Here is a 139,589-nt window from a genome sequence, read left to right as displayed (position 1 = left end):
TTCTGTAATAAAAACAATCGAGTGTTAAGCCATTGGTTTTGAGAGGCTAGGGTGAAATGACCAAGTTGATGGGCTTGGGTTAGCCATTTCCACATCTCTAGCTAAAATACTGCTTGCCTGAAGCAGGATTCTTCTTTCTTCACAAAGCCAGACAGAGCTGGCTTCTTAACCTACTGCATTCTTACTAGTGCCCCCTCATCTCCTTAGTGTTCGCCTGGGCAGCAGTTCATATCAAGGCTCTCATAGCTTTCTGTCCTTGGAGGTCGTCTGACCCCGTCTTTTCTGTTCTGTGTCCAGCACTCTACGTAAGTTTTCACGTGCCCTTTTAGCAAGCCTCCTGCCTCCATTTTCTTGATTCATCAAATGTACACCTGCCCAATTTATCATCTCTTCAACCCTTACCTTCACATTACGTTTTTAAAAAATCCTTGTAGCCATTTGTTTTTACGTATCTATGTACATACGGAAAACATGCATGTATACGTTTATTGTTGTTTGTGTGTTATTTATGCGCTACTCAGATGTAAGCTACTTGAGGGCAAGGAGCTGTATTCCACCATGTGTTTAATAAATGATGAATGAATGAATTCAAAGTGCTTTTAGTTATAATTCATCCTCTTGACAATTTTCCAAATGTTTTTACTGTACCTTATACATTCAGTATTCAGTCCCAAAGTATCATATTCAAAATATTTTAGGTTTTATTATTGAAATAGAAAGTCATTCACCTGAAACCTATTTTTCTGGTATTAGAGCAGAATGTAGGATTTCCTATTGGGAAGCAGCAAAAGTCTGAATTGTTAAACTTAAAAATTCTAGCCATCTAAGAATTACACCATAGCCTGATTCTGATTTTTGAAAAGTATTGTCTTGAAGAATGATTTTTGTTATCAGATATTTAAGATATCTGGAATTTGTGTCAGAGAAGATGTGGAATTTCTTTCATGATACTTTCTAGCAATATATTAATTAAAAAACCAAGTTACTTTGCAAGACCTGGTATTAATATACCCCCTGAAAAAGAAAGGAAGGATGACTTCGAGCAGATCTTTGATGTGAAGATTCTCATTTGCTTTAAATGTCTCTTAGAGAAAAAAACTTCCCTCTTTAAAATTTTTTTCCTTCTCTATTCTGCAAACATTTTATTTTGTAAGTTTTCAAATCTTCAGTAAAGTTGAAGGATGGTGGACACTGGTAGATTCACAGGCTTCATTCACACTTGGCTTTATCTTTATAAATATTCGTGCACGCACACATGTCCTTTATGCTGAACCCTTTGGTAATAAATGGTTGTCCTGACACTTCACTCCTAAAAAAAACTTTGTCGCTCCTGAGAAGAGAGGCATTCTACTCACTTTGATACCAGTTATCACTCCTAAGAAATTTACCATTGATAAAATAATATCTATACACATCAGATTGAAATTTCTCTCTCTGCTTTTTCTTTTATGGCTGTTTGTTCCAGGATCCAGAAGATCACGGGTAGCATTGGTTGTCATGTTTCATTAGTCCCCCTGCCTTTTTTCTGTTTAATGACTGACATATTTGAAGAATTCGTGCCAAAATAGAAGGCACATCGTGTTAAGTTTGTCTCATTAGTAGTGATATAAACTCAGTTACCTGGTTATGGTGGTGATGGCCAGATTAATTTTATCAGTAGCTTTGGCATCCACTGATGAGCCTTGCCTCAGTCAGTACTCCATTAGTGGTTACAGAGTACTGATTTTCTAATTACATGATTTCCTCCCATACTTATTAGCTGACATTCTTATTGATGTAGAGAAGAGCTCCCCTTCCCATTCATTAATTTTAATAGGCTATTTCTAGGGCAATTTTAGGTTCACAACAAAGTTGATCAGAAGGTACAGGGTTCCCATATACCCCTTGCCCTCACACGTGCAGGGGCACAGCTTCCCTTGTTATTAACTGACATCTGTACCAGAGTAGTACATTTGTTCCAGTCAGTGAACCTACACTGACAACATCCTTAACACCCCAGAATCCGTAGTTTACATTAAAGTTCGCTCTTGGTGTTGTATCTTCTGTAGGTTTTGACGAATGTTTATAATGATCCCCATTAGTTTTTTATTAAACATGTGTAACCTCAGATTGTAGATGACAGTGATTATGGTCATTGTTACTCAACGCATGAATACAGTGTGTCAGGCAGTGTACGAAACATCGTATATTATTTCTCAATCATTCAAGGTCTGTTTTAGTATTAACCCAATTTTCCAAATAAGTAGAGTTTGAGAGAAGTTGAGTAACTCATCAAGGTCATTTGGTGTGGAGTAAGTATGTGGTAGAGCTTGGATTTAAACCAGTGCCTCTGCATATTTGCAATGCTGTGGTAGAGTCAAGGTCCTGCCTTTGCCACTTTTTAAGTGCTGCAGCCATGGTTAAGTAAACATCTTAACTCAGCTGAGGAAATGGCGTTGATGTTTAAGTGAATTAGTAATATGCATCTTATATTTGAGGACCCAGTGAAGCACTGCATGGAGGGGTGGAGAGGAGTGTGTACACAGTACTTGCGGCACAAGATCTAAAATTTTTAGTAGAGCGTTCTTGTTATCCATAACCAGACAATAGCAAGAAGCAACTGTATCATGGGTGTGTTAAACTTTAGCAGCTTCAGTATTCCCTCCTAAACATGGTGCGCTAGTGGACAGCCCTCTTCTGTTGGTATTACTGGTGTGAGGGAGGGCATTGGCTTAGTTAGGTTCTGTTCTTTCTAAGTAAACAGGAGAGAAGCATTTGTCTTAGGAAGATGTTATATTTGGACTTGATTTTCCAGGGAAATCATAGATTCTTATTTACATAGGTTCTATGTTTTTGTGGACATTTTTGTCACCAAAATATAGGCACCTTTTTCATAAATGATATTTTGGAATAATCTGTCATTTCAAGAAGATGCTGTTGAATGCTTTAGAGAGTAGTGTTTTGCCTGGGTGGTGGGACTGAGTGAGAGACATTGTCCTTGGCCTTGCTCTGGGGCAAGAACACATGGGCAGACGTGAATCCTGTCTGTTTCCCCTCCTAGGTCCCGCGGCAGTGCTGGTGGCCATGGTTCCCGTAGCCAGAAGGAGCTGCCCACAGAGCCCCCCTACACAGCATATGTAGGAAATCTACCTTTTAATACTGTTCAGGGCGACATAGACGCTATCTTTAAGGATCTCAGCATAAGGAGTGTACGGCTAGTCAGAGACAAAGACACAGACAAATTTAAAGGTGAGTTTGGGGAACTTCTACTGTACATTATTGTAAGGGGTAAGGGTCTAAACCAAAATGTGCTAGTGAACCAGAGGGCTTTAGTTAAGAAAAATATTTCAGGTATTTGCCTGGTTCATGTAGCTGAGATAAACTTAGCCCTTTAACTGATAGACCTTCCATTCTACGTGGCAGAACATGTTTTATACATAGTCTAGTTTGTGGAAATATGTGGCATGTGCCCAAGTAAATCTAGTTCGCCTGTCCTATCTAGCAATCCTGTTTCTGCCAGTAAAAGAGTTAGCAGGAGAGAAATGAACAGGTAAAACTGGACTTTTCAGGTGCATTTCACGTTGGCCGACTCTTGCATTTTTCTTTATGATTTTCCCGTAATCTAGTTGTTTATTATGAAATTCAAAAGATAACCTAGTACGTGTTGTCGCTGTACATTTGCGACTTAGAGCATGTGTTTGGGGAAAGGGTTGGCTTGAATTTCAAATAAGTTAGTGTCTAGAGATTAGTCTCTTTAGGGCACTTGAGCAGAGGAGTAAGAAAGAAGAATCCAATGGCCATTATCATCTAGCTCTCAAGGCTTCCTGAAGGGAGATGTGCCCCGTATTGAAGTGCACGATGGTGCTGCTCCCTGAGAGGTGCTGTGAGAGGTGGTGTTTTTGTCATTTTGAGAGCTTTCTAAAATAAAATAAAAAAATAAAAAGCTTTCTGACTCAAGAATCTGAGGCCTTGTTATAGTAAAGGATCAGTGAAAACAAATATATCAGTTAAGCTTATAAAAGTGAGTCCCACCTGGTTTGCCCGCTAGGAGGTATTAGGAATTCAAATTTAAGGTAAAAATGAGCTAGCCTTTGGGCTGAGTCAGTAGCAGCAGGTTTTAGAGTTTCTCAAAGAAGGGCATCTTTAGTTACAGCAGCTCTGGAGTGTGGTGGGAGGTGTGACTAGGCTGCTGTTGTTACGTCTTTGAATGGAGGTGATTTTCTCAATTCCACTAGACAGTGGATCCACTTAGGGAAGAAGGCATGATGGGGAGGGGAGGGTATGTGGGGAGAGGGGAACTGTCCAGCCCAGCAGTACATTTTTTATGTAAGTACGTACTGAGCAAATGGTAAACAAGAAAAGTTTGGACCCGGGCTTTTGAAGCACTTGCAGTCTAGCGGGCTTTGAAGGTGTGGTGTATCATCATACAGGATAGGGGTACAGGCTGTGGGGGGTGGGGAGCACTGGTACAGGGGGCAGTCTGAGCATATGGGGCTGGGGGAGTGCTTAACCCAGATGTAACCCAGAGGCGGGGAAAGAGCAAGACCAGAGTGTTGCAGGTAGAAGGAAAAGAGGTTCGAAGTGAGAGAGGATGCATTTTTTTTTTTTTCCTCTGCCTGAAGTGTTCTCTTACAGGTCTGTGTCAGAATCTAGCATCAGGGACTTGGGTTATCAACAAAGCGTGCCTGCACCTAGGCCAGCTCTCTTTAATTAGCATCCCAAGGAGGATGCGCCTGTTGCCAAGGGTGTATTCTTCAGCTTTGTAAAGCAGATTTTATACCAGCTATCTGAGTAGTAATAGGCACCTTCAGCCTGTTCCTTCAAAGCACGTTTGGTGTCAGATTTGAGATCTGTGTCTAAAAGCCCCAACTAGGTTATATTAAAGTCATTCAGAAGTCAGAACTAACAGCTCTTCAGTGACCCAGGAAGGGTTTTTATATATGGTTAAAACATGAAGAAGAAAGTTTTATAAAAACACAGCTACTATTTCAGTACCTATATGATTAGCACTTTCTGGGAATGTAATTGAGAGGGAGGAATACCAGTCAAGTTCTATTTATCAAAAAGTAAAATATGCTCTTTCAGGTTCTGCAAGTCTGCTGTCATCTAGATGCAACAAACGTAGTAGTTCTGAAGTAGGGAAATGGTGTAGACAGGGATCCTGTCTTACCTTAACCCGGAATTCCTTGAGGAAATTGGGGTTTGTTTTCTTTTACAGGATTCTGCTATGTAGAATTTGATGAGGTAGATTCCCTTAAGGAAGCCTTGACGTACGATGGTGCAGTAAGTACATTCAGGTTTTCTCTGTCATGTTAGTAGTTGAGATTTTTTTCTTGCCAATACTTACAGTATTTTCCCCTTATCATTAGCTCTTGGGTGACCGGTCACTTCGTGTGGACATTGCAGAAGGCAGAAAACAAGATAAAGGCGGCTTTGGATTCAGGAAAGGTGGACCAGATGACAGAGGTGATTGGTTCTTCTACAACTGAACATAAAGCTTGCTGTATACCCCCTGATTACAGCTCTTGAAGGTTACTAATAGAACTCTACCTCATAGGTCTGATAGGTGTTTGTGAGCTTTTAAAAATGTGTAAAATCTTAGAAAGAATGGATGATGCTTCTGCAAGCCTGGGTTTTTTTCCTTCCTCTTGGCAGCAAAAACTCATAATTTCACTGAACTTCCCATCACATGAGTTTTATACATCTTCCCAATGAATTATCCATGTTTGTGCAGCAAGGTAATGATACGACCTCAACTTTATCTTTTTTGTGTATCCTCAGGAATGGGTGGCTCTCGAGAATCTAGAGGTGGATGGGATTCCCGGGATGACTTCAATTCCGGTATCAGTATTTAAAGTATCACCACTTACTTTTTCAGTGGCCTTGCTGCTGTTGTACGTTTCTTGTGAGTAGCCCGCCTGGTCGGACTACCTTGCTACTAGTCCTTTCACAAATGAGACTTTCCTAAAAGGTACCCAGGCATGCAATAAGCCTCCATCAGAACCTAAATGTTTGGAGTAGGACTTGAAAGGTTCCACATTGTGGGCAAGTTAGACTGATCCACCTTATTTTGTTACGTTTCGTGAGCCTACTGTTCTCATATGTGCCTTGAATTCACACTGAGTCTTTCTCAGGGTCTAGCCCATGGGAATCCCTTGGTTCTTGTATGACACAAGAAGTACTAACACTTCTGGAAGTAGTGTGGAGGTTCTGGAAGCTTACAGAAAGCCTCATAGTAATGGTTCCTTGTGGCTCCCTATTAGATTGTAAAAGATAGTCCTGGTGACCTCTTCCTTTCTTGAAGGGCATGGAACTCATAAACCCTTAATGGTGGACATAATCCACTTGATCATTCCTTTCTTAATTTACCAAAACAGACCAATGGATGCCTCCTTGTGTCGGTCAAGAGCTCAGTTTGCATGCCAGGCCTAAGCGCTCAAGGGTTGATCTTAACATGTCTTCATCTCTTGACTTTTTTTTTTTTTTTTAAGTAATGAAAGGTCGTATATAGTAAAAATGTCCATTGTAACAATAAGGCAGAAAACGAAAAACAAGTTTGTTTTCTTTCCTCTGAACCTGAGATCATCTGCCCTTGCCACTATATGAGATGAGAACATTAGTGCTCCCACCCACCCTTCACCCTCTCCCCATGAAAACAAAACTCAGTATAAAGTGGTAAGTATGGGAAGAACTAGTCTTGTGAGTCTCAATTTTTTTTTAGTCTAAATTTTTAAAAATTTCATTTCCAGTACTAAACAGATGACTATTTCTATCTGTTGAATAATTAAATTCCTAAAAGTCCTACAGCCAATCAGAAATGAGCTTATTCATAAAAGTACAGTATAATCCAGTAAACCTGTAATTTTATGTATAAGCTAGTCTCTGATTGAAACATGCAACAAATGTCTTCTCACAGCCATCCCAGGTGTAGCAGTAGTTAGTGGCTCAATGAGTGGTGGTCTCTGACCTGCCTGCCAGTTTTATATTCCCTAATACTAGAAATAGTACAGTAAGCTCATAGCGTTGGGACCATGGAGGTTACCAAAGGAACCAGGATCTTTCTGCTTCTGGCTTAGGTGGGGCTTTTACTCTTAAGCAAGACGTATAGTGAATATAGCCAGAGAAACTACCTTGCTGCCCACCAGTTCCCGTGTAAACTGAGGTGTTCTGGTGGTAACCTAAAGCCAGGAGTGCCCACAGGGTGGAGTGCTGCCTATAAAGTACTTGTGAAAATAGACCTTTTTTACTTTGTAAAAGAATGATGCTTTTAAAAAAAATGACATACTTATTTAAAAAAAAATTCAAATAATACAAAAAATTACAAAGAAGTGTATAAGAAAATCCCATTAGCAGAAGTAAGCAGTGTGTTAAATTCAACTTTGTAAAAAAAACTCAGAAGATTCTTATGAATAGTGTGCGTCTTATAAATCTGTCATCAGACTTGATGAAAAGATATTTGTTAATGTCAAACCTTGCTTTTCCCTCAGTCTTCCCATTGCTTGTATCATAAGAGATTTTGCAGTGAGGTTGTCACTTGATACTAATGTATGCTGATGTTTTCTCCACTGTGCTTTGTCTCATGAACCTGGACAAAGTAGCAGTTGTATTTATGTGCCTTGTCAGTGTGGGTATGAGCTGATATGTTTTATGCTAAACACTGGTAGCAAAAATTAATCTCGGGAAGGAGAGTGTAGCTTGGTGGTAGAGTGCATGCTTAGCATGTACAAGGTCCAGGGTTCAATCCCCAGAACCTCCATTAAAAAAAATAAGCCTAATTACCTCCCCCCCAAAATAAATAAATAAAATTTAAAAAATAAAAAAGTGCATATTTTTTAAAAAATTTAATCTCTGAAGAGAAGTAACTTTGCTTACATATTCACATGGAAAGGTTACACTTCATAGTATAATTTGGGGGAAATGTCAGGTTAAATGTTTGAATACTAATTAAGCTTGCTTAATGAATGTTATAAGCTCTGGTTGTTAAAAAAGACTTTGTAAAGAACCCTGTACTTGACTGTATGTGTCTAAATGTGTTTTCCCCCAAAGCAGTGCTCCTACTGGTCTAAATCATTTTAGAATTGTTATCATTACCTGTTCTGTTAAAATTGATACTGTTCAACTTAGTCTCTGAACTGGGTTTAGATAACTCGATCAGTTTCCAAATTTCTTGCCATCCTTAAAGAACAAAAAAACACCACCAATGCAGATAGAGTTAGTTCTCCACATTAATAGTAGTTCCGATCTGTAAAACCACTGCAAACACCTGTTGGCGGAATCCAAGCCATTGCTCTTAGGGGAGGTACAATGTCAGGCTCCTGGGAACCTGGTCCTCTCGTCATATTTTTGTTGACCAGTCAGTACATAACCTTGTTTTATGTGTTTCTGTTTTAAAGACACTTTAGTATAGATTATTGATTCATTAGCAATGCACTCATGGCCCAGCGCTGTAATTCATGCCTGAATGAGGCTTCTCTAAAGCGTATTTTCTCCACAAGGCACATCCCAGCCTTCTTGCACTTAAGAACACTAGACAGTGCTTCAGCACTGGTGTTCGGGTGTTGTTTTAAGCAGAAAAATCACCAATGAAAGGCAAAAAAGCGCAAAAAACCTAGCACTAAGCAGGTTGTGAAAAGGACACTTGTTTACAGTTTGGGCTGACACAGCAAGGCAGGAGGTTGCCTTGTTCCACTGCAGCTGGGCGCATGCGTGTCTTTCACTGCTCTGTGCATATCTGCATGATGGCAGAAGGCCCCAGGTGTTGATTTGGGGGTTACAAATAGATTTTAGTGACGAGTTTGCAAACATGAAACCTGTGGGTAATGGGAATCGACTGTGTATTAGACTGTTCCTCCGGTTCAGGGGTCTTAGTGATAAGGTCCCACAAAGCTTTGAGCAATGGCACCATCCTTGGAGTGAGTAAAACCAGTCACCTTTAGGAGTTTAATCAGAGGGGGCAAACTCATTTAATTACAATCTTATTTCTTAAATTTCTACTGAAAGTTAACTTAAATAGGCTGTATTATTAAACCATTATTTATCTTAACCCCCAACCGTGACTTTGAATTAACACAAAACTGAGTCTTTCGGTTCTTAAAATTCACTGAGAAAATGTTCTTCACACTGAGAATTGCAACTTACTATTTTCTTTTCTTACTTTTTTTTTTTTGAAGTGTAGTCAGTTTACAATGCTGTGTCAGTTTCTGGTGCACAGCACAATGCTTCAGTCATACATGAATATACATACATTCATTTTCATACTCTTTTTCACCGTATGCTACTATAAGATATCGAATATGCTGTACATATGTATCCCCTGTGCTGTACAGTGTGAGCCCCAAGTGGTGCAGTCGGTCAGAGTGCAGTACTTATGCAGCAGTTTACTCTTAATTCTAAGTGAGACGCAGTTTACTTCTGTTGGTAGTTGTTTCATCAGGTACGCAAATGAGTGTGGAGAATGCTTTGCAGCCAGAGGTGTGGGTTGGGTGTGAGGTTCCTGCTCTCTGGCGCCCTCTCTGGGAAAGGAGTGGGCCTGATCACAGCTTTGTTTACACGCAGGTGCTTTGCTTTTAGGATCCTGAAACCCGAAATGCAGCAGAAAGAAAAATGGGGAGTGTCACCCAGAGGTGACTTCATGTTTTTATTTTGTTTTCATGTCTAGCTTTTTGTGATTATTGCATTCTAAATTGTAACTTCTAAATTTCAGGTTTATCTTTTTAATAACTGTGTAGGTTTATATTAGAAAACAATAAAATGTGCTTTGAGGATTTCTGTTTTGTTTTAAGCCATATTCGAATATAGTCTTACGAACTTTTCCTGCAAGCTAAGAATTTATTTAAGCAACTCGTTTTATTTTTCTCTTCTGAGTTTTTGTTTATTTTTTTTTAAGTGTCAGCATTGAAACTACCCAGCAGATTCACATCTGGACTCATATTTGATTCACTTTATTTTGGAAAAGCTTCTGATGCTGGACAAACTAAAGAATTTAAAATTGAACTCAAACAATTCACACAAGCTATGTAATCAGCCTTGAGACGGTAGTTTTAAAAGTAATTCAATGTCATCTTCCTTCTTCAGGCTTCAGGGATGACTTCTTAGGAGGCAGGGGAGGGAGTCGCCCAGGTGACCGGCGAACAGGCCCCCCAATGGGGAGTCGATTCAGAGATGGCCCTCCCCTTCGAGGGTCCAATATGGATTTCAGAGAACCAACAGAAGGTATGACAATGACTTGTAAACGGAGGGCTGGGGGCGTCATTTATGACATGTTTGTAAATTACTGTGTTTTTTTTCTTCCCCAGAGGAAAGAGCACAGAGGCCGCGGCTCCAGCTTAAACCTCGAACAGTTGCAACACCCCTCAATCAAGTAGCCAATCCCAACTCTGCTATCTTCGGGGGAGCCAGGCCCAGAGAGGAAGTTGTTCACAAGGAGCAAGAATGAGCTTGTGGTTGGGAGGGAATGGGGTGGGGGGAGTTGGAGCGAGACCACGGCCTGGCTAGCCCCCCGGACCGGCAGCCCTGCAGTTACCGATCCTGCACCTGACCTTTGTCCTCCTTTCTTACAACGGAAACAGAGCTTGTGAGTGCATGTCCGCAGTTAACAAGTGGTTTTTAGTACATTCTTGGCTTTGCTGTATCTACCTAGTGCCTGTTTTGTGCTTTTTTTTTTTTTCTTCCTGCCGCTCCTTTCCTATTTTCCTTCTGTCCTCTTTCCTTCTTGCTCCTTGTTTCCTTCCAGCACCTGAGTTTCTCTAGAGGGACAAAGGCAGCCACCATGGGGGGTTCTTTGGATTGAAGTGCTGCTTCATTTTTCTCCTTTGCTTTTTTTCTCTCTTTACTTTAGCCTTGCTGCGCTGGCCGGTCTCTGGTCGTTTCCTTTCATTTTTCTCCGTGCTTCTCTTCTGACCTGCATGTGGAGTTCTGTATTGCTGTGGCTTCCAGGAAAAAAGCAGAAGTCACAAATTGGATAGCACCTTGTCTTTATTCAGCTGTGATCAACATACAGCTGATTAAACATCATACATACATCATAATTGTTTTTAAAATAAGGATAAAATACCTGATCTTTGCAAATTCCTCCCTGTAACTATTTGTAGGCAGTCCTGTCTCCATTACCCTCTCCTCAGATGGAATATTCAAGCAGAATAGGCTCACATTTCAAACAGCTAAACCTGAAAGGAGAATAATGCGGAGTGTTGGTGGGGAGTGCACGTAGAAGATAAATTGGTTTATTATTGCTATTTTGATACCATGTCCAAACTGGTTCCCGCTTTCACTAGCTGTATTAGAGGCTCCTCTGTGTGGCTGGATATAGCGAACTGCCGTCGGGTTTCCTTCCCGCTGGGCAGACGTGCTCTGGGGGTCGTAGGTGGTAAAGCTCTGCTGGGCTTAATCCGCGGGGCAGACACTGCTTTCTTTCACAGCCCTGTTGTTTCTGTGTTCTGCATTGCTCCCTGTGTTTATCTGTTCCCTGGTATAAGGAACAGTGAGATACTGTGCTTCCCACCATCCCTTAATTTTAGAATGGAAATGGGCCTAGAATCTGGCACTTTACTCTGTTTCGCTTGATGAATTGAGAATTTTACTATGCAGAGCTGTCAAGAGCTTTGAAATAACTGGTAGGTGGCTGTCGGTCACTAAGTCTCATCTTTAGGATGTTGACTCCCACGTACGGAGTTCAGCACTTACCCAGGGCTAGGCAGCTAGGTAATAGCTTTTAAGCTTGAACGCCTATGTGTGAACAAATTCTTTAGCATATGAGTCCCATTCCGTCCCATTGAGAGCATTTTGGATTCAGCTAGAGCCCCAGAGAAGAGAGACCCTCACCAGCATGACTGGAGGGCTGGGGGCATGCGCAGTGTGCCTGGAAGTAGTTCCTCACTGGCTGAAATCCTCGGCTTCTCTTCCTTTGTCTTTGTCACCGGGTCTCAGCAATTTACAGAACTCTCCCTCCTTTCCTTCCACCTGTCATTTTTGCTTCTGAAATAAGAACCATTTGTGTAACACCAGTACTTACCTTAAGAAAGACATGCATTATGTGGTCGTAATCAAACCTGATGCTTTTCAGATGACCTACTTACATCCTCAGTGTGGAAAAGATTAAGAAAACCAATTCATCTAAACTTTTGGGCAATCCAGTTGACTTTTAAATGTAAGAATGGAATTCCAAACACTTAACACATTCAGCTATATGACAGAAAGTAAATCTATGGATATGGTATTTTGTGAATGATCTTTTAAATAAAAGAAAACCTTACGTAATATTTAATGCTTGTCTTTATTTTTGAACTCTTTTTAGCTATTTGTGTAATTAACAGTTTTAAATTTGGAAAACAGTGTCCAAATTTAAGTACTGTTAATATAAGTCAGAAACACCTTGCTTTTGGAAATTACAGGATTTATGAAATTATTTTAAAAGCTAGTGATGATTAGAAGTGAGATGCCAGCTTTTTTCTTGGGTCCCTCCCCCAATTTCCTAAACGAAATTTTTCTAACAGAAATCTTGCGTATGATGTGGCCATAGTTTTTGTTCAAGTAAAGGGACTTTTTAAGATAACTGCTTGTTTTTAGAAGAAATTCTAGGTGTTCCTCATGACAGTGATGGGTGTTTACTTCATGGCAAGCAGATCCTCTGTTTGAGGAGGCACTGCTGTGTAGTTAGGTGGTTTTATGACCCAGTGGGCAAGGTGAAGGGCTTTGAGCTATGTCTGGGAGAGGCCTGGCTGGTGGGGAGGGTGCTGGATTTGCTTACCTTGAGGGCAGAGCCTGACTGCAACTTAACCTGGAGAAATAAGGTGGGGAGGATGGGTCCTGTTCCCACAGTGCCTGAGGGACTACTTACTTCAGCTGCTTTCCAGCCGAGAGTGCTTGGAGGAGGGGACTTGATGCCGACTGGTGCCTTCTTTAAGGGGGAGGAGCGTCCCTGGGCTGCAGACCCTCTCGGCCTAAGTTGAGGAGCTGGGGCTTGGTCTCCTGGAGGGATTTTCTGGGGCTGGTGTCCAGAGGCTTGGAATCCAACTCTTACGAGGCTTCTTTCCAAAGTTCCTTTGGACTCTTATCTTTAAGGTCCTGTGGGATGTTCAGACCCTTGAAAGGATCATCTCAGTTTCCCAATAATTCAGAAGTGAAACTCTGCAGCTGTCTTCCTGCCTCTCCACAGATGTTGCTGTAACTTTGCAGTGGTTTCTTCTCACAATCACCAGTTCCCTTGGTGTGTAATACTTCCGTAATAGTACATATTACAGAAAGCATTTTAATACCTGTCTTCCACCCATAAGTAACTGAATTAAGAAGGGACGGTCTCTTTGCCCAAATAAGCACCTAAATAAATAGGGTCATTTTCATAAAAGTTTTTACCAACTATGTGAGTGTCCGGAGATAGGTTTAGACAGTTGACATCTGGTTTCTGTGCTATTCTTGAACTGGCTTCAGAGAAACAAAATTTAATGGAGTGCCAAGTGAGGCCCGTTTAACAAGGGGCTCAGGTTTCTAGGAATGTGCTTACCTCGGAGTCCGTTTTGTCAGAGGCCAGATTGTTTCTCCAGGTCCCAGGAGAGGACGAGTTTCCACTGCCGACTTCCAGGAACCTGGGTTTCCCATCGTGACTCAAGTCTCTTGTTTCTTCGGGGAGGTCTCAGCGAGCTGGAGGCATTGGGAGGAGGTCGGGAGCCGTGCGTTCAGGTGCAGGAGGAAGGTGTGGGAATTGTGACCTAGCGTCCACTTCCAGTTCCTAATTTCTAAGGAGAGCCTGGTTTTTTCAAGGAAGGAGACTGACTTGATAGAGGTTAAGTCTAGATCTAGAGCAAGAAGAACGGATGGATTTCAGTCTGAAGCCGCTCCAGCTGGAAGCAGCATTTCTTTGCTGTGTCATGAGATGGTCCTCCCGCAGCAGCCTCTGTAGACTCGTCACTTTTTAAAAACAGCCTTATTATAATCGGCGTTTTTTATGCTGGCCCCGGGGCTGCTTGGTCTGCAGAACGGGGCCAGCGGCCTGCTTTCGGTTCAGCGGCTCCTCGGTGTCTGCCCAGTGGGACTTCTCACCGGTGTTCTTGCTGGAAATCGGGAGGAGAGATAGGTGGGGTCACATCCGGAACTTTCTGAAGGATCGTCCATACCGGACAGCAGCCCGTGGTGCATGTCACAGATGGCTGCCACCTGGTTCTCCCCACGCTCCCCAAACTGGGTCTTCCCTGCGTAGAAGGTAGTGAGTCAGTCTCACACCCCCGAAGGGAGACTGCGGACAGACAGCAGGCTGCTGCTCGTGTGCTTCGAGGAGCAGCTGGCTTGGGCCTGGCCACACGTGTCCTTCCTGGTGAGGAGCCTTGCTCTGTCTTGCGTTTTCTTGGCCAATCTTTAACAACATTTGAGATGTCTGAGTCACTTTCTCACTTGTGTGCGGTTACCAGGCTTATAAACACCCCTAGGATCAGAGTTTTCCTTTTACAATTTTGTATCTTGAAAATGAACCAAAATAATGAAGACTATGTACTTAATTATAACCTACTAATCTCTTCCCCCATCTGTAACCACACTCTTAACTGTAAAATACTAAATACACAAACAGAAGTGCACCCCACAGCGGCGGGCTCTTTGGTTTTCAGTTCAGGCACTAGAGAAAATTCGTTTCCTGTACCTGTTCTTTCATTCTCTGTGGGAGACAAAGTAAGTGTTAATACAATTGTTACTGGTGGAGAAGCTCATCTTTCCTTGGCATTGGTACGAATCATTCTCATACTCATTATATTCTTGAAATTAGGACTATGCTCACTAAGTAATTTATCAAAACATAAAACGAAGACAAGTTACATACGAGAAAAGATGAAGCGTATATGAAGAATTCCTGTACATCAGTAAGGAACAATTCAGAGAAACAAGCAAAATATTAACAGGCATTTTGCAGAAGCAGAAATATGGGCAAAAAATGGTCAGCCTCAGCAATCAAAGAATTGTAAATCAAGACTACAAAGAAAGTACTATATTACACCCACTCAAATGGCAAAACTCAAGAAGCCTGACAAAGCAGTTGCGGGTAAGTTTGTGGGTCCTTTAACATGTCCCAAATCAGAGTGGACGTGAGTACAGCCACCGTGGGAATTAATTTGGAATTAGCATCAACTTGAAAATGGGATGTTCCTGTACTCTGCAGCCTGGTGGTTCCCATGCCAAGTATGCACCCAAGAGAAAAAGCGACCACACAGCATGGTACTTTTACATATTAGAAACACCTTAGAAATACACATTGATGACCCCCCCACCAAAAAAGGTCACTTGGAGGGAGGCAGAGGAATGGGGAAGTGTTCTAGATTCCGCTGGGTAGCGAGTTCACAACCAAGGATAAATGTCACAGGTGGCTGGGGATGAGGGAGGAGTGAAGCTTGTTTGTACCTTAAGAGCTGGGGGTGGCAGACAACTTTATAGGCTGCCCGCAGGGGCTTCTAGAATGTGTGCACCTTTCAAGGTGCATCTTACTGAAGAGAATTCATCACTTCCTGTCAGCCTTTAAGGGGTGTGTGTGACCCCAGAAGGTTCTCAGCCTTTGAGTTGTTGACTTCTTCGAACTGCGTTACTACCTAGATGTCTTGCTACTGTAACAAGTGTGCACACAATTGACACTCAGCTGTGAGCTGAAAAGCCCTGTTTAAATAGCTCTGTTGGGAGTGATGGAAACTCTAGAGATGGACAGTGGTGATGGTAATGTAACACTGGGAATGTGATCAATGCCGCTGAGTTGCACACTTCAAAGTGGTTAAAACAGTAAGTTTTGTGTTATATATATTTTGTCACAACTTGTAAAAAATGTAATATACCAAAAGTCATTTGAATTGGGGAAAAAAACCTAAGTTCACTAGCAGTTATATAGCGACACAAAATGTCTAGTTCTTTAAAACTTCCTTTCTAACTCACAAGTGAATGGTCTATATGTAAAATGGAACTTGGAGGAATTTGAGAATTGCCTAGAAAGGGGGCCAGATCCTCCTTCCACTGAGGTCTGAAAAGGATCTTTGGATTGACGGGCCCATTTCTGTAAATGGAAAACAGGCTCAGAGAGGGTCCTCGAGGGCTCCTAGGTCCCCCTGTGGATGGACCCTGAGACTTTGCCGGTGGTTGGTGGTCACTTCTCCAGCACCTGCCATCGCTAAGGAAGGCCCACGAATCCAGTGCGGAGAACAGAACTTCATGCCCAGTGGACGTGTTGGAGCTCCTGTCAGTCTCTGGGCAGGAAACCCTGGGGAGGCACGTAGTCCAGGGATGGATGGAAACCGATAGGCTGGTCCCAGTGGGTGAGGAGGGGCCAGGCAGTCCCAGCAAGGACCTGCATTTGTGGTTGGTGAAAAGACAATGAGCTTTGGAGGCTTTGGAATCTGGGTTCAAATCCAGCTTAGCCTCTATAAGCCTCCAGCCAGCTCGCCTGTGTAAGAAACCCAAGGTCTCCCTGGCAAGAGTTGCTGTGGGACTTTTCAAGATAGCACTGCCCCACATGGAACAAAGGAGGGGCCACGATTCACAGGCACAGGTTTGAGAGTTGGTTGAGGTTGGCTTTAGTCCTAGTGCCACCTCGTGCAGGGGACGGGGTCAACAACTGGTGCTTAGGGCCTGCAGGATCTCCCAAAAACTCCGGGTCCCTGCACCTCCCTTCTCCTCCACCGGGTGGCAGCACCGGGTGCCCAGACCCTGGGTTTCTGTTTCGGTTCTTGCTGAACCTCCAGTCTGCACTTCCACCCTCTCCTAGCTGGGCCTGTGAAGTCTGGGCCACCCGGGACTGGGGCTGAAAGAGAAACCCCATCCCAGCAGATAGGGGCCCCAGAGCTGGGGAGCCGGGTTCTGAGATGCCAGACTGATGGGTGTTGGGGACTCTTGGGGGCTTCCCTGGGGTCCCTAGCAGGTGGGGTGCCACTAAGAGTTCGGTGGCCTTAGGCAAGTTACGTAGTGACCAGTAACAGGGGGTGCTGGAGGAGACTTGGTATGGGGGCACTCGTCTCTCTAACAGGGAGGGAACTGGTGCCCGAGCAGCAGGTAGTCAGAGCGGGGCCTCACTCACCCTGCCCCCGCGCTCACCCTGCCCCGTGCCTGACCGAGGCCTGGCTCCATGCCTCCATGAGCCTTATCTGGAAAATGGGGATGAGGAGGCTCCCAGGACTGGAGGAATCGTGATTGTCCCTTCTATCCTTCAGCCTGGTCCCTGTCCCACTTCCTCTGATGCCAGAGGCTGCCCCTCCTGCGTCCATCTGCTCTGTCTCTGGCCCTTTGTCATGTCTGGCCCAGCGTGTATCTGCCACTGTCTCTGCTCGTCCACCCAGGTGTCGTGTTCTGTGTGTGTCTGTATTTCTCATTCTCTTCCTGCACATATATCTTTTTCTCCCTGTGTGTGTGTCTTTCTGGTTTTCTTCCTTTGTGTTTTCAGTGTGGACGTGTATTTATGTGTCTGTGTGTTTTTAGTGTGCATCTCTCTGGGCCTTCCTACTCTTTCGCTGCCTGTGTGTGTCTATGGGAGCCCCCACATTTCATTCTTTTTCTCCCTGTCCCTCTGTGTGTGTTCCTCTCCATGAGACGTGTGTGTGTGTCTGTGTATTTACTGTGTGTTTTGTGTGTGTGTCCACATCTTTCTGTTCTCTCTGTTCCTGTCTGTCTCAGTCTCTCTCTCTCTCTCTCTCTCTCTCTGCCGCCGTCTGTTAAGCGCAGGGCCTGTCCGGCAGAGCAGCGGATGTGAGGGATGATTCAGTGGCTGACAGGAAGCCCTCTGCCTTGCCTGCTGCCCGCCAGTGTCTGTGGCGTTGGCATCGGCTCGGGCAGGTGTGTGGGCTCAGGATGAGGTGGCCGCAGTGAGGAGCCCCCCGCTCTCAGGTAAGCCTTTCCCAGGGGTGCCTGGAGACTGGCCCCAAGGCAGGGGTCTTGAGGCTGTTCCCCTGACACCCCACGGGGGTGGGAGTGGCCCTGCTGGCCCAGCAGGAACACTTGGCTGCCCGCTGGGTGGGCTGAGAAGAAGCCTGGACGCCTGGAACCCTCTCCCTGGGTCCCAGTCCTGTCCTGGTGCCCCTGGTTAGGGAACCTTCACCCCAGACCCTGCGGCACTAGAAGGGCAGCTGTTTCTGGGGCTCCAGCCTCCCCAGGCCAGCCTGTACAGCCCTGGGAAGGCCTCGGGGCAGTCCCATCACTTCCAGGGACTGGTGAGGGGCCAGGACAGCGGCTCCGCGGGCCCGGGCCCATGAAACTTGGTTTCTTTGTCTGTAAAATGGGACCGTAACATCCCTGCCACAGGGTTACAGGAGATGGGTGAGACACTACAGACAAACAGGCCTGGGTCCTACCCCAGGCCAGGGGGAAGCAGCTGTCCCAGCCGCCCCCACCCAGCCCCTGCCTGGCCGCCTGCTCTCTGCTGGGGGAGTCAGAGAAATGGTAGGCCCTGGGGTGCTCCTGGTGCCCCGCTCTGGCAACAGGTGGCCCCGGCCTTTACCACCCATCACCTCTGCCCCGGAACAAGGGCTGCCCAGGCCCCTACACCAGCCACCTGAGTGTTAAGAACCTCCTCTAGAGGCCTCTGGGTCAGCCTCATCTGAACGCCAAGGTTATTTGGGGAAATGGAGCAGAGCCCAGCGGGTGAAGCCTTCCCAGGGCCCTGACCGGAATCTTTGGCTTCACCCCTCGCCCCATAGCCTGCCCTTCAGGCCTGGTGGGCCTCAGTTTCCCCACCCACTGCATGAGGAGGGCTGGGAGCCTGGGCAGGACGGTCTCCAAGGCCTTTTGGGGTGAGAGGCTGGGGGCTGAGGCGCCCTCAGCCCAGCCGAGACGAGAGCTTGTCCGCCGTTGGCTTGTTGCCAACCTTGTTCATCTGAAAACGGCCCACTTCCCTTTCTGCTATTTTGGCCTGCAGGCCACGGGCTGTGGCGGCCTCCCCTCCCCTCCCCCAGCCCTGCCTGGCCCCTGGGGGCCCTCCTGGGGCTGCCGGCCTGCCTCTGCTGCGGCCCAGCTCCTCTCCCCCACTCCCACCTGCCCCGCCTGCTGTCAGACCTGGGTAGGAAAGCGAGGAGACAGGGTAGGTGCATTCAGTCTAGGGGGCAGCCACTGCGTTTTCCTCAAATGGGTTTCTCTTTTTAAAAATATTGTGTGATTCTTGAAAACGCAATGTAAGAAAGTGTTTACGGAAGAAAGAAATATAGGCCTTGGAGTCAGTCTGGCCCGCTTGTGGCTCCTGGCTCTGTGACTGGCTGCTGTGTGACCTTGGGCAGAGTGCTCACCTCTCTGAGCCTCCCTCTCCTCCCTTGGAAGAAAGGAGCTGGTGTCTCCAAGGTGACGCTATGCGTATCTGTGACAACCGAGGAACTAGGGCAATGGCCACACTGTCCTTCAAATCCTAGCCCCACCCTGGGCCCGAGCACGACACCCCACATGGGGCAATGGAGGGGGGCTCAGGCTTGCATGTCTGGGAGACCAGGCAGGGAGGGCTTAAAGGTAGGGTTGCCCCACACTGTTCGCTGCAGGCCGTCCAGGCAGCTCTGGCCCTGACAGGCTGCAGCTGCCCCTTCCCATTCCGCAGGGACTGTGACGATGGCAAGTCATGGTGGTCACAGCCACGCTCGCCCCACTAGCCTGCACTGGCACCTTACAGGCATCACCTCAGTGCTGGGCCTCACATGAGGGTCGAGTGTCATTATTTAACAGGGGTAACCGAAGGCTGGGGATGCTGGGGTTCAACTCCTGGGGCAGACTTTGTGTTCTCATGCTCCCCTCTCTCACCCAGTGCCAAGTTGGTGGAGATGGACCAGGGCTGGGGGCACCTCATCCTGGAACAGCAGGGCCTGGGGAGCAAGAGGGCCCTCTGATGCTCAGGGTAGGGAGGGCAGCCCAGGTCCTGTGGCCTTGACTGCCAAGACAAGAGTGTGGACTTGCTCTTGGGATCTTAAGTAGACCCTGGGGGTGGCCAAAGCTGGACCCTCATCCTGGCTTTTTTTGAGAGCATGCGTGCAGCCCTCCTGTGTCTGTACCAGAATCTCCTCTGGGGGCAGAAAGAGTCTCTGTCTTGACCAAAGGACAAAGGTGTCAAGGGTGGGAGCATGTAGGAACTATCCAAACCAGCCAGCGGGAAGTAAGACCCTCTGCAGGTTTCTTTCCTGGAAGCCCTGACCAGGCTGGACATGTTTGCCCCTCCAACAACTCTTTGAGGAAGGCACTGGGTTGATCCCCATTTTATAGATGAGAAAACTGAAACCAAAAGACTCTGAGGCACAGGTAGGCGTGCCCCCTCCAAGACCAGGTGCTCCCAGCCTCGCACAGTCTGAGATGGACTTGGCCATGGCCAGAGCCCCGGGAGGGAGCCGGCTCCAGGGCAGCCACACAGCGTAGAGCCAGATTGGAGAGGGACGAGGGTGAGCAGGCTTGGAGGGCAGTGCCCAGGGTCTGAGAGGAGGGAGAGCAGAGATCCCCTGGACAACATCCTGGGGTAACTGGGTCATCCTTTGTCCTCGTGTGGTGGCCGCCTGGTCATGAGGTCTGGGAATTCTCATGTTCCTGCTGATTCACTTGGTGTTTGGGGAAAGGAGAGGTGATTTCTCAGTGAGGGGCCCCTGACCAAGGCTCAGCCCTGCACAGGGATTCCTTGTCATCTTTGCCACAGGGATTCAGGAAGCTCGGAGTAGTGAGGGGACAGCCGGATGCGGTGCAGGTCTTAGGGGCAACCAAAATAGGTGTACAAAGCTCAGTTCTCCTCAAGCCTCGCCTTCCCAGTTGTGAAGTGGGGAGCAGCCCTCCCTCCTCCCAGGTGGCCAAGGCAGGAGGAACAGGTGTGCACGGAGTGGACACTCCATAGCGTGGGCTCCACGTGCCCGCCCCAGGGCCTGGCTCCCTCAGGACCCCCTGCTGCCCTCAGCTCTGTCCCTGGCCATTGTGAGGGGGCTGAATCTCCTTATAGCTGAAGCGGTTCTCCCTGGAAGGTCCCTCCAGGGGGCCTTGCGTTCACCAGGCTGTCGTGTGCTACCTGGGTCTTCATCGAGGCCTGGCGATCACAGCTTGGCCCCGAGGCTGGGACCAGCCGCTGACCAAGAAGCAGCTTCTTGGCCTGACTACCCAGCACATCCCATCCCCAGACACCAAGGTCCCTCTGCCCAGGCGCCCTTCTCCCCCTCATGCTCTCAGGCCCATATCTTCTGAGAAGCTTTCCTGACCTCCCTCCTCCCAGCGCCCAGGACAGGAGGAATCCGGGCAGATGGGGGTTTTAGGAGTGGAAATCCCACCTCCAGCTTCCCCAGGAGGCCATGGGCGGGTGGGTGGCAGCTGCTGGGGCTCCTGTGCAGAAGAGGCTTTGGACTCTGAGCTTGGGAAGCAAAGTCGGGTTTGCAGGAGGCAACAGGATGCAGTGGGCAAGCCGGTGTTAGAGTCTGGAGGCCGAAGTTCCAATCCTGTCTCTCCCCTTAGCAGCTGTGGGATCTCCAACTTCCGTGTCTCTGTGGGGGAAGTAGCCTGAGCCTCTCCCTCAAATGGCAGTTGGGTGGACTAAGCAAAGGCGGGGTGGGAGTGTGCACGACCGCGTGGCCCCATTTGACAGGTCTCCATAACCCTCCAGCGCTTACCCAGTGTTGATGATGGCCCTGGGGTGTGGGGGCTGTGGGTCTGGGGTCAGATGGGAGAACAGGGCTGGTTCTCTCACAGCCCAGTCCTGGAGGGAGGGACTGGGCTCAGCTGAGGGGCTGTCAGGGGACAGTGGGGGTCAGAAACCTGGGGTTCCTGGAGGGGGCGACCCTGCAGCCCCCCACTCTGGCTCACGGTGCCCCCATGTTGCAGCCCTGCAGGAGGAGTGGCCAGGAGCGGACATGGGCGCGGAGACGGAGCTGCTGTGGCCAGGGGCGGCCCTGCTGCTGCTGCTGGGGCTGGCGGCCGGCCTGTGCGCGCGCTGCTCCCGCCCAGGTAAAGGCTGGGGGTCACGGGCGCCAGGGAGGAGAGGTCGGGGTACCCAGAGACCCTCTCAGGCCCAGACCTGGCTGCAGTCGGAAGGGGCAGTCAGATACGCCTCAAGAGGCAGAAGTGAAACCCCGGGAGGCCAGCCCCTGAACTGCCTCTGAAGACAACGGGGCCAGGTCACCGGCGTGAGTCCGGGGCAGACAGATTGCACTGGACAAGGGAGGGGAGGCTGAGCTGCCTGTGGCGTCTGCCTTGTCTCTTAAATGACTGGTAAGCAAATCCCGCCAGTGTCAGGTGGCCCCCCGTGATTGGCAGCTTGGCTCCCATGTCTGGTCTGAGGCCTGCACAGGGCACAGGGAGACAAGATGGGGGAGGCCTCGGATCTCAGTTCCCACTCCAGCCCCCGGATGCTTGCTAATCTGGTCCTGTTCTTGCAGGTGCAAAGAGGCCCGAGAAAATCTATGAGCAGAGGAGACTGTGAGTGTCTCAGTGTCCCCAGGTGGCTGACTTTGTGTGCCCTGGGCATGGGCATCCCCTTGGGCCTCCCTCACCCTTCACTCAGACCTCCTCCATGCCTGGCCCTAGTGGTCCTAAGTGGTTGGGGGAGAGAAAGGGGGTGCCCCGAGGCTGCCCAGACCCTGCCCTATCCTGGCCAGGGAGAGTTTTAGGAATAGGGGATACCATACTCCAGCTAGCCCGGGAGCATCTCCAGAAACCCCCACTGTGACCCCAGCCCAGGGGAGCCTGCGGTGCCAGGGCTGGGGGTTGACGGAGGAATCCTGCCCTCCTGGTACAGCGGGATTTGGGGGAGCAGGGGACAGAGACTGGGTACTGTGTCTGAATCTCCCCTGGAAAATGCTAAAGGAACTCAGAGGACAATGTATGGTGTGTTCCCTGGGGGATCAGAGAAGACCTGACTGAAGGATTTTAAGGGAAAAAGAAGGCAGAAGGGGACATCCTAGAGGGAGAGGGCAGAGTGTGGGCAGTCGCTGACTTAGGGCCAGGGTCGACACTGTCTTGGGGATGAAGGGGCAGGTGTGAGCATGTCTTGCAAGAGATGAGCTGAATGTGGAGGAAGGAGGGCCTTGGATGTGGGGTGAGGCCTTGTGCTTTGTCCTAAGAGGCCAAGGGGAGCCACAGAAGAGCTGGAAGCAAGGAGGTGGGGGTGGAGATGAAACGGGGTCACTGACCCCAGGCAGAGTGGCAGGACCCAGGCAGGATGGGGTTCTAGGCACCTTGGGGACAGGCTGGCCGCTCTGTGAGCCTGGGGAGGGTCACGGTGCTGGGCACTGCAGATCAGGGGGCTGACCCAGGAACACCCACCAGGCAGGAGGGCAGTGGCCAGTGGTGTGTCCTACAGTGAGTGGCAGAGGCTCTGAGACCTGTGTGCTCACGTGTGCACAGGCCTGCACACCCACTCACATCCACAGTCTCCTCATGCACTTGTTCATGCGTGCACTTCTCACACTTGCTTGCACGCCTGGGCAGGCACTCACATACAAACTTGAACACACACCCTTTCTCATTTCCTTTTGCAACTGAAAAACCACAATGATATTTTAAAGTAGAATTTTCCCATCCATGCCCACCCTTGGGGCCAGGGCTGGACCTTCCCAGGCTTTGAGGGTCACTTGGTTCTCTGGATCATCAGCCCACAACCTCCACTAGGGGTGAGCTGGGCTCCCCTGGTGCCCCCCACACCCCTGCCCCAAGGCAAGTTCCTCAATACCTCCCCTCTCCCCTCCTCCCTCAGTTCCTTCCCACTCCAGGCCCCTGATTAATCTTAGAACTGTAGATGGTCAGAGCCACAAGTTAAAACTCATTAGTCATGTGGGAGGTGGGAAAACTGGGCCTGGATAGGGGCAAGCGGGAGGGGAGACTTGGATTCTCCCCGCCTCAGTTGTGTTCAGTCCTACCAGCCTACATGAAGCAACTGCTGTGTGTGCCAGGCCCACCTCCTGCATCACTTCCCCTGGGAAACCATGCTTGGCTCTCTTCTGTGGATTTAAGGCATCCTTCCTGAATCAGGTCACCCTGACCCCCAGCCCTCCAGGAGCTCCTAGATGGCTGGGCCAGGTCCCCGTTCTGGTCCAGGGGAGGAGCCCAAATTGCCTTAATGATTAGCTAATCTGCTCCACTATCTTTAGTGGTGGCTTCCATTCTCAAGGGCACTTCATGGTCCAAAATGGCAGCTAGAGCTCCTGCCCTCATCTCTGCATTCCAGGCAGTAGTAAGAACAAAGGAGGACAAAAAGGGTGCACCCCAGTTGGCAGTGTCTCCTTTAAGGAGCTTTTCTGAAAGTCCCAACAACCTTGGTTTGCATTTCATTAATCAGAGCTTAAATATGTGGTCACACTTAGGTGCAAGGGAGGCTGGGATATATAGCCCTTTGTTTTTAATCGAGGCAATACTGGTTTATAACACTGCATGCTTCATGTGTACAACATTATATTTCTACTTCTGTATACCCCACAGTTTGCTCACCATCAAAACTAGTTTCTATCTGTCACCACTGCAGTTGATCCCATTTACCCATTTTTCCCTCCCCTCGTCCATTCCCTCTAGTAACCACTACCCTGTTCTCTGTATCTATGTGTTTGTTTTGGTTTGGTTTGTTCTTTTTTTTAATATATTCCACATATGAGTGAAGTCATATGGATTTTTTCTTTCTCCATCCGACTTATTTCACTTAGCATAATACCCTCAAGTTCCATCTACGTTGTTGCAAATGGCAAGATTTCATCTTTTCATCGCTGAGTAGTATTCTGTTGTGTATATATATGACATCGTCTTTATCCATTCATCTGTTGTTTTTTTTTTTAATTTTCCAAACAATTTTATTGAAATGTACCAAGAGTACTTTTTTATCCATTCATCTTTGATGGACACTTAGGTTGCTTCGCTATCTTGGCTATTGTAAATAATGCTGCAATGGACATTGGGTGCAGATACCTTTTCAAATTAGTTATTTCATAGTCTTTAGATAAAAACTCAGAAGTAGGATAGCTGGGTCATACGGCAGCTCTTAGTTTTTTGAGGACTCTATACTATTCCACAGCGGCTGCGCCAATTTACATTCCCACCAACAGTGCACGAGAGTTCCCTTTCTCCACATCCTCACCAACACGTGCTATTTCGTGCCTTGTTGGTAACAGCCATTCTAACAGGCGTGAAGTGATATTTCATGGTGGTTTTGATTTGCATTTCTCTAATAATTAGTGATGTTGAGCATCTTTTCATGTGCCTGTTTGGCCATCTGTGTCTTCTTTGGAAAAATATCTGTCTATTCAGCTCCTCTGCCCATTTTTTAATCAGGTTGTTGAGTTGAATGACTTATTTATATATTTTGAATATTAACCCCTTATCAGATATATCATTTTCAAATATCTTCTCTAATTAGGTTGCCTTTTTGTTTTGTCAGTGATTTCCTTTGCTGTGCAGAAGGTTTTTAGTTCGATGTAGTCCCATTTATTGGAAAATGTAGTCTTTTAGATGGGCATGTGGCTGTGTAAATAAAAATCAGGGTTCTGTTTCCAAGGAAGAAAGGGACTCTGGGTGACGGTTAGGTACCTAGCTGTGTTTGCTAAGCTTTGAATTTGCTCACCACATCTCAAGAGGGCCGTGCTCTCTTAGGAATGTTAAACGCTCCTGGGTGGTAGGTCGTGGGGCAGCCTCTTTGTCGCTCCTGATTGAAGTCACTGCCCTAGTCCTTTCCACAGACCCTCCTGACCATCTCTAGGGTCCTGGGGAAGCTGGGTGGGGGCATAGGTCTGTCTGGCAGCTGGCTCCAGCCCAGGGCCATGTGAGAAGGGTGGGCACTGATGGGCAGGGGAGCAGTCTAGAAAAGGGGGCATTGGGAAGCCCTGGATCTGGCCCTGGCGGGCCAGCAGCCACTCCTCATTCTCGCCCTGGTCTGTCCCTCATCCCTGTCTGTCCATTTCTCCTGTCTCTCTGTCCCTGGTGCTGCGGGAGGCCAGGCCCTGGCTCAGCACAGCTTCTTGTGTTTCCAGGCAAGAGAATCAGCAGAGCTTTGCAGTGGCCCGGACCTACACCTGTGAGTCCCCCGACAGAAGGGTCCAGGGCCGGACTTGGGATTGAGGGTGTTCCATCCCTGTTGTTCTGAGGCTGGGGGCCAGGCCCAAGCTTGTGGGATGCTGGGGTGAGGGGATCGTGCTGGCCAGCAGACCTGGGGCCCAGCCAACATCCCCTCGTCCTTTGCAGTGGTCAGGGAGGCCTGGCCAGGGACACCGGTGGGCACATCCTCTGGCGTGGAGTCAGCAAGGTAGGAATGAGCCTCCTATCCCAGGCCCAGAGGGGTCCCAGCCCCCCGGATGTGATGAGAAGGGCCTTGGGGGTCCCCACCTCGCTGAGCCCAGGCCGAGACCTTGTTCCTTCCTCGGACCTCAGAGCCCCAGTTCTGATTCTGAGGGCCCCAGAGGGGTGCTGTGGGGCTGTGGCCTCCAGACTCCCAGAAAGCCTGGGGTCTCTCCCCAGCGGCACCTCCTCAGCCCCCCCCCCGCCCCTTGCAGGAAGGACAAGCTGCTGCGGTTCTCCCCCAGCCTCGAGGGTGAGTGACACAGGGCTGGGGCGGGGCGAGGTGGGACAGAGACAGGTGAAGCCTGGCGGGAGGTGAGGTGCAAGGGAGGCCTCCCCAGAGGAGAGACACATGAGCTGGGCTGGGAGGCCTGATGGGGCTGGCCTAGATGGGGAGGGGACGGAGAGCAGGTGAAAAGGTGTGAAGACTGGAAACACCTGGCTTCCTTGGTTGGCTGAGCTGGGAAGGGGTGGGGGCTGGGGAACTGGCAATGAGCCAATGGGCCTGGCCTTTCTTCCAGATCCTTCTTCCCCCAGGTACCAGAACTTCAGCAAAGGTAGGTGGGCTCCGTGGAAGAGGGGGCCACGGTGGGGGCCCACAGCCCCAGCTCAGGCCTAATTCTCACCTCCTCCTTTTGCAGGAAGCAGACACAGATCAGATGCAGCCTACATGTGAGCGGCCTTCTCCGGGCCCTGGCCACCTCCTCCCTGTCCTCGCCCGCCCCTGCCCTCAGCTTCCTTATGTGAGAATGGCTTCCTGCCCTGGAACCCGCTGGCCCAGGCAGGCTCTCTGTCACACTGTTTCCCCTCAGATGACCATGACTTTGTGGGGACAGGGACACAGCCCTGCTCTGAGAGGGGCTGTCTCGTCCTGGTTCACCTAGTCAGAAAAATTCCATGGAACCCCACAGAGGAAGGGCCTCCAGGATGCCGCTTCCTCTCACAGCTGGGCAAACTTAGCCCCGGGGCAGGAGGCGACTTGCCTAAGGTCACATGGTGAGGTGGCTAGAGCCAGGCCGCCACTCCCTCAGCCCAGGGTGGTTCAGGGGCCCGGGGAAGCAGGATGGGGGGATTGGGGGAGACCCTGGCCAAGCCCCCATGGGCTCTTGGGGACCTATGGCTGGAGCAGCCATGGCCTCCCTGCCTCCTCATGAAGGCCCACCCCAACAAGGGCCTGCCCAGCACTTGGTGCTGTGTCTGTGTTTTCTTGCCAGAGACCCCATCACCATGGACTACTACAGCCGCGGGCAGCTCCAGAAGCCCCTGGAAGGTGAGGCAGAGGACAAGGATGGGGAGAGGGAGGAGCTTAGCTTCAGAAGCCACATCCCTGGGTCCAGAAGTTGTTAGGAGGAGGTGGAGGAGGCTGGGCCTGGGTCTGGATGGATGGAGGAGTGGGGGAGCTGAGGAGGCTGGCACTGCAGGCAGGAGCCCAGGTGCAGAGGAGGGAAGGGATGTGCCAGGGGTGGGGGCACCAGAGGGGGAGCTGAGGCCAGGGGGCAGGCTGGGCTGCTTGTCAGCCAGGCCCTGCTCAAGGCTGGACACTGGTGGGACCTCGGAGGAATGCCCTGCACGGGCCAGCCTTGCTGCTGACGCTGAGCCCTGTAGGCTCTGAGGATGCTGGAATCTTTAACACCTTTGCTTTACAGAAAGAGAAACTGAGAACCGAGGGTGGGCAGTGCCTGCTGAGGACACAGGCCTGGGCTCTGGCCTCGGCCGGACTAGGGTGGGAAGGGGGTCCTCCTCTCCCGCTTGCCACTTCTAAATCGGGGAGGGGCCCTCACTGCTCAGAATCTCTTTGACACAGATGGCTGCTGGGTGGGGAGGTGTTTACAGTTCAGTTCCCCCTTGTGGCGGTGTCGGGGTACCAGGCTCTGATACGCCACAACTAACCGAGGCCTCTGGGCAAGGATCCTCTCTCTCAGCCTGCCCTCCTGCCTGAAGGGTCCTGTCTCCAGATGACCTTAAGCCTGGTTCCTGTCTCTCTTTGGCCCTGGCAGCTCTCCCTGCCCTTCTTTGGCCAATAGAAACGGGCCTCCCTCCTCCACTTATCCATCTTGGGCCTGATTACAGCCCTGTCCCCAGTCTCCTTCACCCAGTGCATTGGGGGGTGACCTTGGAAGACCGAGGCGGAGACCAAGGTGAAGGCTGCTGGAGCCAGGCCAGCGCCCAAGAAGAAGTTTGTTCAGGAGAATGTTTCAGGCCCTGGGGACCCAGAGGGCTGGGGCCTTGGCAGGACAGAGGGAGGAAGGAAGTGCCAGGCCTGCGGGGCAGGGCCCACCAGCATCCCGTGCCCTTTCCCCTCTCTCTGCAGATGACGATGACACCAACTCCTATGAGAATGTGCTCATCTGTAAGCAAAATAAAACCGAATCAGGTGAGGCTGCTCGCGCTGGAGCTGGGCAGGGAGGCAGGCCTCCTCCACAAGCCCCACCTGCACACTTCACCAATCTCAGACCTTGTGTCCCAAGAGGAGGCTCCATCAGCCCCGGGTTCAGCGGGAAGACACTCAGGAGATCCCCCTCCACCTCGGCCAGCATGAGGACGCAGGCTGACCCTCTGGAGGGGAAGCCATGGCGCTTCACTGGCCTGAGGACTGGCCCCGGTGGCTGCCCCTCGGCCAGCCCCTCTCACGGTGTTCTCCCTGCAGACGACGAGGGGTCTGAGGACTATCAGAACTCAGCATCCATCCGGCAGTGGCGGGAGTCCAGGAGAGTCGTGGGTATGTGGCCAGAGTCCAGGTGCTCCGGAGTGGTCACCTTCAGGACTCAGAGGGGCCTGGCGTGGGATGGACAGGCAGGATGAGGGGGAGGAAGGGGAACTTCGGGATCTGGTGTGGGAGGGCAAGGCTGGGTGGGCTCCCCTGCAGTCATTCAGCTGATTCCATCAATGACTACCGAGGCTCGAACTGTGCCAGGGACCCCTCCAGCAGCACCGGGGCCTCCTAGCCGGCTGCCTGCCCAGCTGCACGGGTGGAGTTGCACTTGCCCTGCTTCCAGAGCCAGACAAATCTCTGGCAAATCCCAGAGAGTGGGACAGGACACATCATCCAGTGTAGCCTTTCTTGCGGGCTGCTTTGTGGTGTCTGGGGAAACAGGGGTGGATGTGTGTCCGTGTGAGCCACCTGACCGTCTGCCCACTGATCTGCAGAGCCAGTCCTGAGGGAAGCACCTCCCTCCCTGGCAGGAAGCCCGGATGAGGACAGTGGGGAGCCTGATTATGTGAATGGAGACGTGGCGGTCACAAAAGCCTAAGGAAGATCTGGAGGAAGGTATGGTCCAGGGCGGTGGGCCACGTTTCAAGGGAAAAGCTGGGGCTGGAGGAGCCTTGGTGGGGCAGCACCCCTGGGTGCTGAAAAGGGGTGGTTCCGTGGGGTTCCCGAGCAGCCCCCACTCCTGCGGCTGGTGTGGTGAGGTGACAGATTCACGGCAGGCACAGAGTCTCAGGCCGAGGGGGTGTCAGGCAGGGCAGGCTGGTAGGTCGTGGATGGGGTGAAGAGGTGTTTCTGCAACCTTAGGCAAGTGACTTAACCTCCTGGGACCTATTTTCTCGCTTGCAATATGGAGCTAGTGGGACCTGCATCTCAGATGAGACCCTGCACAGGAAGTATGACCCAGGAAGGCTCGCCTGTGCTGGACTCAGGGGTGTGTGCAGGACTGGGAGGTGACGGTGCCAAGAGCTCACATACACCATCTCTTAGTGCCCCAAAGGCTCAGAGTGGAGATGAGCCACCTGCCCGAGGCCACACTTAAGAGTGAGCACTCAGACACTGGAGCCCAGGCCCTGCCACCCTGGAAGGCTGCCCGAAGTCCCGATCTGGGGGCACAGCAACCCTCTCAGTGGGTGGCAGGCCTGGGCCGTTCGAGAACCAGCAACAGGATCAGCTGCAGAAGTTCAAGTCCAACGCGCAGAGCCCACCATTCACTGACTGACCCAGTGGTTAGCGGGCGCCTTCCAGAGGCAAGCCGGCCTCAGGTGCTGGGGACACAGTAATAAACAGAATGCACACAACTCCCTGTCCGCTTAGAACACATGTTCTGGTGGGAGAGAGAAAACAGAACCAGCCGGAAGATAAGAGAACAGAAAAGGAATACGGCACATTAGGTGGTGGGAAGAGGCAGGGAGGAATGTGGGGTGGGCACGGTGCTGCAATTTAAGCGGGGCAGGGCAGCAGGGAGCCTTTCAGAGCTCCCCTCCCCACCCCTCTGGGAGAGGACACCCAGACAGGGAGACCAACAAAGGCTGCCTGGCAGGAGTGGGGGTCTGACGACCCAGGGGGTGCGGGCGGAATGATGGGGGCGCGGCAGGAGGTGGGCAGGGCCAGCACCTGTGTTTTCTGAGATGGGGGATGTGTGCAGCACGGGGAGGTCGGGAGCAGAAGAGTGACCTGATGTTTCTAAAGGCTCACTGGCTGCCGAGCAGAGACACGGACACAGGGGGCGGAGTTGGGTCAGGGAGACCAGGCAAGAATCTAGGGAGGCGGTGGTGGAGGCAGATCCGGAGTGATCTGTGGCATCAGTGGGGTCCACTCACATGCTGGGTGCTGGGGGCGAGTCAGAGGGGAGCTGAAGAGGCCTACAAGTTTGTGCCTGAGTGATGAGAGGACGTCACTTTCTGCAACTGAGATCCAGGAGGCTGCAGGGGGCAGGTTTTGCGGGCAGGCCTGTTAAGTGGGAGATGCCCACGCAGGGGAGATGTGAAATGGGCGTCTAGAGAGCCGTGCCTGGGTTCAGGGAGAGGGCAGGGGCGGAGAGGTTGCACAGGTCTTTAAGACGAAAGAAATCTAAGTATGTTGTACGCTGACGAATGATAGGGAGGTTAAGTTTGGGGTCAGGCTACGGCCAGCTGGGATCACACCCCGGACCTCGCACAGAGAAGGGTCTGAACTCCACAGGCTGGCGTCCACAGTGGCCCGACAAGACCAGAGCGGCCCAATCCCTGTGTTTTAGTCAGTTGAAGGGCTGCCAGGTAAGGTGGAGGGCAGGGTGGGGTTAGAACCTGATACCCTCAAGTCGGGTCCCTTCTGGGTTCGAGGGGAGAGGACGCATCTCGATGGTACTGGTCACAGGACACGTGCAAGCGAAGGCAGTGCAGAGGGTGTTCCTACACCCAACAGGTAGGAATAAGCAGGCCTCGGCCAGGACCGAGGAGCAGGCAGGGTTTTAAACGAAAAGCAGAAGCTCCTGGAATAAGAAACATGCTTGATTTTTAAGGCTGCTTGACAGGCAGGTTCTCTGCTCACTGGATGCTAACCGTCAATGGGCATCCCCCCCTGACCTGAGCAACTGCTCCGGGGCTGAAGGGACAAAGCGTCAAGCCAGGTAAACCTTTCCCTCTTAACAAATGCTTTTCTTCTTCATTGAAGGAGCCAAGGAACCACTTACTGCCTCTCTAGGATCCCTTCTCCAGAGCTGCTCAGCTTCTAGACTCCATGTGGCTACTTCTGGGAGGGGCACCAGCATGTTCAGGGGACCATCCATCTGGCCACGGGGCACCCAGCCCGGGGAAACAAGTTACACACGGACTGGCCCTCTGACCCAGCTCCCGCGGGCTGGGCAGAGCCCAGGGCCAAGGGTGGCTCCCACTGTGCTAGGGTGCCCAGGACTTCAGGCACTCGCATCCCCTTAACTATACTTAAAACATCGTACTACATGGGTGTTCTTTGTGTTCTTTTCGCTTTGGATTTTGATCCCAAATTGCTTACTAATGTCAGTTGCTGGGATAATCTTTGTGATAAGCTTGTACAGTTAATTTATATAAGCAGAGCCGTATTTAATATTCTGCATCCAGGGTAGAGGTTGTGTCGTCTATCTTGTCTCCTCTAAGCATTACAGGTACTTAAATTCAGCAAGCAGTGAGGGGGAGCCCTGGCGCTCCTTTCTTTGGGTCTCAGTTGACTGAATTAGAGATGAGGCCAAGCCATCTTTGTGACCCTTCAGTGGGAATGTCTGCTGTGGACAAGGCACGTCACAGTTCTAGGGGATGGGCAAGCAGAGTGGGGGTGACCTGGAGGGGCACCCCACAGTTACCCTGAGGCCCTCAGCTGACTGGGCAGAAACATGACTGTCTCATGGGAAGGGTGGGGGGGCCCAAGGGACCTTCTGAGTCAGAAAAGCCAGAGTCAGCGGAACAAAATGCCTTCTCCAACAGAAACATCTCAATAAACTGTTGTTCCAGTTTAAGAGCAGTGATTCTCCTGTGTCTGCTTTCCCTGCTTCGCACAGAACCTTCTACAGGAATGAAGGTTAGGCCTCTCGTTTCATAGAAGGGACCCTGAGGCCCAGAGAGAAGGCAGGGGACAGGAGCTTGGTCCAGAGTCCAGGCCTTGTTCCAGACGCTGCACTGATTCTTTCCACGAGAAGTTAATGCTGCAAGTTAGGAAACCAGAAGAAAAAACACCTACAGCCCAGTGGATGGCCCCTTCTCCCTTCACGCCCTGCAGTCCTGGCCTCACAGTGTGGAGAGGACGGCGCAGGCCTGAGCACAGGTACAGTGGGGCCGGGCGCTGCTCCAGCGGCAGGGGCCCTGCCCCTCCATCACCGGGTGTGAGAAGCTGGCGTCTCACTTGCACAGCAGGCACAACCATCCCTTCACCTCACCCGGATCCCAAAAATAAGACCAAGGAGGTGTGCCAAAGTCTGTGAAAGCTCACCTTGCAGCCTTTGAGGACCTTAATTAACTTTCCCCACCTCTTAATCAAAACCCTAACCCAAAGGGCCCGTTACCCTGGAGCCTTTCCTGTGTCCGTTCAATAACGTGGTCCAGGCACACGTCTAACCCTGCCTGGGACTGGTTTCGGAACAATCTGGGCATGGGGGAGGATGGGGAGTGCGAACACAGAAGAAACAAGACCGGCTGCATGTGGGTAAAATTGTTGCAATGGATGATGAGTATATGAAGTTCACTGTAGCATTCTGTTTTATGTACAATTGATATTTCTTATAATTTTTAAAACAATAGTACCTTGACACCTCCCCCCACCAAAAAAAGAAATTCTACAAGTTAATACAAAGTTCACTGGGAAATTCTAAAGCGAGTACACACGGCTGCACAGAAAAGGTGCCCTGGCGGGCGTTTCCCCTAGCACGTGCTGCTACCACACCACCCTCCTCGGTGATTCTTGCCAAGTCCTTACTGAAGGGCTCACGGCCCTGGTTTTTCTGAGAAATGGGTAAATTACAACCCTGTCCCACCTTTGGAATTGTCTTCTAGGAAAACCGAGGTTAGTTTGTCCAGTCTATTATCAGAGTCACCTTTCTACATAGGATGCTACAGAGACAGGAAGCTAGCTTTCCTTGCAGCCTGCCACTGCCACCCTACTGCCAATAAAACTGTTTGGTTTTATTAGTGAAATGCCAATACACGTACGGATTGGGTGCCTTGCCCTGGAGGTTCTCTGGGGCCTTTCCACGCTGTCGCCACATCATGAGCCCAAGGCTGAGTGCAAACGCTCGCGCAGCAGTGAAGGCCAGGAAGACTCACTCCGGGGCTGGTCCAAGGCAGCGCTCTTCCCAAATCAGAAAGCTGTGACTCCTGTCTGCCAGGGACCAGGCGTCTTGTGACCCAACCGACTGGTTCTCCGCTCTAACTGGCCACTGGGGCCATTGTCTTCTGACACAGCCTGGCCAGGAGCCCTGCCATCTGCAGGAGGGAGTTCACACCTTCTGCTATTTTCATATGAGTGTATCCAATTTCCTGGGGGGGGAAAAAATGTCAAATTTAAATCTGGTTAATAAGTGAGAGAGGAGTTTAATTTTAAAAATCTGAATTATGGTATGCTCAGAATTGATGCAGGGAACTCAAACTCCAGCTTGAAGATGAACTCTAAGAAGTTCAATTTATTTCCTAAAAGGATGCTGAAGTTTCTTTGAAGGGTACTACTAAGAAAATGGAAAAGGGGGGAAAAAAAGGCAGACTGGGAGAAAACAGTTAAAAAACACGTATCTGATAGAGGACTTGCAATCAGAAACACAGAATCCTCAAAACCCAGTAACAAGAACACAAACAACCCAATTTAAAAATGGGGAGATCTGAGCAGACACTTCATCAAAGAAGACACGGACAGCGAACGAGCACCTGAGAAAGTGCTCAACATCACTAGTTATTGCGAAACATGAATTAGAGCCATTAGGAGATACTACCACACAGCACACCTATTAGAATGGCTCAAAAAAGACCACCGCGTGCTGACTAGGGGGTGGGTCGTCTGGAACATCCACACATTGCTGACAGAGAGGCAAATACTGCAGCCACTTTGGAAGACTTTGGCAGCTTCTTATAAAGTTAAACCTAGGCAGACCACTCAGCCAAGCAGTCTCACTCCTGGGAAGTTATGCAAGAGAAATGAAAGTTGGGCTTCACGGTCACAAGAATTCATGCACACAAATGTTTACAGTGGCTCTACTCAGTCACCAAAACCCGGAGACCCAGACGGCTCCCTACTGGTGAACAACAGGGGGATGTCCGCACAAGGGAACCGGACTCCGCAAGGAAAAGGACCCTCCGGCACAGGCGTGGACAAATCTGAGACATGTTACGCCACGTGAGAACCCAGACTCAAAAGGCTCCGTTCTGCCTGATTCCCTTTATATGACCTTCTGGAAAATTCTGTCCCCCAAACATAAAATGGACCAGTGGCCTCCAGGCGCTAGGGAGACGAGCTGACTACAAAGGGGCACGTCAACCTGGGGAGATTACAGAGCTGCCCATACCTTGACTGTAGTGGTCTTTAATGACTGAATGCTTCTGTCAATAGAATGCACCCCCAGAGTAACAGAATTTAAATAGAATTTTACTCTATTTAAATTATACCTCATTTAATCTGACCTTAGAGACAAATACCTAAATACTTCCCTCTGGTGAAGAGTCATCCTAAGGGAAACTAGGTCACTGCCTGGAAGGCTGGGCTTAGACAAGCCCCCAGCCCCCAGGACTGGCCATTTCCTGAGCATCTTCCAGGCGCCTGGCCTGGGAGTAAACCACAGAAAACTGCAGCGCAGCCCGCGTTCTTGAGAAGAGAGGCACTGATGTATTCTCACTGACCTTAATAAACTCCAGTTTCAAGTATTCTGCCATTTGGAAGGTTTTACACACTCGAAAAATGTTGCCGATGATGTCTTCTGGAGAATAGCCAAGATGCCACAGGTGAGCGAGGATCTGCACGAAAGAAAATACAGAGGGGCCGTGTAACTGTGAACAAGGATCCTGGGGGGAAGTGAGGTTAAACCCACCCCGCTCTCAGGCCCATCACACAGCTTGGGGCGGACAGACCATCTGAGGTTGCACAAGTGATTCTGAGAATCAGCCGAACACAGTGGCCTCGCTGGTGGGCCACGCCCTTTACATCCTGCGGGGTGACTGATCTTCCCCGCAGGCAGAGCCATAATGCTGCAAATGTTTTAAACCATACAGCAAGATGGTCCACTACCACACCCTGTAATGTCTTTATCCGAGGCTCTTAGAACTCAGTAGGTGCCCTGGAGTGTCTGCCATGCTCTCTCCCTAGCTGCCACTCACAACACACATCGCTGTACTATTAGCCCTGAACAAATCCTGACCAGGGCAGGGATGACCGCACTGGTCTCAGCCTCCTGCCTTCTCAACCGCAGGCCCAGTTCCAGGCCCCACCCAGCCCCACCCAGCCCAGACCGCAGGGTCTGGAGCCAGCTTTTTTTGTATTGGTGAATTCAGGGGTCAGAGAAGCTGTGTGTGTAACTCAGGTGGCTGCCTTCGGGCCCATGCCTGGGTCTCTGCTCGGTCTCCCTGCCTTGCACTGCAGTTTCACAAGGGTCTAGCCCTGCTCTAAACCCAGTCAACTTCTAGCTTAGTCTGGTGGCAGCAGAAGGGAAACTGGCCAGTGGCCCCAGATCATACCACTGTCATCCGTGTCGACTTGAGGGCCACCTGAACCCCAATGATGCCCACTGGAATCTGCTCCCAGAACCAGGCTCTGGGTCCTGGAATGCCCACTCCCAGGCTCTTCAGGAGGATGGAGGGGGACATCTTCCCTCAACAGAGAGAAAGATGGCTTCTCTAAAAGCAAGGAGTTGGGCTGGTCTTTACTCACGTCTTAGGTGGACAAATTCCTCTTGCAGAGAATATAACAACAGTAGAAAGGCATGACTGAATTCCAGGTCCACTACTTTCAAAAAGTGTGATTCAGAGCAAGGAGTTCAGCCTGTCTGGGTCAGTTTTCTCACCCAATCCTAGCATCATTTAAGAATGAAGTGGGGCACGGCCCCAGGCACAGGGAGCATTCCTCTCCCTGCTGGCGAAGGGAGGGATTCCTCCTGAATCAGGGAGGTGAGGGACCCACCTTGTAGGCCTCGTCGATATCAGCGCTCACGCAGTGCTGGATCATCTCCTTCACCAGCAAGGGGTGGGGCTCGTCACAGACCTGACCAAACCGAAAGAAAGGCCTGTCAGGGGCTGAGGGGCCATCCAGGGAGGAGCCCCAACAGACCCACGTCCAGGCAGCCTATGTAACCGAGGTCTCACTTGCTTTTTGCATTGAGTTCTCTGGAACCAGGTTTGGGGATGCCTCTCTCCCCCAAGAAAGTCATCACCAGATAGAAAGAGTTTGGGGGATGGTACAGCTCAGTGGTAAAGTGTGTGCTTAGCATGCACGAGGCCTGGGTTCAATCCCCAGTACCTCCTCTAAAACAATAAATAAATAAGCAAACCTAATTACCTCTCCCCTACAAAAAAAAAAAAATTGAAAGAAAGAAAGAGTGTGGTGTCGACCTACTGCAGGGAGGAAAAGCCTCTGACACTATCATGACAGATTTCTCAAACACAAGATGAATTAACAAGAGCCGATGAGGAATGTTCGCTCTGGGGCAGCTGTAAAGCCGAGAGTCACCTGTCTTAGATGGATCACGTGCCCAGAACCACTAAACTGGGGGATCTTTGGGGTGAACCTCCCTCCTGGAATAGGAACTGACTTGTCCTGGACGGGCCCCCAGCCTCATGTGAGCAGCCTGCTGGCTGGCAGTGCAGCTCTCCCTGAGCCCCGAGGCTTGCAAGTCCCTCCACTGGCCTGAGATTCAACAGAAGCCTTCTGATCCTCTCAAGAGCACCACACCTGCCCTTGGTCGTCTTTTCTCAGTTCGGTGCTCTGCTCCAGGATGAACGTGACCTTAACTAAGCAAGTTCCTCCTTCCTAAGTGTCCCTGAAAACATGTCCACTGCCAAGGTCTAAATAGGGGCTTTTAACACAGCTTCCTTACCTGCAAACTTGCTAAGAAAGAGCTACGGACTGAACAGCCCTACCTAATTTTTACCCCCAAATAAGGGGGAAATCAGTCTCCAAAACAGCATTTGAATGCTGAGTTGTTAGGATGTGGAGACCAATTTTCAAAAGAACTCTCCTCCTAAGTCCTTTGTCAGTGTGGGAGGGTGAGAATCTTTATCCTCAGGGGATGGCTTTGAAGAGCATCGCTACCTTGGCTCCAGGCGTGGGGAGTGTGGTCAGGGAGGGGCAGGTGCGGCAGGAAAGCCTGCTGAGGGGAAGCACTGTGATCTCAGGCCTGTTTCCTTGGCTGCAAAGTGGTAAGAACATCTGTGTGCAGGGATGTTGTGAGGACCAAACAGGACACACGTGAAAAAACCCGGCACCGGGCCGGACGCATCCACCTCCCCACACTGTGCACGGCCGAGTCCCTCCTGCTCTCGGGAGTGGGGGGAGCAGAAGCAGACAAATGGGAGCAGGACGAGCTCCCCCCGACACCCCCGGGGGTGAACCCCGCAGCGGTGATGTCTGAGCCCTCCTTCCAGCACCGCCCACCCACTCCACTGGCCCCGGCAGACAAACACTGCCCTGCAGACCGTGAGGCCCACACCAGCTTTTGTACCTTGAACACATTCTCACTGTTGATGAAGCCAAACCCCGAGAAAGTAGACTGCAGGTTGTTCAACGCCTGTCGAGGAACAGAGATTCGTCAAGGGTGACTTTCCACCTCTGCCCGCCCCATCTCTCTTCTTGGGCTCCGTGCTGAGCTTCCTTCTCACGAGCCTGCTCTCCATGAGCCCGAGGCCCCGCCATGGGCTGGGTCAGTGCTCCCCTGTGCAGCAGTCACTCCCCTCTCCCCCACAAAACAAGGGGTGCGGCCAGCCAGGACACACGCACGCACCTGCCTCATGTCGCCCTGGGCAGTGAAGATGATGGCCTCCAGGCCGTCGTCCGTGTACTGCACCTTCTCCTTCTCAATGACGTTCAGGAGCCTGGCGAGAATCTGGGCGTCGGTCAGCTTGGTGTAGCGGAGGACCGCGCACCGGGACTGAATGGGCTCTGAGAGACAGGAAGAGGGTCGGGCTCCCTCAGCAAAGGACGGCGTGACCCCATTGATCCTTTAGTCACTAGGAAGCAGCGCACCATCCACAAAGCCCAGCCACACCGGCACCACTCCCCCTACCCAGCAGGCACTCAAGTGTGACTTGGGGATCAGGGCTAAATTTCAAAATATCAACCAATAGAGGCCTCAGCCAGCACTGCCTGGGACAACCTTGGCTAGCCAGTTTCCAGAAGCGGAAAAAATCCTCCAGGACAGAGGAGGCCCACAGGAGTCAGTGCCCACCTAGGTGGGCTCCAGAATCACTGTGAATGCTGTACGCCTGGGCCCAGCCGGGCAGCTCACCACCCCGCCAGTCTGGGGGGAGGATGGGGCGCCTGTGTGGCTTCCTTCAGGTTCCACGGGAGATACTGATGCAGGTGACAGATGAATGCAGAATTCTGGAAACTGTCCGTGACCTTCGGTTCAGACTATGACAGTAGCATCTCTCTGATCTCCAAGCCCCAGCTGGATCTCTCTCTGATACACTCTGTTCTGCTCCCCACTGGCCTTCCTCAAAATGTTCTGTTCCGTCACCTCTGCCTGCCCAGGCAAACCCTTCAACCATCCCCTGACGTCACAGTACATTCCTCTAACCCTTGGACGTAGTCGTCTGCAAACCTCCCATTGCTACTCTCCTAACCCAGGCCTGGCACAATGTCTGCCTCCCCTGGAACAGTTGACCTGTGCTCTCCTGGTGGGCTCTTCCCACTCACGATGTCCTTTCCTCAGCTTCTTCCCACTTAAATCACAACCACTGCTGAAAGCGCCTCTCCAACCCCTGTCCTCATGGAGCTGACTCAGATCGCCCCAGGCTGACAGGACCTCCCCTCCTGTGCCCTCACACACACTTTCAAGGAACATGTTCCTGTTAGTTTATCTGCATTAAAGAAACCAGTCACGTCCCCAGGTGCTGGGGATGCAGTGAATGAGTATTATGACAAGGTCCGGCTCCTGAAGCTTAGGTTTAGCGGAATAGAAGGAGGCATCAACAGGGAAGTTACAACGTCACGGGACAGGGACATGGGAGAGGTTTGTAGGAACGGCTCTGGAGCCCAGCCAGAGGGTGATCAAACCAGGGGAGGTGAGCTTCTCGGTGGAGATGAGTTCTGCGCCGGATCTTTAGGGATGAAGTTGCCTGGCTGGAAAGGCAGAAGGAACAGCACATTCAAAGGCAAGAGTGATGAAAGGGCACAGGGAACTCAGGGACAGCGAGATGCTGCACGGCTGCAGGGCACAGGGCATACGGAGATGAAGCTGTGGTAACAGGACCCTGTGTGCTGGGCTGCTGGGGAGCAGCTGGGCGGGCAACAGGGGACCAGTGAAGGGTTACATGGCGGACTGGCAGGGTGAGACGTGTGCTTAGAAGAACCTGGCAGCCAGCTGGTGACTCAGGTGCAGAAGCTACAGGGCCGCTGCACCAGTGAAGGAGAGAACTGGGAGACCAGACCCAGCGTGAGGAGGGAAGAGTGGGGGTTCGAGACACAGGGCAGGTAGGACGACCTGGGATCTGATTTTGGTGAGAGGTTGGCTGCAGTGGTGAGCAGGAAGAGGAGGACCCGAGACGGCTCAGGGCCTGCTAGCTGGGGGATGTCTCACTCCCTCCCCGGTGTGAGCTCCTGACGGGCGGGGACAGGGCCTTGCACAGCTCTGCAGCCTCCAGGGTGCCCCGGGCACAGGAGACGCCGTGCACAGAAAACGTGCTCAGTGTCTGCAGAAGGGATGAGACTTCTGAGAGCAGCTTTCCTAAGGGCCCATTTCAATTTACCTGAAACCAGGAAGATTCTCTTTAGAACCTTAATTACATATTTGGTTTATCAGCTTAGATGAGAGAGACTGAGTAGATACTGAAGCTCTTACGGAATATATAAACATATATATATAAATGGAATCACCATGCTGTACACCAGAAACTAATACAACATTGTAAATTGACTCTACTTCAATTAAAAAAATTAATAGGAAGAAACTGGAGCTCTTATCTAAAAGTAATTAATATTCAAAGTACTCTAGAAGCTTCCTTTAGTACTTTTCTTTTTTGAGAGGTATCAAAAGCTGAAATCGCAGACTTTAAATATATGTCAGAATAAGGCCGCCCTGGTCTTCCTCAAAGAAATACAGCTCTCCCTTAATGGGTGTAACTCCAGAAGCTAAAGCGAGGTTCAGTCACTGAGGATTTCAAAAATCAACTCTGCAGCAATTTGATCATGAACCATTTCCTCTAAAGCTAAGCAATACATTTCTTCACAGATTTTGTTTATATGTTTCTTCTAGTCCTATAGAAATTAAAAATAATCAGAATGTTGTACATATCAGAAAAATTAATTTCATGAAAAGGGTGGGCCAGAGCTTTCTCCACCAACAACTGTAGTTTCAAATCACTAAACAAAAAGTCATCCATGCACAGCCCTATGCAAAACGCACTTGGGTGGGGGAGTGGGGTCCTCTAAGTATAACACGGCTCCTGCCTCACAGACCTGTCCTAGCACTGGTTAAGGAGACAAGTGACACACACAGCCGTAAATCAGGACCTTTTAGCACAGTTTCCTCCACCGCACTGTGGGTGTCTTGAATGTAGAGAATGTTTCTCATTAGACTGTCTGTTCCACACTAGCCCAGTGCCTGATACCTACTAAGAACAGAGTAAATGTTTATGGGATAGATTCTCAAATACATGTTGAGTATCCGGGGAAGGTACAAGGACAGGAGCCCGCCGAGGCTGGAAACCACAACTTTGTGGGGGCACCGTGGTTGGTACCATGTTTGTCTGGCTGGAGGTGGGGGGAGCCAGATGGCTGAGCTCACACAGGCTGGGGGGTCAGCAGGCAGACATGTGGCAAGGACAGCAGGACAAAAGAGCTGTGAGAAATGTCAGAGAGAGAGAGAGAAGCTGGACTGTGCCCACAGTCTGCACCAGAAAGGGAAGGATGTGAAACCAGCAGGAAGTTGAGACACTGAGGTCGGAGGGCTCACAGCAATGAGGAAGCAGAGACTGCTGGGATGGAGGGAGGGAGGGAGTTGGAAGGACTGACACCAGGTCAGAAAGAGTGGGTCAAGTTTCACAGGGGAGGTAACTCCTGGTAACCACTAAGCCCAGTGTGCAGACAGTGTAGGCCAAGTGCTCAGGACACACAGAAAGTGCAAGAGCATGTGTGCAGAGGGGCCGTGACCGTGACACTGCGCATAGGATACCAAAACATCACATGTGTCAGTGATGTAAGAGTCAGATCAACCTGAGGTTCCAGTCCCAGCTCTTCCACTTGCTGTGTGACTTTGGGCAAACCACTAAACCTCTCTGAGCTCCACTTTTTCCCATCTCTAATGTGAAGCTAATAATACCTCCACATAGAATTATGTAAGATTAAATGAAGAAGTAGGTTATACAGTGCTTGGCCCACGGCAGGTGATCAAAAAGCCCATTCTCTCTGCTGCTAAAGAGCCAACGTGAGTGCCAAGTGGACCCCAAACCACATAGAGCTGATCTTTACCTATGATTTTATCTGAAGCATTACAAGCAAGAGCAAAGCGGGTCGTTTTGGAGTAGATTTCCATGGTTCTCCTCAAGGCTTGCTGGGCTCCGTCAGTCATGCTGAGAAGAAAAACACAAGGGGCAGTTTACAGCTGGGACCCAAGGCCACTGGCCACAAATCCCTCCCTACAGACCCTGGGAACCCTGCGCTCCTGACTGAGCATGCTCAGTCTCTCTCTGGGACCCTGTGTGGGTCTCACACAGTCACAGAGCAGAGGCGCTGCAAACAGGCTGCCTGGGGGTTCACCTCGAAGTTCCTTCATCAGCTCATGTGGGACCTTAGGCAAATTATCTGAGTCTCAATGTCATCACCTGTTACAGCAATTAAATCAAATAATAACATGTAAAGTTCATAGCAGAGCACCTGCAATAATGTAAACCCTTACCTGTAAATGCCAAGTAAAGGTAGCTGCTATTTCGGCTGTAAATAACCTTACAGTAAAATGGTCACGGTGCATCCCCACTATGGGACAGAATACTGCAATTAAAAACTACATTCCCCAAAAAACCTATGCTCACAAAAAGACTGTAATAACGTGGAACTCTGCTTTTTATGTTAAAAGGGAAAACCAGGATACAAAAATTGTAATTATTATCATCTCAACTACATAACATGCACAGTGTAGAAAAACAGGAGATGAAATAAAGCAAGACATTTCTCATATCTTCTAGAATTTCTTCAAAGAACATGGATTACTGTTATTTTTCTAAATGTCATTTAACATTTTTTTCATTTAGACCGGTAATGATTGCACAACACTGTGAACACACTAAACGCCACTGAGTGGTGCACTTTGAAATGGTCGAAATGGTGAATTTCCTGTTAGGTGTATTTCACCACAATTAAAAATATGGATCATTTAAATGATGTACGTGAATGATGCTGGAAGAAACACATTAACCAACCGTCTTAGACAAATGTTTCGAAGCTGCTCAATTAAGATCAGGTCTAAGGCTCAGGCCCATATTACATCGCTTTTAAAGTTGAGATAAGCAAATGCACCACAAAAGGCCAAAGGTGAGAGCTTCTCCTCCTGATTTAATGAAGCCAGATAAGAAATATGGAGATCAAGGTCAAAATACGCCCGGCAAAGCGCTCTACCTGTCTGCTTCGTCCAGGATGATGATCTTGTGCCGCCCTCTGGGAAGGGTGACTTTCTGTTGGGCAAACATTTTGATTTTGTTCCTCACAACATCAATGCCCCTGAAATAATGAGCCACAATGTTATTGCCACCTTCTGAGACCAATTCAGTTACCTCCATGGGGGACTCTTAACTCTCAGGACACCATTACAAGGACCCAATTCTAACAATTTATAAGAATTGACATTTCATTACTTTTATTCCTTCTTGCAGGTCCTAAGAAGAACAAAGGAAAAAGTATACTTACTTTTTAAAAATAGAATGAAAACTCATTTTATCTTGCTGTCCTCATATGGGTCCACTGGACCCTTTTATAATCTAAGATAGATTTTTGGGGTCAGTAATCTTATGCTTCCTGTATCTTGAAATGTTTGCTATTTCATCATCCTAGTAATTATTTCATCATTACTTATCAATTATTCCCAACTATGCTAAAAAAAAAAGATTAAAATGGTAAGAAAAATGAAAGAATGATGGAATTGCTTAGAACAATGCAATATTAGGGGGAAAAAATTACTATTGCCTCATTCTTCAGTATTTTATTGTGTTGCTTGAGGCACATCATCTTTCTAGAAGATATAAAAGAGGTTCAGATACACCATCGTAAAGCTTTGGCTGACCATAGCTGAAAATTCAAAATTATTCATTTTCCATCCATAATGTCAAAGAGAAAGAATGACAGAGAAAGATGTTCCATAATTGTTAAGAGAGTCAGGAAATGAAGCAGAGAAACAGCAGGACTCAGACTATGAGTCCTCAGATGCCAAAATCCTCAATTAATTTTCTCAAACTTAAGGACCAAGGAATGAACAACATATTTCTAAGGACAAAAACTAAACATATTTTCATCCAGTTAGTCACTCAACAGGAAGGACTTTGTTTCCCAACGTCTTAGAAGAACTTGAACCACCCCATTTTGCTACAAGAACATGTGACAGCGTTCTTTCGTCTCTGATGACGTTTGTACCACGTTTACAGGGGAGTACAGTTTGTAAGAGATCAAAGGCTGAAGGCAGGTGTGTATAATAAAGTGACTAGAAGGAAACAGATGATAAAGAAATGAAAAAAAGCCACTGAACTGATCACTGGAATAAATCTGAAACTGAAAAGATTTTGCAGTTATGGGCCATTCTCTCTTCAACAAAATTAAGAGCCACCGAAGTTTTTAAAAGTAGTGTTTGATGATACAAGGGTGAGAAGAATAAGAGAGAATGATAAGCCAGAACCTATTCGTATTTGCTATCTGGAATTGGTATTTACAAAATGGTTCGCCTGCAGGCTTGCTCATGACAGCCGATGAGTAGTGAGCAGCATTCACAGAACACTGCCCGTTCCAGGTACACACAGACCGTCAAAACCAGGAAAATGCTGCAGACTGGAGGAGAGCATCCTCAGGGAATAACCAAAGGTAGGCTGTGCAGACATTTCATTCAACAGGTCCTCATTTCATCATCCTCGACTATCCCTCATCTAAAAAGTAACCCAGCACCCCACCTCCATCAGGATGGTTACTGACAACAGGAAATCACCAGTGTTGGTGAGGATGTGGAGAAAAGGGAACCCTGTGCATTGTTGATGGGACTCTAGAACAAAGTAGCCACTGTGGAAAACAGTATGGCACTTCCTCAAAAAACTAAACAGAATTACCAAATAACCCAGCAATTCCATTTCTGAGTATATATCTAAAAGAACTGAAAGCTGGGTCTCAGGAACACCTCAGCCCTGTTCATAGCAGCATTATTCCCAATTCCTAATAACCAGAAGATGAAAGCAACCCCAGCAGCCATTGACAGATGCATGGATAGGCAAACGTGAGTAGAGTATATACTACTCAGCCTTGAAAAGGAAGGTCATTCTGTCACATGCTACAACATGGATGAACCTGAAATATGAGTGAAATAAGCCAGTCACAGAAGGACTAATACAGGATGGTTCCACACGTATGAGGTTCCTAGAGCAGTCAGTTCTTAGAGACAGAAAGTCACATGGGGAGGGGAGTGGGAGCAGTTGTTTAATGGGTGTAGAATTTCAGTTTGGGAAGATGAAAATAGTTCCGGTGAATGTACCGAACACCACTGCGCAACTGTACACTTAAAGATGGTTAAGATGGTAAAGTTTATGTGATGTGTATTTTAGCACAATTAAAAATAATTTTTAAAATCTCCATTAAAAAAATAAGCCAAAAAAATTAAACCAGTAAGTCAAGTGCTTCTGATGCCCCATAGACAAGCCAGCAATTCTCACTCTCTCACAAGAAAGACTGAAGGAAAAAACAAAGCCAGCAAGACAAGCTCTAAGCGCAGGGGAGACCTGAAAACAGGCTGTTTCCATGACAACTCAAAATGTAAAACACCTGCCACCCTTCAGTTCTAACTCTCAGGCGTACCTGTCATTTGAGGCATTGAGCTCCAAAACGGCATCCTTGAGTGCTGGGCCCAGCAGGGCTCGTGCCAAACACAGGATGCTTGTAGTTTTGCCGGTTCCTGGGGGGCCCTAGGAACGAGGTCTCCGGTAAGTGCTTCACGCCAACAGAATGAACCTAACTGGAGCACCCAGTCTACTGCTCACACTGCACTCACCCCTGCCTCAAACCCTCTCAACCTGACCCCAACCCACAGCACACACCTACTCCATAGAAAAACCAAGCCGCAGGCCTCCCAACCAACCGGAGGGAAGTATTTCCCTTTGCCGTAGGGGAATGGCGAAGGTTCCGGTGATAATGGGCCTCTCTGAGGAGGAAGCTCTGTACCCAAGAAAGCACTTAAGAGGCAGCGAAAATGAGACCTCAAGACGTCCAACACGGCGGGAGGACCGAGTACTCACAGCAATGATGATGTTGGGCACATTCCCTTCTCTTGCAAAGACCTGAAGGAGGAAATGCTCATTAAACCTGGTTCACCTGCAAACTTGAGGGACCAAGTCTCCCTAGCCATGGAGACTCGTGTAGTGAATACAGCTACTAACTGCTCCATATGGACACCCCATGGAACGCTCACCTTGGCACATCCAAACCTGAATAAATCTCTTCCCCCTCAAACCTCAGTCCCCCCATGCTTCCCCTTCCATGGACTGGCAAAGCCATGGAACCTGGAGGCCACTGTCATCCTTGACTGGCCTCCTCCCTCACTTGACACAGCCCTCAATTACAAAGGCTTGGTCGCTCTTTCTCCTTTATCTGGAGTCCATTTCCTCCCTTCAGCCCCATGGCCACTTCCTCAGCCCATTACTTCTTGCCTGGATTGCTTTCAACGGGCCCTTAGCGGGTCTCCTTGCCTCTAACCCTGTCCCCCTCCAATCCATTCCCCATCCTGTAACCACAACCAATTTTCTAAAATACACATCTCCTGGAACACTTTTACCTGACTGAAACTCCTGGATGGCTCCTCACCACCCTCATCATGAAGCCCAAACCCTTAAACCTGGCTCAGAAGGCCCCGCCCAGTCTGGATCCTGCCCCTCACCAGCCCACTCCTCACACGGCCCCATACACGTGCTCTGCAGCCTTGTTGTTCGGTGGGCTCCAGGACCAGCAGCACAGGTACCCTGGGGAGGTGGTCAGAAATGCAGGCTCTCTGGCCCTGACCCAGAACTATGGATCGGAATCTGCATTTTGACAGCGTCCCCAAGCTATTCGTAGGCCATTCATGTTGGGAAAGCTCTACTCTGTATTCCAATCAGATGGCATTTTTTCCCCCTAGAATAAGCCAAACTCTCTCACCTCTGGGCCTTTGCACATGCTATTCCTACTTCTCCTCTCTCTACCCTCTACCTCCCAAGTCTGGCTACTCCCACTCACTTAGCTTTGGTGTCACTTCTTCCACTTGGGAATTAAAATACCGTAAGCAGGTTAACTCTTCCCTGAACTCTCACGTGCTCCCACAGCACCCTGTGCCTCCTCCAGCAGGGTGCTTATCACATGGCCTGCTGACTTAATGCTGCCCCCATTAGGCTGTAAATCCCATGCAGACCTGGGATCAGGTCTATTCTGTTCATCATTATATCAACAATTCCTAACACTGCATCATATCTGGCCCAGAGAAGATACTCAAGTATTTGCAAAATGAACACATCTGTAAAATAAATAAATACCATGACAGCTATTGAAGTCTAAGCCACGATTACTACAGAGACTGTCTCTGCCATGTTTCCAATAGCTGGGCTTCTAGATCCTGCCTAAAGGCCTCTAGGGCTAGGAGTCCACAGCTTGCCCTACTGCTGAACATTTCTGCTTCTCCCCGGGTCATGTCATCCTGAAGTCTGCTGCCTTGTCACTCAGTACCTTTATTTTTTGATTTATTTACTTTAATGGTGGTACTGTGGATTGAACCCAGGACCTGGTGCGTGCATGTGCTCTACCACTGAGCTATACGCACCCCTGTCACTCAGTCCCTTTAGGCAGGGATTGGCAACTATGGCAGAGGGGAAGATAGGGGGAGAGGGGGACATCCAGCCTGAGGCCTGTTTTTATAAGCCCCTTCACTAAGAATGGTTTTCACATTTTAAAAGGGTTGTTTAAAAAATAAACCAAGAATATTTGACAAAGACTTTATATGGTTTGCAAAGCCTAAAATATCTAATCATCGGCATTTACAGAAAAAGTTTGCCACCCTGCCCTTGAAGAATGCAAAACAAGTCTGAGAAACAAAACAAGTCAGCCAGCCCTTCAAACACCTGAAATTATCCACCATGGCTTCTGGTCATCTCCAAACTGAATGTCTCCCAGTTCTTCTGGATTCATGGCTCACCCTCACCTCACTACCTGGGCTGTCTTCCTCCAAATGCCTCGAGCTTATCAAAGCCACAACAATGTGATGTAAGATGATGTTTTAAAACCTCACTCACCTCCAGCCTGCTGACGGTATCTTCATTCCCAACAATTTCATTCAGCTTCACTGGTCTATATTTTTCAACCCTGTTTTTAAGAAAATGCATAAAGATGTTGACAAGGCTATTTTCAACCCAGTCAAAAGAAAGCACAAAAGGGCCACCCTGGAAGCTTTGTCAGAAGCTGATATATATTCAATAGAAATATACCAAATGGTCACAGGTTTTAAATTTAAAGAGGTACCTAAGTGCCATTTGAAAAGTCAAGTGCATGAGAATTAGGCAGCAAAGGCGTCAAACCCGCCACAGCAGAGACACCTGTTGGTGCTGGAGAAGGGCCAGAGCAGGCCATCTGGAGCACTGCGACACTGCACAGCAACACGGTCTGCCCGTCACAACAGAGGTCCAGTGCACGCAGCACTGACATTATTTGATCCGACACATATGGATGCAACCGAGCCCCTTTCTCATCCAGTGTCTGCAGACTTGTGCCAGGTGCCCAGCAGGGCTGGCTAGACAGAAACTGCAGGCCTAGCCTGTGATCCTATTAGGCTGTGTAGACTGGACAGGTTCGTGGCCTATTTAAACCAATACTTCTCTCTTTCAGTTAATAAGCAAGATATGCTATGAGAGAAACGACTTTCTTTGGCTCTGAGAATAGAAGTGGAAGTAGATTTGCAATGATCTGACCATCAGGACTTCCTCTGTCCTTTACTATAGTCCCTGATTTAGCTTTAGCTTGTACCCCCTACAGGTACTGGTTTTGCTCCAAAAGCAGCTGTATGCAAAGAAGCTTGTTCAACACACACTTCAGAAAATAAAGACAGCTCCCCTCCAAGATCAGTGGATGGAGCATGCTTGCTGCTACTCATTTATTCTTCATACTCAGGCCCTTGCAGGTACCTAGCACTGTGTAAGGAGTTAGAAATCTCAGCAGGAGGAAAGGAGAAGGTACAGAGATGAGCAAGACATTGTTATTGCTCTAAAGGGCTTTCCTATTAGCAGGGAGATAGAGCTTACCAAATCCTACTACAAAGCTAAACTACTTACATTAAACCAGGGGCTGCAGAAGCCCAGAGGAGAGAGGGAATCATTACCTGGGAAATTAAGGAGCAGAAATTTGAGCTGGACTTTGAACAAGGCAAACATACTCCTCCTTCAGGGCCTTCATAGCTGCTCCCCCTGCCTAAAAGCTCTCTCCACATGGGCACGTGGCTTACTTAGGTCTTTACTCAAACATCATCTCATTAGCGGCCCTCCCTAACCACCATAGCATCTCTCACCATCAGATATACTATACATCTGCTTTTTATTTTTTACTGGTCTTTCTCTATCAAATGTAAGCTCCACGACAACTGAGTTTGTTCCGTATACTGAGGTATCCTGAGCATCTAGAGTAGAGTTGTGCATGAAAATTATAATGCAAATCACATTATGTGATTTTAAACTTTCTGGTAGCCACATTTCAAAAGGTAAAAAGAAAAAGTTAATTTTACCAATGTAATTTATAGAACTCAATATGTTAAAAATATAATTTTCAACATGTCATCAATATAAAAGTTACTAATGGGATTTTTTTAACTAAGTCCTGGAAATCTGGTATATACTGTACACTTAACAGCTCATCTCAGTCCGGACTAACATCATTTCTAGCCCTCAATAAATTCATGTGCCTGGTGGCTGGGGGCTGGACAGCGCAGCTACAGATATTCCAATAAGCTACACTGCCGTTCTTTTAGGTATCTGCTCTCTCCAAGAAGAGGGGTGGGCTGAAGAGAGGAATACACAGCGGGCAGGGAGTAAACCATTACCACGCCCAGTGGAGAGTTTTGAGAGGTGCGCACAGGGCGTGAGACCCGAGCAGAGAGCACGCCAACACACCTGTGCCTTCCCAAGTCACCATTTCCTCCCAGCTACCCAAGATGCTACTAGTTAAAGTGAGCAAGCCACGGGTGCCTTCTGCACACCATCCCGATTCTGAACCTGCGTCTGAAACTTGGCGCCAAGTAACCATCAGAATCTCCGCTGGCACAGCGCCTGGTGCAGAGTGGGTGGTCGTAGGGGGCGGCTATTTTCACAATTATCTTAGTTCTGACCAAGACCCTGCTTCCAGCGTTCAGACTGGCCACTCCACCCCAGGTGGGCTCAGCGAGACCACATCCCTTGACTTCTTCAAATAATAATCTACTCGACACCACCCCAGGGCCTGCTGCTCTGCTCCGGTGCTCCCCAAATGAGCTCCCGCCCCCGGATTCCCCCGAGACACGGCCCGCCACTCGCCCACCCACATGTCCAGAGCACCCATCATTGATGGCATGGGCCCTCACCACGGCAGCTCGTAGTGGCTGGCGCTGCCGGGAGCCTTGCTGGAGGCTGAGGCAGGGTCTTGGGCCCCGCGCTCTGCGGCTCCACTGCCACTCTCCTGCGCCTCCATATTCCCGCCGCCTCTTCCCGCCTCCCGAGGCCCCGCCCCCTAACGCCATCACGCAGGCTCCACCCCTAGTTCCCGAGGGTCGCCGGGCGCGAGCGGAAGCCTTGCGGCCGTCCCTTTCCGCGACTGCGCAGAGAGCACCGGCCTGGAGGGGGCGCCCGTTGCTAGAGGCTGCAGTTGCTATGGGAGACCTGGCGTCCGACCTGGTGAGTGCCAGGAGGGCTAGACCCGACCGCACCATCTTCCAAGAAGCCTTGTCTCTCTAAGAAGGGACGTTCGGAGGTTTTCGTCTGTGTGATTTGTCTGGGAGGCCTTCGCCGCGTGGCCTGTCGGGAACCGCTGCGCTCAGGTGGGGCGGCGCTCCCGGCAGGCCTGGCAGGGTAGGATCATCCTGCCTGATGCAGGGAGGAGACGGGGCCTGTGGGCATTCCTCTCAAATGCAGGACCCGGGAGCGGACACGGACGGGGACTGAAGTCCTGCAGTCCTGGGCGGCAGAAGGCCGGAGCCGACGTCGGGGACCTGCCAGTGCCCAGTTTTTCCGATTGCTCAGAATGTCCCCATGCGTAACACCAGCTCCCATTGGGTGGGCTCCCATTGGGTGCAACCTGGAAATTCTCACAATGCTGCCAAATGGAGGAAACTGACCCTCCATGAGATGTGACTCAGTTTCATTCCAGATAAATAGGTATTGCATATTCACAAGTGTCTTGAGCGTTCTTTTGGGCTGGTTTTCTACTGTTGAACTAATCATTCCTCCCACAGACTAATTGTCATAATAGTAACAAATAATAAAAATAATGAATAGTGATTGTATTTACTATACTATGCCCTAGACCCGAGGTGGATACTCATTAACCTCATTTTAAGATGAAGAAATGGGCTTGAGGATGAATAAATAATTTGTCCATTGTCATTTGAGTTGTAAGCGGTGAAGCCAGGATTCATTACCCACCATGTTGCCAAAACAGTTCATATAAAATTCTGTTTTATTGCTCTTACTATATTGCATCATAACTTAGGGATAAAATCTGACTTTAATGTCTGAATCAAAGGTAAGGGTTGGGACCACTTTATCTCTCTCCCTGTTGCTTAGCACAAGGCCTGGTGCTCTGTACATGTTCAATTTTAGTATCTTTAATGAACAGTGGGAATCTTTGTTTCTAGAAAAGCTTGGGTCAGCTATGGGAAACTGGGTTGCTTTTATCAGAGAACTGATTAAAGCCCCATGGCTGTTTTCCCTTCTATCATCAGTTAAAATCTGTATATATTTGTGCCCAGAACCTTAAAGAATGCAGGCATCTGGCCATAAAAAAAAATCTGTGTATATTACAGAGAGAAGACCTTGTCTTCTAGGCAATTGATTAGTCACTCAAGTAAATATGGGCTCCAGAATCCATATTGCAGTTTATTGTTTTCTCTTTTTATCCTTATCTTTCAGTTTTCTTTCCTCTAAGAAACCCTGCCCATTATGGAAATTTATTGGGGAAGACAATATTGCTGTTCTGTTCGTCTTTCACGTGTAAATTCTGTGTTTCTTCTTCCCAGCCTGAAGGTTTATTTCATTTGAACTGGTGTTTGCCCATTGCTTATTCCAGGTAGGCAGCCAGGCTTCCAAGTTTGAGGCAGTGGGCACAATTTGCAGTTGTGTTCTAGGTCATGCGATGAAAACATGTACTTCCTCATTCTTTTCAAGTTATTGCCAGCTGGGCAGGAGCCTCAAATGAATCAGATTCTGAAGCAGTTTGTTTTATTCACGGTAATTATTCAAGTCTCCAGTTTCAAATCTAACGCAGTGTTTTTCTTCTCCCCTTTTACATTGATTTGTGGGGAAAGAGTGTTTGAAGTTGGCTGTATCTCTTCCATGCCCTTTTAAACTAATGCAGCTATCCTGTATATTTTTAGAATCACCATTCACAGGTCCTTCATTTCTCTGGAGGAGAAAATACAAATTTTCTTGGAGTATAAACTTTTCTTGAAATCTCTCTTTGTGGTTTTCCCTTGGGATTGTTCCTGTGCGGTAATATTCATATTTTCCTTATCGTCAGCTATCACATACACACACAGATGTCCCACCACATACACAGTTTAGAAACTAAACATTTTCCATAAATGCAGAAAATAGTGTGTAATTCCTTCCCTCTTCTGGTTCTCCAAAAACCCCACTCTACAAGAGGCCTGTTGGTGCTCCCAGGAGCCCACTTTTCACTGTGTGCTTGAAATGCCAGGAGAATCAGAAGGAGGTGACCTTTGGGGCAGAATTGCACCATCAGGACATTTTTCTTTTCTCTAGACTGAGCTTTCTGTGATTTGTTGAACTTGGGCCCAGACAGAGCTTGGAGCTTAAAAGCTCCAGCCACTCCCCTAGGGCCACATAGCTGCCACATTGGGGTCCAGAGAGTGCTGGGGGAGACCACAGGCGCTTGTGAAAGTGCTCGGGGGTCCAAGTGAATCCCCCACTTCTCCCCTAACAAATCTGTGAAATCCTAGGAAAATGAATTTACATCTAGGCTAAGCTCCCAGACTCTTTTATCACAAGAGGGCACTTAGGCATAGAAAAGAGGGAAGATGTGGAAAAGAGAGAAAACTGAAAACAAAATCCTTTACCTAAAGCCAGAGGCTTCCAGTCAGATTTACCCAATGGGACAGGCAGCAAATGTCGGTTGACATGACATCTTGACTTTGACTATTGAAGTATAGCCGGCTTCCCATGTGACATTGCAGGGCAGGGCGTTGGAAATCTGGTGGCACTCAAGACCAGGACTGCCAGATACTCCTGCTTTCTACCCACTCACAGCCTCCACTAGCCCAGAGTGTTGAGCCTTCTTTATTTTACATTGAAGTATTAAAAATTCATTTGTTGTTTCCCAGTGGATTTCTTTATGAACTTTAGCTGTTTTTTTAAATGGTGATACTATCACTGAGATAATTGTTTACCCTCAGACACTATAGCCTTCCGTCACCAGTGGAGTTTTTCTAACATTCTCATTAGCATTTTCAATATGAAAAGGCTCATTATGTAATGAAAAAGCATATATCCTAAACATATCTACAGTATAAGGATCTTCATTTGGGTAACAATTGTCCTTGGGAATCGCTCTGATTAGATTTGTGAGATTTGGAAGCTGGTGGAAACCATTTAGCCTGACTCTTAGCTTCTGTCTAATGATATTGATGGAGAGCCTACAGCCACGGTTGCAGGCAGTGGATGCGTGAACAGGGCAAGCTTCCACCCCTAAGGAGCTTACACTGTAGGGGAGTAAAGAGATAGCAAGCCGCTGCCAATCGGTTTACTTAATTATAACTATGATGGGTTAGAAAATGCGCTGATTCTTTGTTAGGATATCAGCCATAGGGTACCACCCCACCCGGGAGGTCAGGAAGGGCTTTGCTGGGCAGGGGGCGTTTGACCTGAGATCTGAACCCTGAATCTGAGATCTGAACCATCTGTTGCCTTTGCCTGGAAGGCACCTCCTAACACCTTGCTTCTCTCCCATTGCTGCCTTTCCTATCACCCTGTTTATGTCTTTATTGTACTTACCCACAATTACCTGGATATGTTGGCTTGTTTATTGTTTGTTTCCCACCCTCTAGAATGACAGCTCTTTAAGAACAGGAACTGTTGGTCCTGGTCACCTTTGTCTCCCACTTCCTGCAGTGCCGGCCCAGGGTAGGTGCTCCATTTGTCCTGAGGGGATGAGTGATTGACACAAGAGCAGCTGATCGATCTGGGATGATCTGGGATGAGTGGGCATCGGGCTGGGGAGAAATGAGGCCTGCAGGGGCCAGACTGCACAGCACTAGAGCAGTGAGCCCCCAGAGGAGGTCGGGTAAAAGCCACACGACCCAGTTTATGTTTAGCTCATTCTGGTTGCCACGTGGCAGGTGATCTGGAGGGAGGCAAGGGTGCATGTGGAGGAAATGCGTGCAGTAATGTGTGTTTTTTGTTTTTGTGATCTCTTCACTAAATTTTAAATTGTAAAATATTTCAAATATACTGAAAATGATATCAATGTTCATGTACTCCCCACCAAGACAGGTATGAAATTTTTGCCTCCTTTTTTTAAAAAAACAGAAATAAAATGTCATAGATACTGCAAAGCTCTCTACCCTGTTCTCTTCTCTTGCCTTTTGCACCCCTCTTTTACAGAGGAGGAAACTGAGGCACAGAGGGAGAGGTCATGCTCTGTGCCCCGAGGTCTCTTGGTGAGGAGTGGGTAGACTCTGGAGCCAGACTGGGTGGTCTGAGCCCAGGACCCTGAGCCCAGGACCTCGACGTTTGATGTGCTTTTGTGCTTGGATGAGACATGAATCCTCTATTAACATGATGTACTGTTGTTTGGTGGGCTTTCTCATTTTCCATAAATTGAATCATTCTGAGTATAACTTTGCATTTTTTTTTCACTTAGCATTATGTTTTTGAGATTTATCTATATAGGTCTGTCTCCTCTTCTAGGATGTAAACTCTGTGAGAGTGGAATTGTTTCCTTTTTGTTCACTGCCTGGCACAGAGTAGGTGCTCACTAAAACTTACTGCATGAATTAATTTCTTTTCTGCCTTAGAGTGTTCCATTGTGTTTCTGAAACAGTTTCTCTAGGGTAGATACCTGGAAATGAACTGCTGAGTCATAGGTAGGGGCATCTTCAATTTAATAAGGGTCATTAGAATGACTTTCTGGAGGTCTCCAGATAAATCCTCACAGAATATTCAGGGTCAAAGTAGAGTAAAAACCCAAGCCCTGCAGGGCCCCATATGTCTTATGTCCATGCAGCCATCTCTCTGATCTCCCTTTCTACCAATTCCCCATATACTCGATTCCAGATACATGGGCCTCCTTCCTCTAGATGAAAAGGGCGAAGCACATGCACCTCAGGACCTTTGCACTTGCAGTTCCCTCAGTCGTCCACATGGCTTGCTTCCTTGCCTCATTCTGGTCTCTGCTCTAGACATCATCAACTCACTGAGGCTTCCCAGCTTCCCTCCTCCCACCAATTCCTTTCCTCCCTACCCTGCTTTCTTTTTTCTCTATAATACAGCTCTAGCTGATAAATATGTATTGTGTATATATTGTGTGTTCAGCCCCATTAGAATGTTTTATGACAGCAAAAATTTTCTCTGTCTGTCACTGCTATTGCCGGTGCCTTGAACAGGGCTTGGCAGATATTGACAAACAGATTTTGAATGAATGAATAATCCCAGGGAGTTTCAGAAGTACAGACATGATGAAGTACATGAAAATTTTACATTCCTATTTTTCTGTAGCACTGGTACATAATTGTTACATATTTGATATTTTAAGGATTTGAAATACTTAAGATAATTTGGCATACTAGTGTCTAACAGGGGAACTTTATGACTCTAATTTAAAAGGTAAAATTGATTTAAGTTAAACTTGTGATTTTAAGTTGAAATCTTACTAAATTTATAAATAGTATTAGGATATTTAAGAGAACTCGAGATTCAACATATTGCAAGTTTAACTTATTAGATTTATAAGCTATATTTAAGTACTTGGAAGATTTGTCAGATAACTGAGATACTTAAAAAGGGAATCAAATACGTTAAATTTATAAATGTAGTTTAAAATGTTTAAAAGAATTTAAATATATTTCATGTAAAAAGACCTTTAAAAGTTATTATCAAAGTAATCTCCAGTTATAAAAAGGAAAATAAGATTTGTAAAGTGAACTTAAAAGCCTAAAGAAGAATGAGGTTTTTCAGATTTGTCAATTTCACAAGTAAAAAAAAAACTTAAGCAACTTTTCAGATAAACTTTTCAATGCACGAAAGTTGTCTCAGGGCCCATCAGAAAACCCACATTTCCCCTGGGGGTTGTCACTGTGTCCCGGAGCATTGTACCAGCGTTCACTCCTACCGGCAGTACCAGGAGGTTATTTTTGTAACTGCTATTCAATGCTCAACAACTATTATTACTACAGATGAGAAAACCGAGGGCCAATTAGATTCAGTCGGCCTCTCTGAGGACATTGTGGCCTCTCCAGGAGTTTCCTGGGGGCCTTGATGGCCTGCAGTTAAGTCCCTCTGTTCACAGAGGAGGCCACAGAGAAGGCACACCGGCCACCAGGAAGGCCCTCCATCCCCTCCTGTCTCTGCCTCTCCCAGAGTCTCTCCCTGAACTGGTGTCTCTTGAGTGTGACCTGCTCCTGTCATTCCAGTTAACCATGTCACAGGGTGACCTCCAGCCAGCTCTCTCCTCTGGCATTTCAGAGAAGGCAGCCCATTAGACCAGGACAGCTCTAGCTATGGAGCCTGGACGTGACCATGTGACTCACATAGTCAGTCCATAAAGGACCAGCCCTGTGTGAGCACTGAGCTGGGAGCCCTGTTCTGACCATAGTGGAAGATGCAGAAATGAGTTCGATGAGAAGTTTGTGGTCTGAAGGTCCTGGCAGGTGTCCCAGTGACATCTGGAGAGCACAGGGACGAACTTGTCACTGGTAGCGGGAATGGCCCAGGCCCAACAGGGGGATGACCTGCGAGCTGGGCCTTAAAAAGACGCACAGCTCAAGCTTAAACCCAACACTCCTGAGCAAACGTGTCCAGAGAGGACACTGGATTTTTAAATGTCTACACCCCTCAGCAGAAGAGCTTGGGTCCTGTCCCCCGAGACATCCATTTTGCGGGGTGGGGGAAAATGCCTGCACATGACCCTAAGATGCACCTTGTAAGAGGCCTTCATTTTTCCTCACAAGGTGGTGTTTTAGAGTGGGTGGGCCGGTGATTTCAGAGCCTGCCCTGCTTTAAGCAAATCTCATCCTTTAATGACCCTCCCAGAGAACCAGCAAGTCTGCAAAAGTGCAGTTCCCGTTCAGTGCCCTCTGTGTGCAGAGTTTTTCGTTTTAACTATTTTGTTTAATTTTAACAATTGGGAAACTTTGAAAACTTCTTTATGCACTTTCTTGCCTTCTTAAAATCGTGTGAAATGCCTCCTGATGCTAACTTAGGGTTTCCCTACAGGGGCTGCGTGACTTGTGTGCTGTGCCCAGGGCTGGGGGATGACCTCAGGGCTGTGAGGTCGTTAGACTGCTTGGGTTTTTTACTTCTAATTTTGTTCTGTTTGTTTATTCATCCAAGCTCTCCTTTCTTCCTCTTCTCAGTCAGCATGTCTGCCCAGGCCTCCCTGCGGCTACCTCTCAGTCCATTAGTGGACGGGGGACCAGAGCATGAAGTTCAACCCAGTTATGTCCAGCGATCCCTCCACCAATAATGTTAAAATTCCTACATTTTAACGTCATGCACATGAGAGATGAGAATGTTTTTGTTTGTCTGCCAATCTGGTGTGTAAACTTATGTACACATACATAAGTAAACTTATGTAACACATACATGTTACATGTAGCCTACATATTATATGTAAACTATAACGTGCGTATATAATTGCTGTTTTAATTTTTTTCATTTTCTTGATAAGCTCATTTAAAGGTGTGTTGACCGTTTACATTTCGTCTTCTGTGACTTGTCTGTCCATTACTCTGTTCCGTGCAAATCATAAAGCCCTTTTGGAGAGCAACTTGTCAGTTTCTAGCAATGTTTTAGAACTATACATTCTTTGCTTCTAGAAACTTGTCTTAAGGAAATGCTCACACATGTGTGCAAAGATACATGTACTAGAATAATCATCGCTGTGGTTTAGAACGGGAGAGAACAGGAAATGATAGAAATGTCCGTCTGTAGGAGAATGGGTAGGAAAATTATGGTGTATTCATGTTATGCGGTCGCTATAAAATGAAGGCCATTTATGTACGCTGAAAGGGAAAGTTCTCCATGCCAAAAAAAAAAAGTCACAAGAAATACATAATCTAATGTATTTTAAAAGAAACTGTATCTCTACCTGGAACAACGAATGTTATCTGGGTTTCTCTCTGGGTAGGACATCGGTGCAGAGTGGGTGTTGGTAAAGTGGAGAAGGAAATCTTTCTCTCGTGGACTTCTGTTAGTTTTAATCTTCTACAACAAGAGTTACTTGTGTCCTAAAGCTCGTATTTCAAGTGAAAATTCACCTGTCTTAAGTCTTGCCACTTTAGGTGGGGTCCAGGGACCAGCAGCAACAGCACTGGGCGGGAGCAGGTTAGAGGTACAGGAATCCCTCCACCAATACTGTTAAAATTACTGCATTTTAACCTTACGAGGGTGAGAGACGAGAGAGCATGTTTTTGCTTAAGCATGGCTGCAGAGAACTTGGAGAGTTTTACACCAATGCACAGGCCCAGACCCATCCGAGGGGTCCTGATGCAGGAGGTCTGGAGGCCTGGGCAGGCAGCAGGCCTGACCCTCTGCTAAGGCTTGGATAAGTGCAGGGACAGCAGAGTGAGGAAGGTTGTGGGGCCTCAGCCAGCAGGCTCTTCAGGCTGATCTGCGGTGTGTGGGAGAGGGGAGTTGATTTTTCGTTTGGTTTTTATTTATTTATTTATTTATTTATTTGCTTCTCATTGCACACTCTGGCGTGGGATATTGAACTGCCAGATCAGGAAGCCCACTTTAAGCTAAGAAGTCCCATACTGAAAAAAACTGTGTGTCCTTGTAGGATCAGTTAGGGGTTGATTAACTGCATTTTAAAAACCTCACCTAAGCAGTTTGACATTTCTTTCAACAGCAGTCTCCCCAGGACCCAGGACGTTATTTCTCAATGCAAGGTCATGCCCACCATTTCAATACCACCTCCACTGCGAATGTTCACCTGGGTGCAATCTCACTGGCTGATGCTCCAATTTTGGGGGTGTATTTTATGTTTCCCCTAATCCCAGAAATAGCCAAGCGTGGGTCTCATCTGAAGAAGGCGTCATGAACATTTTAAACAGAGCTTAGTCCCAGCATGCCCACTCATGCACACACACACACACCACATTCTTTGTGAAGCCCCAAGGGTGTGGATTCCAAGAAGGATGTGTCTCATCAGATGGAAATGTTTTTCTCATACCTGAGGCCATTGAGTGCAGAGTGAAACTCTGAAAGCTCTTTATACCCTAGGAGATTCCACCAAGATTGAAACTTATTATGCTCCAGGAAGTGTCCTAGGTGCAGGGATGCGCTGCACAGGCTGTGGGGTGAGGGGGTGAGGAGACAAACAAGAAACGAAAGAGTAGGGTCTGATGCCCATGAAGCAGATGTGCAGGAGTGAAGGGTTCCATCTGAGGGTGGTAGCAAGTCAGAGATGGCCACCGACACAGGTGGTAGTTGATCCACATCTTCATCCATCCATCCATCCATCCATTCATTTATTCAGCGAGTATTTATTTAGCAAACAGGACCAAAGAGTCTGGGTCCTACCCGAGTGTGGGATATGGATGAGTAAGGCTTTCAGCTCAGCATTCCAAGTACTAAAATAAGGGAAATCCCAGGTGGTGGGAGGGGAGGGGGCAGGCTCTGAACTCAGATTTTGACGGGGAGCACCAGGGACGTTTCCTTGGAGGAAGTGACACCCAGGCCAGGCCCTGATAGCTGAGCAGAAGTTATTCTCCTGGGGGAGCCCAGGAGATGGGGCGGCCCTGGGTTCCAGGAAGGGGTGTAGTCCATACAAACGTCTGGAGGGGGTCTTAGAGACCAGTGGAAGCTCACAGAGGTGAGTCCACAGCAACTGGGTAAGCAAAGGGACAGCATCATGAGAAGATACAGTTTGGGGAACTCCACATAGCTGAGACAAAGGATACCCTGGTGCAAAATGGGCCCTGAGGGGCTGGAGAGGAGGCCAGGCACTTCCGCTAGTTCTAGAAAGCCAATTCTAAGTCTCAGACTGAGGAAGAAGGGTTGAAGGAATCCAATGATTAGGGGAACGGGATGTATCTGAAGGTGAAGCAGCATCCGGACTCACTTGGAGAGCACTGGAATCCCAAACCCGGTCTCCAATCAGGGGATACAGCTTGCACATGCCCCCACTCGCAACCTATAGAGGAGACGGAGGTGGGCGGGTCCCAAGTAAGCATTGTCCTGGAGGTCTCCACTTTGGACAGTCTCCGCTCAAATACCACCTCTCCCCCACCACCCGCAAATATTTACATCCTGTTTATGCCGAGGCCTCCCAGGGCCTCAGTTTTCATGAATAAAATATGAGTTTCCAGGCCAAGCCGAGAAAGGGAAAAAAAAAAACCCACCAGCTGGTAGGGACCAGAGGCAGTTTAATGTTTCGGTTGCTGTCGCCTCCCGCGTGGTATTTAGAGGAAATTTGAATTGGCCAGTCAAGGTGACCCGGGCCGGGAGACTCAGAGGTTTTCTGGAACTAACCTAATTTCAGCACACATACCCCGAGCTTTATTCATAGTTCTGTTCCCTGAGAAACTCAAGACTTCACCTCCTTTATCCTTCAGATATGGTATAGTAAAGTCAGAGCATCTCATGGCCAGAAGGGGATGTTTAGAGATAATCCAGCCCAATGTCTTCATTTAAAACATGAAGTACCAGGCTCAGAGGGCAAGGGGCTAGCCCAGGGCCATTCAGCTAGCCATCAGTGATAATCTGTCACAGTTCCTTGTCACCTGGTCCAATGTTCTTTCTAATGCATCACACGTCCTGCAAGTACGCAATTTTGAATTTTAAAATTAATACTGTATTTTATAGAACAGTTTTAGATTTACAGAAAATTAAGCAGATAGTACAGAGAATTTCCCTATATCCTTACTCCCAGCACACAACTTCCCCTATTATTAACATCTTGCATTAATGTGGTGCATTAATTATAATGAGTGAGCCAACATTGATACATTGTTATTAACTAAAGCCTATAGTTTACATTAGGGTTCATTCTTCATGTTCATTTGTTTTATGGATTTTGACAAAGGCATAAAGTCATATATCCACAATTACAGCATCAAACTGAACAGTTTCTGGGGCCAGGGGTGTATAGTTCAGTGGTAGAGTACATGCTTAGCTTAAAAACAAACATACAAACAAACAAACAAACAACCTAATTCCCTTCCCCCCAAAGTGTGAACAGTTCAGTGACTAAAAATCACCTGTGCTCCACCTATTCAATCCTCCTCCCCTTCCCTCCCTCCCAGTCCCAGGTAACCACTAATCTTCTTGTTTTCACCCTGGTTTTTCCAGAGTATCATATGGTTGGAATTATACAGTACGTAGCCTTTTCAGATTGGCTGCTTTTGCCTGGCAGTATGAAGTACATATATATTTTTTAAATACCCATAGAAACTTCCTCATGAGTCTTGGAGACCTTATAGGTTGGTTGAATATTTCATTCTTTGTTTACATTCTTTGCTCCTTCCAAAGATGTGGAAAGTCCTGGGAAATGGTACAAAGCTCTCCCTTAATTATAGAGATGGATTCAGGTGGGTGTCTGGACTTGCTGCTTTGAGCCTCAGAGATTTTTCTGCCTCACCATTCTGATGTTGCCAAAAGATCAGCCCCATCCCTGAAGAGCCGAACTGAAACTCAGAGACATGGTCTTAGAGCCTAGAAGAAAAGAGACAGCTTTATTACATTGCCAGGCAAAAGGGACTCACACTAGTGCCTTCCCAACTTGAACCCATCTTGGGGACGGGGCAGGGTGATTATACAGCCACAGCTTAAACAATAAAGCATTGATACCAATCAACAGAATCATTTTCTTCTTGAAAGACTCAAGAGTGGTGTCATGGTGTCTCCAGGTGACCAATTCTATAGAGGCTAGTGGTTGTCACTCTTTCAATCTCTTTATCTTGTAAGTGCCCAAGGTGTGGTCTTCTCGGTAATTCAGGCTATTTTGTAAGGTTACAGTCCTGTGACCTTCTCCCTGGAGAAGGACTCAGAAACCAAGTATGATTATTGCTTTCAATTACTGGAATAAAGCAGAGACTGGATAAAGATAGCATCATTTTAACAATGGGCCTGGAGCTGTGAACAGCAACCAGTCAGTCAGGTTAGTTGGCCAGTTTAAGGGCAAGCATAAAAATAAGCAATCTGTTAGCCTAAGTGAGGTCTTTTTATTAATGCTCCTTCACTGATGCCTTCTCTTTAAAAAAATTTCTACACCAGCCTTTCTCGTCATGAATTTTGCATTTCGCTTGGTTTTATTCTCAGTTCTGGCTTCTCTCTAAAACCTCAGTTGGGACTGGGCTGGGGAGAAGCTTCGTTTCTTTGGACATGGAGTGTTTTTCCTACACCAGGCTCTGTGCTAGAAGCCACTTCCTGCAGCATTTTATTTAATCTGTACAAGTCTGTAGCGAAGAAATCCTTCTCTTTTTCTCCTTTTTATATGAGGAGAGACCTGAACAAGGCCCTGGTAGGTTAGCCAAAGCCAGGCAGCCAGCAATTGCCTCAAGGGGGATTTGAACCCCAGGCCACAGGACCAGACCAGGGCTTCAAGCCTTCACCGCTTCCTTAGGCGGGCCTTAATTTTAACTTGGATCCAAATAAAAAGTCTCCCAAATTTCCCCTGTTTTCGGAGTGGGGTGACAATGTTAGTAACCTGAGGAAATACTTCTTGTGAGAAAGAAAGTTCTGGTTTAGAACTGTTGATGGAAAACAAAACAGGAAGTCAAGCATTCCTGGCTTAAACAGACCATCTGGGAATCTCCCCGAATGAGTCCTGGGCTCAGAGGAGAAAGGAAAGGGGCTGAAGATTGCAAACAGCCCTGGGCCGGATCTACCCTCCCACAGGGGTGGACGTCGGGGAGGGGGTGGGCGACATCTGGACTGAAGCAACATCTGGACTGAAGCAACGGGCCGGGAGGGAAGGAAAGGCAGGAGCCCGGGACACCCCCGGCCGGGGTTGGGGGATTGGGGGACGGACGTCAGGGCTGGCGGTGGGGGAATGAGTCAACCTCGGGGGCGTTTGCAGAGCCTGCCTGGACCCTTGCAACGCACTGGAGTCATTCTCTCCCAGGGAGCCCTGCCCTGTGGTTCCTGGGCCTCTGGTACAAGCCCCTGGCACTCCCCGCTCCGTGAGGCTGTACAGAGTACTTACAGCCTCCCGGTGGTGCCAGGCGCTGTGTGAAGAGCCCTGGAGAAAACGCTCTCCCAGAGAGGGAAACTGAGGCACGGAGCAGTGAAGGTTGTCCTCCAAGGTCACACAGTCAGTGGCAGCCAGGACTGGGTTTCTAAAGGAGGCTGCTGCTCCCTGGAGGTGGTACTGTCCCCACCCTGCAGCCTCTGTCTAGACACCCAGACCCCCTCTATGTCTGCTTCCCCAGGAAGTACCTGGACCTGGCTCCAAGGTGTCATCTGACCTCCCACCTGAGGCAAAATGAAGAAGCAGGGATGAGGGGCTCCAAATGTTTGTGGCCTCAGTCTGGTTGGATGGTAGGAAGGAACAGAAAGGAATATTCCAGAGAACTGGCTGCATCCATAGGAGGGAGCTTCCTGGGGAAACAGGATTCAGGGATTCTTTCCCAGTTTCAGTCTCTTTGGTTTGGGGCCTCCAGGCTGAAAAGCTGGGAGGGTCCACGGGGCGGTGCCCTCTCCACCCCCACCACCTCCAGCAGTGCCACTGGCCAGCGCCAGCCACTTGCCACTCACAGGCTGAGCCATCCAGCTGGGAGACAAATGCCAGTATTTAAATTTTAATGGACAGCCTGGACATGACCCGGGTGTTAGGAAAGTCCAGGAAGGGCTGGCAAGGCCCCTCACCTGCCTCCTAGGGGCGCTGCTGCTGCTGGCAGGGCCAAGGAGGTGAGGAGCCCAGGCCCCAAGGGCACCTGGCACAGAGCCAGGGGGCCGGAGGTCAGACACCTACGGGGACTGGCCCCTGGATTCAGGTCCCAGGCTGAGCTGGCCGCTACCCCTCAAAAGGCCGGGACCAGTTTCACCTCCAACATGCAGCCATTTAGGTCTGAGGAGCCCATTTCAGGGAGAGGCTTCCTTTACCATGCCCTCCCTCCCAGTTCCAGGCAACTCTCCATCATCTGGAGGCCCTGCCGTGGGTTTCTTGCATCTCAAGATCCCCAGAAGACAGTCCTTAATCCCCCACTTCATAAAACAAGGACATTAGATTGAAATGTTCTAGGGTCCCACAATATGCTGAAATACTGTGATTTTGTGTCATTTATACATTTGTTATTTCAAGCAAGTACTAAGCTTTACTAAGTTACTTTCCCTGAAAACATGGATTTAAAAAAAAAATTAAAATTTAAAAGCATAACCGGAGCTTACTTACCAATATTCTTTCTAAAAAAATATTTTATTTATTTACTTTTGTTTGGTTTTTTTGTTGTTGTTTTGGGGGAGGTAATTCGGTTTATTTATTTACTTATTTTAATGGAGGTATTGGGGATTGAACCCAGGACCTCGTGTGTATTAAGCACGTGCTCTCCCACCGAGTTATACCCTCCCTCCAACAATATTCTGAAATTACTTTGCAAAACAAAGAATTATTTTGTAAAGTGAATGAACTCAGTTGTATCTGGACATCTATCCTGGAGCCAGGCCTGGTGTGCAGCTGGCCAGGTTGTGAATGCATTGCTGATCTGGACTTCTTTTGCCTTTATCTTTCTGGGTTTCGTTCTTGATGCAGTAAAGATTTAACTATTTAAACACTGAGATTTACATGTTTATTTTGTTAACCATTAAAAAGTGTGTAATGTTAACCTCTATGGCAATTAGGTCTTTGATTTATGGTCCTTTGCCCAAGAAATTTTCTTTAAGAATTGGCCCTGGAAAGGAGTGGACATTCTGTGTTGGAATCCACATGTGGCTTCTTCTGAACAAAGAGCCGTGTTGCTAAAAAGTAACTTGAAAAGCTCTGATTTAAACAAGCCCCCCAGAGACTTAAACAATGAAGAAGATGATAAATTTGATTACATTCATATTGAAAACCTCTGCCCATTCACAGACCTGATGGAGTTAAATGACAAGCCACAAACTTGGAGAGGTCTTGGAAGTTCTCCCAGTTGGTAAAGAAATAGCGTCCAGGATATGTAAATAATCCTACAAATCGTTGTGAAAAAAGACAAAACACTCAATAGGAAATGGACAAATGGCATGGATAACTGTTTCACAGAAGAGGAGACTCATACGAACCATGAACTTCTGAGAGATGCCTAATCTCACTTGTAACTAGGTTTTGTTTGTTTTTATTTTTGTTTTTTGTTTTTTTTTTTACAGCAACCAGACCAGCAAAAATGAAAAGGCCTGACAATACAAAGTGTCACTGTGGATACCGAACAAAAGGAACGTACATTCTGCTGTGAGAATGTAAATTGGTACAACCACTTGGGAAAGCAATCCAACATCATCATATGAATGTGAAGGCACACGTTCTCCAAAACCGTACATTTCCCTCCTAGAGGGACCCTGGGAACACCTGTGCCCCAAGTACAAGACAGGGAGAAATGAGCAAAAGCAGAACAGAACTAAACAAGATCCTAAACTGGAAACAACCAAATGGTCCTTCCACAGGGGAATGGGACAGCACACAGTGGACACTTGGTGGCCACTCTCATCTACGTGGACAGATTCCAGCCTCTCTCCCCTTCCCGGAGGATGGGGGTGGGTAGGGGTGAAAGTTCTAACCCTTTAATCTTGGTCTCAGCCACCATCCAGAAGCCCCACCCCCACCCCAGAGTCGGCTCATCTTTCTGAGCAGAAGATGCTCCTATCACCTTGGGAATTCCAAGGGTTCCAGGAGCCCTGTGTCAGGAACCAGGGGTCAAAGACCAAGTACAAAACAAAACAGAACAAAAGATGCTCCCACTGCTCTTTTCACTTAGGAGATTACAAGAATTGTAGGAGCTCTGTGCCAGGAACTGGCAACAGAGAGGAAATTTATTTTTTCTATTATTTTACACCCACCCATCCACACCCTGATCTAGAGACTCCCCACCCCCACCCTACCCTTACCTAGAGGCCCTCCACCCCATTCCCACCCTGCACTAGAGAACCGCGCCCCACCCCACCCCTGCCCTGATCTAGAGGCCTTGCTATGGCTATGATCTTGGTATTTCCTCAAGGCTCCAAAGAGGAGACCAAGGTCAGTGTGCTGATCTCAAACCCAAGGCAAAGGGGGCATTGGGCAAATCAGCCCCTGGCTGGTCCCCGATGTACCCGCACTTGTGGGGAAAGGTGGCCTCGAACAACACGCTGGGCTTCAGGAAGAGAGCCACGTGGACAAGAAAACTGGGAGGCCGAAGTTGCACACTAAGTGTCACTTGATAGCTGGAGCCCTTCAGTGGATAATGTTGGGTGGCCTTCGGTAGATAATACCTTTGTGTGTGTGGTGGGGGGAGTACATAATTATGTTCAGTTATTTATTTTTAGAGTAGGTACTGGGGGATTGAACCCAGGACCTCGTGCATGCTAAGCATGTGCTCTACGACTTACCTCCCCGATAATACCCTCTGGATTGGCGGAAGCCCCTCTGACTTGCTCCCGGGCCTCTGGGAACTTCAGTTCAGAGCGTCGGCTGGGAGGATGGAGCTGCAGAGAGAAAAAGGAGTAGGAGGGGCGGTGGGGCCCGGGCTCCTCCTGCACCAGCACCAGCCCCAAGAGCACTGTGTGGGGAGGGCTAGGGGTGGGAGCTTGACAAAATGGGACAAAGGAGCAGCGGCAATGTGATGAGGAAACTAAGGCAAGGAGCAGTCAGGTGTCTCGCCTGGCCTGAGGAGTGTTTGTGCAGAAGCTGCTTTCAGCTCTCCAGGCTGGGGGAGGAGAGGAACCAGCTCACTGATGACATTCACAGACATCCTCCCTCCTGCCAAAGATGAAAAAGGCTCATCTTGGTCCCTCCTCCTCTCTTCCCTGCTAAATCTTGATCAGAGCTGCCCACTCTGAACCAGCATTGCTGTTTCTGTCTCTCCTTCCCCAACCAACAGGGAAAGACAGGCATGGCAGGGCTTTACTGCAACAGCCCCACTGCCCTGGGTTCCCCAGCACACATCCTTCTCAGCTCCACAACTGAGAGCCAGATCTGGCCCCAAGCTCCCTGGCCATGCCTCCAACAGAGCTCTCAGGCTTTGAACCCTGCCTGCCTGCCTGTCTGTCTGAGTGGGTGGAGGTGGAGCCTGTCATTTCCATTTTATAGACAAGGAGACTGAGGTTGCCCCTCCACCCTCATCTTGGCCTCAGTTCCCTGATGCTCTGGGGCTGAGCTCTTCAAGTTTCCTCCCAACATTACCTTTGAGCTGCCCCCTTTGCCTGCCACATACTTATCCTTCAGGACACATCTGGGCTGTCACCTCCTCCTTGGCCCCATGCACTGAGAAGATGTGGCCCAAAGTACTCTGCGCACAACTCCATCAGAGCTCTTATCACTTTATACTGAGATCTCGATGTCTGCATCTTTTCAAAGCAATTTTGTAGCCACACACCTGACAGAAAAGGGGTAAAGGATTTAAAAGTAGTAAAAGGGGTTTTGTTGCTGAGACACCAGCAGTTTGGATATGAGCTCTAACTGTTGTATATTATGCACACATGGACCACATCTGTGGGATGAAGGGACAGTTTACAAATGATGAAGTCACAGGGGTGAGCTGTGGAGAAAAGAGGCTGCTGTTTTAAGAGGGCTGGTAGTTTCCCTAATGATGTTTTGTCTAATTATACTTGTTCTTTCCTGCTGAAAAGCAACAGGGTTTGAACAAATGACCTACTAGCTTCTCCCCAAACATCTGGCTCACAGATACTGGAGGCAGAATGACATCCAAGGCTCAGGGAGCCCCAGAAAGTAGGGGTGGGGAGGACAGAAGGGTGTGTGGGTTGGTCTAAGAAAAGCCAGATTAAGCAACCAAGGTGGCTGAGAGCCCCAGGAGCGGGTGGGACCAGGAAAGTCACAGCCCAGGGCCTCGAGGCCAGAGTGAGCCTCCTTAGGACACTGGTTCCCAAATGTTCCAGTAACAGCTGCCAACCATGACCTCCATCCGCCGCAAAGTGAACAAAAGTTTTCCAGAAAGCCAGATTTACTTAATTCAAAGGGCAGTCCTTGATTCCAAAATGATGTTCTTACCTCCTCTTGGTGCTAAAATATCCTTTCTTGTAGGAAATGCAGTTTTTTTTCCCTAGTGTATTTTCATGGTAAAATCACAAACTGGTAACCTTCTGTCAGCTTCCAGTTTTGTGTTTCTGATGGAGGTGACTGGTGATTGGTGTGATTTCTCAGGAGGACCCAAAAGACCCAAACCAAAAGAGGTGCCCCTTTGGCGGAAGCTGCAGAGAAGTGCAGCCTTGTGAGGCGCAGGCGGCCCTCGGGGCAGCAGGGGCCAGCAGCCAGTGTCCTGGGGAGAAAGACACTGGCAGCCTCCCCAGGCAAAAGGCTGTCAGAATAAACATGATTCCAGGGTGTGTCACCACCTCGGCTGAATGATGCAACGCACAGATGTGCAAACTTGGGGACGTGGAGAGAGGCCTAAGACACAGCAGCTATGAGGGAAGGCCGTGAGGTTGGAAAGCAAGGGACAGCAGAGGGGCCCTGCAGGCAGCACCTTCTAGAGATTTCCCTTGGCGAGAGGAGGCCGGGTACTTGTGGCCCAGCTGGGGACCTAGGGAAGAAGTAACCCTGGGGGGTGTGGAGGGCAGAGGCACCTAAGGCCTCTTCCCAGAGGCAGATTTCCACCCCAGCAGGAACCACGGTGGCAGCAAAGTCCTTAGATGCACGTCTGCCTGCTTCTCAGTGAGTGTCGTCCACCCTTGGAGGGGGTGGCCTCTTCCCTCCACAGGCCCCCCTTTCCAGGCCCTGTGTTGAAGGAGCTCATTCAGGAGTCGCCCAAGGAGAAGCACCCCACCTTTTTAAGCCTCAGCTGAGGATTTGTGCCTCCCCAACGGCTGCAGGTGCCCTCCTGCTATGTGTTCACAGCCACCGCTTCGTCTGAGAGGCCAGAAGTGTAGGGATGAAAAGACAGACTGGCCCCCGGCGGCCTGGATCACACAGGGCGCTGCTCCCTACCTGCCTGTGAACCCAGCCAAGTTTCAGACCCTCCCCTGTAAATGGGGCGGGTACAGCCCCTGCTCCCGAGACATCCTGAGGATTACATGAGTTTACAGAATCTCAGGTGCCTAGAATGGTGCCTGGCATACCGTGAATACACAATGAGGCATACAGTAGGCACTCATCATGTGCACGTGGAGCTGGCACTTTGCCATCAGCCCTGTAGAGGAGGCAGGATTCCTGGGTCACCTGCCCGGGGTCATAAAGCCGAGGAGAAAGCAGAGCTTGGGTTGGAGTTTCAGGTGGCTTCTATCTCCCTGCTATCTCCTCACAGATGAGCGGAGCCCAGCTCTGCAGCCCCGGGGGCCTGGCTAACCTTGGACTCACAAGTTGTGTGACCTCGGGCCTGTCCCTTAACCTCTCTGTGACTCGGTTTCCTTTTCTTTAAAATGACATCATAATCACACCAGCTCTAGAATATTTGGTGAGCATCACAGGAGTTATTAGATAGACTGGATAGAGACTGGATAGACAAACAGACAACAGCCAGGTCCTACCACATATAAAAAAGAACTGACCCACAGTGTTCAGGAAGTCAAAGGGTGACTCCTGGAGCAATTGCCCTGAGTGGCCAGAACTTGCTCTAGAACTTCCAGCCTCCTGAGTTTTTGCCTCCAACAATCAGAAGCATGCCAGGAGGTGGCAACCTTCAAGCCAGCCAGGCCACTCCTGGGCTGCCCCACTGCAGGCCCCCAAGAGCTCTGCCCTGGCCCCCCAGTTACTCCCAGCATGCTCTACCCATGAACCCACCCCCCACACCACCACCACGGGGTTGCCAGTCACAGCCAATGTCAGCAAGAAAATGACCAAATCAGCACTTTCTGTGGAGACAAAAGGCCTGGGCGAGAGGTCTGTGGGGAGAGCCCCCTCCCCCCCCAGTCCTCCCCCTTCCCCCCATCCCCAGACCTGATGCCTGGCCCCAGGGCATTGTGCCCAGCTCCACCCGTCACATCTACAGTGTTTGTTTGGCTACAGGAAGCAGAAACCCCCAATCCAAGCTTCAACAAGAGAGTAGCGATCTTCTCTCGCCCAGAACAAGCTGGGCAGCGGAAAGGGCGGGGGTGTTCTCAGCTGAGTTGCCCCTTTGCAGCTCCGCCCACCGTCCAGGTGAGGGGAAGCTAGGACACTGTGGTGCTCACTGCTGCTCTGAATACCATGGGGGTGGGGGGGACTGTCAGTGAGGGAGGCGGCTGGTGGGGGCCAGGGATGGGAGGAGGGCAGGAGGTGGTGGCTGCACCTGCCAGGGGGCACAGGTGAACTCTGGTGCATCACAGCAGAACCTAGGTACAGCCCTGTCTCTAGTTTCCCCACCTGCGCAAGGAGGGGCTGGGGCTAAATGGTGGTTCATTTCCAACAAGGATACTTCTTAGTCCATCTCTGATGGGCTGAGGTCCTGGGAACTTTGGCCAATTTCCTGGGTCTAGAAGCCTCAGGTGTTAAAGAAGGGAGAGGTGTCCCCAGGGCCCTGGCGCCATTTGATCTAGGTCAACCTCCCCCACGATTTGGAGAAATCACTCTTCCTGCTACAACCTCCCTACCCTTGTTTTTTTCTGAGCTCTCGTTCCTGCCCTAGAACCTGGGGCTTCAAGGGATCTGTGAACTGTCTGAACCCGTCTGTGTGTGTGTGTGAGCATATTACATGTTTCTGGCAAGAGTCCCCATGGATTTCAGGGTCTCAAAGGCATGTGTGCCCCTATAAGCTTAAGAACCTCTGGCCTGGCCTGGACCTCTCCCTTTGTGTCCTACGCTGCTCCCTCCCCAAAGCATCCCCCAGCCAGCTTTAGTCTGGAGCCCCACAGTTTTCCTGCTGGTCTCTTAGGGGCTTAGCTTATCCCCACCAGCTGCCAGGAGAACTTTCTGAGTTTTTTCTGATTGAGTCCTACCTGCTTTCCGTCATCAGGACCGCTACCACCTTTGATGTCATTCCAGGCACACTAATTCCCAGGCAGGCTCTTAGGAGGAGAGCAACCTGCAACAGCCCTGCCCTTTACTCTTTGTGTTTCCTCCTCTCCGTGGCAAGAGAAGTCCCTGTTAGAAATCACTGCTCACAGGAGAAAATCCAGACTCCTAAAATGCACTCAAGTCCTTTTCTAACCTTGCCCTTTGAAAAGAAAGTCCACATTTCGTGAATGCAGGCACTGTTTGCTCTTAGAACTTTATATAGATTAATGTACTCAACCTTGAAAATGACCCTAGGAGGCAATGTGTCACTAGCTCCATTTCATAGATGGGAAAACCAAGGTGCAGAGACGATTGCCCATTAGCTGGTAGGTGATGGAGCTGGATTCTTATCAATGCGCTTTGCCTCAGGTCTTATTTCTCAGTAGCAGGACTGTCCATCTCAGCCACATGGGGCAATTCACTCCCTGTTTCCTGAACACATCCCTCTCTACTTCAAATCCCCTACCTCCCCATCCCATTGACACCTCCTCCAGAAGCCTTCTGTCTCCACTGGGCTCATTCCACACTTTACTCTAGCCTTGATCTCCAGGTCAGGCTCCCTCACCAGCCGGGGACCTTCTCAGGGCTGGTCTAGTGCCCAGCCTCCACCATCATACCATGACCCGTTTGCTGACCTGAAGTAAAACGCTTCCCCCAATTTATCAGCAGGAGAACTGAGTTCAAGAGGTTAATGCATTTCTCAAAGATTATGGATACCAGGGTAGTGGAGGGGTGGTTGGTAGCAACTCAGAAATCTCATCCATTCAACAAGTGTCATTGAATGTCCACCCTTGGCCAGGCACTGTTCTGGGTGCCTTAGGGCATGTAAACAAGACTGCTCTCCGCAGATTCTCACCATACAGACCATACCTTCCGCGGCACATCCACATTCCCACACTCAAGGGAGCTGAGCTTTGAAGGAGAAAGATGATTTGTCAAACAAAGAAAGTGGGGAAGAACCACTAAGGCGAAAGGAACTGAGGTTAGCTTATCAAGGAGGAAAGGGTGAAAAACGGCCAACCACGGTCCGACACCTTGGGTGTTGGAATTCAGTTACTTCTTATCCCTGGGCTGCCACTCAGCCTCTGCCCCTGACCTACGGGGGGGAGGGGGAGGGGGAGGGGGGGCGGGTGGCTGTGTCAATCCTTTGATATCTCAAGGAGACAGATCCTGCCCGGGGAGGAGGGTGAAGGGTTCAGTCTGTACCTTAAGTACTACTTTTTCCAAACACGCGTTGGGAGCAGATCACCAAGACACCCGTGCCATTGGTCCCCACCCGTTCTGGCCTCAGGACAGCTCAATAAGACCTGGAGTTCGCACCTCAACTACACTGTCCTCTCCTCATCCCTTCCTGTCCAGTTCAAACGTCACCTCCCCGGTGAAGCCTTCCCGGAAACTCCAGGAACCTTCCCATCCCTCTCCGCAGCTTCCTGAGCTAACATCTCTCCCATTGGTCTGGGACATCCTTGTGAGCAGAACAAAGCTGAAGGATGCTCTTTCGCCAAACAAAATTGAAGCGCCAATAGGTGCCCCGCGCTGCTGTGGGGGCTGGCGCGCCCCGGACGCCCAGTTATTGACAGCTAGGAGCGGCGAACGAGTTCCGCCGCATTTTCCGCCCGCCCGCCCCCTTGCGGCGCGGCGCCGCGGCCTGACAAACGCGAGGCCGCGCGAGAGCGCGCCTGACCCCCGCCGCGCCAGGCCCCGCCCTCCCGCGCCCGTCCCAGCGCCGGCCCCTTTTGTTCCCTCCCGGAGCCCGGCCGCTCGCTCCGCTACCGCTCGGCTCGGCTCGGCTCGGCAGCCGGGAGCTCAGGCGGCGGCCGGGGCTGCCTGGGTCAGCGCCTCTCGCCTTCCCGCCGTCGCACACGCGGCGCGAGGCCGGGGCCCCAAGCGCGAACGCGGAGTCCCCGGCGCCAGGAGGGGCTGCAGCCGGTGGGCAGCGGCGCGCGGGGAGGGGCCGCAGCATCCTCTGCCCCAGCGGCGCCCGGGTCTGGAGAGGAGGGTGCCGGGCGCCCGGGCGCCCGCCGTTCAGCCTGATGCTGGAGGGGCGAAGGTAGGAGCAGTCGGAGGAACCCCGAGGGAGGGGTTTCGCCGGGCAACAAAGGACCGAGGGATGCGGGAGGTGGCGGCAGCCCCGGCCTGGTCCGAAGCGGGGCTGCCGGCCAGGAGGCATTGTCCGGGTGTGTGAGAGGCTGAAAGGTCGGGGGCCGGCGGGTCGGCTTGAGCAGGACCTGGTCCTGGGGTGCACCCCTAACTTCCCCGTCGCTTGCAGGCCAGGATGGGGGCACTGCTGGCGTTTGGGGAACCCTTCCAGGGCTTCAGGTCCCCTTAGTGAAAACATCACCAGCACCCTCGCTGCCCTCAACGGGAGTTCGGCACATCTCCTGGGGGGCCGCCAATCCCTCCTCCCAAGGGCAGCGCTGGGCGGCTGGACCTGCCGCAGGGCTCTGGATTCAGAGATCCAGGGAGGCTGAGCCTGGTGGGCGCGGCTACACAGCCCCCTTCGCCAGACCTGGGGTCTGGGAGGACACGAAGCCCCCGCTCGGCTGTCTGGAGTCGCCTGGCCGATGCCGTCTGCAAAACTTGGTTGAAGTGCATGGTTGGTGGTGGGTAGGGGGAGACTGGGGTGGGGCGGTTTCCCGCAGGGGAGCCCCCCCAAAGCTGGCGCTCGTGGCTGGTGAGGCAGCACATTTTCTGCCCTCCCCACAGGGAGGGGCCGTGGCCGCGCGGAGGATGCTTCGCTGGGCCTCCAGGGCCCTCCCGTTTGGGTCCTTCAGACGGAGCCTGGGCGGGGCGGGTGCCCACTGGGCACTGCCACGCAAGCCTCAGCCCCACCCTGGGAAAGACAGGCAGAGAGGGTACCTTGTGGTACCCAAGCAGCTTCCTGAGCTAACACAACCAGCAGCAAATCCCCCAACCTCTGAGATACTTCTCCCTTCTGGGTGAGAAATGGGAGTCCAGAATGAGGGTGGCTGCCCTTGCCCTTATAAGATACCCAAGGGAGGCTAGTAGGGGTGGTGCTGGCCTATGGCTGCAGGCAGAGGAGAAGGGTGAAGGGAGTACCACACGGGGCAAGACTCCCCACCAGTTGTAATGTAAACAATGAGCCTTTCATTCATCCAGCTGCTGTCACCTGGCCCAGCACTGCCAGGGGCTGGCAGGTACACAGGCTTGGGGCCTTATTGCCCCCAGGAAACATAGCCCAGCAGTATTTGCTGAGTGCAGGGATGAGGGAGCTGGGAGCACAGAGGAGGGACACCTGGAGGATGGGGTGGATCAGGAAGCTTGATAGAGCCCACTGTAGAAGTTTAATGCCAGAGGGGACTCGAGGGAGAGGAATAGCGTAGGCAAGGGCTTGGAGTCAGAAAAGGAGGCAGTAGGCCTGGTGGCTGGTGGGTTAGAGGAACAGCAAAGGATTTAGGTGTGGGGTTTAAGGCAGGGGAAGTTCTACTGAGGGAAGGGACTGTTCCGTCCCTCCTACTTACCCAGGTGGGGCTCTTTAGACGCCCTTCTCCAGAAGCCCGGTATGCATTGGCATCTGAGGTTCCTGGCCTGGGAGGGGTGTTGGGGTACAGGTTCTGGGACTGGTGGAGGGGTTTGGGACGTAGAGGAGTTTCAAAGACAGAAGAGCCTGGCGAAGGGGACCGGGAGGGAATGTGCACGTGTAAGCTCTGAGTTGCAGCCAGCAGGCTGAGAAGGAGGTTCCTGGAATTCTGTACCCAGAGCCTGAAATCCCAAGTTGGGGATCCACCCACTTGGGAGGCATCAATCCCTTTTCAGCATCTGCTGTCCACTTTGAGGATTTAAAGTTTGGATGCTGAAGCCTGACAGCCTGGGTTCAAATCCCAGCTCTGCCACCTACTAGCTGTGTGACCTCAGACAAATCACTGTATCTCTCTCTGCCTCAATTTCCCCATATATAAAATGAGGAAACTTAAAGTACCTACCTTTTAGGGCTGTTGAGAATTGAATGAATGGATGTGTGTATGTACTGTGATGGAGCCAATGCCCAGGGTTTGTTATTGCTGCTGTACTGGATGGTCCCCCAGCCTTCATCCACACACACAAGTGGCCCATTCCCTCCCCAGCTATTAGTCCCCTGTCAGGCAGTCCTCCTGTCAGCCCCGCCCAAGGCCCTGCTGTTCTCGGCCTCAGTGCAGCCTCCTCCCTGGGCTGCTCTCTCTGCTCTAGTCTAGCCTCCCTTGGTGATGGGAAGGCCACCACCCCCGCAGTCCCAGCCATCCCTGCTCCCTCTGCTCTGGCCCTGCCACCCTAAAGATTGATCTTGCCCTCTTGATACCATCTACCTATCTCTGCTTCCATGCCTGGAGAAGAGAAGCTGCATTCTTGACCCTGTTGGTTCCCTGCTGTCTTAGTTCTAGCTGTTACAGCAAAATACTACAGACTGGGTGGCTTTTAAACAACAAATTTATTTCTCATGGTTCTGGAAGCTGGAAGCCTGAGATCAGGGTGCCAGTAAGGTTGGGTGAGGGCCCTCTTCCGTGTCAGCCTTACTTCTGGATCCTCAAGTGGTGGAAGGGGTGAGGGAGCTCCCTGGGCTCTCTTTTACAAGGGCACTAATCCCATTTGTGAGGCATCACCTAATCACCTCCCAAAGGCCCACCTCCTAATACTATTGCCCTGGGGTCTAGGATTTCAACCTGTGAATTTGGAGAGGACACAGTCAGACCAAAGCACCTACCCAGTGGTCCTTGGGAGAATGTCAGTCTTTGTGTAGTTTAAAAAAAACCTTAATGCATACTGAGTGCTTACTCTGCCAGGAACTGTTATAAGCTCTTTATTCATTTTGGGGGGGGGAGGAGGTAATTAAGTTTATTTGTTTATTTATTTTAGTGGAGGTACTGGGGATTGAACTCAGGACCTTGTGCGTGCTAAGCATGCACTCTACCACTGAGCTATACCCTCCCCCGCTTAAGCTCTTTAAATACATATATTAGTTTGTGCATATCTTGTCTACATTTTACAGATGTAGAGAAGCTTGCCTGTTTGCTCCCCATGTATTTGTTAAGCCTGGAAGACAGGCTTCCTTCCACCCCGCCCCACTCCCACCCCTCAACACACACCTACCTACCTAGTTCATTTCCTGGAAGGAAGATTCTGGCCATGCCTTCCTCTGACACCTCCACCCCACTGGCTCAGGTACAAAGTCCAGACACTATCTGGCTCTCAGGGCCCACCCTGAGCTGGCTGTGCCTTGCCTTCCCAGCACAGCTTTACCTAGATAGGCCTCACCTTTTACAAACTGATCAGTGAACTTGGCTTGATGGGCAGGCCTGGCCTTGAGCAGGACGGTGGGGGGAGGGCCCTGACACGTGTGTTTGGATTATTTTGTTGCAGGGAACAGGAACCGCCTCCAATTAGGTTAAGTGAAAGGGGAGTTAAGAGGAAAGGAACTTTGCAGGAAACAATTGCAGGCAGCAGCCTGGCTCCCCCAGGACCCGGGAAGCTGGCAGGCAGCCCCTCCTCCGGCTTTCCTCTCTCTGGACTGCGGAGTCATCTTCTCTGTCCTCTCCGGTGCATCTGTCTCTTCTCTCCCTGTAGGCTGCTCTCTGGGTTGCCGACGTGGCCATCCAGAATGGTGGCTTCAGCTTAAGGCCGCAGGACCACGCAAGGGGCTCCCTTCAGTCTGTGGGTGCCAGAGACAGGAATGGACCCGGCCTGGGTGAGGGCACCCACCCCATCCCCCCGGCTGGTGGAGGGTAGGCCACGTAGTCTCTGGGGCTGGGGGTGGGAGACAGTGCTGGGACAGCGTCGGGTGGGGTGGGGGGTGTGCTGGGGGGGATGGGTGAGTGGGGGGCACAGCCGCCCCTGGGGGCCCACCGCTGGCCTCTCCAGCCCTGGCTCAGGAGCAGAGGGTACACTCTTTCCTCAGCCCCTGGGGACTGAAGGGGGGGCCGGTTGTCATCAGGGGACCCACCCTGCCCCACCACTCTTCTCTGGGCAGCACTGCCAGGGTTGGCCCACAGAAACAGTAACCCAGAACTCATGTTTTCAGAGGAAATGCTTTAAACTGGTAATGAAACATTTCCTCTCTGAATGAAAAGAACATACCAGGTGGTTTTTATTAACAAGGCATAAACTTGGGGCCTTGGCCACTTAACATCTTCCGTTTTCACTGAGCAGCTCTGGCTCTAGCCCTGGAATCTACCTGTGACTCCAACTGCAGCCCAGAAAGACACCCACTTCTCATTCCCTCCACTCTTTGCCCTTTTGGCTCCTTCTCTGTGAGAGGGGGAAGTGTGAGGCTCACAACGCGCGCCTGGGTTTCTAATCTCTCCTCCCTGAGGGTGTGACCCTGAGGTGTCCAGGGCCAATCTGCTCCTGCGTGCACCCAGCCTGGCCCTAGCTCCTCCCCAGGGTACCCCAGCCCCGCCCTCCAACATCCAGCACCAAGGGTGGACGCGGGTGATGGCTGGCTGGAAACCAGCCCCTCGGTGTTGGGATACCTTCGTTTTGGAGCCTGCCTTCAAGAAGCTTTTGCTGAATTAGGAAGACATCAGCCCCCTTCCTGAAAGTGTAAACCACATCAGTACCTTTGAGGAACATTTTAAGGCCAGGGTAGGAGAGATACCTCCGTGCTCAGCGGGGTCACCGCCCCGGCAATGGTTCAAGTCATCACAAGGGTTACATGGAGAGAGGGAGGAGGCAAGGCACGGGGTGGTTGGGAAGGACAAGAGGGAGGACAGGACTGGGCTGTGCCTTGAAGGATGGGCAGACTTGGGGCAGATTAGGACCCCCTTCCTGACGGGCACAGAGGGAGAAAAGTAAAGTAGAGTTTTGGGCAGCAGAGCAGAGTGTCTGCTCGGGGCTCAGCGTGAGGTCGGGCGTCTGGTTGTGGGACCCTGTGATGAAGGAGGGAATGACATTTGGTGTCTTCTGAATTTTTTTTTTTTTTTGCTACCTTGTATCTTGATCCCATTCAGGCTGTCCCCTTTCCTGCTGTAGACAGGTCCTGGCATAAATTTGTCTGTGGTTTCACTCACTCCTCTCACATTCAGTTTCTTTCAAACCAAGGGCTGTGCTGGGCACTGGGAACACGGGGCAGAGGATGGAAGATGTCCTCAAAGGTCTTGTGTGTTCTTTGTCTGATTCCAGAAAGGACCTGAGATGATTTAAAAAGATAAATGCAGTATAACAAGATGAAAAAGACGTGAAAAAATCAGGGCAAGAGGAAACCCAGGGCAGCAAATATCAGATGAAGCTGGAGGGGGCTGCTGCACCTTCTCTTGGCAGTAATTTGACTCCGAGCTTTCTAGCAGCCAGATCCAAGGGGGATAAGGAGTTTGGAGTGGCTTCGTACTGTCACATTGTCTGGTGTAAGCCCGTGCTATATATAACATGACTGCCTAAGTGAGGGGCAGAAACTCCAGGGCGGGGCTGGACAACGTGGTCCTGGGTAGGGTCCCAGGCAAAAAAAGGTCCAGACTGCAGAGGGTGGGGGAGGATGGCAGCCGCCTCTGAGCTTTCTAATCCCCCTCCTGGAGGGTCCTTACCAGCAGCGGCAGGGGAGCCGGGGGCTGGGGCTGGCATTGCTGCTGATCCTTTCCACGAGGGCCTGAGGGCCTAATGGGCTGCAGGGTTTGATGAGACCCTGTGAACCAGGACTAGTCTCTGCCGGAGAATCCCCATCCTGCTAGGATGCCGGGGGTGGGGAGAGGGCTGGGATACAAGGGTGTGTGCAGAGAGCCCTGGGTGTACCCACTGGGCCCCTGGAGTTGGTTAAGGGATACAAGAAGGGTGAAGGTGTGCTGGTAGGCCAGAGGCAGGCGGGGGCTGGGCCTGCTGGCAGAGGTGCCACAGACTTAAGCCCTGAGGCACCCTGCTAGCCTCCTGCTTCAGTCTGTGCCCTTGTTCCCCCAACCTGGTGCCTGGAGGAGATGGTCTTAGTTCTGAGGGAGTAAATAGAAGGGGTTAAGAACATAAACTCCGTTGCCAGAGGACCTGAGTTCAAATCCCACCTCTGCCATTGCTCAGTTGCGTCACCCTGGGCAAGCGACTTGCCGGCTCTGGGCCTCAGTTTCCTCATTGGTAAAGTGCAGCTCGTTGAACTGCACCTCCTTCACAGGGCTGTCGTGAAGACTGAGCAAGTTAATATCTATAAAGGCTTAGATGTGCTTGCAGTGGGACCAGTGTTACCGATCGGTGGCTCCTTGGGCTGGAACAACTCGGTAGGGGTAGAGCCCCATCCCACCCGCATCCCTGCACCCAGTACACCTGCACAGTTTCCCAGTCAGGCACAGTGAAGCGCACACTCCTGTGATGGAGAGAGTGGGCATGGGGTTCCCCTCACTGCAGTGGGCCAGCCCTGGGGGTGGGGATGCTTAGCAGCTCCCATTAATGTTGCTATTGACAGTAATAATGGCTGTGCAGGCTTGTGAGAGCCTCTCAGGGCAGCAGGCACTGAAGCAGGCCTTTGTCTCTGCTTGATTTCCCCCAGGCATGGGGGGCCCACTACCTGATCCTTTGCTTGTTGGGCCCACACCTGGTGAGCCTAGGCTCCCGGTGTGCTTGGTGCTGGATTTCCAGAAGGAATGCGAGTTAGTTGGAATGTTAAGTTACTCCTCTTTGTCCTTCCCAGAGATCGCTCCAAGCTGGCCAGTGAGTGTGGCCACCGGGTGGGACAATCTGCTATAAGCCTTCAAGTCAACATAGGAAGGATGATGGAGGCAAAGGAAGGCATTAAATTGCTTCATGTTTTCCTTAAACATATTTTGAGCTCCTCTAAGTGCTGGGCGCTGTCCTAGGTACCAAGAACCCTGCACGGAACAAAATATGCAAAAAACCTCCCCTTTAAAGCTTCTCTCAGAGGTGAGGGATTTTGCCAGTGAATAAGAGGAAGGGCATTCCAGCAGAGGATCAGCTTGTGCAGAGGCCTGGAGATATGACAGAGTGTCTATGGGTGTGGCTGGGTGTTGGTGGCATTCCGCCAGAATTTGGTGGCTAGGGACATGAAGGAGGAGTGCCTTTCTGGAAGCAATAAAAGAAAACACTGACTTTGAGGGCTTGTTAGTGACTGACCTCATCCCTAGGGCTACCAAGTTCTGCCCCTCCCCCACCAGCAGCCCTGGCTGGCCCTTCAGAGGTATAGATGGTGCCCGTGGCCCCCTGCCTGCTTCATCCCTTTTCCTGCCTGCCACACCCTGACTCTTCTCATGGGCCCTGGTTTGCATCCCTTCCTCATGTGGGTGGGAGGCCAGGCTTGGACCTGTGGGCTCAGCCTCCTCCCCATTTGCAGGGGAAGGCTTGGGAGTGAGAGGATGCTGGGGTGCTGATTCAGGTGCCTTCTTTAGGGAACCACTGTGTGCAAGGCCCAGGGTGCTTGAGCTCTGTGGGGCTTGGGCCTGCCCATGGGGAGCCCACAGAACCTTGGAGGAGACAGATGCTCCAGTAGGTCCACATGGTTAGGTGCTGGCTGGGGCCATCTGATGGGGGGAAGGCCCGAAGTAGCAGGGACCACCCCTGGTTCAGCAATCTGGGCCTTCCTTGCTTCCTCTACTCCTGCTGCCACCCACCCCCAGCTCAGGTAATTAAACTTTTTGTTGAAGTACAACATCTATACAGAGAAGTGTGCATGTCATAAGTGTACTGCTCGTTGGATTTTTTCAAACTGAAACACCTGTAAGACAGCACTGAAATTCAGAATCAGAACCCGCTAGCTCCCCAGAAGCCCCTCTTGTTTTCCTTCAGGTTGATACCCCTGACTCAAGGGTGACTCCTTCTCTGATCTCTAGCACCATCAATAAATTTTGCCTGCCTTTGGACTTCTTTTTAAGTGGAAGCATACAGTCCCACTCGAAGCACTTTTACATCTGCCTGCTTTCACTGGAGACTCTTGCATGTGGTTTCAGTTCATTCATTCTCATTGCTGTGTTTTATTCCATTGTGTGAATAAACACTACAACTTATTGATTCATCCTAGCATGATGGATATTTGGGTTATTTTCAGTTCGGGAGTGTTAGGAATAGTCTGTGTCTTTTGGTGCATGTATGTGCACTTTTCTGTGGCAGCAAACCTAGGAGTGGGACTGCTGGGTCATGCTCGGCTTCAGTGTGTGATGCCAGACTGTTTTCCACATTGCTTAGACCAGTTTCCACTCCTACTGGCAGCGCATGAGCGTTCTGGGTATTCCACATCCTCACCAACACTTGGTGTGGTCAGTGTTTCATTTTATACATTCCGGTGGCTGTAGTGTTGTCATGGTGACTGATGAACGTGAACATCTTCTCATATAGTTATTGGTCTTCTGAATACACTCTTATTTTTGGTGAAATGTTTGTTCAAGTCTTTTGCTGATTTTTCAAATTCGATTTGTGGAGTTCTCTCCATATTCTGAGTAGGAATCCTTTGTAGAATACAGGAATTGCAAGTTCTCTCTCTCTCTGTCTCTCTCCCCCACCCAGTGGTATCCTTCGATGCACAGAAGTTCTTAATATGGTCCAGTTTATCCATCTTTTCCTTTATTTTGAGCACTTTCTGTGTTGAAATTTTTGCCTGCTTCAGTGCTGGGCAGATCTTTCCTCACATCTTCTAAAAACTGTAACGTTTTACCTTTCACATTAGATCTGCCGTCCATCTGGAACTGATTTTTGTGTATGATGTGAAGTGAGCATATTAGTTTCCTGTGGCTGCTATAACCAATGACCACAAACATAGTGATTTAAAACAACACAAATGTATTATCTTACACTTCTGGAGGTCAGAAGTCTGAAATGGATCTCACCAGGCTAAAATCAGGATGTCAGCAGGGCTGCATTCCTTCTGGAGACTCTAAGGAAAAATCTGTGTTTTAGAGGCCTTTTCTAGATTCTAGAGGCCGCTATGTTCTTTGGCTATTGGCCCCTGCCTTCATCTTCAAAGCCAGCAATGTCGGGTGGGTCCTTTGCACGCTGCTCTCTCTCTGCCTCTGTCTTCCACTTGTAAGAACCCTTGCGATTACATTGAGTCTGCCTGGATAATTCAGAATAATCTTCCCATCTCAGGTCAGCTGATTAGCAACTTCTAATTCTGAGGTTCTATCTGCAACCTTAATTCCCTTCTGCTACATAAACTGACATGTTCACAAGTACCAGGGATGGGGCCACTATTCTGCCAGCCATGGATGGCATCAGGATTTTTTTTCCCACGTGGCTATCCATTTGACCCAGCACCACTTATTGTAATGACCATCCTTTGCCCAGGGGTAATTTTTAGTTGAGTGTGCAAATTCCAACCCTAGGGAGGAGAACCCAGGAGATGGGGTGGCTTTGCTGTAGCTGCCCTGGCCTGGATGTTTTGGACGGGGCTGCCATGGAAATCAGAGGTAAAGGAGGCAATAGTGAAGGATGATTCGGTCAGTGTGCTGGCCTGGAAGGCAGATACCAGAGCCCGTTCCTTCCTGTTTCCCTGATTCCTGGATGACCTCACCAGGCCCCTCCCCTCCCTGGGCTTCCAACTTTGGTCTCTGGGACTGTCTTGCCCAGCATGAATTTTCTTCCTTTGGGCAGCTGACTCTCACTATCCTGTTCACTTGTTCTGTAACCTTGGGTGAAGGTCTTAGAAGGTCACTTCCCTGCCCTGGGCCTCAGTTTCCCATTCTGTGAAATGGGAATACAGGCAGGTCAGGGGACAACTTGAGCCATGTTGTTCCCGAGCCCTTCTCCTTGGGCCTGCTGGGGGACCCCATCCAGCAGAGCCAGGCTGATGTCTTTCCAGCGTCCTGGACCAGTGGCAGGAGGGCCCCAGCTATCCAGTCGCCGGGTGGCCACATAGCAAGGAGTGGGCTCTGGAGCCATGGCTGTGCCCTAGTTCTGAGTATGCCAACTGTGTGTGCGTGTGTGTGCGTGTGTGTGCGAGGCAGGGAAGTATACTGACATTCCTTCCCCTCCTCGGCCCAACACAGCCCCAGCACAGACTTAAGGAAACAAATCTTAGAAATGAAGCCCCTAGTTGCCCCGCCCCAGCTCCCAAACCACGTTTCCTGGCTGTTGCATGGGGTGCTGTGAATGAGCACGTGTAGGTGCCCCCCGGGACCCACGGCCAAGGTTCCCTACTGGGTCTCTAGGACACCTGCTGTGCCCGCCCCACGCCCACCAGCCCTGGCCCTGAGGCCTTTCCAGCAACTTGGTATCGCCTGGCTTTTTGACTTTTCGCCCATCTGATTGGATGGGAAACGGGATCTCCTTGCGGCTTGGGTTTGCATTTCCCTGGTGACTGGGGAGGCCCAGTAGCTCTCTAGCCCGACAGCCTCTCCTCGAAAGCTGGCCTGTTCATGCCCATCAGTTGTTGGGGTGCCCTGAGGTCGAGCCCTGTGGTCCCTACACGCCGGATGGGTGCCCTAGGCCTCCGTCACTTCACGCCTAGCGTGTCTCCACATGAGCTCCCCGCCCTGGCCCCTTCTCCTAGTCCTTCCCGGTGTTGAAAGATAGTCCTGTCTGCTACCATCCTCGGCCCCACCTCCCCCAACCCCCTGCCACTATTTGCCACCTGTTCAGCATCTGTCCCCTCTCTGTCCCCTCCAGCCGCTGTCTGTCACAGCAGCCCACACCCCGCCCACCACAATTGTCCTCATTAGCTCCCAGAGCAGTTTGGCTGAAGGGCTTATCTGGTCTGTGAGACCCTTTGCCTGACGTCCTCTGTGGCTCTGCATCCCCTCAGCCTGATGCCTGGGCATGACTGGGGTACCCCCCACAAGTGTCCCTCTCAGTCTCTGGATAACACCCCCCACACACTTCTCAGGCACTCTAAATCCTCAGCTGTTTGGTTGACCTGGCACAGTGTGATCTGTGCCCCACAGTTTCCCTAAGCTGCCCCCATCCCCCACTCGTGCTCCCTGTTACAGACCTGCTCACCCCCCTCCCACCATGGTACAGTTGTGGTCCCAGCCTTCCGGCTTATGGTGAATGGGCAGGGGCCATACTAAGCCCATCTCTGGCTGCCATGTGGCCTAGCACTTGGGTCGCAGGCTCAGGAGAGGAGGGGGAGCATGGGCACCCCAACTGCTGGGACCCCTAGGGGCTAGGAGGAGCATTCGGACCAGTCCCCAGGAGAGCTGTCCCCAGGGGTGGGGGCCGCCCTCCCAGCAGGAGAGGCCAGGGTGTGGCCGATGGCCGAGGTCTCCAAGCAGAGGTCTGGTTCTGGGAGCCTGCTTCCTGGTGCCTGCTTCCGTCCCGTGCCCTCTGGGCAGCGCTGGCAGGAGGACACGGGCTTTCCACTGTCCTATTTGGCACCTTTCCCCCCTTCCGTCAGGGCCGTGCCCTGGGCCGTCGATTGGCGGAAAGTTCTTGGGCCTCATCCCCCCCTCCGAAGCTGTGGCCCGCCACCTCCAAGGCCCCTGAAATGGAAACCCTGAAACGCAGCCTGGGTTTGTCTTCAGTAAATGGCAGCTGAGGGTGGCACAAAGGGGGCCTGTTGGTCTGAATGCCACCCGTCCTCCCCCGCCTCTTCCACACCCGCCTTGTCTGGCCCCGGCTCCCTGGGGGAGGCGGCGTGTGCACCCCGGGCCTTCGGAGAACATGATCCAGCCCAGACCGCAGTGATGCTGCCCTTCCCGCACAGTGTGTGCGCCAGGCCTGGGGGCACGCTCGTGGGGCCACCTCCTCGGACTCGCACGTCCACACGCCCCACAAGGCAGCAATGCTTCCCCCCATTTCACAGGGGCTGACTCTGAGGCTCCCACCAGGCCAGCGTCCCACAGCCACTCATGGAGGGTCTGGGGTTGGGACCTCCATGGGGCTGAAAGCGACTTCCACCCAGGCCTCCCCCGTCGGCTGCAGTGTGGCCAGAGGCCAATTTATCCCCATGTCCTGCTTTTTCCAAGAAACCCCTCTCTTCCTCTATCCCACAGGCAAGCTGAGTCATAAAGGGGCCTCCTCCCCCTCTTCCTATTCACCATTCTTCTCTCCATCTCCCCTTCCCTGTGCTCCCCCCGCCCTCCAGCAGTGTTAGAGGTGGGCGGGGGTGGATTGGGGTGGGCTGCTGACCTCCCCTCCCCTAGCCCCCTCCCTCCCAGGACTGAGTGATGCAGCCTCAGTGCTCCCCTCTCCTGCCAGCTCCTCTGGTCTCCTTTGTCAGTGAGGCACGTGGGTGCTCTCCCCAGAGGCCAGGGGTCTCACGAATGTTATTCCAGGTCTGGGCGAGGTGGTATGGGGAGGTGGAGGACCAGACCTGGGTCTGGTTCCAGCACAGCTGCTGAGCTGTATGTGACTTTGGGCAAGTCCCTGGACTGCCCTGAGCAGGAGCTGCTCTGCCTGTCAGATAAGCACTGCCTCACCAGCGCTTAAGGCCTGGAACATAATAAGCTCTTCATCCTGGACGCTGCTGGGGTCCTCAGGATCTGGGAGGGCAGGAGGGCAGCTGTGCGAGCCTCTGGAGGCCTCCCCTGGGAGGAGCGTCCCTGGAGATTTGTGACCTTGAAGGCCTTTGTCCTCTGGGCCACAGTAGATGTGCTCTCCTACAGGGTTTCCGGATCATGAGCCCTGCGCCAGGAGCTGTGCTGGGGCTGTGTTCTCAGAGAGGAGACTGTGGCCCCACCTGGCGTTGCCTGTGGGCTCCCAGGAGGCAAGATGAAGGCATATGAGACTAGTATCCTCTTTCCTTGGCTGTGTATATGATCCTGAGGTCTCTAGGGGTCAAAGGTCCTGGGAGGCTTCCTGGAAGAGGAGGCATCAGGCTGGGTATTCCATAGATGGTTGGAATAGGTGAAGTGAAGCAGGCAGGGGAAAAGGCACAGGCAGAATCTGGGAGATGGGAGTGCCAGGCGAGTTGTGAGGAAACACGAGGTCAGCAGTGGCAAGGCTGGTTGGCATGAAAGGCCGAGGCATCAGACAGCCAGCTGGGCTGATCACTACAAGTCACTCAGTCCTGAGGGCTGGGCCCTGAGGGGGTGAGGAGGGCCTCCCCATGAGCCAGCATCATTCATCCAGTCAAGTGATTTATTGGGCACCTGTAGGCTTGGGTACCCTGTCAGGATTAAGGATATCCTAGTAAATAAAACAAACCCAAGTTCTGTCCCCATGCAGTGGAGAAAAACAAAGCAGGGAAAAAGTGGGGAGGGCTGGGGAAGAGTTATAATCTTAGAAGAGGACGTTGGAGCAGATACTTGAAGGAGATGAGCAGCATACTGAATATTTGAGGGAAAAGCATTCTAGGCAGAGGGAACAGTATGTGCAAAGGCCCCGAGGCTGGAGCATGAGAGTAGAGTGGGTAAGGGAGGGCCACGGTTGGGAGTGAGGCATTTTTGGTGGTTTTTTGTTTTCTGTAAATCTCAAATTCACATTCTTTTGCCAACGCACCGACTTCTGTGGGGAACCTTCAGGGATTTTATTTTTTATAGATTTTTTTTCAGAGTTGAAGTTTAATTTATATACCATAAAATTCACCCATTTTAAGTGTACAGTTTGATGACTTTCAGTATAAACATACAGTTGTGCAGTCATCACCACAATCCAGTGTTAGAACATTTCTACCACCCAGAAAGTTCTCTCATGCCTGTTTGAAGTCAGTCCCTGCTCTCAGCCCCAGGTAACCACTGATCTGCTTTCTGTGTCTATAGTTTTGAAACTTCATATATATGGAATCAAACAATATATAGTCATTTGTGTCTGATTTCTTACACTTAGCATAATGCTTTTTGAGGCTCATACATATATTTTTTAAATTAATTTTTTTGAGGCTCATCCATGTTGTTGCGTACATCCATAGTTCTTTATTACCGCTGAGTAGCGCAGTCGGCTCTCACCTGCAGATACGGCGGGCTGACTGTACTGTACGTTTTAGACAAGGGACTCGAGCATCCTCGGATTTTGGTACCCACAGGGGTCCTGGAACCAATCCCCCAAGGATACCGAGGGATGACTGTGTAGTATTGTATAGGTAAACGCTGTGTTACGTATTCACCAGTTGATGAACATTTGGGTCGTTTCCATGTTTTGGCTGTTGTGAATAAACATGAACACTTTTTTTTCTTTTTTTTTTACAAATGTTTATATGGCTATATGCTTTTATTTCTCTTGGGTAGTTGGGTCATATGGTAGGTATATATTTAACTTTTTAAGAAACGGTCAGTTTTCCAAAGTGGTTGTACCATTTTTTGTTTCCGCCAAGCAATATGTGTGTTCCAATTACTCCACATCCTCATCAGCACTTGGTATTGTCAGTTTTTCTGATTTAGCCATTCCAGTTGGCGTGAAGTAGTACCTCATTGTGGGTTTGATCCACATTTCACGTTGCCACGACTGATGACTTTGGTCATCTTTTCATGTGCTTATTGCTGTTTACATATCTTCGTTGATAAAATGGATATTCAAGTCTTTTGTTCATTTTTAAATTAGGTCTTATTAGTAAGTTGTAAGGAACCTTTATAAGTTGGTGAATACATGATCTTTATCAGATACGTGGTTTGTGGCTTGACCCAAGCCTGACTGCGAGTGACTGCTGGAGCCCAGAATTCCTGGGAGGATGTCAGGGAGTTATCAGAGAATTAGGATGTTGGATTTGGCAGGTTCTGGGGGCCAGGCCAAGGCTGACAGGCTTGTCTCATACTCCTGTCAACTTACCTGGGTATGTAGGTGCCACCACTCTGTGCCTTGGGGGAGCTCATTTTCTCTGCTCTTATGTCTAGCCACCCTGCATGAGGAGCTGATCCTTCCCATGGCTGTGCCAAGATGGGTAGTAATGTCGCTGGCTCATCTTGCTGGCCTGAGAGTCATGTTGGGGACACTTGGCATATTCCTGCTGTGAGCATTGTGGGTTGGCTTCTGTATTAGTCAGAACTTTTTTGGTTGCAAGTGACAGTGTCTCTCAAAGAGATTTAGGCAAAAAGAGAAAACAGTGCCTGTGTGTGTGAGGATTTGTTGGCTGATGTGAGTGTAGGGCTCATGTGACCAGCTTCAGGTTCAGCTGGATCCAGGCCCTCCAAATCCTGGGACTCAGCTCTGTTTTCTCTGTGTTGGCTTCATTCCCTGGCAGGCTCTCCCGTGTGGTAACTGGGATGGCCTTGCAGCTGCTGGCTTCCATCCCACACCCAGGCAGCCCCAGAGCAAGAAAAGCACCTCTTCCTAAAGGTTCCTGCCAGAGTCCAGGCCCTGATGCTCCTTGAGTCACATGATCTTCCTTCAATTAACCATGGGGCTCTGACCAGGCCTGGGTCACTTGTCCACTCCAGGTGTGGGGGTTGGGCATCAGCTCACATAAGTCATATGGATCAAGAGTGGAGAAAAGTTTCTGTAAAAAGGAATAACATTCGGTGACCAAGGTTGGGATAAGGATACGGCTGGACAGGCAAAGAGCGTGGCATCCCCTCTGCATTAGTTGAATGCCTAGAAGACATTGATTTCCCTTTTCCCAAGGTCCTTAGGGGGTGATGCTTTCTCCAGAATCCTCTGTCCGTCTGTGGTGCTCTGCATCGCCTCTCCCCACTGGAGAGGGTACTCCCCAACACAGAGGATGCATCCTGCCTGAGGCTCTGGGGCAGGACACGGCCTGGCCTGTGGTGACCCTTCCCTGAACATCTATGCAAGAGAGGGTGTGCACACAGAACCATGCAGGAGGAGCAGGGGATAGCGGACCTGTCCTTTCTGCCACTCCTCCAGCCTCCCTGCCTCCAGTGCCACTTGCTTCACCTGGTGCCCTGAACTGATCACCATGGAGACTGAGGGCTTCCCCTCTTAGGAGTCCCCTTTGTCAAATGCAAGTGCCCGGAATGCCATATGCATTGCCCCCTTCTCTGCTTAGTCATATAAACAGGGAGCTGTAACGGCAGAAGGACAGGCAGACGGCATGGCCAGTCCATCGTGGCGGGGGATCGAGGCAGGTGTAAGCTCCTCTGTGTGTACGTCCCCACACCGGGTGTGGGGTGGGTGGGTGCTGGATGGTGAGTCCAAGACCTGGAGTGTGGCTGTGAGGCTGAGCAATGGGCCGGTTGATTAAATTAGATACTGCTTTGTCCCACTACATCAAGAGGGATGTGAGTTGTTGGCAGGTCCCAGATGGTTGGGGGCTGTTGGAGAGTGACCACCGGGTTGCCTGTGCGTGTCAGAGTCTGCCGGCCTGTGCTCTGTGGTGAGACCCGCATTCAGCGGGTGGTGGCTCTGCTGACCTGCGTGGTCCTGCTGTGGGGTTGCTGGGGTTAACGCAGTCAGCGCTGCAGAACCCCGAGCCCGTTTGCTCCTGAGTCTCACCTTCTGGGCCCAGGACATGGGAAGAGAGAGTGTTCCTGACCTCAGGGTCTGGCAGACTGGGACACATGTCCTGGCAACGCCACCACCACGCTGGGCTCACACCTGTAGCCGCTGCTCAGTACCTCAAATTCCCAATCTAGAAAATGGAGATAACATGGTCCCTACCTCACAAGGTCGGGGGTGCTCTGCCATCTGGTGACGCTGTGATGTGACACTCCTGTTCTCTGCCTGCAGGTGAGTGACAATGGTGGAGAGCACGTGACCTACACGGACCCTTCTCTGCCCACCGAGTGGCACCACCATGCAGAAGCCCAGTGGCCTGAAGCCCCCCGGCCGTGGGGGGAAGCACTCAAGCCCCATGGGCCGGACGTCCACTGGATCAGCCTCAGCCTCCGCCACGGCGGCGGCCACTGGCTCCAAGGAAGGTGCGCAGGACCAAGGGTGGTGGGGTGAGGGGGCGGTGGGTAGTGGTTCTTCTGAAAGAGCTGCGGCAACTTGGGCCGCTCTGTGACCAGTGGTTCTCGGAAGGTCTTCTTAATGTCTAACCACATCCTTTGGAAAATTAACTAGCAATGGGCACTGACAAGCTTTATGTGCATTATTCCTTTTCATGCTCCTCCAACTCCGGGAGGTGGGTACTACTGTTGGCTCTGCTTAGGGATGAGGAAATGGAGGCCCAGGGAGGCATGGCATCTTGCCCAAGTCAGAAAGCACAGCCTGATTCAAACTCCAGCCCCCCTTCCCCCACTCTTTCTTCTTCTGGGCGCTGAGATTGTCCCAGCAGAAAAGCCCTGTCTTCCCACCAGCCTCCTTGTCTGCCACCCAGACCCATGCCCTTTGAGCTTTCCTTGTGTAACCTCTAGTCCTCCTGCTGGTGGGCAGAGGGTGCCCACAGGGCAGGGGTAAGGCCAGGTGCTATGGCTGGAGACACCGGCTCTGAAGGCAAATGGGTTGAGAACAGCTATTAGCTATTGGATCTTTCTGGTGATAAAAGTAAGATAGTCTACTGTGCAGTATTTGGAAAATTTGATTCAGGGGTAAGATTGCATATAATCCTCCCTAGAGGTAACTATTACTATTTTTGGTTTATATCCTTTTACTCTTTTTCTTGTCTGTTTGCAATCAGGCTGCATGTACAACTTGAAAATTTGCTTTTTTCCTTTTGATATGATCATGTCATTAAAAACCTCACACGTCCGTTATTTTCAATGGCTGTAAAATATTCTGTTCATTCAGCAAATATAAATCAAGGGCTCTGTTGACACACATCTAATCACTGGAGCTCTCATTCTGAGCAAAACCGGATGTGGTCCTGACCTTCAGGGAACTGCCGGTCTGGTGGGGGGCACGAGTGTCGTAAGATCCTATAACTGGGGCCTGACCCAGTCCAGGAGGTCAGTAAAACCTTCCCTGAGGAGGGGATGTGGGAGCCGAGGTCCAAGGGTGATCGTTTACTAGATGAGGAAAGGGAAGCATTCCAGGCAGAGGGAACAGCACGTGCAAAGGCTCAGTGGCAGAAGTGAGCATGTTGAGTATAAGGGAGGGAAAAAAAGTGAGTGCAGGTTGGTACATGACCAGTGAGAAGTGTGCTGGTGAGATGGGGGTGGCGTGGGGTGGGGACAGCTTGTGGACAGCTTGGGGTTGTACAGGGAGTTTCACTTCCATCCTAACAACAGTGGGAAGCGGCTGGAAAGTTTTCAATCAAAAGGAAAATTTTTCTTACTCCACTCTCTGCAGTTGAAAATTGTGATTATTTCTTATTTTTCACTTTGGTGAATAATTCTGTGATAAACATCTTTGGCACAAATCCCTGCTTTGATGACACTCCAGTCAGCAGGGTAAGACATGGTCCATCTCATCTGATTGGCACGGAAGTTTGGAGAGACAAAAATAGCCAGGGGCCATACTGAGCAATCGGGGCCCTGGGTGGGGTCAAGGAAATGTTCAGCCAAAGGCGTGGGTAGTTAACAGAACCAGGTCCCTTGCAAAGCCAGACAACCAGCATGTAAAGGTGAGGGAGTTGTGTCACGTGGCCCGTGGACAGTACTGCCCAGTACAGGCTCGTGTCGAGGCCCAGACTCCCCTTCCAAGGTGGCAAATCCTCCTTTCCTCATGGGAGGCATTTCTGAGCATGAGAAGAACCCAGGCGAGAGGAAACAAAAGGGGAAAGGCTGTTCCAGGTGAGGGAACAAGTGATGCAAAGGTCCTGAGGCAAGGATGAGTTTAGTTTGTTAAGAAAGAGAAAGAAGACTAGTAGAGAGGAGTGTGAAATGAGGTTGGGGAAGGCGGCAGAGGCAGGTGATGACGGGCAGGGGGATTGGGTTTGTTTAAGTGTGACGGGAGCTGTTGGGGGATGTGAGCAGGGGAACTCTCCGTGTTGTTTGCATCCCTGAAGCCACCAGGTGGAGAGCGGGTTGTGTGGGTTAAGAGCGGGGGCGGGGAGACCGATAAGGATGCATGTGGTCACCCAGGCGAGGATGTTTGCATTTACTGCCAGGGCTGTGGGAGGTCAAGGGGCTGACCACTGGGAGTGGGCTGCAGGGAAGATTTCCTGGAGGAAGTGTGAGTTCAGCCTTGAGGATGGCGAGTATGCAAATGGAGAGAGGATGGTGACATGGGACCTGGAGGAAGAGTATGGGCAAAGGCATGGAGTGGACTGAACTTGGTCCACTGTGGGTGGGAGCTGTGTATCCCACTGGGCACCAGCCAGGCCCGACCCTGACGCTCCTTTCTACTGGAGAGAGCCCTGTAGCACCTTCTAGATTCTTTCCTCATTGTCCCCTGTCTGATCAAGAGGGGCCTGAGTTCTGGCTCTGATCCAGCTCCAGTGCCCCTCCTTGCTCAGCCCCTGCTGTGTGACCCTGGAAGAGTTACTTAACCTCTCTGAGTCACAAATGGGATCATAACATTTCTCTGATGGAATCAAGTGAGTTAATAAATGTCAAGTACCTGCAGGTACTAGACTCATTAAAGAGTAATTTCACTTCCTTTCACCCATCCATAATCTCATTACAGAAAAATTTGAGTGGTAAAAGAAACTCCCATCACCCTTCTTGTAACCTAATCACACCAGCCCTGTGATACATTTCCTTCCGTTGTTTTTATTTTTCCTATTGCATGTGTTGTTGTTTCAAGCAGTTAAGTCATGGGTTGTGTCCAAACTTGCATCTTACCACTTCACATTTTATTGAGTCCTATGGGAAGTGCCCCCCATGCTAGGACAGTGTCATCTTTGCCATCCTTTTGAACGGTTACATGGTGGTCCCTCAAGGGAGGGAGAAGGGACCACACTGTGGGACTTGCTGGTTGCCTCCTGGTCACACTGCACAGCGGTCTGGGAGCTGCTGAGGATGGGGGCTGGGTGGTCTGACTCTGCCTGAGCCCCCAGCCCTGCAGGGCTGTTCTGGAGAGAGGAGGTGCCACTCTGAATGCCCGATTGATCACAGAGCCACTCCCCCGCCAACCGGCTTGGTGGCGGCAAAAGGCTGCAGCTGCGCTAGCTAGCTCAGTGTGCCTTCCTCTCTACTCTGGCACCTGCTGTCTTTGCAGGTCAGAGACAGACCCCCAGCCTGGGGGAGGGAGCAGAGAGCTGGGAGCAGTTGCTCGGGGCAGTGGAACCCTGTGAGAGGGGAAGGGAGGTTTCTGCCTAGGGCTGCTTTTGTCCCTGCTCCAGGTCTCATAACAGGAGTCTCTGGGGGGCGGGGAGGCATGTGGAAGCACCAGGGGAGGATGTTGGTCCCCCACCCCTGCTGGCCTTTAGGCTCCCTCACCCACACTGTGGAACTGACCATCTGCTGTCCGAGGTGCTGGAGGTGCCCACCCCCTATGGGAGGCTGGAACCTTGTTGGGGGCACCGAGAGAGGGTCTGGCGGAGGCTGGAGCCTGGTGGTGGTTGGTGGGGGCAGTAATAAGTGGGAGTCTGCTCTGGGAATCGGGGCAGTGGCTGCCTTCCAAAGCATGAGCTCAGCCTCTGAGCAGAGGGTCTGCCAAGGGCCGGGCCTGGACTGATGCCCCCACCCCCTGGCTTGTGTTGGTTCCCAGAGCTGTGACATACAGGGAACAGCATGGCTGGGAGTGGGCCGTGGAAGGGGGTCTCTCCCACCAGGAGGTGACTGAGAGGTGGCTAGAGCAGGTGCACAGGAAGGTGGTCTGGGACCCAGCAGTGGGCAAAGGCCTGGGGGGGCCGTGACGTCAAGGGCAGCTCAGCCAGATAGGATGGAGTCCCCCTGGAGGCTGCTTCAGGTCGGTGGCGGGGGGTTCTTGCTTAGGAGGTGACACTGGGCAAAGATCTGAGTGACACGCAGGACGCCACCCAGCCAAGGTTAGAAGGGTGTCTAGGCAGAAGCAGTAGTGGCTGCAAAGGCCCCGAGTCCTGAGATGTCCAAGGGCAGAGAGCATTTTGAGTGGCAGGGTGAGTGTCGTGCGCAGGTCAGGGCAGGAGCTGGCCGGAAGGAAGTCAGGGAGCTGTGACTGGGGCCCCTGGGGGTTGGCAGTCTATCCTGGACCTGGGGGAGGAGGCGAGGGATCAGGCCTCTGAGGCTTGTGGCCCAAGGCTGCTGCTGGGGTGCAGCCCTCTCTTTGGGTCAGGGGCAGCTCACGGTGGTCGGGTAGGTCCAACACTGCTGGGCAGTTGCGGGAAGGATGGGACCTCAGCAGGCTGTGCATGGGAGCCCTTAGCCCTTCCCTGGGGCTGCTTCTGAGCCTCAGGTGGGGGCAGGCCAGGCTGTGGGTGTCCCTTTTGGGACAAGAAGAGCTGGTCGCAATGACCTGGGGAGAACTCAGGACTGCTGAGCGAAGGAATAGCACACAGGCCACTGTCCAGGTCCCTCCGCCCTTCGTCCCTCTGCCCTTCTCCCCACTGGGGCAAGTGCGTCACTGGAGAACCTCTCCCATCCCTGACACTGTCGTCTGCCCCAGAGATGTCCTGCCTAGGAGGGATGATGTCTGACACTTGCTGTCATAAGCTGGCCCTGCAGCACGTGTCTAATCACATTTCTTCCTCATTAAGAAACCAGTGAGAGAACTGCTCTTCTGTCCATTTTAAAGAGACAGAACTAAGACTTGGAGTTCTCAGCTGAGTTGCCCAGAGTTACAGGGCCAGACAGCGGCAGGGCTGGAGTTGAGACCCACGCTAGGCTGGGTCTATCTAGAGCTGGCTCAGGCTGCTAGCACCTGCTGCCCCCCAACCAGGGATGAGTTGCTGGGGTGGCTCGGGTCCTGAGTCCAGGCTTACATTCTGCCCAGACCCCGGGCGTGTGGGCAGGTTAGGAGAAGCAATCCGTTCTCGTTAGGATGGTCACAGCTATCCCTCAATGTGCCTGTGGCCTTTCCATATGCAAGAACCCAGGACACAGGAAGTCAAGGATGAGTGTGCAAGGGAGTTCCCCCTCAGGCAAGGAGCGGACCGCTTGGGGCAGGATCCACTTCCTGTATCTTGATACCCCCAAGGGGCCTACGCAAGGCTGGTCCCAGAGCTTTCCAGTTCTGGCTTATTGAGCTGGGGCCCAGATGCCCCGACACCCTATGGGTACTCCAGATGTGGGAGCCAGCCTGATGTGCCCGGGGTAGGACCCACAGAGCTTCACAGCTGGCCTCTAGTCCTAGACAGTGATCCCACCTCACTCTACCCTCGGAGGTTTGTGTCTTTCCCCTTGGTCCCCATGCTCCCTGGGGGGACATCATCCCCATTTTAACTGACTTGTCCCAGATGCTGTGCAAACCTGGTAGAACCAGGACCAACTTCCAGCCCTGCTCCTGCAGAGCCAGCACCAGCCCCGGGCAGCACTCACTCCCTTCAAGGTCAACTCTCCCTACTCTCCTCTAACCACATCCTAAACTTTTTAATGGCATCAGGATGGGGAAAGCCAAGCTAAGCTTTTCTGTGGCTGGGCTGCGGAGGGGCTGGGGGCAGGGCAGCCTTCTAATGCTCCTGACGTCGCCCAGAATTGATCAGAGATGGAGGGGCCAGGGTTGAGGATCAGGGGCCCAGCTGCCCGTGCCTGCCTGCCGCGGCTGGCATGGCCATAGTAGGGCTTCTCCATGGGGAGCTGGCTCTGCTCTTTCCAGGGTAAGCCTCCCATGAATTTCTCCCTGGGTCGGCAGCTGAAGCTGCTGGGTGGGACTCTGTCCCCCTGGTTTGGGGGTAAGGGGAACAGAAGAGGACTCCTGCATTCCTTTTGGCTCAGGAAGGACGCTGAGCAATCCTTGGGACTGGGTGCTGGTAGGGGGTCCCTTCTTCAGGGATGGATAGCTGGAGACAGCATAGCAGGGGAGGTGCTGTGCCTTTGGTGGCCATAGTGGGTGGGCCCTGCCTTAGTAAGGATGGGTTGGGAGGGGTCTCCGCAGAGACCATATTGGTGGGGTGCTGTCAAGGGACTGAGGTCAAGAGACTGATGGGAGGGTGGACTGGGCTGGAGGGCTCACGGTGGGAAAGCTGGCTCCCTTGAGGAATGCTGTAGAGTCCCCTTCCCTTCCCTTAGACCTCTGTATACAGTACCTGCTGGTACAGCAGAGGTCTTAGAGCAGAAAGCTGCTTTGGGGTTTGTGGGGCATTTATGTATGTTGCTTTGGGACCACCAGGAGGGGAAGGTCACGGTCGTGGCCAGGCTGCATTTCAGCTGAGTCCCGGGTTCCCGGCATGGAGAGGGGGTTGGTGTGGACCCCACTTCCCAGGGCTTGTGTTCTGGGTGGGGCACAGACGCATTCCCTGCCAGCTCGGGAGGCAGATTGTGCAAACTAGGGAAGAACAGAGCTCTGAGGGGTGGCGGTGCCGATGAAGGGTGTTGGAGCTGGTCCCATGGGCAGGCAAGCTTTCCTCAAATGATACAGAAAGGAAAATACTGTACTTTCAGGTCAGGGTGACCACGTACTGCCTGGGACAGCCCTGGTTTATGCCTGTAGTCTGGGCCTGGTGCTGTATTAATAGCACCTCCTTTCTGTCTGTAGTGTCTGGTTTTCGATGATGAATCATGTAGTCACTTTATTTACATCCCCTCCTAAGTTGTCACGCTGCTCATTAGCACATTAAAGGCTCTGACAAGTCCTAGAGCAAAATAACCTTAACTTTGGTTACGCGCGTTTCTCAATTTTGTTTGCATTTGGAGATGAAGGTTTTGTTTTCATGACGCTGACACCCTGTGGAACTATGTTCTTTGGAACATTTAGAGAACTGACTACCTCCCTGAGGGACCCGCACCTGGGTCCTAGCACAGGTACGCTTTTTTCCCTCTGGCCTTCAGGGACAGAGGGCTGACTTCATTGTGCTCCTTGGTTCATGTCATACTGTCACTGTGGGTCCCTGCAAGGCTTTTGTTTTTTTAATTAATTCCTTATCCCCAGGCATTCGTGCCCATGTGCTGTGTGTTGGGACACTCTTGAACCCTTTCTTACCAAGCATCACATCATAAACACTTTCCCATGTAAACTGGAAGAATTACTTTTAAATATTACTTAATTATCCAAAAGACTTGACTATATTTTATATAACTGCTCCCTATTTTGGGGACACTTAGATCCAAGTTTTTGTCTATTTGTTTTGTGAATGACAGCGAGTTAGTTAAAAAAACTTTCTGAAGTATTTCCTTGGGAAATGGGCCAAAGATGACATTCCCTGTTTTATTATTGTCTTTTTAAAATACTGTATTTCATTTTTATTATGTGTTATTCATTTTATTACACAAGTAACATGGGCTTATCATAAAAGCCAAAGATTAACGTAAATAGTGATCCCTATCAAGAGTTTAAATGAATCAGGGGAGTGATAGTGTGGTTGGGTTTACCTTCAGAGGGCTCACTCTGACGGCTCTGGAGGAGGGCCTGGAGCAGAGGGGTGGAGGCTGGAGGCTGGAAAACCCTTCTGGTAGCTTCTTTGCTGGGCAAAATGTGAAATCTCAAGGGCTTGATCTCAGGAAGGGCTTCTGAGCCTCTAGAGACAGCTGTGGATTTAGGAGTTCTTTCTTCTGTGGAATTGCTAGGTCTTGATGAATAACTGGATCGCGGGGAGGGAAGGGGAGGAGCAATGAGGGTTTGTGCCTGAGTAAATCAGTGTGTGGGGAGCAGTCCTGAGATGGGAATAGAAGGGGATCTAAGGGGTGGGGTCACTTTGGTTCAGAATGTCAAGTGTGAAGTCCTGGGAGACATCCAGGAGGAGGCAGCTGCTGGAAGGGCAGGTCTGATGGGCAGGGAAGGGACTGGGGAGAACAGTTGGGGCCCAGCTTCATTCTACATCGTCCTGTGTCATTTGGCTCTTTTATAAGGAGAATTTATTAATTTAAAAAAGTAATTTAAAGAAAAAGCAGAAATGTGGCAGGATATAAGCAGTAGCTAAAGGTGCAGGAGAGGTTAGATGATGGGGGGCACAGGGTAGATCAGGGTTCCCAGGTACTGACTAGAGAAGAGGGGTATTTTTCCTGCCTCTTGCCCCCTCCTTGTCTGCTCCCTGCATTGGAGACAGGTCAGGGACTTCCTGTCTCTCATTCATGGGGTCTGCAGAATTTCGATCGGTCTTACATGGGCCCGGTCCAGGGTCGGGGCTGGGATAGGGCCAATGGTGTGCTGGTGCCGGCCTGCCTTGGCTCATAAAAACCAATTGTGAAATTGTCAGGAATTTTGCAAGCCAGCTATTAAACAGCCATTATTTAAGCAATCAGATTGCATGAACTTACAGTTAATTACATCCTATTAAAAACACGGGTGATAAATATGAAAACCCATGACTTCTAGTAGTACTCCTACTCTAGTGTTTATGCCACTGCTGCTTCTACTATTTTACTACTAGTGAAATATTGCTGTTTACTACGAGTAAGAGTTTATAGTGTCTATGTTTTTGAGGTTATTTACTCTGTGATGCAACTACTATAATCTTTTCCTGACTCCATGTTGAGTGATACGCAGGTAGCTTGAGATGGACCACAATGGGGGAATTTACGCTATGGAAAGTGGGAAATGCTACCAAGCAGGGTTTTTTTTTTTTCTCTTAGAGAGCTAGTTGTTAAGCCTTTCTCAGCACACCACTGGCTGGAATGTAGGTGGAGAGAGTAGTAGACGGAGACTGCCCCTTTGAAGGGACCACCGGGGTGGGCCGGGATGGAGGAGGCGGAGAGGCCGCCAGTCCTGTCACGGGAGCAGGGAGGCTTGAGAGGAGGTGGACACCAGGGCAGGCACCATGAGGCCAGGAGGGGCCCGCTGCGGTGCAGCGAGGAGGCCGTGGCATCCTCACAGGAGCGGTTTCCACAGCGGGGAGGGGTCGGGAGCTGAGGGTCAGAGAGGGACTGGGGAGCAGTCTTGTCAGGGATGGAACCACTTCTTCTAGATGCTGCTGGATGGAAAAATACCCACGGCAAGAGCAGAGGACCAAGTAATATTTAAATACAACCTGTCTCGTGTGTTTGACTGTTAAGTACTATATAGATACATAAATACACACACACACACACATATATACACATGAACACGCACTGGATAAAGCCTGGAAAGACACACGCCAAGGTGTTAACTGTGATTATGTTTATATGATGGAGTTATAGGTGCTTTATTTTTGTAAAAAATCAGTATCTTGTTATATTTTTCTGCAGTGGACATGAACGATCTGCATAATAAACATTTAAATAGAGAGAGAGAAGCTCGTTTGCTGGGAAGGAGAATGAGCGACAGCAGGAGGGGGATGAGGTGGGGAAGCTGTTTGTGGTCCAGAGGGGTGTTCGTGCCACACGTGGGCTCTGTTGGAGGGCCAGTGAGGGGAGAAGAGAGGTGGTGGGGAGGTGGGTCCCAGGAGAGACCAAAAGGGGATGGAGGTTTGCTCCTAAAAGGAGAAGAGGGTTCTTAGCTTTCCTCTAGAAACCCAGGGAAAACGGGAAGTGCTCAGAGAGGTACAGAGGTGGAAGGGACACCAGGTGAAACAGAAGCTGCCTGAGTGAGCCTCAGTTTCCTGGACTGAAGAAATGGGAGTGACTCCCTTTAGCTCGGGTGTGAAGATTCTGTGCACCCAGTGCAGAGCCGGGCTGGGCCCCAGTTCTGAGCAGGCGGTGTAACAGAGGAAACAGCCCTCATGAGCTTCCATTTAAGTCTGGGAGGCAGACATACATGGGTGAAGACAGGGGATAAATTTCTAGAAGAATAAAGTGGGTAGAGAGTGCTATGGGTAGGTGGGCTTTTAGATGAAGCAGTCAGGGAGGGCTCCTCTGAGGAGGTGGGGGAGCAAGCTGTGTGACCGTTAAGGCTGAGATTCTAGGAGGTGCTCCCAGCCCATTCTCAGTGAGCCTTCTCTCCCTAGCCGCAGGCCCCCGTGGACCTTGGTCCCTTCCTGCCAGGCAAGAGGCCAGCCAAGTTGTAGCTGCCGGCCTGTTGCTCCCCAGCCCCCATCCCTTTGTTGGGCCTGAATTTGATACTGGGTGCTCAGTGAATGGGGTCCCTGGTGGCTGAGATTCAGCAGATATGATAAATGTCTGTCCCCGCTTTCCCAGGCAGGCCGGGACCAAGGTCCTTGTGGAAGGAGGGGAGGATGCATTCTCATCTGGGCGCCCCCCCAACCACTCCCCTGCCCCCACCACACTGGACCAGGCCACCAGCTGCTGCCTCTCCCTACCACATCCTTTTGCTCTTTTCATCAAAGTTCTGCTTTGAACTTGAAACCGACAGTCAATTCCCTTGTGCCCAGTGTCTGGGGAAGGACCAGCTGCTGGCGTGAGGCTTAAGTCTGTCGCTGTCCTTTGCTTTCTGGGGCTTTACTGAGCCACTGCTGGTCCAGGCAGGAACTATGAGGGCAGCGAGGCCTAGGCCCAGCTTTCAGGGAGCTTCCGGAGCCTGCCCCAGGGGCGGGGCCCGTCAGTTGGGTCTCATAGCTCTGACAACACACTGGCTACGGCGTGGCTCTTAGGATGTCAGTGCCGGCCGGGACCCTAGCAATCTCTGACCTTGCCCTTTGTTGCCCACAGGGAAAGTGAGGCCCAGATATGGGAAGGGGCTTGGCCAGGCCTAGGCAATGTGTTACTCATGGCTCCCTGGAGGGAAGGGGGCTCTGCTGGAATTCCCACGCCTTCACAAGCTCAGGCAGCAGAAGGCTTCCCAGTGTGAGTGGAGGATCTGGTGAAGATTTGTGCCTGTGAGTCTGGGGCACCAAAAAGGACAAATGAAGCAGAACACCCAAGTGTGGTACCAGGCTCGTGACCTGGATTTTAGCAGCTGCTGAAACAACTGGTCCCCGGGCCTGGGACCCGTGGAAGGGGTAGGGGTGGGGAAGAAAGATTACCTGAGGGTCTGCCTGGGCTGGGACAGCTGGGAGGAGGACAGCTGAGGAGGCAGCTCCTTGCCAAGAATAGCTGCGCGGGGTCCCCCGTGACCTGGGACCCTACTCTGCTCTAAGCAAAGAGGACAGATAGGGACAGGCTCTCACCTGGGCCACAGCCATTCAGGAGCCCTGGGCTCCTTGGCCTTGGGTGCAAGGATGATGCTGGTGGGAGCCGCTGCCCTCTGGCCCCTTTACTGGCTGCCCATGGAAGGGACCAGAAACACAGGCAGCTCTGGTGAGGCATGGCAGTATCTGCTTGCCTCCTGTCCCCATCGGTCTTCCCCCTCTGGAGTAGAGGAGGAAGAGGATGAGTCCTTCTCTGACTGATGCTTGGTCTGGCAGGAAGCGGGAGGCAGCCTTGAGGTACAAATGGGCAGGCTTTCCAAGCACCCACTCATAGCAGAGGCCCTGCATGTGGCCCAGGAGCCAGACACACAAAGCATGGTGGGTTCAAGCCCACCATGTCCTCTTATGAGTGACTGTGAACAGGTTGCCCCCCCCTTCCTTTTCTGAGTCTAGAGCACATTAGAGCCCAGGCCTGGGAGGCAGGCCCCCTCCGAGGGTTTGAGTTGCCATTTCTGCTATGTGGCTATGGGTAAGGCCCTCACCTCTCTGAGCCTTCTTTCTACTAGCAGGGGCTGGATTAGGGAACCCAGTTCAAGCCTGAGAGCCTGGAGTTCAGTCCCAGAGATGAGATTAAGTGCTTGCTTCTGCCTCTCCCACCCTCCACCACTGTTCCTGGTCTGTGCACAGTGAGGTTGGGCTGCAGCTTAGGGGGTGGGGAGGAGACGGAGACTCAAAAGTAGAGTAAGAGGGTTTTCTAGCGCCTTGCTTGCCCCAAGACATCCGTTGCCAGCTGTCAAGGAATAGTTAGGAGCCTTTTGTCAGGCCCAGAGCTGTCTAGGGGGATGGGGGAGCACAGAGACCCCCTAAAAAAACTCTTGAGTTTCATATGGGACTATGGGTGGTCTCAGATTAACAGCTGACGGCCTGAGCCCACGTGGGTGGGGAAGTAGCAGCTTGTAACCCTCAGTCATGGGTCCCTTCTGCCCTTGATTTTGAGTCACCCTGAGCTGCGGAAAGCTACCGCGTCTGAGGAGGCACTGCCTGCGCTCTTAATCCCTAGACTTCTCCAGGGGGGTTGGCAGAGTAGGGAGAGCTCTAGGGATGCCCACGGACGGGGAGGAATGAGAGACCTGCCCCAGGCCCCACTCCCAGCCCTGTCTGCCTCAGTGTCCCCTTTAGTCAGCCAGCACTGGCCCCTTCCAGCCTGACGGCGCCCCCGGGGCCGCCGAGGGACCAGCCCCACCCCCACCCCAGCCCTAACCGCTGCCTCTCTCCTCGCTCCGCAGGCTCCCCGCTGCACAAGCAGGCCTCGGGCCCCTCCGCCGCGGCCCCCGCCGCCCCCGAGAAGCCCGGCGCGAAGGCGGCGGAGGTGGGCGATGAGTTCCTGGGGGACTTCGTGGTGGGCGAGCGCGTGTGGGTGAACGGCGTGAAGCCGGGCGTGGTGCAGTACCTGGGCGAGACGCAGTTCGCGCCGGGCCAGTGGGCGGGCGTGGTGCTGGACGAGCCGGTGGGCAAGAACGACGGCGCCGTGGGCGGCGTGCGCTACTTCGAGTGCCCGGCCCTGCAGGGCATCTTCACGCGGCCCTCCAAGCTGACCCGGCAGCCCACGGCCGAGGGCTCGGGCAGCGATGCCCACTCGGTCGAGTCGCTGACCGCCCAGAACCTGTCGCTGCATTCGGGCACGGCCACGCCGCCGCTGACCAGCCGCGTCATCCCGCTGCGGGAGAGCGTCCTCAACAGCTCCGTCAAGACCGGCAACGAGTCTGGCTCCAACCTCTCAGACAGTGGATCTGTGAAGCGAGGCGACAAGGACCTGCGCCTGGGAGACCGCGTGCTGGTGAGTCCCCCACCCCTTACTCCACCCCACGTGGCTGAGCTGGACCCTGGGGGTGCTCAGCGGGGGTCTAGGCTGAGGCACCCACTCCTTGGCAGAACTACGGAGTGGCCAGGGAGACAGGTGAAGCGGGCCCTGGACAGTGTTGCTGTGTGACCCTGGACAAGTGTCTTAACTTTTCTGGGCCTCAGTCTTCCCATCTATAAAACGGGAGCTTTAATAGTACCTCCCTTGTAGATTGAAATGCATGAACACATGTCATGCCTTTAGATGGTAATTGATACTTAGTTAAGTGCCCATAAATGTTAGCTATCATTGATATCCATGGATCCAGCCCACCTATGTGGATGTGCCAGTCCTGTACTGGAAAAGTCTGGGGACCAGAGAACTCAAGACCCCTGTCCCAGGGTTGTGTGTTTCAGACATTTAATCAGCTAGTAACCCAAAGTGTTCAGGCAGGCTGACTTACAGCCTCACTGAGCTGTCCTTGGGGATACCTGGGATCTGAGGGCACCTGCTGGCCGCGGCCACTACAGGGAAATCAGGCCCAGATTTGTGCCCTTTCTGCTACTTCCCAGCTCTGTGATGCTGAGAGAGTCCCTTCACTGGGCCTCATCCCCATTCATTCATTCAGTCATTCATCATCTGTCCATTCAACAAAACAGGCATCGGTAGCCCCCATGTGATGCTTTTGCTGGGAATATTGAGAAGCTGGTGGATGTGGGAGTGCTTCGTAGTTACTAAGGGCTCTGTCTGCGCAAGGTCATGTGAGTGCCCAGGGGGGTCAGCGACTCCTTTGGGGTGAGAAGTGGAGGCTCTAGGGATTTTGACCAGCCCTGATTGGTCCTCAGGTTGGGGGAGGAGGGGCTTGAACTCCAGTGTGATCCTGTCTAAAACTCCCCTTGCACCTGCTCCCCCCTCAGGGGATGAGAACTGGATGTGCCTGGCAGGGGGCACTCATACTGGCACGAGGCAGGCGCTGCTCTAGGTAGGAGTCTCGGCCTCCATCTTCAGGCTCTGCTGATAGAGGGGAGGGGAGGGGGCAGAGGCAGGGGGCTCAGGAGGTACTAGGTCTGCCTCTGGCTTCCTCTCTGTCACAGGGCTTCTGGCTGGATGGCAGGGGCCCTGGGCATGGGGTCCTTCTCCCATTTCCTGTCTCCTTAGAGGGGCGGGGACAGGACTTGTGAAGCTAGACTGACCCCAAGCTAAGAAGGCTTAGGTATCTCACTTTTACCCAGTGTCACTGCGGGAATTCTGGCCTAAGTTTGCTCAGTAGCCTCTTTCTGGCCCTCCTGCCTTTTCTTTAATGTATACATGTGCTTGGGAGGACAAATGACCAATTCCCCCCTGTGCTAGGCTGGGGAGAAGACCCAGAGGCCTACTTGGGGGAGTCGGCTGGACCACTCTTTACTAGCCTCTTAGCCTCCCTGACCCTCAGTTTTCTCTTCTGTAATATTCATATCTTCTTCCCTCCAAAATTAACCAACATTCCTTCCAACCCCCATTTTAGCTGATTACCATTCTTGCTTCCCAGGAAGAACAGAGCCATTGTCCACCACAAAACCCGCCTGCACACTCTGTCCTCCCTCCAGCCAGTTCCGTCCACTCCAGGGCTCTAACCACCGGCTCTTGTCCAGGGCCTGCCTCTCCCACCGCCCCATGCAGACAGCCTCCATCCTCCCCTGCCCGTTTTCCCTCCCATCTTCTCACTCACTTGCTCCAGCTTCTTCCACCTTAAAAACAGAACTCCCCCCTGACCGTATGTCTTCCTCCAGCTATTTGCCTATTTCTCTGTCCGTCTTTCAGCTAAACCCCTTAAAAGGCCCAACTATTGGTCATAGTCTCCCCATCACCGTTCACTCCAGGGAACCCGCTCCCCAGGCCACTGGGGCCCTTCATGTTCCAAGTACAATGATCAGTTTCAGTCCTCATCTTATTTCATCTCTCAGCAGAATCAGCCACTGTCAGTCTCTCTCTGCCTCCTTCTAGAAGCACTTTCTTCTCTCAGCTCCTAGGATTCCGCACACTCCCCTGGTTCCTCCTACCTCCCTGCTAATCCTGTTTCCAGTGTCAGGTCAGAACTCTGGCCTCGGCTTGTCTGTCCCTTGATAGAACCATCCAGGCCTGTGACTTAGGACAGTCCAAGCATATGTGAGCATCACACTGCCCGGGGTTGAATCTCCTGTCTCACATGTCGGGCTCTTAGTTAGCATCTCCGCGTAACCTGCATTAGTTTCCTGTGGCTGCCGTAACAAGTACCACAAATCGGGTGGCTGAAAACAACAGACGTGTGTTCTCTCACAGTTCTAGAGATTAGAAATCTGAAATCCCAGGTGTCGGAGGGCCATGCGGTCTCTGAAAGATGAAGGGAAGAGTCTGTTCCATGCCTTCCTCCTAGGTTCTGATGTTGCCAGCAGTCGTTGGCTTGTAGCTGCATCACTCCATCTCTGCCTCCATCTTTGCATGGTCTTCTTCCCCATGTCTCTTCTCCTACAAGGACACCGGTCACATCAGATTAGGGCCCACCCTGATGACCTCGTCCTAACTTGATCACATCTAAAAGACCCTATTTTTAAAAAAGGTCACATTCATAGGTAATGAGAGTTAGGACTTCAACATATCTTTTGGCAGGGGACACAATTCAACCCGTAACACCTGTCCAGAACAGAACTCAGTTGTTTATCTACCCACTCGCATCCCTGACCTGCTCCTCCCTGTCCTTCCCATCTTAGTAAACGGCACACCTGTGTCTCCAGCAGACCAGGCTAGGAGCTTGAGAGCTGGCTTTGAGTCTTGTTTTTCTCTCCTCTCGACCACGTGATTCATCAGCGGGCCTGTGGTGCTGCCTCCAAAATATACCCAAATCCGTCCCTAGGCCACCACCTCCACTGGCAGCTCCTCTCTCTCAGGCAGCAGAGATACTTCCTCCTTGGTCCCCCCGCCAGTACTCAGGGCCCAGCCCTTCTGTGGCTCCCATCTCGCTTAGGATAAAAACCCACCCACCTTCCCATGGCCTCGGACCCTGGTGATGGGCCTGTTTACCCTCTTATGATCTGACTTCTCTCCTCCGTCCTGGCTGCCCTCAGGCCGCCCCAGCCTTCTTTCCTTTGCTCCTGTGCCAGGCCTGTTCCTCTGCTGTGTCCTGCTGGTTCCTCGACCCAGGACACTCTCCGCCAGGGCTTCCCACAGCTCGCTGTCCCACCTCCATTAGGCCTCTGTGCCCTGTCACTCCTGAGAGCGGGGCCCTCCAGCACTGCTCTGTCTAGCCCCTGTCACCCAACTGGAGCAACAGTGCTTCCTCACTTACTCCTTGACTGTCTGCTTCCCGCCCCGACTGGGCACTCCACATTTTGCTCACACAGCGGTGCCTCTAGTGCCTACAACAGAGCCAGTGAAGGACTCACAGCCCCACCAGGTGATCCTGAGAGCGAGGGAGGCACCACGTGTATGATGTCGCTGCTACAAAAGCTGGTTGAGCCCCAGATGCCCCTTACTGGCTGTTGTTCAGGTCAGCAACTGTAGACGCTGTCAGGGAGGATCACCAAGGGGGGCCACTCACCTCTGTCCCTTCATCTCCCCGAGAGTGGCCCAGTGCCGCCACTCACCTGCCCATCTCCTGGGGGCCTCCTTCCTGCAAGCACCCCCCTTCACCTCTTGCTCTGCCCCTCCCCCCCTGCACCCCAGCAGGTGCTGCTCCAGGCCTTGGCCATGGTTCCCTCACCGGACCCTCACGGCTGCCCAGTGAGCTGGAGGGACTTGCCCCAGCCTCCCGGTGGCAGAGCCAGACAGGTCTGCTGCCCTGTTCTCTCCCCTGGGGGCGAGGCCCTGTTCTGAGGCATATGCGTTTATTTTAAGTGAGTCACCTGCTTTGACTTCCTCAGAGGAAAATCCCCAAGAAACAGATGAATTCAACCCGCCCAACACCCTTGCTTTGTGAGACCCAGATGTGGTTGGTGTCTGTCCCAGGCCAGCGGGAACTCCAGTCCCGCAGATCGCTCCCGAGCAGTGGAAGGGGAGGGGAGGGGCTTAGGAGGGTGGGGCTCATCTCCCCAGAGACTGGGCCCAGCCCACAGGGAGGGCGACGTGGGAGGGATGGTTCCTTAGTGGAACTGCAGGGACTTCTGTGCACTGCTGTTGGGGATACAGAATGGCTCAGACACTGAGGAAGACAGTTTGGCCATTTCTTATAAATCATGCTCTTACTGCACAATCCAGCAATTGTACATGGAAATTCTCTATATTTTCTGCTCAGACTTCCGCAAACCTAAAACTGCCGTAGAAAAACAGTCTATTGATCTTTTAAAGTGAAAAAAAAAGATTAAAATATAATAGAAATTAGAAAGGAGAAGGACTCATCACCCTGGAGGGTAGGGCCTGGCCCACGTGGGGTGGGGGCCGCTGAAGTGGTCACTGCGGGATCTCTAGGCTTCAGGGAGGTGAGTGTCCCGAGGTTGTGCTGACCTGGGCGGGGGTCAGGCACCAGGCCTGTTTCCTCTGGAAACCTTTCTGCTGTTTCTGGTTTGCTCCCTTCACTGAGACGATACCTGGCTGGCTCTGTCACAGTGAAGGAGGAGGGAAGGACAAGGGAAGGATTCAAGTTCAGGGACAGCTGTGGATGAGGGTGAGACAGCACCTCCCTGGGGCTAGTGATGGTTGTTAGTGCTATTCGAGCCGTAGACCCCCAGCTGAGGGAAGGGGGGGCGCCCAGAGTGGGAGGCCTGGTAGTTAAGCCCAGCTAGGACTGCCAAGGCAGAAGAGTCAGGCCTAGCAGGCTCTTCGGCTTGCTGATTACTGTGAACCTCAGTCTCTTCATCTGGGAACAGGGTAATGCTGACCACTGCGTAGAGTTGTGAGGTTTAGAATTCATGTCTTCGGCGCGCCTGGCACATAGTCAGTCCTTAAGAAACGGTGGGAATGGAATGAGTTTTCATCAGGGAACTGGTCCCTTTCAGGCACACCTGAGGCATACTTAGGGGTGTCAGAGAAGGTAACATTCAGAAAGTCATATTTAGGTAAACACACGCATTTATTATCACCCTTTTCTGAATTTGCCCTAGAATGACAGTGAAGGGATTTTTTAAATGGTATTAAACCCTCCAGGACAAAGAGGACAGGAGAGGAGACAGCAGCAGTGACACTGGAGACCCAGTGCAGCACGGTCCCCAGGTGGGGAAAACAGAGATGCAATCGATGTTCCCCTCAAAAGCCCCCGAGAAGCTTAGAAATTAGCCGCATGGTGGCCTCAGGAAACGGGGCTGAAAAATCTTCAGACTATTTCCCCTCCCCCGGCCTCTGGTCTCCTCTGCCTGGTGACTGTCCCTCCAGCAGACGTCTGGGATGAATGCTTGTCTCATGAGAGGTTCCGAGAGAGTCTTTGGCTGCGGGCAGCCCTGGGAGGTTGGACTGAAAAGGGAGGATGAAAGGAATGTTTTTGTCCTAAAAGCTGAGTCTCTTGCCCCGCCGGCTCCTCCCTCACTCAGCTCCTAGGTCACTCACTGCCAAGCCTGCACCCTCCAGAGGGCACAGAAACTTCTCCGGGGAAGGTGGCCAGTCCTCTGAGAAGTAAGAGAAGGTCATACCAGCATTGAATCTCAACAGAATGCCATGGAATATAAACATGGATATTCAGTGAATGAAAAAGCTCTGAAAAATGAAAAATCTGACTACAGATATAAGAAACTCTGCAGATGTATTAGAAGATAAATTTAAGGAAATCTCTCAGAACAAGAGAGAAAAATAAAAGGATCAGAGGAAAGGAGGGTGGAAGGCAAATAAGCAATCCAAGAAAATCCCCTAGGAATGACAAGGGTTTCTTGGTTGGAAGGGCCCGTGGGAGCCCAGGAGGCACCCCCTGTCCACCTCAACACTCCTCGTTGTGAAACTCTACCACCCTGGGACAGAGAGACGGTCCTGCTGGTTTCTGGAGTGGGAAGGTGGGCTCACATAAAGGACTGGGACTCACAATGGCTTTGAGTTTCTCAACAGCAGCCCTGGACCCTAGAACACACAGGGGAAGACTTCAAAATTCCAAAAGAAAAGACCCAGCCAAACTCACATTCCAGAGTGAGGGGAGCAAGGGAATTGAAGGTGTTCACACAACAGCTTGTACACGAATGTTCATCACAACTTTATTCATAATAAACCCCAAACTGGAAACAACCCACATGTCCGTCCATCAGTGGGTGAATGGATAAACAAAACATGGTGTAATCCATACTGTGAAATATTATTTGGCCATAAAAAGGAATGAAGTGCTGATACTGATAAACACGGATAAACCTTGAAAACACTGTGCTCCGTGAAAGAAGCCAGACACAAAAGGCCACATAATGTATGATTCCATTTGTAAGAAATGTTCAGAATAAGCAAAGCTATAGAGACAGAAAGTAGATAAGCGGCTGCCAGGAGCTGGGGAAGAGACGATGAGCAGTGACTGCTATTGGGTACAGGGTTTCTTTGGGGAATTAGATAATGGTGATAGCTGTGAAAGGACTAAAAGCCACAGGGTTGTACATTTTAAAATGGTTAAAATGGTGAATTTTATGTTCTATAAATTTTACCTCAATTAAAAAAGAAAGAGCAAGGGCAGAATAGAAAATATTTTCAGATAGGCTAAGGCTCAAATGCTTTATTTCCTCCTGTACCACTTCTTCAAAAGCTTGGGGAGGACATGCCAAAATAAGTGAATAAACCAGGAAAAAAGGAAGACATTGGATCCAGGAAATGGCAGGTCCAGCCCAGGAGAGAGGCGAAGGGACTCCTCACGGGAGTGGTGACAGGAGACCCCAGGCTGCCGGCTGTACAGTGGAGGGACACATGCCTCTGGGAGAGTCTTCTCCAGAAAGAACTGGATGGAATTCCTCATGCCTCTGAACGTCTTGGCAGGAGATTTAGTCAGTTGAAAGAGTTTCGGTTTAAATTAGTGTGAAGTCCATAAAAACTAGGCAAATAAGCATAAAAGACAGCTGTTATCTGTAGGGAAAAATTTGTGCTGGGAAGGAAAAGTAGCTAGCACCTCCCATCCGCATCTGTGAGCGGTGTTTACTTAGTCCCATTCCTGTAAACCTGGAGTCTGATCAAAATTAAGACATGGCCACGTGGGAAGGGTGGAGAGCCAGGAGGGATGTGGGAAGCATGGCGAAGGGGAAGCTAAGGCCTCCCATTCCTTGATGAGACGTCAGTGGATGTCACCCAAAATTGAAAAATCAAGAAGTAGCAATGTAAGCACGTCAGTTCGAAATTTGGAGCTCAATACAAGAACTTCCTGTCAAAGAGTTAAAGTCTTTCTGGGGAGAGGTGGAGAGACATCCAGAGCTTTTTAAGGCTTTGGAAGTATTTGACTCTTTAATTTTAAAAGTTTTATATGATTTTTATAGTAATATTCCCAATTATTGGCCTGTCCTGTGAATTTTTTAAATTGCAATCAAATATACATAACATATAACATTTACCTTCTTAACATTTTTTGAGGGTGCAGTTCAGTAGGGTTAAGTAAACTCACATTGTTGTGCAGCAGAGCTTTTTCATCTTGCAAAACTGAAACCCTATTCATGTTCAGCAACAATTCCCCATTTCCCCTCCCGCCTAGCTCCCAGCAACCCCCATTCAAACCATTTTAAGAATAACATTTATTTGAGACTCTAGTATGTGCCAGACACTGCACATACAGTGCTTAATCGTCACAAAAGCCCTTTTGAAAGATGGAGATGCTGAAGCTCAGAGAGTTTAGGTAACTCACCCAAGCTCACACAGCTCATAAATGGCAGGGTTTGAACGCAGGTCTGTCTTTCTGATGCCAAAGCTCTTGCATGGGACAGCCCTGGGAAGCACTGGTTATACCTATACCCCTCCCAGCTGTCCTTGGGCCTCCCCCACCCCATCTCTTCTCTCCCCTGCACATTGGAAGGGAGGGCTGGGATGAGCCTGGGCACCTGGGTGCCTGTGTCATCTCTGCTGTTCCCACTGCATCCTCTGGACCTGAGTCTTTCCATGTGCCAACAGGTTGGCGGGACGAAGACTGGCGTGGTGCGGTATGTGGGGGAGACAGACTTTGCCAAGGGCGAGTGGTGTGGCGTGGAGCTGGACGAGCCCCTTGGGAAGAATGATGGGGCAGTGGCAGGCACCAGGTATGGTGGGCTTCCCCCAGGGAGGGAGGGAAAGGGGTCCTCTTCGCATGGGATGGGTACAGGGGATGGGAATAGGGCATCTGAGGGAGCCAGTGTTGAGCATCTGGGTGGCTGTGCCAGACCCCACAATATAGATACTGCCTCCTCCCTTCTGTCACAGCAGCTCATGGAAGTAGATGGTGGGAATATTGCCCGCATTTTACAGATGGGAGAACCGAGGCCAGAGAGGTCACTGCTCAAGGTCACACAGAGAGTCACAGGCAAGTGCTAGGCAGGTCATCTCTTCCTGTGTTCCCCATGCCACCCGTGGCTAAGTGAGGTGGGCACACCAGAAAAGGAGAGACAGTGGTCTCTGGGAGTTCCCCTGGGTGACACAGAAAATAATCAGACAGTGCCTGGTGCTCTGCAGCCAAGGTCAGGGTCACACCTAGGTCCCAGGCTCTTCAATGTCTCTGATTAAAGGGAATTGACTGCTAGGAATGCTGAGTCAAGAGGGTCTAAGGCTGTGCCTGGGCCCCTTGGGGGTGGGGTAGTGAGCAGTGTCAGGGGTGAGGGGCTGAGGCAAGGTGGCCCGCGAACCTGTGTTAGCTGTCCCTGGGCTAGATTCTGTGGCCCCGGTGAGACTGGGACAGCTCTAGAAAGGAAGGTCTGCTAGGCTGGAGGTCAGTCTGAACAAAGACCTGAAAGAGGGAAGAGGTGGGATGGAATGGCAGTTTCTAGGTGAGTCAGAAACTGGACAGGACTGGGTCCTCTGGTGCCATGTGGAATTCATGGCCAGAGAGGTTTTGAGAGAAGATGACCTGGAGTTTCCATGACAACATTTGCCTTCCTGTTTTCAGGACAGATGTTTCTCTCAATTCACTCTTGCTTTCAGAATTTAGGGGCAGGTTGGGCAGCAGCACCCACCCCACCCCCAAGGTGTCTGCTTCAGGCTTTTGCTTCTCCATGCAGGGAGCTCCGTGGGCAGAGCCTTGGATCTGGTCCAGGGGCAGCCTTGAGAGTGGGGCTGCAGATACGGCTGGGGGGCTCTGACTGTTGCGTGGGAGCCAAGCATAGCGGGCTTTGGAGTCCACTGGGTCTAGTCTCAGTTTGCCATTTAAGCAGCTGTGTGGCTGTGGGCAGGTTACTTAACCTCTCTGAGCCTAAATCATCTCATCTGTGAAGTGTGGGTAATAATAGAGTGGTTGGGGGATTGAAATGAGCATTTATGTAAAGGGACTGGCACAGAGCAAGTGCTTGGTGATTGTTGTTCCTCCACCCCCCAACATATGCCCAATGGTTGTTCATGGCTATGAAGAATATTAGACCCTGCTCACCTCTGTCCCCTTTCAGGGAGTCCTATCTGTTTGTCTTAGGGTGTGAGTGATGAGTCCTCGAGCAGGAGCCTCTGTCTCTGCTGGGCTTCAAAGAGACGGGGGAGACAAGCAAGGCTCCAGACAATGGGGTCATGACAGCAGTGTGGGTCTCTCCTGCCTCCCCAGGTACTTCCAGTGCCCGCCCAAGTTTGGTCTCTTTGCGCCCATCCACAAGGTAATCCGCATCGGCTTCCCATCCACTAGCCCAGCCAAGGCCAAGAAGACCAAGCGCATGGCCATGGGTGTCTCGGCGCTGACCCACAGTCCCAGCAGTTCCTCCATCAGCTCTGTCAGCTCGGTGGCCTCCTCCGTAGGGGGCCGGCCCAGCCGCAGTGGCCTGGTGAGAATGGGGCTGGGGAGGGGTACCTTGCTATGTGTAAGGAGGGTGGGGACAGAGAAATTGAGGTGTCCCAATCTGCCCCTAACTTGCTGTGGTTACAGGCATCTGTCAGTTTGAAGGTTTTGAACAAAGATGAAGGTGTATATTTTTTTAATAGGGAAATTGATCCATTTACATTTATTGTTATTTTTATATTACTGATTTATCGGTAGCCTAAAGCCCATCTCTGGGAATTAAAGAGGGTCATACAGATGCAGGGCAGAATTAAAGAGGGTAATGCAGATGCATGCAGGTAACAGAGGTGCAGGGCAGGTGATTTAGCAAGGCTGGCATGGCCACCTAGCAGAGCTCAACTCAGTCCAGATGGGAGGTTCCTCCTAGTCCAGGAGAACGTGGCCCAGGTGAGGGAGCCCATCATGAGGCAGAGCCCCAGGAGCTGCGACTCCCCTAAACGCAGGGAATTCCCTGAACCGCAGACATCACAATTCCCTCTACATAAGTAGGCAGAATGTCTAGAACCCTGACAGCAGGAGGAGCAGGACCCTGGAATTCAAGGCACTTGGGCACCCCTGCCTGCTGGGTAGCTGGGGCTTGTCTGGACAGTGTGCCAGATCCCTGAGTCCCGCCTCCACCCACGCCTTCCTGCAGCTCACAGAGACCTCTTCGCGCTACGCCCGCAAGATCTCGGGCACGACGGCCTTGCAAGAGGCCCTGAAGGAAAAGCAGCAGCACATCGAGCAGTTGCTAGCTGAGCGCGACCTGGAACGGGCCGAGGTGGCCAAGGCCACGAGCCACATCTGCGAAGTGGAGAAGGAGATTGCCCTGCTCAAGGCGCAGCACGAGCAGGTGGGTGGGCGGGCAGGGCCGCGGGGCACCCAGAGGACACCACGGCCTCCTCGGGCCAGTCTTGTCTGTCACTCACGCTCAGAGAGGAGCGCTTAGGGTGTGCAGAGGACACTAAGATACTCGTTACCAACACCTGTCATCCTCCTGGCAAATGTCCTTCCAGTGGTAGGTACACATTCTTCCAGAACCTGGATATAAACTTGCGTATCCTGCTTTATTCCTACTTCCTATAGTGCGAGCATTTTCTAGTGGAAAATTCTTCCTCGTTTGAATGGCTGTGTTGCCCTCTGTCACGGGCTGTGTCCTTACTGACATGGCCTGTCCCCTGCTGGTTGTTTGCAAATGCTCTCTTTTTCTGAATAATGCATAAACAGCTTTGGGTACAACTGTCCACATTTCAGATTGTGCTTTCTAGCAGATTCATGGGTTGGTTTCAGGGAATTAGGCCTTGAGTCTGCTGCTGTCACGTGTCTACTCTTCCTGAGGCTTGTCCCCACGTGAGAGCTCCCTCCTGGGCTCCTGTCCCCATTTGGAGCCTGGCTCGCTCCTCCCTTGGATTCTGGAATCATTAAGGCCAAGCTGACATGGGGGCCGTGACAGGGGCCTTCACAAGATAATAGGTCTTCAGCCTTCAGGGGTTGAGGGAGGTGGCAGGTACTGGGGGCAGGTGGACCTGAGGTTCCCACTGGGTGAGGCCGGCCCTGCCATTCCTGACACAGCCGGGCCCTCCTCCCTCACATCTAAGCCCACGGTCCCTGCCCGACTAGGACTGGCAGGGAGTAGGGGTGGCTGGGGTTCCAGGCCCAGGTCCTTGCATCTCTCCTGCCTCTCCCCACCTGGACTCTGGTCCCCAGGAGGAGACTGACCCTGTCCTGGCCCTTGCTTGGGCTCAGTATGTTGCAGAAGCCGAGGAGAAGCTGCAGCGGGCCCGGCTGCTGGTGGAGAGCGTGCGGAAAGAGAAGGTGGATCTGTCCAACCAGCTGGAGGAGGAGAGGAGGTAGGTGTCACCCCTGCCCCAGCCCTGGGGGGTCACTTTCCCAGAGCCTTATTAAGGATGACACAGGCTCAGGACCAGCATGTCCAAACCCTGCCTCCACCATACACTGGCGTGTCACCTGGGCTAGTGACATGAGTTTGGTGGGCCTCAGTCCTCTCATCTGTAAAGTGGGGTGATGATCCCCATCTCTGCAGACTTACAAGATAACTCCAGTCAAGCACCCAGCACAGCACGGGGCGCCTGGGAGATATCATGTTCATCGCTGCTCTCTTCCCCTACCGGCTCGTGCCGCATGTCACGAGAGGACACCCTGGTTGGGATGGGGGCCTCTCACTAGGGAGACGTGCACCCAGTGTCCCCACCCTGTAACCCAGCTCACATGCACGGAACACTCCCTCTGCACAGGTTCTGGATTTGGAGCTCATTCGCAGCCGTGTCCTGAAGCTCCATTTCCATTCCCTGGGAAACCGGGGCTCAGAGAAGCAGCACAAAAGACCACTGGAAACACCTTGCACCTGGGGGTCAGCCCCCGTGCTGAGGGCTTGATCTGCACTGTCTCTCTCAGTCTTACAATTAGTCCAGGAGGCTGGTGTTGCTCCCAGGTCACAGATGAGAAAACTGAGGCTCAGAGCGGGGAAGGGACTTGCCTGAGGTCACCAGCCTATTAGTGCTGCCGCTGGCTCTTTCTGCCTTGCCCCAGTGGCCAGTGGGGGCTGCGGTTCCCTCTGTGTGGGGACTCTGGCCTGACTTGGTCCTGGTCACCTGGCAGGACTCAGAGCTGACGAGGGCCAGGGTTTCCTCCGGCCCAGAAGCCTCTCTGTCTTTTAGCTGATATGCAGATTTCTGCTGCTCCCTCCGCTCTCCCGGGCCGTAGGCAGCCCCCAGCCCCAGCCCCCCACGGCCCCCAACTTGTGCCTGGTTTTGGGCTTTCAGTCGAGAAATGTGCTTCCTGGGCTGTTGCTACTGCCTGACTTGGGGAGAGGAGGGCTTATTTATATCTGCCTGAGACGATCGTCGAGGCCCACACATCTGTTTCCCATGGCAACGGACCTGATGCCGACAAACAAAAACAGATCTTTAAGACATCGTGGGAGTGGTGTTCGGGAGGCCTAGGTGCAAGTCCCAGCATTGCCCTGAACTTGCTGTGTGACCTTGGTTAGGTCACTGGCCCTTTCTGGGCCTCGGTTGCATCCTCTGTATGCTGGGAGCTGTCAGGAGGCCCCAGGAGTAGCAGCTGTGTGAGGTGTAGTGTGCCTGTGTCTCTCCCCTGTGCTGTCTTGGAGGTGGGTGGGTGGGGGTGTCTCCCCGAGGGCGGCCTCGACACCTGCAGTGGGGTGTTGGGGCCCTCCACATCAGGGAACAGCCCAAACGGTGGGGGCTGGGACTCTGGCCCTTGATTTTGAGGGGAGAGGATGAGAGTGGGGTCAGCAGGGGAAGAAACCCACCTTCCTCCCCTCACTCCTCAGACTTCCGTGTGGTGTATCTTTTCCCTGCTGTGACAGAAAAGGGCCGTTAGTGCTTTGGTTTACTGTCATTTAGTCCCGCAGCCACCCTAGAGGGGAAGGATGCTGCATTAAACACTCCTGTTTTGTTTTGTTTGTTTATTTTTGTGGGAGAAGGAAGGATTTATTACTTGCAGCAAGTAAGGAGAACACCAGAGATCCTTCCCAAAGCAGTGTCTCCTAAACACTCCTATTTCAGAGAAGTTGGTGTTCTCTGTGTAGAGCAAGGGTCCGGAAGTTGGGAGGGCTGGAGGTTTCCAGGTGGCTCCGCCCCCGTCAGCCATGGGGCTCCGGGACAGTGCCTTCTGCATAATCTGGACCGCTTGGCTCTCTCTGCCATCTGACTTGGCAAAGCCCACCCCTCTGGGTGAAGCCTGCTCAGCCCCCTCTCCCCCTGCAGGAAGGTGGAGGACCTGCAGTTCCGAGTGGAGGAGGAGTCCATCACCAAGGGAGACCTGGAGGTAACCGTCAAAGGCCCCGCCCCCTGGGCTCACCCAGCACCCCTGACCCAGCCCTTGCAGGGCAAATGGCCTGAGGTCCAGGCAGCAACTCTGGGCCCCCTTGGAGTGGGGAAGGGGGATTGCAAGGGAGAAATGAGAAAGAGTTGAAGGTCATACCCCGGGAAAGTGACAGTGACTGTGGCGTCAGAAGCAGGAATGGCTCAGCTCCAGGAGCCCCAGAGGGGCCATGCTTCCTGTGTCAGCAGCTAGGTGGGATGGACCCAGGGCTGGGCCTGAGAACATAGTGGCTGGGCTCCTCTGTCCCATCTTTCTTGAGCAGTAGCCCTAAAGGTGTTCCCTGGGCCCTTTGTTCATCTTTAATTCCAGGTAAAATTTTGGCTGAAAATAGCTTGTGGTTGAGTCACAGAATTTATAGATGGGAAAAGAGGCCCAGAAAGGCAGAGGGACTCACGCAATCATGAAGCAAGTCAGCAGCAACTGGGACCAGGACCCAGGACTCCTGACTCCTACTTTCAGCCCATAAGGATGGCCAGTTACAGCACCTCCTCAGTTACGACACCGGGACGAGCAGTCTGGGCAAAGGTGGACCTTTCATGCTCACTTCCCAGTCCGACCCACCCTTTCTGAGCTAACGCATGGAGGACGCTCACATCAGTTAGTAAAGCACCTAAGGACCCCCCACCACCCGCCCCACCCAGCACGCACACCAGCCCCCCTCAGCAAATCACTTGAAGACTGCAGGGCTCACTAGGCCTGCTCACGGTTGGGTGGGCAGGAGTGCCTTTTCACTATGCCCCTCCCTGTTCCCTGGGAGGTGACAGAGGATGAGGACTCCTGGAGATGTCAGAAGGGACAGGGGGCAGTCAGTTCAGTCCCTCTCCACACTCTGGTCCTGGCCCTAACTGGCCTTGGCAGCCTCTTCCCTTCCTCAGGCCTCAGTTTGCTCCTCTGTAAAATGAGGAGCCTGGACTAGGTCAGTGATTCTCAGACTAGAATTCATCACCTAGCAGATATGTTCAGACACAGAATGCTGGGCCCAGGCCTGAGTGGCTGTTCAGTAGATCTGAGTAGGACCTGAGAATATGCATTTCTAACCAGTTGCCAGGTGATGCCAGTCTGGGGACATTTTAGAAATCACTGCACTAGATCATTTCTGAGCTCCAATGGGAAATTATGGTTTCTGGTGTTGGGAAAGAGCTGCCTTAAGCCCCCTCTGGGGTCCCGTGTCCAGCAGAATTGATGGCTGTCCTGTCCCTGGATGACCCCAGCTAGGGGAAGGACATGTGTGATCCAGGGTCACTGCCAGCTTCCCCTGGTGAGACAGGTTTTACCGCCTGAGCTTAGAGGATAGATATTGGGGCACAACCTGGTGTAGGAAGCCCAGCCTGGCGTCAGGGTGTTCCAATGTCAGTTTCCCTCTGAGCCAAGGGACCAGGTCATGTGGTTACGTTGGCAGGCTCTCCTGCTCAGTGGCTGACCTCCCGCAGGGGTCGGGCTGGGCTCCTGGGAAAAGCGTCTGTGGTTGCAAAGAGCAGAGACCCCTCCTGCTAATTCTAGTCAGCAGGGGGGTTACTGAAAGGCTGCAAGGAAATCTCACAGACCCAACAGCAGGCAGGCAGTTCAGGGAACTAGAACCAGGAACAGCATCAAAAGTGGAGCTGTTCTCCCCCCTTCAGGGGCCTCCCTCCTCTCACGACTCATGGTCAGTCTGTCTGTCTCTCACTGTGTCTGCAGGTCTCTTGGCACATCTGCTCCCTCCTCCCTTCTCCCTCCTCCCCGTACCCACCCTCCTGGCCCTACCCAGGCTCTGGCACCCACTGTCTCCCAGCTGTCCTCTCGAGGGAATCAGACTGGTCCCAGGCTGGCCAGTGGGCTGTCTGGCTTTGGATCAGGTGTCTACCCCAGATCCAATCAGCCCTGGCTGGGAGAGGCACGGGGTGGGACAGGCAGTGACAAGCAGCTAATTCAGTCCAAGGGCAGTGGAGTCCCTTGCTGCTGTTTCTATTGTGGCCATATTCATGGCAACCAGAAGGCAAATGGACCCAAAGTCCCTCTTATCCCCACCCATCTTGAAAGTCAAAAAAAAACCCAGGAAGCCTCCTTGAGCCCCTGATTCGCCTCCAGCTATGCCACCCCATCTCTCTGCTTGTCCTCCTCCCCTGTTACTCCCCCAAATACCCTAGGTGCCCCATTCCAGTCTCTCACCTCCTTCCTGACCTTGAATGTTGTCCTGTCCAAGGGCTCAATCTCGGGTCTACACTCTTCCCTGAGAGCATCCAAGCTGTGCCATTTGACGCCCTTTATAAGCCCATGATTCCCACTGTCCTCCCGAGCTCCACGCTGGCACGCCCACTGGACGTCACCAGGGGAAGCAAGTGACAGGCACCTGTAGCAGCTCCTGGGGCTACCGAGCTTCCAGGGGGCAGGGAAACGGGGAGTGCCTCCTTTCGAGAGCTCCCATCACTGCTCCGTATTGCTGCCGGAAGTCTGTGCCTTCCCCCTGTGGTGGAGTCAGGCTGGTGTCGGGGAAAGAGGCCCCAGTTCTGGAATCCAGACACCTGACTCCTAGGCTTCGCGCTGTCCCAGGTTGCTGGGTGATTCTGAGCCTGAGACTTTGTCTCCCTGAAGTGGCCCCTCTCCTGTGAGATGGGGAGACAGCCAAGACACCCCGTGTATGTGTATGGGAGGGGGTTGGGTTCTAAAGTCAGTGCATGAGAGAAAAATCACATCCAGCCTTACACTGCCTGAGGGTAAGCGTGGTGGCCCCCACCTCCCACGCCTCGGGCAGGATCTTCGGAGCAGTGAAGGCCAAATCACCCACCTCACCTGAACTCTAGCCCTTGGAGGCTCTCCCCTTCCCCAGGCTCCTACGGCTGAATTTATCTCCGTTAAGCAAACACCTGAACCAGCTCCACTAGGTTGCCCTGTGCCCCCAGGGAGACCCCAGCCCACAGACCAGGAGGCTGGAAGTTGTGAAAGTGATGGAGAAGAGCCCTTTGGGGGAGGGCACCAAGTGAAGTTCCCCTTGGGACTGTGAAGCTGGAGGCTTTTTCTTGCGCACAAGGCCACCAGTACGGTGTTTATGATCCTGCTTCATCTGGTGTGGGTCCTGGTTACAGCTTCTGTACCCATGATGGGGGGAGAGGAGGAGGGGACATGGCCCCTGCAAGGCTGGGGTTGAGGCACCATCTTCAGCCTGTAATTTTCTGTAAGAGACTGAACATGGCTGTTTTTTTATCACTGCAGCATGCTGCCTTCCTGGGAGAGAGAGAGAGAGCTTTTGTTCCTTTAGGAAAATTCACCGGAATAAGATCATGGGCCAAACGACATAAGCATCTATAGCTCCTGATGAATTGCATGAGTATTTCTGGGCCGATGGAACCGGGCTCTCCTGTCCCCATCACCCTTGCTCGTGTTGGGTGTATATTCTTGGGTTTTTGACACAATATGCTATGATTCTAAGCCCTGCTGCCTCTTCAGAACTGCCGCCTGGATTTGCTTGCACCTTGTCTCTCCTCAGTGATGGCAGGAGGAGCAGCAGGATGTGGAGGACCCCCAAGTTCTCCCTACCACGAGCTGGGTGTCCGGACCACTCTGGACGCCCTGGGCCTGGGCCTTCAGCCTCCCGCTGCCCTCGCAGGCCTGTTAGGGGAAACCCAAATGCCAGGCTGCCTGCCCTGAGAATATCAGGCTTTGTTAGCATGTGAAGTGGGTGTTGTGAAGCTGGGACAAAAGTGCTCTTGTGCTTTCGGGAGACCAGGCGTCCTCCACGGGGCCTGGGGAGTGGGCACCGCTGGGTCCGGGTATGCGGCAGGGTGGTGGGAGGCACAGCCCAGCTTTCACTGTATTTTTGAAAATCGTCCATTCAGTTGGGTCTTCCACCTTTATGACAAGCCTGGGGTCCAAGAATCCTGGGATCATTTACTCACTCATCCATCCTGGAGTTTTCCTGTGTGCAGAATTCTGTGCCTAAAATGGAAACAGCCTCTAAGCTCCCTAATGGGGAGCAGGGCGTGGGCTGGGGCTCCTCCCCAGGAGCTGCGAGGGGAAGGATCACCTGGGGGTGACAGAAGAGACCTGATGCCCATTGCCACCCCCTCCAGGGGCTGTCTGGGGCAGAGTTGCTGCAGTCTGTCCTCTGCCCTTAAGCCAACCCAGCTAGGACACAGCAGGGGCGGGCAGCAGGCCCGCCTCACCCACCTCCCCCACCTCCCCAGACCTTTTCTTTCTTTGACCTGCTCTCCTGTCTTGTGCACGGAAGATGACACCACCTCTCTCTCTCTTTCTCTCTTTCTCCTGCTTCCTGTCCCCTGTGCCCCCTCTCCTGTCCCCACCTCACCACCCTCCCCGGGTGGACCAGACCCAGACGCAGCTGGAGCACGCGCGCATTGGGGAGCTGGAGCAAAACCTGCTACTGGAGAAGGCGCAGGCCGAGCGGCTGCTCCGAGAATTAGCCGACAACAGGGTAACAGCCCGCCGCCTCCGGCCCGCCAGCGCCTTTGTCCGCCGACCCCCCTCTTCAGCTTCTCTGTTTTATTATTTTCTGTCTCTTGCTACTCTCCTCTTTGGTTTTTTTTCACTTTGTGCCCCTTCTAGGAGGGAAGCAGAGGTTTAGGAACATGCTTTTTTGCTCCATGGCCCCGTGATGCTTGTTAGAAGGCGAGGGTCTTGGCTCTCTGAGTCTTTGCTCCCCAGCTTGTGGTCCCCGTTGGCTGGGAATGTCCTGTGAGAACTGCCCCCAACCCCTGCCCCATGCACTGCTATGACAATGCGTTGTCATGTTCAGAAATCAGGGGCTCCTAGAACTGTTCTGCCCCTGTGTGAACAACCTCTCCACGCCTCCCTTCTCCCCAGGCCGGGAAGGCAGGAAGCTGGGGGGACTGTGAATCCAGATTGCTCTAGCCTGGAGGGTCTTTAATAGGTTGGCACAAGGGGCCAACCTGAGGGACCTGGGGCTGGGGGAGTGGTGGGACTTTTGGGGGAGTGGGGTGTCCCCAGGGCATGGGACTCTGGGTCAGCCCCGGGGAGTGGTTCCTAAGCCAGGGAAAACTGTGTGGGGGTGAAGTCCCTGCGAGCCCCAGGGCATAGTTCTGGGTCCAGGCTCCAGGTCCTGTGGGCCCCTCCATGACCACCGTGTGTGCCCCTGTGCAGGCACACATCCAGACAGCTGTCCAGCCCAGCGAACAGCCCAGCTGCTGTTCCCTTGGAGATGGAGTTAAACAGCCAGTGAGCAGTGACTGGGGAATAGCACCCTACACAGTGTGTGGGTGTGGGGCGAGGGGCATTCGGTTTCTGTGGGTTGGCCTCAGCACATGAGTGTGTGTGCATGCATGGGGGCATCTGGAAACATACACAGGTCCCTGTTCACACACTGACCATTGCCAGGTGACTGCGTGTGCTCATGCAGTACACACACGCGTGCATGGAGGCTGCTTGCAAAAACCAACCCAGTCGCAGTTGGCAGGCTGGAACCCTCCATACCAAGGCATCTTCCTCCGGGGTTCAACCTGATTACAAAACAAAAACAGGTTTTTTGAACTAAAGTTCACCTTTGGAAACAAATTTCTTAAGTTTATAAAAGATTTAAAACTTTCAAAAATACTGCTTCCAAATCTGTTACCACTGACACAATCAAAGTAGGTTTCTGGTGGATGGAGCCTCTGATCTCGGAGTTTTCTGCCAGAAGACAGGTATGGGAGCATTCATTTTTTTCTGCATTAGGCATTAAGCTGGACCTTCCTTTGGCCCCTCCTTCCAACCAGCCTTTCTGTAAATCAACCCATGTTGCCTGGGACTTTTCTAGAGCAAGATAATGCAAAATCCCCTCTGTCATGTCTGCCCTTTAAAAATAACGTGAACTTGAAGAAAGCCATCATTCAAATAGATAGTTTCTTTTAACCACCGATTTGTCCCAAGCCGCCTATGGCAGCTGGGACAGCTGAGTCCCGGAATCACTGGGGCACGAGCCAGAAGAGTCTCGCTGGGAGCTGGGGTAGGCAGGGTGGTGTGCAGGTCGGGTGGGGTGCCCTTTCCTTCCCACGACCTTCCCCCATTGGGGCTGGGGCCCTCAAGCGTGAGACCCCCCACCCCAGTCCCGTCCTGTCCCCAGTGCCCTTCAGCTGGCCTGCTGACTCGGTCTCCCTCTCTCCCCGGTAGCTGACCACGGTGGCCGAGAAGTCGCGGGTGCTGCAGCTGGAGGAGGAGCTGAACCTGCGGCGTGGGGAGATCGAGGAGCTGCAGCAGTGCCTGCTACACTCTGGCCCGCCGCCCGCCGACCACCCCGAGGCCGCCGAGACCCTGCGGCTGCGGGAGCGGCTGCTGTCGGCCAGCAAGGAGCACCAGCGGGAGAGCAGCGTGCTGCGGGACAAGTACGAGAAGGCCCTGAGGGCCTACCAGGCGGAGGTGGAGAAGCTCCGCGCGGCCAACGAGAAGTACGCACAGGAAGTGGTGGACCTCAAGGCCAAGGTCCAGCAGGCCACCAGCGAGAACATGGGGCTCATGGACAACTGGAAGTCCAAGCTGGACTCACTGGCCTCGGACCACCAGAAGTCCCTGGAGGACCTCAAGGCCACCCTGAACTCGGGCCCAGGCGCCCAGCAGAAGGAGATCGGGGAGCTGAAGGCCGTGATGGAGGGCATCAAGATGGAACACCAGCTGGAGCTGGGCAACCTGCGGGCCAAGCACGACATCGAGACGGCCATGCACGTGAAGGAGAAGGAGGGCCTGCGGCAGAAGCTGCAGGAGGCCCAGGAGGAGCTGGCGGGGCTGCAGCAGCACTGGCGGGCCCAGCTGGAGGTGCAGGCCAGCCAGCATCGGCTGGAGCTGCAGGAGGCCCAGGACCAATGCCGCGACGCCGAGCTGCGGGTGCACGAGCTAGAGAAGCTGGACGTGGAGTACCGGGGCCAGGCCCAGGCCATTGAGTTCCTCAAGGAGCAGATCTCCCTGGCCGAGAAGAAGATGCTGGACTATGAGCTGCTACAGCGATCAGAGGCCCAGAGCAAGCAGGAGGCCGAGAGGCTGCGGGAGAAGCTTCTGGTTGCCGAAAACAGACTCCAGGCTGTTGAGTCCCTGTGTTCGTCCCAGCACACTAACGTAGGCAGCCCTCTGCCCAGCTCTAGGGCCCGCAGGCCGCAGCAGCCCAAGCTCAAGGGCCCAGCTGGGGAGGGTCTAGGCAACTACTGACCTTCTATTTCCAGCCTAGGGAAACATCCTCCTTGCCCCCAGGAGACATCCATGCAAGATGGGAGGGCACCTGGCTCAGACGGGGAGCCCTGGTCCCTCCATCAGAGGGGCAGCAGGCCCGGGTGACTATGGGGCCCCAAGGCAATCTGAGCTGACCTGGCTGGGTCCCCACAGACCAGGCCTAGAACGATGTGTACCTAGGCACAAAGAAAGCCTTCTTTCCAGTCCCCAAGTCCCTGATTCACCCCAGACATGTCCTATGTGGGCTCCTGGGCCTCCCTAAATCACCAGTCCCAGAAGCTCTGTGGGGCCGGCAGAGGTGTGGAGGGCAAACCCTGCCCATCCCTGGGGTGGGTCCCGTCTTCAACATGAGTGCTGACCTGGGGACCTGGGGGCAGCCCCCATCTGCCAGTCCTGATGAGACCGAGCAACAGTCCAGCAGCCGCTTTCCCAAGTGCGGGGGTCCCCGGAGTGAGTTCTGGAAGGCTGGAGGGGCGTTACCACACCGTTAACATTTTTGCTTCAAATCTAGAAGTCCCAGCTCAGCACGCTGGGGAGGGCGAGACCCCCGGTAGCCTGGGCTTGCCTGCTTCAGCGGGGCCAGGAGGGGCCTCGTGAGTGGCTGTGGGCCCCCAACCTGGTGCAGGCCCCACGTTGCCCCATCTCACTTTGACTCCCTCAAGGTCCATATTGGCTTCATTTCACAGATGAGCAAACCAAGACTCCGAGGCAGAGTAGCTTTCCCAGGGTTTCTTGCCCATCAACGGCAGAGCTCATGTCCAGTCTCACAGCCTAAAGGCCAACAGAGGTTGCCCAGATGACGAAAGTCCAGCCTTACATGAAGGGACAGCCAGCAGTAGGATCACTGCATTTTTATCAGCCCTGGGGGTCCTGAGCTTCCAGTTCCCCTTGAACACTGAAATCAGAATTTAGAATTGGAGCAGAAGTGTTCGGCAGTTCCACGTACGGGGTGTGCCTTTTTTGTGAAAGGAGCTCTGTCTGTGTCATGCCATGAGGTCCCACTGCCCGGGCCTTCCACCCCCTGCTCCCAGGGAGGGACCGCTATTAGCAGGTGTCTCCTAGGATCCTGGGCAGGGGGCAAAAGAAGAGCCCCAGGTTAGCTGTGTGCATGTGGCCTGATGGGCTGCTCGGGGCAGGGGTTCAGGCCTGGTACCCCAGGACCTGGACTTCCTTAGCAGGGGCAGTTTGAGGCTACTGTGGTTCCACAGGACAGTCCACTGCCCTTCGGTCACAGACTCAGGCCAGAGAAGGGATCATGACCTCAGGAATGCCCATCTCTTGATTTCCACACACCTTGGGCCTTAGTCTGGACCCACATGCCTCCCAGATTTAAAGGTTTAAGTCCAGGGGTACCTAGATTTTTGGTCTCATGTAATAAGTATGGAAATTTAAAAAAATAGTGTGTGCCTCATTTTCCCTGCAATGGGTATAAATAAAGACCTTGGAGGCTTAGTTAATCACAACGGACTGAGACTAAAGTGAGCTTGGGATGTATGAGCAGAGGTATGAGAGGCAGGTGGAAGGAGGTGACTGCCCGCTCAACTGTGTGCTGCCCTGATACACAGTGCTGGAGTCTGGCAAACTGCAGGCTCAGAGGACAGCCAGCTTGGGCAGGAGGCCGGAAGCTCCTGCCAAGAAGCTGTGAGGAGCCTGTTGATGTTTACCATGCAGATTTTTTTTCCCTTGGTTGATCTTTTTTTCTTTGGCTTCAGGGTTTATCTTTAAAAAGAAGTGTTGGAGAGAAAGGAAGTAGCATTTCATGAAGTCCCTCCTGGAGCCGGCCCTGGGCGTGCTCTGCACATGCTGCCCCTTGGCAATCAATTCTTGTTTAATGGATGAGAAACCTAGGCCAGGAGTCTCGCCTCTGGGTGATGATGGAAACAGGTTCCCAGGACCAATCTCTGTAGGCTTCCCGGGGAAGGAGAACATCTGCTTAATAGACATTTGCAAAAAGGAAAGGGTAGGAGGTGGTCACGTGGAAAAGGCACGTGCAGTCTTTAGGGGCACTGGGGACAGAGTGGGGGTCCTCTTGTCAGGGAAGCCAGACTGAGGACAGCTGTGCTGCCTGCTGCATCAAGTCCCTGAATGTCTCCTCGAATTGGGGAGAGGTGGGCTGGCTGGGCTGGCTGGGCTGGCTGGGGCTGGGGGCTGAGATGGGGAGATGGGCGTCCCTCTTACAGGGCTCTCCTTTCAGATGATTGAGTCCAACGACATTTCAGGGGAGAAGATCAGGATGAAGGAGACTGTGGAGGGTGAGTGGCCACGGGGCCGGGAGGGACGTGGGGCTTCGGGGAAAGGCCGATTGATTCTGCCTCCAAGCTGGGTCCCACTCTGTTCCGCATCTTCTGCCGTTTGGTGAGAGCCACCTACTGCATGCACCAGCCACTCACCTTCCAGATGAGAAGGGCTAGGGCTCTGTTTACTGAGTACCTGAGTGTATGTTTGGTTTTGTTATTCTTAAAATAGGTATGAACTTCAAATGGTTCAAAGGGCATATGAAGCATCCTCTATTCCCTGGATTCCCCCCCCCGCCCCCCAAGCACAATGCTGGCCAACGTATGTCTCCTTTCCGGAGACAGTTTGTGCACAGACAAGCACGTAGGTAACACAGGTGGTGCCGCACCTCCCACACTGTTGGGGCCCCTTGCTCTTCTGCCACTTAGTAATGTATCTTGGAGGCTGCACCCTATCGCTCCATTCTTTTACATGGTGCAGAACATTCCATCGTGTGGAGCTCCCACCGTGCATTGAGCTGGTGGATCATAGGTTGTTCCAGTTTTTGTCTGTTGCAGACACTGCTGTGGGAAATTACCTTGCCCTCCATTGGGCTCAACCAGTTTTAACTCCCACTGGCTGTGGTTGCAAGTGTGTTTCCCCACGAGCCTCAGCAACAAAATATTTCATCAAACCTTGTGATCTTTGCCAGTCTGAACAGTAAAAGATGCTACCTGGTGTAACTTCAGCTTGCCCTTCTCTTACTGTAAATGAAGCTCCATTTCCATTTCTACTCACATCCTTTGCCCATTTTGTCTCTGTTGGGTCATTGATCTTTTTGTTGATGTTTAGAAACTGTTTATATATGACATTGCAAACATTTTCCCCCAGATTTGCGGTTTGTGTCTTGACTCTTTTTTGGGTGGTGTTTGCCACGCAGATTTTTTTAAAAATCAGTCTTTTCTTTTTGGAATTCTGGGTTTATTATTTAAAAAATGCATCCCATGGTTTCTTCTAGTACTTTTTAAGTTCCATTTTCTGTTTAAGTATTTGATCCATTTAGAATTCTCCCTTCTATAAGGCATGAGGTAAGGATCCACTTTTATTTTTTCCCCAAAAGAGTACCCACTTAGCCCAGGACCATTTTTGAAAACCTCATCCCTCTGAATTACCAAACCTACCATCTTTAAATTCCATCAGGTAACCCACTCTTTCTAGACTTTCGATTCCTTTCCAGTGACCTGTGTGTCTGTTCATGTGTCGGTTCTATAATGTTTTGAAGCTTTGTTTATGTTTTAATTACTGACAGGGCTAGTCTTTTCTTGCTGTGCTTTTTCAAAATTTTTTTAGCCATTCTTTTTTTCCAAATCAAGGCAAAATTAACGTAAAACGAACCGCTTCAAAGAAAGCAATTCAGCAGCATTGGTACATTCACAAAACTGTGCAAACATTGCCTCTACCTAGTTCCAAAACATTTTCATCACTCTAAAAGGAAACCGTGTACACATTATCAGTCACTCTCCATTTTCCCCCTCACTGCAGCTGCTGACAACTACTAATCTGCTTTCTGTCTCCAGGGATTTGCCTAGTCTGGATATTTCATGCAGATAAATCATACAATATGTGGCCTTTTCTATCTGGCTTATCTCACTCAGCATAATGTATCCAAGGTTCATCCATGTCATAGCTTGTACCAGGGCTTCATTCCTGTTTGTGGCTGAGTAATATTCCATCACATGCACCTACCGCATTTTGTTTCTCCATTCACCTGTCAATGGATGTCTGGTTTGTTTCCACCTTTTGGCTGTTGTGAATAGCGCTGCTATAAACATGCACGTTTAGGTACCTGTTGAGTACCAGTTTTCAGTTCTTTGGGGTATATACCTAGGAGCAGAACTATTAAGTCATATGGTAATTCCACGTTTAATTCTTTGAAGAACTTTTTTTGCCAGACTCTTTTGGCTATTCTTGCTTGTTTTTCCAAGTGATTTTAGAATCAGCTTATCTGGTTCCACGAGAAATAAAATCTGCTTGGTATTCTTATTGGTATTACGTTGAATGTATAAGTTAACTTGTGGAGAGTTCGTATATTTCTGGCACTTTCCACGCGTTTTCTTTTTTATGACTGTTCTGAGGTTATCCAGTATTGAATGCATGGGACCAAGTGACATGGACACCATTATTACTGTCTCCAATTTTCACTTGCGTAAACTGAGACTCTGAGAATTAAGTTGCCCCAGACCACACACTACTGGTACCTCTTCTTCAGGGTGGGTCTCCCAGAGGCACGACTGGCACGGGGAAGAATGTGGACTCTCAAGGCCAAGTGTGACTCCACGTAGGGCCTTGGTGGGTGGGCCACCCCCTCACCTACTGGACTGCAGTGTTGGCCCTGGAGTACTGACGGCCCATCGTCTCCCCCTTCTCCCCTAGGCCTGCAGGACAAGCTGAACAAGAGGGACAAAGAGGTGACAGCCTTGACGTCCCAGGCCGAGATGCTCAGGGCCCAAGTAAGTGGTAAGTCTCCCTCCCGCGGGGCAGATGCGGGGGCTTTCACTGGGCTACGCGCCGGTCCAGCGTGGAGTGGGTGGTGCCAGGCCAGGGTGCCCTCCCCGTCTCTGCCTTGCGGAGAAGACGGCCTGGCCCCACTCGCGTGCGGGGCTTCCATGCGGGCAGCAGGGAGGGGGGAGCAGTAGCCCATCCTCGTCCATAACATAACTGGGGGCCCCAGCCAGCTTCTCTCCCCAGACCCACATCTGTGTTCTCTGTGTTCTGAAATTCCATTGTGAGTTCTCTTTCTGGGCTTGAAGACTCTGGGGTTTCAGTCTCCCTGCCTTTTGATACAGGGGAAGTGAGGCCAGAGGGGAGCTGGAGAGAGGCAGGGGGTCTGGAATTTGTGACTTGGAGACAAAGCAGCCCTGCTTCTCGTCTGCCAGGATGCCAGTGGTGGTACCCATGAGGCGACCCCCATCCTGGGAAGTGGCCCCCCCACTCCTGTCCAGTTCCCATCACATTCATGTGGCATAATTTGTCCCGACAAAGGACATTGACCTCAGATGCCTCATGGGCCAAGGTTAAGATTTAGCTTTTCCTTGTCCAGGCAACAGTATAAAAATGCCCGGGCCCCGTCTCGAGAAGGGCGGATGCTTCCCCAACACCAGAGGGCCTGGCCACTCTGTGGGGACTTTGGTCTACTTTTCGTAGTAGCTTTTATCGGCCCCTTACTGCCTGGCCCTACAGGACGAGAGAGGCCCACTTAGTGGCATGTGTCCCCGTGACCCCTGGGGAAGCCTGCTTCCTGCCTGGGCCTTGGCCCCCCAGGCGGGACAGATTCCCACGGCGATCCCAACCTCTCCCTCCTTGCCCTGCCGGCTGACCCTCAGCGCTGGACAGCAAGTGCAGGTCAGGCGAGAAGAAGGTGGACGCCCTCCAGAAGGAGAAGCGGCGCTTGGAGGTGGAGCTGGAGGCCGTGTCCCGGAAGACCCACGACGCCTCGGGCCAGCTGGTCCTCATCAGCCAGGAGCTGCTCAGGAAGGAGCGGTGAGTCAGCTGAGGGCCGTGTGGTCAGACCTGCCTGGCCCTGACCCTCACTCCGCCCAGTTAATATTAGCCAGTCCTCTCCAGAGGTGGGGTGGGGACAGACCCGGTGGACGGATGGTTGGCATCATGAGTGATCACCATACTGTCCACTGCTAAGCGCCAATGAAGCTTCAGAATCCTTCTTAACACAGCTTCAGAATCCTTCTTAACACAGCTCTCCAAGCAGAGCTTATAGGAAAGATTAGTGGTTACCAAACACCTTGGTCTCGGGGACCCCTTTAAACTCTTAAAAATTACTGAGGATTCCCAAAGAGCTTTTATGTATTGTTTATTAATTATATGTTATAAATTAAAACTGAGAAATTTAGAAATATTTATTAATCCATTTTAAAATATTAGTAAATGTACTTTTGATTAAAAGTAAGTTTTCCAAGCAAAAAATATTTAGTGAGAAGGGTGGTATTGTTTTACAGTTTTGCAAGTTTTCTTGAATGTTGGGCTTAAGAGAAGACAGCTGAAGATTCTCAAATCTTCTGCATTCAATTTTCAATTTGTTGTTTCAGTTGAAGTCTATTATGAAAACCTGCCCTTATACAGATATATATTTTAATATCATTTTCAAACAATTATTAATATGCCATGTGGCCCTAGGAAAAATCCACTGTGAGTCTGTTTCTGCAAAACTATTTTCATAATGGTAAAAAAACTATCTTCCCTGTCCCTTCTCGTGAGTATACAATGGGTTTTTCTGCAAAGGCCAGTTGTGGCCTCAGAATCATTCTCACCACAGTACTCCAGGCAGTTACTGCCAATTGATAAAGAGCTGATGTGGAAAATAAATCTTATTTGACATCAGATATTTAAAATGTCTTGCCACATAGACTCTCTTGGATAAATGCTTTTTTTTTTTAGTGCTCGCTTCGGAAGCAGTAAAATTTTAAAAGTTTAATTTTTTAAAATTTAATTTGATTTTGTTATTATTTTTAAAAATGTATTTTATTAAGGTAACACTTATAACATTATATGTTTCATATGTACATTATATTTCTACTTTTGTATTTTTAAAAATTTTTTTAAACATTTTTATTGAGTTATAGTCGTTTTACAATGTTGTGTCAAATTCCAGTATAGAACACAATTTTTTACTTTGTATTATTTTATTTTTAATTAATATTATATTCTGGTTTTTAAAAAACTTCAGAAACATTCTAAGAAAGGTTAAGCCCTCTTATCCCCAAATTGACTGTCTTATCCCCAAATCCTGGCCCCTGTGGTTGGATGTTTTCAGGCCTCATGTTTCCTCTCTGGCCCCTCCTGACACAAATGCTGTCTTAGTAGCCAGTGTCCCCCCGGGGTGGCCAGTCTCTAAGCACTTGGCTAATTGTGGAGTGTAGGAGTGGGGTGGGGGGCAGGGAGGGCTGACTGTAGCTGTTCTGTGCACCCCCCACCCCGCCTCCAGGAGCCTGAATGAACTGCGGGTGTTGCTGCTGGAGGCCAATCGCCACTCCCCAGGGCCGGAGAGGGACCTGAGCCGTGAGGTCCACAAAGCCGAGTGGCGACTCAAGGAGCAGAAACTCAAGGATGACATCCGGGGCCTGCGTGAAAAGCTGACTGGGCTGGTACGTGGGGAAAGGGGTGGCCTGGGGACTAGGGAGCTCTGGGGAAGGGCTGGGGCTGTCTGCTGTCAGACCATGGAGACTGGTGACCTCCTGGAGCCCCCCAGGGACAGCCAAGTCACAGTGAGAGTTCAAAATATCCTAGAACCACAGGCAGGGTCAGCGACATGGCCGGTGGAGGGGCCACGGGCAGCCCCTTTTGCAGACTTCATAGCTGGCTCTGTGGCCATCTGGGTGACACAGTGCAAAGGAAGACTTCCTAAGAATCTGGGCAGGCTAGAAGTAGGATGGGCTCCCGTCAGATAGTGAGCTCCCCATACAGGGAAGTAATCAACCAGAAACCAACTCCTTGTTCAGGGTTCTGCAGTGGCGATTCATGCATCAGTCTCAGGAAGGAAAGGGGAACAGGGGCCTGACCGAGTGGAGTCCCCAGAGGTAGGGGTAGGGTAGGCGAGTGATGCTGATGGAACAGGACAGGACCATCTCACCATGTCCCTCTGTGGTCAGCATTCAGGACAAGCCTATGGCCAGTTCCTGGGCCTGGTCAACTCCAGGGTATGGACAGGATAGGGTCCGTGAGGACAGGCCTGCTCTCAGGGGAAGCTGCTCTAAAGCCCCTCACTGCCCTCCTGCCTGGCCACATGGGCTCAGCCATACTGGAGGAGATGGGAGGAGAAGAGGGGCCTCGCAGGCAGGAGGGAGGCACGAGACCTGCCCACAGCTGGGAGAGCCGGCCCTAGGCCTGCAGGGTTGAGAGGGGGTGTCACTCTGGCTGCACCCAGATCGTTGGCATGGAGACCACAGGGCCTAGCTGACCTGGGGCCTTCCAGTCCTGGCAGGTTTGGCCACCAAGGGGGTGGTTTCAGAGCCCTCTGGTCCTCATGGTGCTGTGAATCTGGGCGTAACTCAGAAGCCAAGGCCCTGGGGCTGGCGGGGATTTGGGAATTCTGATTCCCAGGCTTCCCTAGAGCCGCATGGAGGGGCAGAGCTGTGCTGCCTGGTCTCCATGGGGCACAAGCTGGCGCGTTTACAGATGACCAGCTGGCCCTTCCCCCAAGTCAGCTGCTCCCGTGTGCCCCTGCACTGTCCCCAGTGCCATGGAGAACTAGGGATGGGCTTAGTGGTTAGAAACCTGCAGTGAGGAAGTTCTGTGTGGAGAGGGAGGTTTGGATAGAGGAGCGGAGCAGAAGGACCTGGGAGCACCGGTCCAAGGCAGACAGTGCAGGCAGGGTCCGTGTGGGAGCGAGGAGGCTGGTCCGCCCCTGAGGCAGGTGCATCTCCAGGTACCACAGTGAGTGGGGACAGCTGTGGCAGCCTTGGAAGGGAAAGTAACGAACGTCCTGTTGGGGCAGGGGGTGTTCTAAGGAGAGGTTCAGGGGATGAGGCTGTGGGTCTGGAGGGACCCACATAAGACAGTGTTGAGGGAGCCAGGGGGACACAGGAAGGAAAGAGGGAAGGGGTCCTGGGTTTTGGGACTTGGAGAATGTGAAGCATCTGACAGAGCCTGGAAATTCAGGGCAGGGGGTAAGAAAGATGCTTCAGTGAGGACCCTCATGTGAGGGAGGCAGCCCTGAGGGATGTCCTGGTAATGCTCGGACCTGACCAGAGATGAGGTGGGACAGAAGAGTTTCCTGCCTAGAGGAGAGGTTGCCCTCCTGTAACACGCACATGCACATGCACACGTACACTGCGCACACACATGCACGTACAGGTGCACACATGTACACGCACACACACGTGCATGTATGCACACATGCTCTTCCTCTCTCCTGCCGCTTCCAGGACAAAGAGAAGTCTCTGTCGGATCAGAGGCGCTACTCCCTCATTGACCCGTCCTCGTCCTCAGCGCCGGAGCTCCTACGGCTGCAGCACCAACTGATGAGCACGGAGGACGCGCTGCGGGACGCGCTGGACCAGACTCAGCAGGTGGAGAGGCTCATGGAGGCCATGAGGAGCTGCCCCGACAAGTCCCAGGTGAGCTAGGTCTCTCCCAGGTCTGAGGGGAGAGTCTCAGCCCTGCCTCCTGGGAGTCCCAGCCCCAGGGGACCATGGCTTTATCCTGAGGAGCTCACACTAAGGGCAGAGATGCAGCCTTGCCCTGACAGCCTGGGTATCCTGGGGTCCTGAGACCCCCATTCTGAAGAGCTCTGCTCAGTTTGGAGCCTGAGATGGTCCCTTCAGGAAGCCCCCACCACCTAGTGGGCGAACCAGGAACTGCTGCCTGGTGAACCTCGCTCAGCCTCTTGCCCTTGACTCTTCACAGGCCGTCAGCAATTCCGGCTCTGCAAACGGCGTCCACCAGCAAGACAAGGCCCACAAACAAGAGGTAAGGGGCACCCTGGCCCTAGGGAGATGCTCGGCCACTCCCACGATCCTCCTGTACAGGCAGCCTTCTCTGGGGAAGAAACTTTGGAAAAGCTACCAAAATACAAAGATGCATTGCACAAGCGGCTTTACAATAGGGTCGCTCACAGAGTGGGGCCAGTGCAGTCAATCCTGATTCAATTACTATTCTGCTCTTTTAACCTTGTTTTTCTAAAAAAAAAAAAAAAAAAAAAAACCAAAAAACACCTTTTATTAGAAAGTAATGCATGGAAGGGGAGGGTGTAGCTCAGTGGTCGAGTGTGTGCCTAGCATGCATGAGGTCCTGGGTTCCATCCCCAGCACCTCCACCAAAAAAAAAGTTAAATAAAAAGCCTAATTACCTCCCCCCACAAAAAAATAAGGTAATGCATGCCAATTGGGAAGCTTTTGGGAAAAAATCCAAAAATATATAAAGAAGAAAATACCAGTAGCCCCCTACCCAGAGGTGACCAAGGTTAACGTTTTTAAGTGCTGTCCTTCCTGAACTTTGCTAAGCATGTATGTGCGTGTGTGTGTCACGTCCACATGTACGGTCAACCCGCGTTATTTGCAGATTCCATGTTTGCAGACTTATCTACTTGATAAAATTTATTTGTAACTCCAAAGTCGATACCCACAGCACTTTTGTGGACATGTGCAGAGTGGAGAAAAATTCAGTCATCCGATGTGCACGTTCCCAGCTGAGCTCGAACAGGGCGCCGCGCTGCCTTCTTGTTTAGCTCATTCTGCAAACAAATGTCCTCTTCACCGTCTATTTAGTGACATGTTTTTCACATTTTCATGCTTTTTTTCTTGGTGATTTCCGCTGCTGAAGAGCTGTGCAGTGTTCTAAGTACAAGAAGGCTGGGACGTGCCTTCCAGAAAGTACTTTAGAGAAGCTTCATTCAGATGTGGGTTATGGTGCTGCTGGCCCTGAGCTCATCATTAGTGAGTCAACAATATATATTCAATAAGGTGTCTTTAAACAAAAGCACATGTGAAACACGGTTACAAATTGATCAATCAGTGAAACCTCGACAAATGAGAAGTTCGCAGAAACCTAAACTGGTGTTTCCACTGGGAGCGATGGTTCAGTATTTGTTAATTCCATGTTGGCGTGACTTTATAGAACGAAACTCCTGCGAATATCAAGAATCGTTACATGTGTACGTATATGTCTGTAGAGGTGTGTATACGTTAACTTAAAAAAAAATTTTTTTAATGGAGGTACTGGGAATTGAACCCAAGACCTTGTGCATGCTAAGCACGCGCTCTTCCACTGAGCTATTCTGAACCCCGACAAAAAAATTCTGTTTAGTGAAATATGGTTGATATATATACATTAACTTTTAACTTGGAAATTATTTCAAACTGACAAAAAAAGTTGAAAGAATAAAAATAGCACCTAGACCATCAGATCCTCTTTACCCCGTAACATATTGTGAATATTTTTCCCCATCTGCTTTATCTTTTGTTCTCTGTGTGTAGATGTGTGTACTAATGCATGTAATATTTTTCTGAACCTTTTGAGCATAACTGCATGCGTCATGGCCCTTAATACTTCAGCCCGTATTTCCTGAGGAAAAGAACCTGATTTTACATAAACGCAGGACAGTTACAATCTCAGCAAATGTAACACTGCTGCAAGATTTACATCTAATCATGCTCTCTGCCTGTTTCCTTCACCTGACCCAAGATTGTCCTCACAGCTCTTTCCCCTCAGTACGGGGTCCAATCTAAGGTTAAGTCCACCCATTGCGGGTAATTGTTACAACTCTTTAGTCCTTTAATCTGGAAAATTTCCTCAATTTTGCTTTGATTTTTATGGCATGGACATTTTTGAAATACGGTGCTCCTTCCTCTTTTTAATAGACGATTCCTCATTTGGGGTTTGTCTGATGGTTCCTGGGGATTAAAGCCAGGTTCTTCCATGCAGGCTGGAACACTTGATCATTGTCATGGACTTCTCTGGGCACCATGTCTAGGGGACATCATGTCCACCCGCCCTTCATTCCTGACGCAAATTTTGGTCACCTGGTCAAGATGTTGTCCATTTTCTCTGCTGCATAGTTACTGGTTCTTTCCTAACAAGCATGCAGTGGAGAGACACTTGAAGGCCACATGAATTCTCTGCTCCTCACCCAGACTTCCCTGGGTTTAGCACCCGTTCCTGACCCGCCTGAGCCAGGCTTTACTGCAATGTTTGCTGAGTAGCATGTCCATCATTTTGACAGAGTAGGTGGCTCACTCCATATTCAGTTTCACCTCCTGTTTTTTTCTCTGAATAGTTTAAACATAAGCATTTTCTCTCATCCTTAAGCAGTAAATGCTGCGTTTTATAAAATTAGGGGTGGAAAATTGGTTTTCTAGACCTTCCTGGGTCTAAGAGTCACCCCTGACTCCCTGGCTGGGAATGTCTTTGCTCAACTGTGTCCTGTATTAAGGGGGTGCCCCATGGGCTCCCTGCTACAATTAACCCCTAGAATTCACCCGCAGTGTTAGAGAGGCTACCTGAATCCCAGGTGCCAGCCCGATCAGGCTCTGTTCCTGGCTTACTGTGTGACCTGTGTGATCTGTGTGACCAGAGGAAGGAATTTTTGTCCTTTTAACTCAGCCAGTGGAACCGTGGCCACAGGCGCTCACCTAGAGACAGGAGAACCCTGCCCACAGGATTTGCCAAGGGCCTGGCCCCGCGGGTGTGGGGCAGGGAGGAGGGGACCCTGCACCGGACCTGAGAGCTGGTAGAAGCCCGGAGCTGCAGAGGGACATGGCAGGGTTGTGTCTGCAGAGAAGCTCCCTGGACCAGGCACCCTGGGAGTCGATGTCTGCACCCTGTGTGGCTTTGTCCTCCCAGCAACCCTGTGAGGCACTTGAGGTCATCCCAGTTTACAGCTGTGAAAGCCAAGGCTTGGGGTCTAAGCTCGTTTTCCTTTCCCCAGATGCAGCCTCTACGCAGGCCCTTGGAACTCTTTGTAAAACCTATCTGTTCCTCCCTCTTTCCCTCAACTTCCCATAAACTGCTCCCTCCTTGCCTCCTGTCTCATCATGTCCCAGACACACAGCAGAGAGCCTCAGGGCCTTCACATATGCTGTTCCCACTACCAGGCACAGGTCGGTTCTCCTCCACCTGTCTGCCCCCACCGCCTTTCCTACCTGAGTGCCCTCTGCTGCGCATCCCTCAAGTCTCCTGAGACACTTGCTGATCGAGCCCTTTCTCTCTCCAGGACAAGCACTGACCCTGAGGGACACTGGAGCAGCCCTGTCCACACCAGACTCCCTCTGGCCTGCCCCGGCGGCGCCCCTCCAAGCAGGGGCCAAGACTGTTGCTTTGGAGATGAAAACAGTGTTTGTAACAATAATGTACCCACCGCCGCGGACAATCCCCCAACCCCAACCCCCCTGCCGGACCAGGAGGCTTCCTCAAGCACGACCTTCCACAGAGAGTGGTACGGCCCCGCCTGGCCCCTGGGACCTTCAGCCTGGACACCCTGGACGCCCCAGCAGTTCCTGGAGTTGGTTTGGGGAGGCCGAGGTGATCCCGCCAGGCCCTTCTCCCCAGAAGGAGCTCCCCTGAGGACCGTCTTGGCCCCCTGCACATGTCCCCTCTCTTTCCCCCTTCTCTTGAGTCCCTCTCAGACCCCAGAGAGCCATTGTCCCAGGAAGGGGTCAGAGGAGGGCCCCAGCTTCTTGCAGGCACCGAGGAGGGAAGTCCAGGCCTTAGGAGCCAGGCGGGGATTCCCTTTTCTACAGCCTCTTCCAGGCCAAGGCAGTCCCCAGGGCTTCCTGTCCCCAGTACCGAGCCTCTTTCAAACAGCGGTACAAGTTCCCCTCAGCTCGTCTGCCCAGTGAGGCCCCAGGTTCACAGTGTTGGGGGAGCAGGACCCTTCGTTCCCCGTGCCAACTCCAGTACACACACAGCTCCAAGCTGCTGGCCAGAGGGCAGTCACCGAGGCCAGGAGTCACAGTATTAGGAAAGTTGGGAAGCCCCTCTCCTTCCCGCCCACCAACCCTGCACTGACCTGGCTTGGCGCTGGGGCAGGGTGGCCACATGCTTTGGCTGGTCAGTAATACGGTGTCCCCTGGGGTGACTTGATGTTCCCACCTGCAGATTCAACCGTGCAGACCCTGACGTATACACACGCTGACCCTGGGCACAGGCACACTCAGAGGGGTCACGCGTGCATACATGCTGTGTGGGTGGGACGTCTGCAGTCAGCCACGTTCACCACCGAGTTCCAGGACCGAGCCCCAGGCCTGATAGGGTGGTGACCACACACACCACAACCTCGCTGTGCACATACACAGCCAGATATACGTGGGGGAGCCTTCAGGGAGACGTGGGCCACACGTGTATCAGAACACACATATCCCAACAGCCCCCTTTCAGTCTTACAAAGCACCTGCCTGGGGCTGTTTAGGTCCTATGTCCTGTAGCCAAGGAAAGACCTCAAGGATGACGAAAGCAAGAAAAATCTACCCACGTCCTCTGCTTCACCTCAAGCCATGCCACGTCATTGCAGCCTTATGCATGGTGGGAAAAGCCAGCGTCGGCCTGCAGCCCTCACCTCCAGAGCGGGTGGGTCCACGGGTGACTGCCTTGTGCTGCAGCATCTCCGTGGAGGGCCTGCCCCACCTCCCCCAGCTCAGGAGAGTGTTCATGGGGGCCTCTCCCAGTGGGGGCTGCAGGGGGGCCCAGTGGCCCATCAAGGCGTTCCTGAATTGTGCCAGGACAGGTATGCAGTTGGTGCCCTGGGAGCAGCCCAGGCAGCCTCTGAGTGCTCCCGGGTACAGTAGGGTGGTGGCCACGTCCTCGCCCAAAAGCAGTCCATCCTGGGGGCGGCCAGTTAGTCCCATCAGCCCCCTCCCGTCTCCCCACTGGCTTTCGGTAGCTCTTGCATGCGGTTTTATTAACACCAGTCTAGAGGCAACGCTGTAGTGGCTTAACCCAGAGTCAAAAATACTGCTCTTTTCAGCAAAATCAGGCAGCTGCCTTGCCCACTGGAGGCACCGATTAGTCTACTCACAGCCAAAAGCCCACACCGGGAGGGGCTGGCAGGGGGCATGTTCCCTGTGAGCATCTGCGCCTGCCCAGTGTGAGCTCAGCCATACCCCGTCCCCAAGTCCTCCCACACCCTTCCCTTCCCTTCCCCAAAGTGGAATTGTTGAAGTGTGGCAAGTCCGTGCTCGAGACAATAAAGCTTGTGACTGAGGTCCTGGACCCCTGCAGTTTCTGCTTCTCTCTGTGGGCACCCTGGGCTCTCCCAGCTCACGGGCGCCATGGTGCCAGGAGTTGGTCTCAATCCTGTTCCTGGTGGACAACCAGCTAATTCTTACTCAAGTGTGAATGGCTGAAGAGGGAGGGCCTCAGAAGGCCTGGAGTGGAAGAAGTGTGGGGCTGAGCTGCGTTGTCTAGGAGAGGGAGCTTAGCAAGAACAGGCAGAAAGCCAGAAGAGGGGGTGGGTGCAGCACCGGAGGCTCAGCAAGGCTGCCAGAGAGGCATAGGGGGTTGGATTTCAATCTTTTGGAGGTGTAAGTGGGCCCACGAGGGAAAACTGGAAAGTCTCCCCCATATATAAAATAGTGGTGGATCAGCTAACACAAATTTGATGAGTTTGGTGAGAACACTTAGGAGTTCAGCGAGCTAATTCTGTCTCCTGCAGCAAGATGTCTGTAGATCAAATGGTTACCATTGTGCAAGCTTTATGGTCGTTTTTCAGGCTGTGCAGTGGAGGGTCCCCCTTCCGTGGAGACTGAACAAGGTTCTTCAATTCAACAGCCGAATGTGTCCGGAAGCTTTGTGCTGTTTCTCAGGCACTGTCTCAGCAGAGCCCTGGAGGAAGCATTGGGACCGTCCAAGGGGGACTGAGAGTTTAGGAGGGGCGGTTTGTGTGCAGCTGTGGACAGGGCTGCGGAAACCCACACAGGACTCGTCTGTGGAGAGGACCCCAGCGGGCAGTGTGGCCTGCTGGGGAAGGAGCTGGAGGAGTAAATATCCCCGCCTCTCTATTCCCGCCCCCACCACCTGCCGGCCCCTCCTATTGGCTGAACCCAAGCCGACACCAAGGCAAGGGAACCTATAGGAGGCTGCAGGGGTCAGCCCCTGGGGGCACAGCCAGGATGCCGAGGGAAGTGCCCAGTGGGCCTGGGAGTGGGGACAAGTGGAGAGCAATCAACACAGTATCCATCCGAGACAGATCTGGGATAGATTTAAACAGCACTCGATCCTTGGCCTTCTGCTGCCTCTGGTGTAAATGGTCTCCATCTTTCCAGAACTCATCTTAATCAGCCCAGTGTTTTGAAGTTCAGAGAGCTTCTGCAAACAAGATTCTTTCCTCTTAGAGAGACCAAATACCACTGTGACCTATGGTTTCTTTTCATTCTACCCGAGGCATTGGCGTTGAACCCTTCAGGGCTCTACCCCTGGAGATGGGGGGCTCTGACGGCCCTGGAAAAGAGCTGAC

At 51.5% G+C, this 139,589-nt stretch overlaps 4 protein-coding genes and 1 long non-coding RNA gene across 8 annotated transcripts in view; 4 read left to right on the top strand and 1 right to left on the bottom strand.

Moving 5' to 3' along the window:
- Positions 1-12,236, top strand: part of EIF4H (eukaryotic translation initiation factor 4H) — a 22,669-nt gene extending 10,433 nt beyond the window's left edge. Inside the window, exons 2-7 of one of the 3 annotated variants that reach the window (XM_072943095.1) lie at positions 3,041-3,228; positions 5,198-5,262; positions 5,349-5,445; positions 5,761-5,820; positions 10,054-10,191; positions 10,275-12,236. In XM_072943095.1, the coding sequence (XP_072799196.1) occupies positions 3,041-3,228; positions 5,198-5,262; positions 5,349-5,445; positions 5,761-5,820; positions 10,054-10,191; positions 10,275-10,414 (688 nt within the window). In that variant the 3' untranslated portion in view covers positions 10,415-12,236. Of the gene's footprint in view, positions 1-3,040; positions 3,229-5,197; positions 5,263-5,348; positions 5,446-5,760; positions 5,821-9,534; positions 9,603-10,053; positions 10,192-10,274 lie in introns of those variants that run through there. The other 2 variants (XM_072943097.1, XM_072943096.1) reach the window with 2 other exon arrangements.
- Positions 12,237-17,653: 5,417 nt separating this feature from the next.
- Positions 17,654-32,245, top strand: LAT2 (linker for activation of T cells family member 2). The gene is made up of 13 exons (XM_015236786.3): positions 17,654-17,814; positions 21,745-21,867; positions 22,299-22,338; positions 25,872-25,915; positions 26,083-26,143; positions 26,391-26,428; positions 26,697-26,732; positions 26,817-26,847; positions 27,390-27,445; positions 28,487-28,549; positions 28,823-28,894; positions 29,323-29,443; positions 31,538-32,245. Exons 2-12 carry the CDS (start codon positions 21,774-21,776, stop codon positions 29,424-29,426), a joined length of 639 nt encoding a protein of 212 aa, XP_015092272.3. The 5' UTR covers positions 17,654-17,814; positions 21,745-21,773; the 3' UTR covers positions 29,427-29,443; positions 31,538-32,245.
- A 787-nt stretch (positions 32,246-33,032) lies between these two features.
- RFC2 (replication factor C subunit 2) lies at positions 33,033-50,464 on the bottom strand. Its single transcript, XM_031687346.2, has 11 exons — positions 50,325-50,464; positions 48,016-48,085; positions 45,997-46,038; positions 45,560-45,666; positions 43,133-43,234; positions 41,990-42,090; positions 38,304-38,461; positions 38,025-38,090; positions 36,488-36,568; positions 35,215-35,328; positions 33,033-33,867 (listed from the first exon to the last, which is right to left on the bottom strand). The coding sequence occupies exons 1-11, from the start codon at positions 50,429-50,431 to the stop codon at positions 33,757-33,759; spliced, it is 1,059 nt and encodes a 352-aa protein (XP_031543206.1). The 5' UTR covers positions 50,432-50,464; the 3' UTR covers positions 33,033-33,756.
- A 56-nt stretch (positions 50,465-50,520) lies between these two features.
- LOC140687131 (uncharacterized) lies at positions 50,521-51,124 on the top strand. The gene is made up of 2 exons (XR_012061256.1): positions 50,521-50,777; positions 50,872-51,124. It is a non-coding gene; the product is annotated as an uncharacterized lncRNA (long non-coding RNA).
- Positions 51,125-72,957: 21,833 nt separating this feature from the next.
- On the top strand, positions 72,958-138,346 carry CLIP2 (CAP-Gly domain containing linker protein 2). 2 transcript variants are annotated; one of them, XM_072943092.1, is made up of 17 exons: positions 72,958-73,277; positions 89,636-89,826; positions 102,038-102,588; positions 110,587-110,711; positions 112,193-112,406; positions 113,055-113,252; positions 114,146-114,249; positions 116,152-116,212; positions 120,573-120,677; positions 122,369-123,304; positions 125,610-125,667; positions 128,063-128,146; positions 129,013-129,169; positions 130,629-130,788; positions 132,568-132,759; positions 133,049-133,111; positions 136,353-138,346. In XM_072943092.1, the coding sequence occupies exons 2-17, from the start codon at positions 89,703-89,705 to the stop codon at positions 136,362-136,364; spliced, it is 3,144 nt and encodes a 1,047-aa protein (XP_072799193.1). In that variant the 5' UTR covers positions 72,958-73,277; positions 89,636-89,702; the 3' UTR covers positions 136,365-138,346. The 2 variants fall into 2 exon arrangements, with proteins under 2 accessions (XP_072799193.1, XP_072799194.1); XM_072943093.1 differs by lacking the exon at positions 120,573-120,677.
- The last annotated feature ends 1,243 nt before the right edge of the window (positions 138,347-139,589 follow it).

This window comes from Vicugna pacos, chromosome 18 (assembly GCF_048564905.1).
Source record: "Vicugna pacos chromosome 18, VicPac4, whole genome shotgun sequence".
NCBI lineage: Eukaryota > Metazoa > Chordata > Mammalia > Artiodactyla > Camelidae > Vicugna > Vicugna pacos.
Note: the sequence above shows the minus strand (reverse complement) of the source record. Positions and strands in the feature narration are given on the sequence as shown.

What these genes read in the sequence shown, in the direction of transcription:
- RFC2 (XM_031687346.2), bottom strand. Translation starts at nt 50,431, where the DNA reads ATGGAGGCGCAGGAGAGTGGCAGTGGAGCCGCAGAGCGCGGGGCCCAA. An exon ending in CTCAATGCCTCAAATGACAG is followed by an intron (nt 43,235 to 45,559) that starts GTACGCCTGAGA and finishes TCATTATTTCAG; the next exon opens with GGGCATTGATGTTGTGAGGA. An exon ending in ACAGTGAGAATGTGTTCAAG is followed by an intron (nt 36,569 to 38,024) that starts GTACAAAAGCTG and finishes CGGTTTGGTCAG; the next exon opens with GTCTGTGACGAGCCCCACCC.
- CLIP2 (XM_072943092.1), top strand. Translation starts at nt 89,703, where the DNA reads ATGCAGAAGCCCAGTGGCCTGAAGCCCCCCGGCCGTGGGGGGAAGCAC. An exon ending in GCCTGGGAGACCGCGTGCTG is followed by an intron (nt 102,589 to 110,586) that starts GTGAGTCCCCCA and finishes ATGTGCCAACAG; the next exon opens with GTTGGCGGGACGAAGACTGG. An exon ending in GAGCTGCTCAGGAAGGAGCG is followed by an intron (nt 129,170 to 130,628) that starts GTGAGTCAGCTG and finishes CCCCGCCTCCAG; the next exon opens with GAGCCTGAATGAACTGCGGG.
- LAT2 (XM_015236786.3), top strand. Translation starts at nt 21,774, where the DNA reads ATGGGCGCGGAGACGGAGCTGCTGTGGCCAGGGGCGGCCCTGCTGCTG. An exon ending in TCTGGCGTGGAGTCAGCAAG is followed by an intron (nt 26,144 to 26,390) that starts GTAGGAATGAGC and finishes CGCCCCTTGCAG; the next exon opens with GAAGGACAAGCTGCTGCGGT. An exon ending in GGAGTCCAGGAGAGTCGTGG is followed by an intron (nt 28,895 to 29,322) that starts GTATGTGGCCAG and finishes ACTGATCTGCAG; the next exon opens with AGCCAGTCCTGAGGGAAGCA.